At 49.9% G+C, this 141118-nt stretch overlaps 3 protein-coding genes across 5 annotated transcripts in view; 1 reads left to right on the top strand and 2 right to left on the bottom strand.

Annotated features, from left to right (window-relative positions):
- The window catches only part of WDR73 (WD repeat domain 73), an 8156-nt gene extending 4600 nt beyond the window's left edge, over positions 1-3556 (bottom strand). The window contains exons 1-5 of the mRNA XM_068419151.1: positions 3488-3556; positions 3278-3345; positions 1810-1898; positions 1281-1369; positions 513-580 (exon numbers count right to left, since the gene is read on the bottom strand). Coding sequence (XP_068275252.1) covers positions 513-580; positions 1281-1369; positions 1810-1898; positions 3278-3345; positions 3488-3549 — 376 coding nt within the window. The 5' untranslated portion in view covers positions 3550-3556. The remainder of the gene's footprint in view (positions 1-512; positions 581-1280; positions 1370-1809; positions 1899-3277; positions 3346-3487) is intronic.
- Positions 3557-29895: 26339 nt separating this feature from the next.
- Positions 29896-30867, bottom strand: OR2AT4 (olfactory receptor family 2 subfamily AT member 4). The gene has a single exon (XM_068395346.1). The coding sequence runs from the start codon at positions 30865-30867 to the stop codon at positions 29896-29898; it is 972 nt and encodes a 323-aa protein (XP_068251447.1).
- A 21094-nt stretch (positions 30868-51961) lies between these two features.
- SLCO2B1 (solute carrier organic anion transporter family member 2B1) lies at positions 51962-122487 on the top strand. Of its 3 annotated transcripts, XM_068418981.1 has the most exons (15): positions 51962-52047; positions 69409-69512; positions 80632-80769; positions 80870-81032; positions 82911-83138; positions 84243-84341; positions 86733-86863; positions 98553-98661; positions 105537-105701; positions 108054-108246; positions 109242-109401; positions 116434-116603; positions 119525-119589; positions 120275-120395; positions 121922-122487. In XM_068418981.1, exons 2-15 carry the CDS (start codon positions 69432-69434, stop codon positions 122094-122096), a joined length of 1998 nt encoding a protein of 665 aa, XP_068275082.1. In that variant the 5' UTR covers positions 51962-52047; positions 69409-69431; the 3' UTR covers positions 122097-122487. The 3 variants fall into 3 exon arrangements, with proteins under 3 accessions (XP_068275082.1, XP_068275085.1, XP_068275092.1); XM_068418984.1 differs by lacking the exons at positions 51962-52047; positions 80632-80769; positions 80870-81032 and having other exon boundaries at positions 69435-69512; XM_068418991.1 differs by lacking the exons at positions 51962-52047; positions 69409-69512; positions 80632-80769 and having other exon boundaries at positions 80960-81036.
- The last annotated feature ends 18631 nt before the right edge of the window (positions 122488-141118 follow it).

Genomic DNA, 141118 nt, shown 5'->3' with positions numbered 1-141118 from the left:
ACAAGAGGAAACGAAGCAACGGCAATCCTTTTCTAGAAGCAGGCAGACACAGGCTTGGAGAACCTGAAAGGTGACGTTTGGAGCTCTTTATTTCACAGAATCACAGAATCAATGAGGTTGGAAGAGCCCTCTGGGATCATCGAGTCCAACCATTGCCCTGACACCACCATGGCAACTAGACCAGGGCACTAAGGGCCATGTCCAGGCTTTTCTTAAACCCCTCCAGAGATGTGAGTAACAGCTCACAAATAAGTGCAAAGCCACTGTGACAGGCCTAAACCTCCTCATTCCCTCATGAGGTTTGTGCCACCAAGTCCATTTCTTTCCAAGCCACCAGAACTGGTGTAGCCACTTGTCTCGTGCCCTCCTCCAGCCCGTGCCACACAAGGGCAGCCCCTCAGGACTTGGCACTCCTCTGCTTGTTTTACACCCAGAAAGAAGGGGAAGCTAGAGATGCTTGATGCAAGGACTACATTGAGAAACTAGTCAAGCTCAGAGACATGTTCCCTTACCAGAGTCCTCTGCTGACACCTGCCAGACCTGGAGGGAGCTGTCTGGTGGTCCACTTGTCACCAGCAAGCTGAGGAAACAAAAAGAACCCCAACAAAACTCTTTAGGAGCAGAGAACAGCCTTTTTTTTTTCCCCCTGGTCTGCCATTCCTCCTGTGCTCAGGAGCTCCTGCCTCTGCTTGGGGCAGAGAAGGGGCCATGAGGACCATAATCCCACAACTCCTCATGCCAGGGTGCTTTACACAGCCCAGGCAAAGACACTCCTGGCATTTAATTAAATTAAATGGCATTTAATTAGCCCATTTTCCAAAAGAGTGGTACAAAGAGCCCCAAAGCAGCAACGGGGGCTTGTGTGGGAGGACAGAGCTGAAGGAGTGACACGAATCAGCCAGAGGGAAGCGTGTTTGCTCGGTCTACAACCCACAGCAGGAAAAAAACCCTGACCCTGCACACGCAGGGACTTACAGAGCGGTGGCAGCAGCCACTAGCATCCTGCTCTGCCTGCTGAGCACCTCCACGCCACGCCAAATGCAGAGGAAGGGATGGAAAAGGCAGAGCAAGGAGAGGCAGCACCAACGTCAGCAGCCCCCACGGTTCCCTTCTGGAAGAAGCTGAGGATTCAAGTTATCCAGCAGCAGCTTCAGTTTCTGCTCTTAGAGGTGGCAGGATTGATCCCAGGTTGGGAAGCAGGCAAGGAAAAGGAGCTCTCTCCCAGTGGACAAGCCCCCTCTCCATCTCCAGAATGCACTGAAAGAACCCTGTGGCCATACCTGGTGTCTGGCACATGTTTCAGGCTGTACACGGGGCGGTTTGAAAATCCACCACATTCCACCTTGAAATCTCTCTCTGGACACAGGCCCTAGGAATCAGAGGCAAAGTCATTTCTTCCCACCTAATGGTGCAGAACTTGTCAGTTACCACAAAAAAAAGACAACAGACAGGAGACAAACTCTCAGTAAAGCTCTTGCCTGTCCAGCAATGCCTGTTTCAACAGGAGCTACAGGCCTGAAGGATCCCAAAATATTTCATCTGTCCTATTTCCCCATGAAACGCTTTCATTCACACAGCTGGAGATGAAGTTTTCACAGCACAAGGTGCCTCCAGAGCAGCAGGATTACACCTGGACTGCAGCCAAGTGACTTATGTGCTTTACCTTTCAACCAAAGCTCCTCAAGACCTGGCCAAGCCCTTGTCAGAGCAACAGAGACCAGGTACAGCTTGTGACACCCAGCTGGTCTCTGAAGGTACCATGCCAAGGAGGACAGAGCGACCTGGAGCCACCCTGGCTGCAACACCCACCTGGGTCTCCTTCACCTGGAGCGCTGGCGGTGGGAGCAGCTGCAGGATCTCGTTCCCACCGGACAGTCCATACCCAGCTACGTAGACACCTTGGAGGTAGGGATGAAGAATGAGGGACACAGTGAGGGATCCCCCCGTCCAGCCTGGCCCACCCTCCCTGAGCCAGACCCCCGAGTCATAGTACGGTGCCTGCTGAACCCAGAGCCCCAGCCCAGGCTGAACTCCAGTACAGCCCCAGCCACTTGGCCCCACTCCTGGGGTCACAGAACCACAGAACCGTTTGGGTTGGGAAGGACCTTTAAGACCATCAAGTCTAACCCTTAACCCAGCACTGCCAAGGCCACCACTAACCCATGGCCCTCAGCACCACATCTACACGGCTTTTAAATCCCTCCAGGGATGGGGACTCCACCACTGCCCTGGGCAGCCTGTGCCAGTGCTTGACAACCCTTTCCATGAAGACATTGTCCCTGATCTCCAATCTAACCCTCCCCTGGCACAACTTGAGGCCGGTTCCTCTCGTCCCATCACTTGTTCCCTGGGAGAAGAGACCGACCCCCCCTCGCTACACCCTCCTTTCAGGCAGTTGTAGAGAGCGAGAAGGTCTCCCCTCAGCCTCCTTTTCTCCAGGCTAAACACCCCCAGGTCCCTCAGCCGCTCCCCATCACACTTGTGCTCCAGACCCTTCCCCAGCCCCGTTGCCCTTCTCTGGACTCGCTCCAGCACCTCAAGGTCTTTCTTGTCGTGAGGGGCCCAAAACTGCACCCAGGATTCAAGGTGCGGCCTCACCAGTGCCGAGCACAGGGGGACGATCCCTGCCCTAGTCCTGCTGGCCACACTAGTGCTGACACAAGCCAGGATGCTGGTGGCCTTCTTGGCCACCTGGCCACACTGCTGGCTCATCTTCAGCTGCCATCGACCAAGACCCCCAGGTCCTTTTCCCCCAGGCACTTTCCAGCCCCTCTTCCCCCAGCCTGTAGCGGTGCAGGGGGTTGTTGTGCCCCAAGGGCAGGACCCGACACTTGCCCTTGTTGCCCCTCACACAGTGGCCTCGGCCCATCGCTCCAGCCTGTCAAGACCCCTCTGCAGAGCCTTCCTGCCCTCCAGCACATCAACACTCCCGCCCAACTTGGTGTCGTCTGCGAACTCACTGAGGGGTCACTCGATCCCCTCATCCAGACCATTCATAAAGATACTGAACAGAACTGGCCCCAGCACTGAGCCCTGGGTCCTGGCCCTACATCTCCCCTCTGAGGTCCTGATCCAGCCCAACCCCATGGCCCCACTTCTCCCCTCCTCAGTGGCTCTGGCCCGGCCCCGTGGCCATTTTCCCTCCCCCCAGGGCCCTGGCTCGACCCAGCCCTTGGCCTCCTCCTTCCCCGAGGGCCCCAGCTCGGCCCAGCCACCCTAACCCCGCCGGAGGCCCGGCCCAGCCCCTCTCCTCCCCGCAGCCCAGCCCTGCACTCACGGTTCCCCCGGGCCCATTCGATAACGCGGGTGGGAGCCTGGAGCTCGAAGGTGTGCAGGTCCTCGTACCTGCGGGGAGAAGGAGGGAAGGAGGGAGCGGAGGTTGGCGGGGCCGGGGCCGGGGCTGGGGCTGGGGCCGGGGCCGGGGCCGGGGCCGGGGCCGGGGCCGGGGCCGGGGCCGGGGCCGGGGCCGGGGCCGGGGGTCCCTCACAGGCGCAGCGACTGCAGCAGCCACTCGTCCGCCTCCTCCTCCCCGGCGCCCACCGCCTCCATGGCAACGCCCGGCGCGCCTCTGACGTCACGCGGCGGCGCGCGGTAGTGACGTTTTAGGCGGGAGGGGGCGGGGGCGCGAGGGGGGTTGGCGGTTCCAAACCGGTCGCGGCCGGTTGGGGCAGGTCGGTGGCGGCGGGGCTGAGGGGAGCGCGCGCCGCGGCCGCCACCCTGAGGGACAAGGGAGCGCGGGGAGGGGCTCGGGGTGGCCGCGGCCTCCGTGTCCTCCGTGGCGTTGTCTGTAATCACCGTCTGATTGTAAGAGGCGACACTAAAATGTCAGTGACGGTGCAGGCTCCCGTGTGGGTTTGTGAGTGTAACCCGGGTAATAATCACAGACTGGTTTAGGTTGGAAGGGACCTTAAGGACCATCCAGTCCCAACCCCCTGCCACGGGCAGGGACAACTTCCACCAGACCAGGTTACTCCAAGCCCCATCCAACCTGGCCTTGAACACTGCCAGGGAGGGGGCAGCCACAGCTTCTCTGGGCAACCTGGGCCAGGGTCTTACCACCCTCACACTCAAGGATTTCTTCCTCAGATCTCATCTAAATCTCTCCTTTTTCAGTTTGAAACCGTTCCTCCTCGTCCTGTCACTCCATACCCTTGTAAAAAGCCCCTCTCCAGCTTTCCTGTAGCCCCTTCAAGCACTGGAAGGTGCTAGAAGGTCTCCCCGCAGCCTTCTCTTCTCCAGGCTGAACAGCCCCAGCTCTCTCAGCCTGTCTCCAGAGCAGAGGGGCTCCAGCCCTCTGAGCATCTCCGTGGCCTCCTCTGGACTCACTCCAACAGCTCCGTGTCCTTCTTGTGTTGGGGCCCCAGAGCTGGACGCAGCACTGCAGGGGGGGTCTCCTGAGAGCGGAGCAGAGGGGCAGAATCCCCTCCCTCGCCCTGCTGGCCACGCTGCTGGGGATGCAGCCCAGGACACCGTTGGCTTTCTGGGCTGCCAGCGCACGTTGCCGGCTCATGGTGAGCTTCTCGTCACCCATCACCCCCAAGTCCTTCTCCTCAGGGCTGCTCTCCATCCATTCTCCGCCCAGCCTGTGTTTGTGCTTGGGATTGCCCCAACCCACGTGCAGGACCTTGCACTTGGCCTTGTTGAACTCCATGCGGTTCGCACAGGCCCAGCTCTCCAGCCTGTCCAGGTCCCTCTGGATGCCATCCCTTCCCTCCAGAGTGTCGACTGCAGTAATAATGCAGTGCGGGTCTGTGCATCTTATCAAATGTACAGAAATATCCACATGCAGATGCAGTGATAAATTCAGAAACCTCCCAAATCTTTGTAAAAGCCAGCCTAACCTTTACCCTTTATGCCAGTTCCTCTGTGTAACGTGGTGGTTACGTGCTAGTTTCCAACTAACACTTCATAGAACCACAGAATCGTTTGGGTTGGAAAGGACCTTTAAGATCATTGAGTCCAACCGTTAACCCAGCACTGCCAAGACCACCACTAACCCATGTCCCTCAGCACCACATCTACACGGCTTTTGAATCCCTCCAGGGATGGGGACTCCACCACTGCCCTGGGCAGCCTGTGCCAGTGCTTGACAGCCCTTTCCATGAAGACATTGTCCCTGATCTCCAATCTAAACCTCCCCTGGCACAACTTGAGGCCGGTTCCTCTCGTCCCATCACTTGTTCCCTGGGAGAAGAGACCGACCCCCCCTCGCTACACCCTCCTTTCAGGCAGTTGTAGAGAGCGAGAAGGTCTCCCCTCAGCCTCCTTTTCTCCAGACTAAACCCCCCCAGGTCCCTCAGCCACTCCTCATCACACTTGTGCTCCAGACCCTTCACCAGCTTCGTTGCCCTTCTCTGGACTCGCTCCAGCACCTCAAGGTCTTTCTTGGAGTGAGGGGACCAAAACTGAACACACTTCCTTGCGTAGGTTTGTTGTTCTTACGTGCTTAACTATTTTCCTGACAAGTGCTGTGTATCATCACATCGACTCCAGTTTCCCCTGCCAAGAGGGTGCTGCTCAAACCGAGATCGTAGGGCTGGGCCTCGCCGTGAGCCCATACTTGCAGAAGACAGTCGCTCTTTCAGCCCTACGTTTCTTTCCGTTCCTCTCCAGGCTCCGACCACGTGCTGAAGGATCGGTGCAGCTAACTTGCTTCCAGCCTTGGGCTCACTGCCTGTTCACCGTGACGCTTCAGGGTCAGTGGTGATAATTGGGAGTTCATTACTGATTATTGTGCTTTTTCTGCCTTCTGGACAGGTTTTAGCTGGCACACGCCGTGTTGTGAAGCAAGCTGTGTCTGTTTGCTGTAACACTGCAAGGTGGCAGCCTACAGCTTCTGAGGTGGCTCTGGAGTAATCAGAAAAATTACTTTTTTTTTTTACAGAAATACATCTCAATGGGAATCTCGGTCTGAGCAGAGAGCCTGAAAATAGTTTTCTGTACATGTTCTTGCCTTTTATTTTATCTTCTCTTTACCTTTCCAGTATACTAAGAGAGAAAAGTGGGTAAGTGGGGGAAAAGAGAAAAAGCCCTGCAGTGCTACAGATCATTATCTGTGTGCTTTTGCAGTACCAAGGCCTGGGTGAAGATAACAACTGAAACAACCATTTAAGTTGAAACAAAATAAACATTTTAAGGCTTTTTTCAAAATCTCTCTTGAAAGAAATGTTTTAATCTGAAAATTTTGAAGAGGAAAGAGTAAAAAATGGGGACGTTTGTTACAGAGTTAGAATAACAGGAACGAGCTGAGCTGTTTAGGCAAGTGATCATCCCTCTGTACTCGGCACTGGTGAGGCCGCACCTTGAATCCTGTGTCCAGTTCTGGGCCCCGCACTTCAAGAGAGATGTTGAGGTGTTGGAGCGAGTGCAGAGGAGGGCGACCAAGCTGGTGAAGGGTCTGGAGGGTCTGACCTATGAGGAACGGGTGAGGGAGCTGGGGGTGTTTAGCCTGGAGAAGAGGAGGCTCAGAGGTGACCTTAGTGCAGTCTACAACTACCTGAAGGGAGGTTGTAGTGGAGTGGGAGTTGGTCTCTTCTCCCAGGCAACTAGCGATAGGACAAGAGGACACAGCCTCAAGCTTCGCCAGGGGAGGGTCAGGTTGGACATTAGGAAGCATTTCTTCTCAGCAAGGGTCATTAGCCATTGGAAGGGGCTGCCCAGGGAGGTGGTGGAGTCACCATCTCTGGAGGGGTTTAAGAAAAGCCTGGACATGGCACTTAGTGCCCTGGTGTAGTTGCCATGGTGGTGTCAGGGCAATGGTTGGACTCAATGAGCCCAGAGGGCTCTTCTGATATGCTCTTTAAATGAGGTGAAATGGTACTTGCCTACTGGATGTCTGAGCAGTCTTCAGTCTGAATATTACACAGTAGTTACTCACAAGGATAAAAATAATATTTCTAGTTGCTATTTGTATAGCTGGGCCACTCTCCAAAGCTTGGAAAGAGGCTCAGGACTTTATTTGGACTTACTTCACTGTAGCTTTTCTGCACAAACTGAAATCTCATATGGAGTGGACGTATGTGTATGTCCAGCCCCACGCAGACCGATGCTAGTGCTGTACCCCAGAAGTTATTCTAACCATGGGTGGCACTCAGAAAACTCAGTTGTTGCAGGGTGAGTTACCCTTCCGTCTGTTAGAGAAACGTCGTCCTCTTGTGTTCCAGCTTTGGTGGTGCTGAAGCAATGACTCTGTGGGTGGGAAGGCTGGCAGTGCCACCTGAAGACCTCGGGTCTGCAGTGCAAATCTGCGTGTCATAGAACAGTTTGGGTTGGAAGGGACCTTCAAGACCATCGAGTTCCAACCCCCTGCCACGGGCAGGGACACCTTCCACCAGACCAGGTTGCTCCAAGCCCCATCCAACCCAGCTTTGAGCACTTCCAGGGAGGGGGCAGCCACAGCTTCTCTGGGCAACCTGGGCCAGGCTCTCACCACCCTCACAGCCAAGAATTTCTTCCTCATCTCTCATCTCAATCTCCCCTCTTTCAGTTTAAAACCAATCCCCCTCCTCCTATCACTCCAGGCCCTTGTAAAAAGCCCCTCTCCAGCTTTCCTGTAGCCCCTTCAGGTACTGGAAAGCTGCTAGAAGTTCTCCCTGGAGTCTTCTCCAGGCTGAAGAGCCCCAACTCTCCCAGCCTCTTCCTCAGAAGTGGAATAGCAAGGGGCTAGATCATCAGCCCTCACAGCTAGGAAGGAACACCACCAAAGCAAAACAAGCAGGTCTGGAGGTCTCCCTATTTGTGTGAAAACTCTTCCAGAGTTCGAGAGAGGCTGAGTCTGAAAAATCCTCACAACAGCTTAACAAGAAGAGTTCCCTGAGGATCTTTACTCTTATGTACAGGTGATGTCTGTGGGCAGATCCTCATTTTTATCACTGTTCTTCAACCTGTCCTCAAGTGCCACGTCCTTGTTTTATTGAAATCTAGCCCTGCTCTTTTTGGCTCTGTTCTGTGAGCTCATGAGAGAAATAACCTCCTTTGTGATCCTTAATTTTCATGTCGGGAGGATGTGTAAGATCTGGCAGAGCCCTTTGGCTACTGTCACAGTTTTTCTTCAGTTAATCAGTTATCAAGGTCTGGGCATGTTGCAGTCTTCAGGGGCGAGTGACTATCACTGCTGAAAGCTTAGAGTTGATGAAAGGCTAGAGGAAAGACTCTCTATTCATCAAAGAAATTTTACTAGGTGGATTTCCAGAGATTTTTTGTGTGAAGGCTGAGCTTATCCATGAAAATGTACCGCTTAGCCCTGAAGGTCTAAGAATGAAATTAGTGAAGGCTGAAATTATCATTCCTGGTTCATGGCTGAAGGCACTTATCTGTTCAATTAGCCTCGGTGTGGAAACAATCCATTTATAGAAAGACGACATTTCTATTTCTCCAAGACGCAGAAGTGATTCTTTTTTATTCTGTGATAATTTGTCACCACAGAATCCCTGAAAGAATGTGGAGAAGGAGAATGGGAAGTGAGAAGGTTTTGAGGCAGCCTGGTGTGCCTCACAGAGATGGTCTCTAAGACAAAATGATCTGAGGAGCTTTCATTAAGGCTTCTGGGATGAGATATGCATGGCTCCTCTGAATGCAGATGAAGGTACCTAGTATTTGCTTTTTTGAGGACACCATTGTTTTACCATCTCCAATGCCTTATAGTAAGAGAAAACTGATCTTTTTGGATGCTGATACAATTTATCAAACACTTAATGTTTGATATTACCTTGTTTGATATTACCACACCTTGAATCCTGTGTCCAGTTCTGGGCCCCACACTTCAAGAAAGATGTTGAGGTGTTGGAGCGAGTCCAGAGGAGGGCGACCAAGCTGGTGAAGGGTCTGGAGGGTCTGACCTCCGAGGAACAGCTGAGGGAGCTGGGGGTGTTTAGCCTGGAGAAGAGGAGGCTCAGAGGTGACCTTAGTGCAGTCTACAACTACCTGAAGGGAGGTTGTAGCAGAGTGGGAGTCGGCCTCTTCTCCCGGGCAACTAGCGCTAGGACAAGAGGACACAGCCTCAAGCTTGGCCAGGGGAGGGTCAGGTTGGACATTAGGAAGCATTTCTTCTCAGCAAGGGTCATTAGCCATTGGAAGGGGCTGCCCAGGGAGGTGGTGGAGTCCCCATCTCTGGAGGGGTTTAAGAAAAGACTGGACATGGCACTTAGTGCCCTGGTCTAGTTGCCATGGTGGTGTCAGGGCAATGGTTGGACTCGATGATCCCAGAGGTCTCTTCCAACCTCATTGATTCTGGGATTCTGTGATTCTGTAATGAATTTTTCCCTGTGTAGGTGTCTTAAGAACATCCATTAATTGGTGAAGAAGTTCCTGAGTGTGTTCTTGCCTTGGGCACAGTAGAGGTGATAGTCAGTACCGCTTCTGTGAGGGGTATGATGAGATATCTGCTGAAATGAGCTGTTCCTCAGGCTGTAGATACTCAGCATTCTTTCATGTTCCTGTGGGCTGCACACCAAGAGTGGTCACCCCTCGTACATCTGTAGAAAACTTCAAAGTGATGTTGATGAATCCTTGGAAAGTTTGGTAGACCTGCCTTTCTTGCAGGCTGATTGCCCTGAAGAGCCTACCTTTTGGATGAAGTTAAAGAGTATTTCACCCTGGCCAAGGCAATGCCAGTCACTGTGACAGGTTGATGAAAATCAGGGAGGAGGTGGTGGACAGTGGTGTTTTCAGGACTACCCTGCAAGCAAAATGTAATTTTGGGACTGTTGCATTTCCTTTGTAGTCATTACTTATCTTCAGGTAGAGGTGGGAAGGCCATTTCTTCAAGACTCTGTCTTGGAGTTGGCTGTTTTGAGCCACAAGGATCTCCTGTGCTCTTTGGGGGAAGATCAGCTGATAGTTAGAACAGGAATGGCTACCAAGAATTGGTGTCAGATCATCTGTGGTAAACACAGTGATACAATATTTTTTCCCGTTCTTTGTCCTCATTCAGTTTCTGAACACAGCAGAATTTGTGGACATTTCTATGGCCACAGAGCCCACCCAGCCCCATCCTCTGCTGTGACTCTGAAATCCAGACCCATACAAGGCGACTGCCTGGCCCAGTGTGTTCAGGGATTAGTATTTCAAACAGAAATGCAGTTATTTTTTTTTTAGTTCTTTTTCTGAGAAGTCAAAGAAATGATGTGGCTGCTCTTTGGTCTATCAGGCAGACAGTAGGGAAATGGGAGGTGGACTTTCATAGAATCACAGAACGGTTTGGGTTGGAAGGGACCTTAAAGACCATCTAGTTCCACCCCCCTGCCACAGGCAGGGACACCTTCCACCAGACCAGGTTGCTCCAAGCCCCATCCAACCTGGCCTTGAACACTGCCACGGAGGGGGCAGCCACAGGTTCTCTGGGCAACCTGGGCCAGGGTCTCACCACCCTCACAGCCAAGAATTTCTTCCTCAGATCTCATCTCAATCTCCCCTCTTCCAGTTTAAAACCATTCTCCCTCGTCCTGTCACTCCATGCCCTTGTCAAAAGCCCCTCTCCAGCTTTCCTGTAGCCCCTTCAGGTACTGGAAGGTGCTAGAAGGTCTCCAGATCTGGACTGCTGCCACAGCAGACATAAAATGCCTAGGAAGCAGAGATGGAAGACCTTGGAGGAGCGTTGGAGTCCAGCTTCCTCCTAGATAATGAGATATTTGCTGTAAATAGAAATAGGAAGAAAACCTGTTTATTTCAGTGAAGGTACCATTGCTGTTTCAAGCTGAACAAACCCCAAACTTATATGACAGATTTGGGAAGCACGGCTTCCTGCAGTTCCCACAGAGCCAGCGGCACGTGAGGCTATTTTCAGCCCTCTGGGGTCTTGTGTCCTGCGGAGAGGCACTGCTCTGGCTTAATCCTTAGAAGGACTTTCCTCTTCCTCTGCCAGGTTCTCCTGAAAAATAAAATGTTAAGGTTAGTCCAGCATATTCTGCTTAAATGTAGATTATTGTAGGTTGGACTCGATGCTCCCAGAGGTCTCTTCCAACCTGGTTGATTCTGTGATTATTTTGTTAGCATGCTGGTGGTACAGATCCCAGTGTGTGCAGTTTTAAGCAATATATATTGGAACAGTGGAACTATTTGGAGGGATGCACCTCCAGAGGGTGAAGACTTTTTTTTTTGGTGAAATTCACAATCGCTGGATCCTGGGGAGGCAGTAGGGTGAGTAGGTTGAGAGGGATTAGACGTATTTGTGGAGGGTGAGTCCAACAGGACTTTTAAAAACAGTGGTCTGGATGCAAGCTGTGGCCATCAGCACAGGAGACGAGTCAGCTCACCATGTCCTGGTGACGATGCTTTCCCCAGTCTGTTACTGCATGCTGGAGATGAGATGCTGCTTTGGACAGGTCTTGATCTGGGCCAGATCATGTTCTGTTTATAACTCCTTTAGTTGTCATGGTATATCACATTTCTAGGCGTATTACCTGCAAATCTAACCAAGGCACCTCCTCTCTTTGCTCCTGTTCCTTGGGCTGGAGTTTTCAACCTCTACCTTGTTCTAGGAGATGTGGTGGACCTCCTCAGTGCTGTAGAAAAGGAAACACAGCATTTTTTCACTTCTTCCTAGCCAAAACCTCTTGTGTTGCAGTTTAGTCTCATCATTTTTTGTTCTGCCCACAATTAACCTAAAAAGCAAGGTCTGAATTGTGCTTGCCTTGAATATATTTAGGGGTTATTATCCCCTCAGTCACCTCTTCAAATTATAGAACCCATGTCTTCCAGTTTTTTCTTGAAGACCATGAGTTTCTGACCCCAGGGCTGTTCTCTGGCCCTCCTGGATGGGTGATCCCTGCACACATGGTGCGAGGTGAGACCTTAGTTGCTCTTCTTTCCTACTATATTTTCTGTTTTCATGTTCCTTACCTGTTTTCTTCTGCTTTTCTAACTAGAAGCATCAGGATTTGTTTTTCCAGGGAGCTTTTCCTTGGAAGAGTTGATCTGATAAAACCGCATCAGCTTTGACGTAGTTTAGATTAGCCAAATTCCTGCAGGATGGAGCAGCCTTGCTGAAGAGCAACAGGCACCACAGAAAAGCCCCATGGCCAGGACCACAGCAGAGGCTTGAACTTGACCCTCCTGCCTGGACACTGTGATGTCTACCACCTCATCTTCCTCATTTTGGGAGAAACTACCTGAAGGGAGGTTGTAGTGAAGTGGGAGTCGGCCTCTTCTCCCGGGCAACTAGCGATAGGACAAGAGGACACAGCCTCAAGCTTGGCCAGGGGAGGGTCAGGTTGGACATTAGGAAGCATTTCTTCTCAGCAAGGGTCATTAGCCATTGGAAGGGGCTGCCCAGGGAGGTGGTGGAGTCACCATCTCTGGAGGGGTTTAAGAAAAGCCTGGACATGGCACTTAGTGCCCTGGTCTAGTTGCCATGGTGGTGTCAGGGCAATGGTTGGACTCGATGATCCCAGAGGTCTCTTCCAACCTGGTTGATTCTGTGATTCTGTTCTGTGATTCTGTGAAATCTCATATTTGTCCCAAAGTAGACAAAATTCTTATTTTCTGACAAGGGCTAGTCTTTTGTTTGTGCTCTCTTCAGCCGTGTCGTCACGCTCATGCCAGCTTTTGAAGCAGTCCATCTGAATGCACTTCTATTTATAGGGACTTGGTATTTTTACCCTAAATTAACTTTTGCCATAAACCAACACAATTTCCTGCAGGTATGCTGCACGCATTCTTTGGGCATGTCCTCACTGGCAGCTTTCGAATTGCATTGAAAAAACAGGGAGCAAGAATTACTGAGAAAGGAAAAAGAAGTTTGGGAAGTACTGAGAAGTTACAGTTTTCCAAACCCCTTCAAGAATGTCATTTTTAAATTGGGGATGGGAGAACCCACTTACTTCTTTCAGAGGAGGAGTGATATTACAATTTTTTTCCTGTCTTCTGAGTTGCCACCTATAATGTAAAGTTCTCAGTGAACGTGAGCTTTGGACAGTGATATCATGCATTCAATCACAGAATCACTCAGGTTGGAAGAGCCCTCTGGGCTCATCAAGTCCAACCATTGCCCTGACACCACCATGGCAACTAGACCAGGGCACTAAGTGCCATGTCCAGGCTTTTCTTCAACCCCTCCAGAGATGGTGACTCCACCACCTCCCTGGGCAGCCCCTTCCAATGGCTAATGACCCTTGCTGAGAAGAAATGCTTCCTAATGTCCAACCTGACCCTCCCCTGGCCAAGCTTGAGGCTGTGTCCTCTTGTCCTGTCGCTGGTTGCCTGGGAGAAGAGGCCGACTCCCACTCCACCACAACCTCCCTTCAGGTAGTTGTAGACTGCACTATGGTCACCTCTGAGCCTCCTCTTCTCCAGGCTAAACACCCCCAGCTCCCTCAGCCGTTCCTCGGAGGTCATACCCTCCAGACCCTTCACCAGCTTGGTCGTCCTCCTCTTGGAAAGGGGAAAGCATTTATTGTAACTGCTCTGGAGACTATAACATAGGGTAGAGATACTTAAACTGGTGGTACAGGAGGTAGCTGGATACTAGACAGTCTCTCTGCAAAGAGCAGAACAAACCTCCATGGGGTTTTTCCTACTTCTTGGCAGAATAAATTAGCCCAGCAAATCTGAAGCATGTGGATGTGCAGAGATCATTGAGGGGAACGTCATCGTTCCTTTTCTGGTTTGGGATTTTGGATATTCTCCCTGTCTGCAGTCACATTCCCATATTTTTTCAGTTAAGCTTATAAACCCATTTGACCTGGGAAAAATGTGCAGATCAGTAAGAGGATAAGAGAGCGTTTATCCTCCACACACTATTTTAAAATCTTTCTTTTTTCAACTTTTGTTTGCGTTTTTCAGTGAATGAAAAAAATGAAAATCAAGGGAAAGTAAAAAAAAAAAAAAAGGGATTAAACATTCCAAAAGAGAAAGAAGGAAGAGTCATTTAGAAAAAGGTGAACTTTATGAAAAAAATTATCCTAAAGTTAGACAGCAATTTTAGTTTCAAAATTTCTGTGGAAAACTTTTTAAAAGTGCCAGAAAAGATTAAAAACTGTTAAGCTGTAGCTGCCACTTCTGGATAAGAGGCAGCCATGACAAAGACCAAAATCAAGAAGAGTAAAAGAAGCATTCCAGCAGCTTTTCCTGTATTCCTTGCGACTCTCAACACTTGGAGTGGAAGAGAGAAAGAGAGAACGTTACGTATGGTGCACACCAAATGTTTCTGGACCAGCAGAACACTAGTAGAAACAGCAGTTTGTTGTATATGGTTGGATGCACACCTCAACCTCAAACAAGCAGAGACCCTTGGGCTGGGTCTTCAAGGCTCCTCCACCACTACAGAATCACAGAATCAATGAGGTTGGAAGAGCCCTCTGGGCTCATCGAGTCCAACCATTGCCCTGACACCACCATGTCAACTAGACCAGGGCACTAAGTGCCATGTCCAGGCTTTTCTTAAACCCCTCCAGAGATGGTGACTCCACCACCTCCCTGGGCAGCCCCATCCAATGGCTAATGACACTGGTCCACTACTTGGACCTATCAGCATTCTTATCTTTCTGAGAAACAACAAAAAGCCGCGAGGTTTACAGTGTAGAGGCTCAAGTATTGCTATATAGGCCTGGAAGTGGAGAGTCTTTGGGACTGTGTGGTACGGAGTTTGAGGGCATAACAAACGAGAGAGGAAGTTTCCCATGTGGTTCCCTGATAAGGACACAGATGAAGAAGTATCCAAATATAGCACTGAAGGAAAAGTCACATGAGCTGAACACCTACTTCAGCTAATGGCTGAGGCTTCAGTGTGGAGATAGTGTATGGACAAATAAGTAAGAGAGGTTTTTCATTTGGAAAGTGTTTCTGGAGTTGTTTAGCCTGGAGAAGAGGAGGCTCAGAGGTGACCCTATTGCAGTCTACAACTACCTGAAGGGAGGTTGTAGTGAAGTGGGAGTTGACCTCTTCTCCCGGGCAACTAGCAATAGGACAAGAGGACACAGCCTCAAGCTTTGCCAGGGGAGGTTCAGGTTGGACATTAGGAAGCATTTCTTCTCAGCAAGGGTCATTAGCCATTGGAAGGGGCTGCCCAGGGAGGTGGTGGAGTCACCATCTCTGGAGGGGTTTAAGAAAAGCCTGGACATGGCCCTTAGTGCCATGGTCTAGTTGCCATGGTGGTGTCAGGGCAACGGTTGGACTCGATGTTCCCAGAGGTCTCTTCCAACCTGGTTGATTCTGTGATTCTGTGAAAGGGTTGACTCCTCCCAGCACACCTGAGCAACTGCTAAGGAAACCCTAGCAGAAGCCTAAAACTTGGCATTGACCTTTCTCCATTCATTGAGAGGAGCAGAACATTGCCCCTTTGGTACCTTCCCCTCCACGCAGGCAGGTGAGATATCACCATGGGTTGATGGTTGAAGAGCAGCTGATTTGACATATAAACTGTTATGTGCTCCAAAGAGTTATATTTCTGCAGTGCCAGTGGGCCTCTTACTGCCTGAGCAACTTGCCATTTGCCTGGTCAAATAAACAGCAGGAAGATCTAATAGTTCTTCATCAGCAGCAGAATTAATGAGCAAAGAGGGTTGGGGAAGAGCTTGAAGGCTGCCAGCTGGTGGGTGCTGATGGGTTTGTGGAGTACTGCTGAGTGACTGCGTGGTATTTCTTAATCAGCGAGATAGAACACCTAATGTATAGGAAGGCAGGAGTAGACCTCTGAGAGGTACATGCCAGGATCGTATTTATTTATGTCTTGTCCTCTCCGGATTGGAGCTCTGCTGGAGATCTCTGTTAAGAGGAGAGGCAGATTCTCCTAAGAGGGTTTTGATGAGCTCAGAATGACACCCCTCATAAACCATCTTAATGGACTGCGTGCTGGCTTGGTGGCCTCTGTGCTTAATGGAATCGATCTGCAGCTTGTGTGGGTGCCCTGAGAATAGTCTGATGGAGTCAGGCAAGGCAAGCACAGCTGGAATGATGAAAAAGAATTTCTTCCTAAGATCTCATCTCAATCTCCCCTCTTTCAGTTTAAAACCATTCCCCCTCATCCTGTCACTCCATGCCCTTGTCAAAAGCCCCTCTCCAGCTTTCCTGTAGCCTCTTCAGGCACTGGAAGGTGCTAGAAGGTCTCCCTGGAGCCTTCTCTTCTCTAGGCTGACCAGCCCCAACTCTCTCAGCCTGTCTCCATAGCAGAGGTGCTCCAGCCCTCTGAGCATCTTCATGGCCTCCTCTGGACTTGCTCCAAAAAGTCCGTGTCCTTAGGTTGGGACATTCTACCTTACCAATATCCTTGCCTTTCCCAGCGATGCCTTTCACGAGAAATGTACTGTCTTCACATGCACGGGTTCCCAGAGACTCTAAAATTCTCATAAATGTGGTAGATCACAGAGGAACTGTGGTTTTGCTTACAGAAGACTTTCATATGTTCATAAAGATACTGAGGACTCGGATCATGATGGGCATCACTGCTACCGATAACGAGGGAGTGCAGAATAGATACACTCTGCCGCAGCTTGAGGACACTTGCACTGGGGAAGCTTGGTTACTTCCTCCAGAACTGAAATAATCTGAAAGAGGATGTGGGCAAGTATTCAAAAAAATCACATGCATGCTTCACGTTTGAACGGGGGGAAATTTAGATGCACAAATTATAGGGTGTGGTTGCTTTCAGAGGCATAAAAGTGATCTGAACAACTGTCCCCAGCACACCTTTGTTTCTGGGACCCTCTACTGGCAAATGGGTGAGGGCAGCCAAATCTGCTGTTCCCATTGCACACTGGGCATGATCTCACTACGAGAAAGACCTTGAGGTGCTGGAGCGAGTCCAGAGAAGGGCAATGGGGCTGGGGAAGGGTCTGGAGCACAAGTGTGATGAGGAGCGGCTGAGGGACCTGGGGGTGTTTAGTCTGGAGAAAAGGAGGCTGAGGGGAGACCTTCTCGCTCTCTACAACTGCCTGAAAGGAGGGTGTAGCGAGGGGGGGTCGGTCTCTTCTCCCAGGTAACAAGTGATGGGACAAGAGGAACCGGCCTCAAGTTGCCCCAGGGGAGGTTTAGATTGGAGATCAGGGACAATGTCTGCATGGAAAGGGTTGTCAAGCGCTGGCACAGGCTGCCCAGGGCAGTGGTGGAGTCCCCATCCCTGGAGGGATTCAAAAGCCGTGTAGATGTGGTGCTGAGGGCCATGGGTTAGTGGTGGCCTTGGCAGTGCCGGGTTAAGGGTTGGACTTGATGATCTTAAAGGTCCTTTCCAACCAAAACGATTCTATGATTCTATGACTCTGTTCCTAAACAGCACTGCAACAACTACTGCCCAAGAAAACCCCTTTTCTGTTACCCCAACTAATGTAAATACATAGAGTCATAGAATCATTTAAGTTGGAAAAGACCCTTAAGATCATAGAGTCCAATACTATGTCTTATATACACATTGTTTTATATATATATAGTTATATGACTATTGTTATAAAATCATGGGGTATTTTAGAAGTGTTCTGTAGCATTTTTTATGCAAGTACTTATATTCCTAAGTAACTGTCCCAGCTATCTAGGCCTGCCTGCCTTATAAAGAGTAAACGGTGAATGTTGAGGTGTTGGAGCGAGTCCAGAGGAGGGCGACCAGAGGGTCTGACCTCCGAGGAACGGCTGAGGGAGCTGGGGGTGTTTAGCCTGGAGAAGAGGAGGCTCAGAGGTGACCTTAGTGCAGTTTACAACTACCTGAAGGGAGGTGGTAGCTGGGTGGGAGTCGGCCTCTTCTCCCGGGCAGCTAGCGATAGGACAAGAGGACACAGTCTCAAGCTTGGCCAGGGGAGGTTCAGGTTGGCCATTAGGAAGCATTTCTTCTCAGCAAGGGTCATTAGCCATTGGAAGGGGCTGCCCAGGGAGGTGGTGGAGTCACCATCTCTGGAGGGGTTTAAGACAAGACTGGCCATGGCACTTAGTGCCCTGGTCTAGTTGCCATGGTGGTGTCAAGGCAATGGTTGGACTCGATGAGCCCAGAGGGCTCTTCCAACCTGATTGATTCTGTGATTCTGTGACTGTGGGAAAAACAGACTTTTTCAAACCAGAGGGCAGGGAGTGGAGACGAGATGAAGTGTTATCTGAAGGCGAGAGCTAATTCTGTATCAGATAGTTCGTTAATTTCTCACATGAGATATCTTGCCTCTGCCAGATATCACTTTGCATTGTGCCTCGTGGTCATGGCAGTGCCCATCGTAGCAGCAGTTGTTGTCACCACATGGGGTTCCGTCTTGCTGTAGTACATTCATGGGGCAGGTCACTGAAGAGCCGTTACAGTACTCTGGGAGATCACATTCTCTTATCTTCTCTGCAGATTTTTCCTGCTGGCTGAAACTGTCAAAAAAAAGCCCACAAAACAAATTTTGAATAGATTTTATTTTTTTTCCTGAAGCAACTGGCCCATGTTACTGAAACCCATGTGGCGAAATCTTAGGGAATTCCCCAAAAGTGTAAGATGAAGAACAACAACTTGAAATTCTTGGCTGGGAGGGTGGTGAGAGCCTGGCCCAGGTTGCCCAGAGAAGCTGTGGCTGCCCCCTCCCTGGCAGTGTTCAAGGCCAGGTTGGATGGGGCTTGGAGCAACCTGGTCTGGTGGAAGGTGTCCCTGCCCGTGGCAGGGGGTTGGAACTAGATGGGCTTTAAGGTCTCTTCCAACCCAAACCAGTCTGTGATCCTATGAGTCTATGAATTTGCAAAGAGTTGGACAGAGTAAGGACTGGAGGAATGCATAAGGGATTAAACTCCTCGCTGTCCCATGGAAGTAGAGGAATTGCAAATGGTGATTGATGATATTGCAGCAGAGAAACTCGTGGTTTTATTTGTGCATTTCAGGTTGAACCTGAAATGCCTCTACAAACACAGCGTTGCTGGATTTTCCCTAAAATCAGCAGGAATATAAATGAGGTTTTAAAATCTCTTCCCTTTCAGCCAGACTTGTGATCCTTGCATGTTTTGTCTGTGACACCAATGCTTGTACTGGGTTACACAATCACAGAACCACAGAATCACAGAATCAACCAGGTTGGAAGAGACCTCTGGGATCATCGAGTCCAACCATTGCCCTGACACCACCATGGCAACTAGACCAGGGCACTAAGTGCCATGTCCAGTCTTTTCTTAAACCCCTCCAGAGATGGTGACTCCACCACCTCCCTGGGCAGCCCCTTCCAATGGCTAATGACCCTTGCTGAGAAGAAATGCTTCCTAATGTCCAACCTGAACCTCCCCTGGCCAAGCTTGAGGCTGTGTCCTCTTGTCCTATCGCTGGTTGCCCGGGAGAAGAGGCTGACTCCCACTCCACTACACCCTCCCTTCAGGTAGTTGTAGACTGCACTAAGGTCACCTCTGAGCCTCTTCTTCCCCAGGCTAAACACCCCCAGCTCCCTCAGCCGTTCCTCATAGGTCAGACTCTCCAGACCCTTCCCCAGCTTGGTCACCCTCCTCTGGACTCGCTCCAACACCTCAACATCTTTCTTGAAAAGAGACACAGAATTAAGGGAAATTAAGGGAACAAAATCTGCTGTTTTCTGCTTCCTCGCAAACTCTGGACATTCCGGAGCACTGCGTCGAGGGGAAATACCCCTCGTGTAGACAGTTTTAAAACAATTTGCATTTTTCTCTCAACACTAATGCTTCCATCTCATCTCCTCTGTTAATCAGCCAACCTACCTGCTTCACAGGGATGCTCTAAAAATAGATTCATTAATGTTTCCAAAGTACTTGTAAACCCCTCTGCACACAATGGGAGAGATGAGTCTCCTTTTCTATAATTTCTATAATTGGAGAACATGATTTTCTTGGGTCTCGTGAAGAGATCAAACTTATAACGTGGTATTTGAGAGGGAATGTAGGATTGTGTAAAACTTACTGAGGGATGTTTTAAGGCAGATGTGGGGATGTGCAAAGCTTTGTGTGGGGTGGTTAGGGGAAGGACCAAAAGCGGGTAGAGATTAAAGTGGATTGGGGAGGAAGAATTGTGGGAAAATGGAAAAGAGGGGGGTAAAAGGGGCTGATAAACAAGAGTCTCCCGGTCAGGACACTTGTATGGCTGAGCTCCTGATTGAGGAGAAGAGGTCTCGGGCCAGTTGTTGGAGAGACCGGGGGTTGTAAGTGTTGGGGTTTGGTTTTTCCTAGCCTAATTTCTTAAAGCAGGTGAATCTTCTTTATCAACAAGGTGCAGGATGTTCAACCCAAGCCTGGGTATCAAACACGTGCAGGTTGCTCTACGTCGAAATGTCAGTGCAAAGACTGAGTATTGACAAAGCTGCAGAAGCTTTGTACAAATAACGATTACAAGAGTTTCCACTGGAAAACAAACTTTCCAAAGTGTCACAACTTCGTGGATCCTGGAATTCACAGAATCACAGATTCCCAGAATCAATGAGGTTGGAAGAGCCCTCTGGGCTCATCGAGTCCAACCATTGCCCTGACACCACCATGGCAACTAGACCAGGGCACTAAGTGCCATGGCCAGTCTTTTCTTAAACCCCTCCAGAGATGGTGACTCCACCACCTCCCTGGGCAGCCCCTTCCAATGGCTAATGACCCTTGCTGAGAAGAAATGCTTCCTAATGTCCAACCTGACCCTCCCCTGGCGAAGCTTGACGCTGATGAAAACTCATGTCCTGTTTTGGAGGACTCAGAGCAAGAAGGAGGTGAAGAGACAGGGAGATTGTAATGAGCTACCAGAAAGCATTTGGTAACAATAATGCATATTCCCAATCAAGTGTTCTAAAGAGGTGATTTCAAAATTATCTTTAAACTGACTTCACTCCTATTTGTCCAGAGAAGGGCAACGAAGGTGGTGAAGGGCCTGGAGCACAAGTGTGATGAGGAGCGGCTGAGGGACCTGGGGGGGTTTAGCCTGGAGAAAAGGAGGCTGAGGGGAGACCTTCTCACTCTCTACAACTGCCTGAAAGGAGGGTGTAGCGAGGGGGGGTCAGTCTCTTCTCCCAGGGAACAAGTGATGGGACGAGAGGAACCAGCCTCAAGTTGTGCCAGGGGAGGTTTAGATCGGAGATGAGGGACAATGTCTTCATGGAAAGGGTTGTCAAGCACTGGCACAGGCTGCCCAGGGCAGTGGTGGAGTCCCCATCCCTGGGGGGATTCAAAAGCCGTGTAGATGTGGTGCTGAGGGCCATGGGTTAGTGGTGGCTTTGGCAGTGCTGGGTTAAGGGTTCGGCTTGATGATCTTAAAGGTCCTTCCCAACCCAAACGGTTCTGTGGTTCTATTCTATGATTCTATATTTGAAGCATATATTTGTTCCTGGAAGTGAACAAATGACACTGCGGTTCTTGAGGTACGTTCAGAAGCTTTAAAGCTTACACCGCATTGCAAAATACCAAAGTGGTGTTACTCAAACTAATCCAGAATTTCCCTTAAGTACAAGAACACAGAGTAATTATGCATTAGAGAAGGATTAATGAGCGTAATGAGTAATCAGGGTGAGAGCAGAGAGATTCAGAGAGAGAACACTGTTGTAGGTGGGGTTTTCTTGGTAGGAGGGGGTTGGTTGTGTTAAATCAACCCCGTGTTGGTTGTGTTAAATCAGCTCACCGTGAGCTGCAGACTTTTGCACATGCTCCGACCATTTTTTAATCGTTAAATTTGGCACCACAAAAACTTCATCAAAGTTTTTGACTGAGTGGGGTCAACACGAGCTGCCTGCATCAAGCAACTCAATGCTAGAAACCAGGAGGGTAAACAGATAATTGCGGATAAAAACTGACGTGAAATTGTTCAATCCAACCCAAACCCTTTTGTGATTCTACGATTTACCTGTGGATGGGCAGCTCCATAGTTAAAATCTACTCTAAGTGAGACGTGCTCAGTCTTGGGCTGGGTGGAGCTCATTGACTTCTACATTTTGTACATCCAGCACATCAATTGCTGGTAGAAATTGCTTAATGGGTAATCTGGAGGGGGTTATTCTTCTCCTCTGAGCATGGTATTGATCAGTGGCAGCATCGCCCCATCTCTGATGGGGTGAGCGTATGGTGGGACTGTGAGGGCATTCAGGATCTGCAGATATGGTCAAGTAATGAGGAGAAAAAGGAGCTGACACCACAAAAATCTGGCTGGTAGCTCTGGCACTGGCTGAGATGGGAATGAGAAAGACGTGTTAGCATTTCTCTTGAGTAGTTCCCAGGCATTTTGGTCGTAGAAAAGAGGAGCAGGAGTTGCTATACAGAATCTCAGAATCAATGAGGTTGGAAGAGCCCTCTGGGATCATCGAGTCCAACCATTGCCCTGACACCACCATGGCAACTAGACCATGGCACTAAGTGCCATGTCCAGGCTTTTTTTAAACCCCTCTAGAGATGGTGACTCCACCACCTCCCTGGGCAGCCCCTTCCAATGGCTAATGACAATGTCTCTCTCAGCTTTCTCAGTGGTTTGGCCGTTGCAGAAGTATATATGGCTAAAAAAAAGCTGTTGCTTAAGTTCATTTTAAGCACGGGGACTCATCTCTCTTCTCCATTGAACAAACACCACTTTATTACTATTATAAATTATGCTCTTTCCCTGGCAGGTTCTCAGCAAATCCAACGAAATTGTAGCAATTTATAAAACTGTGTTTCCACCGTGGGAGCTGATAAGTAATTCTTTCATCTAAATGCTTCATATTATTATCAGGAGGTAGCATCTCTGAATGTCACTCTTTATTTCTTTCACCGAATGCAATCACAGTGCGCTGGCGTAGGCCAGACTGTCGCTATAAATAATCCACACTCATAGGTACAAAAAATAACACTTTATCTCAGCTGTTCTGAAAGCAGGAGCAGCAATGACAAAAGGCCTCACAATCTCTAAAAGCACTCTCAAATCAAAGCAAATAAACTGTTTTTCTAAGCAAGTTGTTCCTGAAAACAACTGCATCAGTGATGTCCAATATCAAGTGATGGCAGAACAAACTAATTACCTTTGATAACGTGGAAACTGTTTCTGAACAGAAGAGAACCAGCAGATGTGTGTGTTTTGACATCGCTAAGGCTATTTTTTTTCATTTAATTTAAATAACCGGGGCAGTAGAGTTCAGATTTGCTTGCTATAAGGTGAATACTAGAGACACAGGGAGAGCAGTTGGTGATCTTCATTGCCAAGATGTAATGATGCATTAAATGAAGTCTCAAGGGAGGCAGATCTGGGGCAGAAGCTGTTCAACATCCATCCCAGCAGCCTGTGGTTAACACAGCGTGCTGGCAGATTTCACATACTCAGAGAATGGTTAAGGGTGGGAAGGGACCTCTGGAGATCATCCAGCCCAACCCCTGCCCAAGCAGGGTCACCCAGAGCACGTTGCACAGGGTCGTGTCCAGGCGGGTTTGAATATCTCCAGAGAAGGAGACTCCCCCCCTCCCTGGGCAGCCTGTGCCAGGGCTCTGGCACCCTCACAGCAAAGAAGTTCCTCCTCATATTCAGATGGAACTTCCCATGTTTCAGTTTGTGCCCGTTGCCCCTTGTCCTGTCGCTGGGCACCACTGAGAAGAGTCTGGCCCCATCCCCTTGACACCCCCCTGAGGTATCTGTGAGCATTGATAAGATCCCCCCTCAGTCTGCTCTTCTCCAGCTGAACAGCCCCAGCTCCCTCAGCCTCTCCTCGCAGCAGAGATGCTCCAGCCCTCTGACCATCTCCGTACCCCTCCGCTGGAATCTTTCCAGTAGTTCCTTGTCTTTCTTGAACTGGGGGGCCCAGAACTGGACACAGTTACTCCAGGTGTGGCCTCACCAGGACCGTGTAGAGGGGGAGGAGAACCTCCCTCGACCTGCTGCCCACACTCTTCCTCACGCACCCCAGGACACCATTGTCCTTCCTGGCCCCAAGTGCACATTGTTGGCTCATGGTGAGCTTGGTGTCCCCCAGAACTCCCAGGTCCTTCTCTGCAGAGCTGCTCTCCAGTAGATCAGCCCCCAACCTGTACCGGTGCATTTTTATTCTATTAAAAAAAATAAATCAAACTGTGTATCGCTCTACTGCAGATGTTATGACATTTCCAACCCAGATGTCCCTGGCTCTTAAATCTATAAACAGCTCTGGAAACCTCACGGCTTTGTATTTCCCTGCTGTGATGCTGCAGCAAGATCCCTCGTGAGCTGACCAGAACTGATCTGCTTTAAGGAGAGAAGCAGCATCCAGCCCAGTCACCCTGGTGACTGTAAACATTTCCAGGTGCAGACCATCCCATGTGGAGAAACACAAGAGGCAACACGACTTACCCCTGAATATGTCTCTTTTTTTCCTTGTTGGCTGTGGAGGAGCTCAGCTGGAGATCTTGGCCCTGATGGATGAGAAGGGGGGGACATCAGCTGAGGGGGACGAGGTGTTGCTTGCATCACTCAGGGGTTTCTTTGGAGGCTTTTGAGTGACCATGATGAGCATTGTGCTTTTGTGAGGGGGAAGAAGATGCGTGAGGGTACCCTGGCCTTTGCTTCGCAAAGGTGTTGGAGCGAGTCCAGAGGAGGGCGACCAAGCTGGGGAAGGGTCTGGAGGGTCTGACCTACGAGGAACGGCTGAGGGAGCTGGGGGTGTTTAGCCTGGAGAAGAGGAGGCTCAGAGGTGACCTTAGTGCAGTCTACAACTGCCTGAAGGGAGGTTGTAGTGAAGTGGGAGTCGGCCTCTTCTCCCAGGCAACCAGAGATAGGACACGAGGACACAGCCTCAAGCTTCACCAGGGGAGGTTCAGGTTGGACATTAGGAAGCATTTCTTCTCACTAAGGGTCATTAGACGTTGGAAGGGGCTGCCCAGGGAGGTGGTGGAGTCACCATCTCTGGAGGGGTTTAAGAAAAGCCTGGCCATGGCACTCAGTGCCATGGTCTAGTTGACATGGTGGTGTCAAGGCAATGGTTGGACTCGATGATCCCAGAGGGCTCTTCCAACCTCATTGCTTCTGTGATTCCGTGATCTTTTGATTTGTTTTTCTGATTTTCTTTCATTTTGAAATGAAAAAAAAAAATCAAATCATGGTTTTTCTGTTGCAAAAGGAGAGGGGCCTGAGCTGCTGGGACGTGGAGGGGCTGGAGAAGGGGGGCTGCCATCCCTCAAGATGAGGTGGAGAGCACGGGAGTAATTTAAGGGCAATAATGAGTATTAGGTGAGGAAATTTGCTGCTTGGATGGAGAATAAAGTATTATGCAGTGTTGTCCTGGCTGACATACAGATTGGGTCTGGGAAGGATTTTGGGGTTCACGTTCATAAACAGACTGGACCTCATGGCTCCAAAATACCCAGCTACATCTGGGAAGCTGGTGCTCAGAGTCTGCGGGTTCTTCTGCTCGATGTAATTCTTATTTATTTTCTTGGTTTCGTATAAAACTGAGATGAAGGTTTGGAGCAGAAAACTCATTATGGGAATGCAATGCCTTGTACAAGGCAGCTGCATGACCCTCTGGATATTAGTATAATGCTATTGCTGCAGATAAATAATATTAGCTGGAGATAGTTTCTAGCTGTTAGGCAAAATTATTATATTGTCAAATGTGATGAATGAGGGAAGTGGAGAAGGCTTTAGCATCCTAGCTTGGTAGTTACAGTCTGTAATGTTGTCCTGAATGCTGGTTGCAAACCTCTCTACTCTGCCTGCTCCGACCTTGCCCTTGAATGCAGATGGTAAGAACCAACCGAGGTCTTTGCTTCCCTCTTGAGCAGCCAACAGCACCAGGCTTTACCCAGGTAAAGAAGTTTGGTTCCTCAAAGTGAATGAACAGCTCACGTTGTACAAGGGGAAAACTCTATTTGAAAACTTTGTAAAATCCTTTGGGTGAGTTTCCTTCTTTTATATAGTCATGCTGGCAACCAGGTGCTGCACTAGGGCTCTTCTCCAGAGGTCCTAGGAAGGTCTTCTCCTCCTCGAGGCTGCAAGGAGGGACAGAAGTCCAAGTAATGGCTTTATATTAATAATTTCCTGAGATAAAGGCACTTGTGCTGGAGTGATCACAGAATCAACCAGCTTGGAAGAGACCTCTGGGCTCATCGAGTCCAACCATTGCCCTGACACCACCATGGCAACTAGACCAGGGCACTAAGTGCCATGTCCAGTCTTTTCTTAAACCCCTCCAGAGATGGTGACTCCACCACCTCCCTTGACAGCCCCTTCCCATGGCTAATGACCCTTGCTGAGAAGAAATGCTTCCTAATGTCCAACCTGAACCTCCCCTGGTGAAGCTTGAGGCTGTGTCCTCTTGTCCTATCGCTGGTTGCCTGGGAGAAGAGGCCGACTCCCACTCCGCTACAACCTCCCTTCAGGTAGTTGTAGACTGCACTAAGGTCACCTCTGAGCCTCCTCTTCTCCAGGCTAAACACCCCCAGCTCCCTCAGCCGTTCCTCGCAGGTCAGACCCTCCAGACCCTTCCCCACCTTGGTCGCCCTTCTCTGGACTCGCTCCAACACCTCAACATCTTTCTTGAAGTGCGGGGCCCACAACTGGACACAGGATTCAAGGTGCGGCCTCACCAGTGCCGAGTACAGAGGGACAATCACTTCCCCAGACCGGCTGGCTACACTAACATTGGCTGCATGATGATGCAGCCAATACAGGATTATTAGACTGAGTTTTTATGATTATCCTTCAAGAAGAATGTTAAAACACAAAGAGGATCGGGAGAAAAATAATGAGAACAGTTAAAAGTTTGGAAGATGTGTATTGCAGCGAGCCTCTGGGCACTCATTTCATGAGGAAGAGTTTGACCATCTCGTACATGAATTTACGTGGGCAACAGGGATCTGGTGTCAGACAAAAAATGAAAAGATCTTATGGCAGGAAATGAGTAATATCAAAGTGTAAATAAGTTTTTAACAGTGAGAGTCATAAAAAAAGAGCATTTTACTGTTTGTGATGAACGGTTCTTTGCTGCTACGTGCTTTGTTAGGAGGGGATTTCAACTGAAAACTCTCTCTAGTCCAACTAGAAGTGATGTAGCTTCATGCTGTAAGGAGACGTCAGCTCTCCTACACTCAAAGGCCACAGTCTGCACACGTCAGGACCAAGAAAAAATTCTTTTTAATGATCCATGGCACCCACTGTCTAACACAGTGTAATCCTGGAAGTCTCCAAAGCTCGTTAGAGACCTCCTGGTCCCACGAAAGCTCTTCAGGCACCTGAACTTGGTGTGCTTGTTAGTGTGTCTGCAAGATCCCCATGTATGAGTACAAGTTGGGGACAGACCTGTTGGAGAGCAGCGTAGGGGAAAGGGACCTGGGGGTCCTAGTGGACAACAGGATGACCATGAGCCAGCAGTGTGCCCTTGTGGCCAAGAAGGCCAATGGCATCCTGGGGTGGATTAGAAGGGGTGTGGTCAGCAGGTCGAGAGAGGTTCTCCTCCCCCTCTACTCTGCCCTGGTGAGGCCGCATCTGGAATATTGTGTCCAGTTCTGGGCCCCTCAGTTCAAGAAGGACAGGGAACTGCTAGAGAGAGTCCAGCGCAGAGCCACGAAGATGATTAAGGGAGTGGAACATCTCCCTTCTGAGGAGAGGCTGAGGGAGCTGGGTCTCTTTAGCTTGGAGGAGACTGAGGGGTGACCTCGTTAATGTTTATAAATATGTAAAGGGCAAGTGTCATGAGGATGCAGCCAGGCTCTTCTCAGTGACATCCCTTGACAGGACAAGGGGCAACGGGTGCAAGCTGGAACACAGGAGGTTCCACATAAATATGAGGAAAAACTTCTTTATGGTGAGGGTGACAGAGCACTGGCACAGGCTGCCCAGAGAGGTTGTGGAGTCTCCTTCTCTGGAGGCATTCAAAACCCGCCTGGACACGTTCCTGTGTGACATGATCTAGGTAATCCTGCTCCGGCAGGGGGTTGGACTAGATGATCTTTCGAGGTCCCTTCCAATCCCTGACATTCTGTGATTCTGTGATCCCTAGTAGAAACCTCTTTCTTAACACATGTGCAGCTCTCCTCTGTTGTAAACAGGGGATCAGCGCTGAGTTTTCAGGGTATGTCCCCATTCTGTTGGGGGAATCCCTGTGCTTCCCCTCCCAGCAGCGTTTCCACTTTGGTGGGATGCATGCAAATGAAGGCTAAGAACATGCAGAGGAACCACAGTGGCTGGAAGGTCACTCACATCTGAAGGGAAGACCTATTGCTGTTTTTTTTTCCAGGATGTACTTCCTTACTTCAGCTATCGTGCATAAATATGTGTATGCCCACGTATGTGTCCCCATGTGCTAACGAACACACGGGCGTCTTTTGTTCCCTGTATGAATCTCATGGTGCTTCCTCATTTGGAGCAAGACCCTATGCCCAACCGTGGTGGCCATTTTTAGGCAACTGAGATGATGCTACGCTAGTGCCTTTGGTGACTTACTCACAAGCTAGCAGCTCCTGCTCACACACTCATGATAGAGAAGATGCTCTGCACGTTAGGGACTCAATGTAGTGGGAAACACTAAATGTTTAAAAAACATTTTGAAAACATCATCTTCCACCAAAATCAACCCTATGTTTAGAGGAACTCAAGAAAGAGTTGAACTCTCTTCCAATTAATTCTCAATCTACGTGTACATTTTTGGTGATGGACATTGCAGGAGATTGGCCGTGTCACATCCTTGCCTGCCTGGCAGAGTCTTCTCTCCAGCCCCCTTGGCTGGAGGTCCTCTGCTCAGAGGCAGCCAAGAGCATTGAAGGTTGGTCACAGGAGGGTAAAGATGTTAGTACACTGGAAACGGAGACCCTTCTAGTCTTACATGAGTTATCAAAGGCTGGGGGAAGAGTGGTTAGAAAGCGGACCGGCGGAAAGAGCCCTGGGGGTGCTGATCGACAGCCGGCTAAACATGAGCCAGCAGTGTGCCCAGGTGGCCAAGAAGGCCAATGGCATCCTGGCCTCTATCAGGAATAGTGTAGCCAGCTGGTCTGGGGAAGTGATCGTCCCTCTGTACTGGGCACTGGTGAGGCCGCACCTTGAATCCTGTGTCCAGTTGTGGGCCCCGCACTTCAAGAGAGATGTTGAGGTGTTGGAGCGAGTCCAGAGGAGGGTGACCAAGGTGGGGAAGGGTCTGGAGGGTCTGACCTCCAGGGAACGGCTGAGGGAGCTGGGGGTGTTTAGCCTGGAGAAGAGGAGGCTCAGAGGTGACCTTAGTGCAGTCTACAACTACCTGAAGGGAGGTTGTAGTGGAGTGGGAGTCAGCCTCTTCTCCCAGGCAACCAGCGATAGGACAAGAGGACACAGCCTCAAGCTTTGCCAGGGGAGGTTCAGGTTGGACATTAGGAAGCATTTCTTCTCAGCAAGGGTCATTAGCCATTGGAAGGGGCTGCCCAGGGAGGTGGTGGAGTCACCATCTCTGGAGGGGTTTAAGAAAAGACTGGACATGGCACTTAGTGCCCTGGTCTAGTTGACGTGGTGGTGTCAGGGCAATGGTTGGACTTAATGACCCCCAAGGGCTCTTCCAACCTGATTGGTTCTGTGATTCTGTGATTGTCAGTTGCCAATGTTCACATTGGCTTTGCTAGTGCAGGAACCTGTGGATCAGGCTGTTGGACATAAGAGGTGCTTGATGGCACCATATTACACATGGGCACCATTTCATCCAGCTGCACTAGCTGCATTTTTAATTCATCTTTAACTTTTCCCAGAGTTCTGCGGTCCTGTAAAGTAATTTTGTAGTTTCCTCACCCAAGAGTAAGAGACCAAGGTCACTTGTAGGGAAAATAACCGCTGCCACCCCTGAAAGTCTTAAATGGAAGAGTTAAAATAATGCCTCCTCCATGGTGCAATGTGAAGGGGAAAGTGTAAAACATGGTAGTGCTCTAGTTCAGCTTTATTTAGTGCATTTGTGATTTAGACACTCAAGGATAGAAACCAAACTACAAAATTATAAATATTACAGCAAATCTACTAAAAACTTCACAGAAATAAGCTGAAATACATGAACGTAGGGTATACCAAACAGAACTCCAAAGGTGATGATGTCTTAATTAACCAGAGGACTGAAATAATAATAGCATGAAGCTTCTGCACTGCTGTAAATTTTACCCAAATAAATTGAGTTTTTTAGAAAGGGGAAAGATTTTCAGACAAATAGACCTTTTAATGGCAGATTTTACTTCCTTGTTCCGTAAAGTGTAAATGATGGGGTTTAACAAAGGAGTCAAAATAGAGAAGACAACGTTGCTCATGACATGGACATCAACGGGGATGTCCACTTTGTAGGACACGTACGCCACAGTGATGGAGGAGTAGTAAGTGCCCACCACAAGCAGATGGGAAGTACATGTTGAAAAAGCTTTCGTGCGTCCTTCTTTGGAGTTGATCTTTAGTATGGAGAGGATGATGTGGACGTATGAGAGGGTGACGAGAAACAGAGGGATGACTGACAGTGTCATAGCAATGGAGAACCCCAAGAAGGTCTGGAAATCAGCACTGAAGTCCGAGCATGCGGCTTGTACCACTGCCAGGTGGTCACAAAAGCAGTGGTGAACCCTGGTTATGTCCCTATAAGCTAGCCGAGAGGTTTGCATGACGACGGGCACGGGTAGTAGCAGTGCAGTGATCCAGGCGCTCGCTGCCAGCTGGATATTTACTCTTCTTGTCATCTTGGCTGGGTAATGGAGGGGGTTGCAGATGGCCTCGTAGCGGTCGTAAGCCATGACCACCAGGAGAAACGCTTCGGTTACCGCCAGCCCATGAAAACTGTACATCTGTAGAAAACAGCCCCGAAACGAGATGGTTTTAGTGTTGGCCAGGAACATCGCCAGCATTTTGGGGATGGTGGTGGTCGTGAATAGCACGTCTAACACGGAGAGGTTAATCAGGAAAAAGTACATGGGTTTGTGGAGCGTACGGTCGACCACAACCACGGTGATGATAATGGCATTACCAACCAGGATCAGCAGGTAGAATAGCAAGAACACAACGAAGAGGGGGGTCTGGAAATCCTGGAGAGCTGGAAACCCCACCAAGAAAAAGACTTTAGTGGAAGCATTGCTGCTGCAGCTTTCCATGGTGGGGCTGGTCAAAACACCTGCAAGGATGAAGAGGGAGTAAGGAAGCAGGCTGATGTGCAGGAAGACGTATCTCTAAGGAGCTTTGCAGAGGTTCTGCAAAACACGTTGGATGAAATCTCGCAGAGCCGAGCACGTTGCAACACACAGCTCGGCCCCTCTTCTCTCTAACCTGCAATTAAGATGATTTGGATTCTCTGTTGATGATGTGGATTATGTCTATAGGCAGCGCGCTCTTCAGCTCTGGCCACGAAGGGCAAGGATTTGTCTCACCTAGCTTTGGGTGCTCTTCATGCCCCTCAATCTGCACTGATCCTCCTGGGTGCCTTTTCTGGACCATGGGGAAAAGGGGCATTTTGGGGGATGAAGCTTCTCTACCCCATTCTGTACCAAGGAGAAGATGAGCAGCATTATGGAAATGCCCATTTCTCTTCTTTTCATCTTCTCTTCTCTTCTCTTCTCTTCTCTTCTCTTCTCTTCTCTTCTCTTCTCTTCTCTTCTCTTCTCTTCTCTTCTCTTCTCTTCTCTTCTTCTCTTCTCAATCACAGAGTGGTTGGGGTTGGAAGGGCCCTCTGGAGATCACCCAGCCCAACCCCTGCCAAAGCAGGGTCACCCAGAGCACGTCGCACAGGGTCGTGTCCAGGTGGGTTTGAATATCTCCAGAGAAGGAGACTCCCCCCTCCCTGGGCAGCCTGTGCCAGGGCTCTGGCACCCTCACACCAGAGAAGTTCCTCCTCATATTCAGATGGAACTTCCCATGTTTCAGCTTGTGCCCGTTGCCCCTTGTCCTGTCACTGGGCACCACTGAGAAGAGTCTGGCCCCATCCCCCTGACACCCACCCCTAAGGTATTTGTAGGCCTTGATAAGATCCCCCCTCAGTCTGCTCTTCTCCAGCTGAACAGCCCCAGCTCCCTCAGCCTCTCCTCATAAGAGAGATGCTCCAGTCCTTTGATCATCTTTGTACCCCTCCGCTGGACTCTCTCCAGTAATTCCTTATCTTTCTTGAACCGGAGGGCCGAGAACTGGACACAGTACTCCTGTACTCTTCTCTTCTCTTCTCTTCTCTTCTCTTCTCTTCTCTTCTCTTCTCTTCTCTTCTCTTCTCTTCTCTTCTCTTCCCTTCTCTTCCCTTCTCCTTCTCCTTCTCCTTCTCCTTCTCCTTCTCCTTCTCCTTCTCCTTCTCCTTCTCCTTCTCCTTCTCCTTCTCCTTCTCCTTCTCCTTCTCCTTCTCCTTCTCCTTCTCCTTCTCCTTCCTTCTCCTTCCTTCTCCTTCCCCTTCCCTTCCCTTCCCTTCCTTTCCCTTCCCTTCCCTTCTCTTCCCTTCCCTTCCCTTCCCTTCCCTTCCCTTCCCTTCCCTTCCCTTCCCTTCCCTTCCCTTCCCTTCCCTTCCCTTCCCTTCCCTTCCCTTCCCTTCCCTTCCCTTCCCTTCCCTTCCCTTCCCTTCCCTTCCCTCCTCTTCTCTTCTCTTCTCTTCTCTTCTCTTCTCTTCTCTTCTCTTCTCTTCTCTTCTCTTCTCTTCTCTTCTCTTCTCTTCTCTTCTCTTCTCTTCTCTTCTCCTCTCCTCTCTTCTCCTCTCCTCTCCTCTCCTCTCCTCTTCTCTTCTCTTCTCTTCTCTTCTCTTCTCTTCTCTTCTCTTCTCTTCTCTTCTCTTCTCTTCTCTTCTCTTCCCTTCCCTTCCCTTCCCTTCCCTTCCCTTCCCTTCCCTTCCCTTCCCTTCCCTTCCCTCAGAAGCAGTCAATCACCCATCTCTCCGTTGCCAGGTTATTACAATCTCTGCTACCCAAAGTCATTCTCATCACCGTTTTTCATGCCCACGTTTTACCTCTGGTCGGCTACGTGCAGCTCACTGCATTTCCCACGGTCATTGCAGCACGCAGTCAATTTCTGCTGCTGTTGCTGAAATTCAGATGAAAATGTAGAATTTCTTTTGACTTCCAGGTCGTTTCCTGGTACATAAAAGCAAAGGATTTTCACGGTAATTTTTTTGGCTGATGTAGGTCAACGTCATGTCTTTCATCATAGTAAGAAATCATAGAATCACAGAATCAATGAGGTTGGAAGAACCCTCTGGGCTCATCGAGTCCAACCATTGCCCTGACACCACCATGGCAACTAGACCAGGGCACTAAGTGCCATGTCCAGGCTTTTCTTAAACACCTCCAGAGATGGTGACTCCACCACCTCCCTGGGCAGCCCCTTCCAATGACGCAGGGAGGGGAGGAAGGTTGGGATGGGATTTGCCTACCAATGTTTTAGAGATTCATGAAGTTCAAAGACACTGGGATAAAAAACGAGGAATAAGTATCCATTAGTGACTCCAGATCAGATGGAGGGGGACACCAAGTGTGACAGCTTGCAGCCCTCACGTATCTTTACATAATGTAGCTCTGCTGCTGCATTATTCATATAAACTTGTGATACTTTTTGGATTTCTCCAGGAAGGGTAAGAAAGAGCTTGTCGTACTTTTCCATTTATTTTACATTATGAGCTTTTAAGATTCCCGAGTTACAAAGATTTTCTTCCCTCTCAATAGAAATACTTCCTTTGTTGCTCATTAAGATTTAATTCGGATTAGAAAGGACTGTTCTACCCAAACCCAATGGAATATGCCTGTTTGCTATGGGAAAATAAAACAGGGGTTTGGAAACTTCCAGCATCTTCTACTCAAGCCACAAAACTGCTGCTGCATTTTCATAGGCACAAATTCCTTTAGAATTTGTCTATTTTCTGTAACATTGGGTAAATCAAAAATAAGATGATATTCAGGAGAAAATCCACCCTGGTTTTCATTAGGTTTACTCTAAAAAAAGAAGGATAAATGAAGCTTAATTAAGTTTTTATGCCTTTTCTTGGTTTCCTTATCCCAATTTAAGAGAGAGGAAATAAAGCTCCCTTGGAAATGTTTTGTGCTTGGCGACAAGTAGTTGAGAGTAATGGTTGGTCTCAAGCAATTTCCTAACATTATTAAATCTCTGGTAATTTTCCAATAGTTTTACCTTTCACCCAGAAAGTCATCTCCATAATCATAGAGGAGATCCATTTAATATTACAAATAAATAGATTTTCTGCCCCACTGAGATTTAAATACAATTGATACTTTGTTTACTCTCTACCTTTCATCTAATCTACCCTTCTCCATTTCTTTTCCTTATTATTTTTTTCCAAACTGGTAAGCTTCGAGGATGTAATTTATATAAACAAGGCCGCACTATTAAAAAACCTAAGATAATTTATTGTATTGAATTAAAATTTCCAGAGCGTAATGTCTTTAAAATTAGCATTGATTTGAAGTTGTTTTCAGACGTAGTAGATCAAATTCTCATTCTTCGGAGCCTGTTGACATCTATTACAATGATATTTTTCCATCTCGGACCCCATGAGAAAAAAGTAAATAAAAATGAAACACTTAATTAGTCTGAAAAATATTAGTGTATTAACAGAGTAGTATCAACAATAACTCACTTGCACTTTGAAGTTATAACAAGGTCTTCCCCTTCCTTAATGTTATTCTTGGTGGTAAGTGCAAAACTCCTGCAATAAATCAACAGGCAAAGCCACTACCGATATTGAACACATCTGAACGTGCTGCCCTGCTCCCCACCTAGAGGTCCTCCCCACCCAGAGGTGCTCCCCACCCAGAGGTGCTCCCCAGAGATGCTCTCCATGATGTTTTTTTGCCTTGAGCTGAGAGACCCACATGTTATTTTCCCGATAGAGCATCTCAACTCTTTTGAATCCCCTTGTTGCACGCTGCAGGTCGCAGCAGATGGAGATTGTACGACAGATTTGCGTAGACAAGAGTTTTCACCCTGTGAAGTTTGTTGTGTGATTGTTTCAAGGCCTGGTGGAGAAACTCTGGAGGAAGACCAGTCTTTTCTTCCCAGGTCTGGAGGAGCTTCCCATGATTCAATATTGACCCATCCTTAGATATTTCCTTTCCAATGCCTAGGTCGTGCTCTTGAGGGAGTGGAAGTTTCCATCTGCCCCTCTACACCACCCAAGGTGAAGATGTAGTGCACAGCCAAGGCAGAGGAGCAGATCTCAGGTAGGGCCAGCAGCAGCTCTCTCAAACGTGGGAATGCCCAAATGCAAACACAACCACAGAGGATCCCAACCTGTATCTCTTCTGTCTTCTTCCTCCAGGATTATCAGGTCAAGCCTGGTACATGGCTCAGCTGGTGCAGGAGGAGCTGGCAACCAGGAAGACAACGTGCATGGGACTGGACTGGGCAACATCACAGGCTGCTCAGGAGTTTCCTTGGGTGCCACCCCTGCAAGTTGGCCTCTGGCTCTTAATTCCATCTCAGAAGCAGCCCACGACTGCTCCATGCACCATGCTTAGGTATGTCTAGGTATGTTGGCCAACGTACCACCCTTTTACATGGACAACCAGGTGACTACTTCAACCATACCTGGGCTGCTTCCATGTGCAGCCCATCTCCTTGCCCTCTCCATCCCTAAGACCATCACCTCTAAACCTCATAGCTTCTTTTGGAGGCTTTGTCAAGTGTGGCTGAGGCCAAGGGGAAAAATGACAGCCCTTGGGGGCTGTGTGGACTGGGACATCCAGGCAGGTGGCCTGAGAAGGCATTGTCACCTGGCTCTGTGGTCAATGGAGGGGGACATTCCCTTTGGGGAGCAATTCATAGCTACTAAACTACTTCTCCAAATATCCTCCCAGACCAATGTCCTCTTGCTCCAGATTGCTATGTAAATATCTTCACGGTCCCCTAACCACCCTTAAGTGAAAGCCGTTGGATGGTAATTAGAAAGGGCTAAATCCAGATTTAATTACAATATTAGCAATTTGTGAATAGTGCACCCACCTGCATCTCAGGAGCATCTAGATACATAACAAAACCTCAAACCAATCTCATTTACGCTGCTCCAACCCAATTATTCCTCCAATTTTCACTCGTGTCCTTGATAAATGAAAAGTCTGGAGAGCTCTGCAAGGTGGTGGGATCTGGTGGTGCTCCTGGAGTGTGTCCTCAAAGTCATTTTGCCCAGGAGGCTCCCTGGCAGGAGTAATCAAGCCAGACTATAGATGGGGTTTGGAGACCAATTCCTTGGTTCCAACTTCCTGGGGCTGAATCCTCAGTCTGGGGAAGGTAGGGTCAGCAGAGCATCGCTGAGGGCTTGGCAAGAGGTGGAGATCTTTTGGGGAACCTGAGGACGCAAAGATGGACCTCAGTTTGGTTTTATTTGTAAAGTGGGAGATGGCATTCATGCCAGGTTGGATTCAGTATCTTTGAAATGAACTTCTACTGCAGTGGGTGGTTTGCATGCATCTTTGAATCCTCAGGATATTTTCATGAGTATCTCACCCCTTACCATTCTCCACTCGTGTCCTGACTAAAAGCCATCACAGCCAGAAACAGTGATGTGGTGGAGCTGTGCAGAGTCCCTCCTGAATGGACTTAGTGTCCTTGATAGCCTCCAAGTGCTCATGACACCTGTTGAGGTTTTGAGGTTCACATCTTCTCCATGGTGTTTCCGCTGTAGATGTTATCCTGCAGTCCACATCTTGCTCCAGGGACTAACAGGGGGACACCAGCTACATTTCCAAGCAGACAAACCCACATAACTATGGTTTCCTGAGCTTAGACTATGAATGAGAGACATCTACCCTACCTTTGGTCACCTGAACATTTAGTTCTAATATTCTTCTAGGAGAACAGCTAATAAAATCTCTGCCGGATGGCACGAAGGAGGAACTCATTGCTGATGAAAAACCATACAAGCTGTGATCTTGTCTTGTCAATTATAGTTTAATTTTTAATTACAGGTAGCTTTAGATACACCCACTATAGGTGATCCTGGGATTATCTGGCCTCTGCTCATTCTCAACACGGTGGTGGAAAAATATGTTATAGGACAACAGGTTGTCAGGTTGGACATTAGGAAGCATTTCTTCTCAGAAAGGGTCATTAGCCATTGGAAAGGGCTGCCCAGGGAGGTGGTGGAGTCACCATCTCTGGAGGGGTTTAAGGAAAGCCTGGACATGGCCCTTAGTGCCCTGGTCTAGTTGCCATGGTGGTGTCAGGGCAATGGTTGGACTCAATGATCCCAGAGGTCTCTTCCAACCTGATTGATTCTGTGATTCTGTGAACAATCTCTCCTTCAGGACGGCAATTTTATTAAACTACCCAACTCTGTGAAACACCCACACGCTCAGGACTAAGAGCTGCTCTGGCTTAAAATGTCATCAGTGGCTTCACTGGGGACAGGACAGAGATGCTCAAGGGGTCAGCTGGTTTGGGTGGGGAACAAATCCCTTCGCTGTACTATGGTTGCACCGAGCAGCGGCCTCCCCACGCCATCCCCCTCCTGGGCACATCTGGCCAGCTGTGGGACAGGGCAGCAGAGCTGTCAGACAGGAGCCAACCAGACCTTCCCAAAGGAGACCATGGTGCCTCTTGAAGGCCAGGTCCTTTCACCTGGGAGCTCCCACTCTTCCTGGCTGGGACCCCTGTTGGGGTGGCAGAAGAGCCGAGCCCAGTGCTTGGACAGCTCAGTTACAGAATCACAGAATCAATGAGGCTGGAAGAGCCCTCTGGGATCATCGAGTCCAACCATTGCCCTGACACCACCCTGTCAACTAGACCATGGCACTAAGTGCCATGTCCAGGCTTTTCTTAAACCCCTCCAGAGATGGTGACTCCACCACCTCCCTGGGCAGCCCCTTCCAATGGCTAATGACCCTTGCTGAGAAGAAATTCTTCCTAATGTCCAACCTGACCCTCCCCTGGCAAAGCTTGAGGCTGTGTCCTCTTGTCCTATCGCTGGTTGCCTGGAAGAAGAGGCCGACTCCCACTGCGCTACAACCTCCCTTCAGGTAGTTGTAGACTGCACTAAGGTCACCTCTGAGCCTCCTCTTCTCCAGCCTAAACACCCCCAGCTCCCTCAGCCGTTCCTCGTAGGTCAGACCCTCCAGACCCTTCACCAGCTTGGTCGCCCTCCTCTGGACTCTCTCCAACACCTTCCCTGCCCCCCCTCACATGCTCATCTCTGGTTATCTGGTTTCTCCAATCACTTCTTGGAGCACCTCTTGGTGCAAGAAGACCTAGGGCATGTGACCCCTTGTCCCCATGCAGGAGGCAGGATCTGTCCCTGCTCCATGGACACGAAAGCACGTTACGTCAATGCTAAGCCATGATTACTCTCAGCGCAAACAGGACAACTAATGACTCTGCTCGTTTCCATGCATCTTCTAACGGACACCTTCTGCAGCAATTTCCCACTTGACTTTCTGATTGCATCCGAGCGGACGTGGTGCCCCTGATGGCGGAGCTCCTGGGCCCTCACGTTAAAAATATTCCGCGTAAACATTCAGGAGAAGTGGCATTTCCAAACATGTTTATTTTGAAACTCTTAATTCTTACACTTGGGTAGCAACACCAGAGAAAACAGCACAAATTGGTCTCTCGGTGGCTTGCAGATCTTTGGGGTTTTAGAAATGGTTTTTGGAATAATTAATATCCAGGGACAGCATAATTAGGGCTTGCATGGACAGTGCTGGAGTGTGCTGAGACCTCGGGGAGATGGCATGGGTCCCAGTGAGCGTGCAGTTGGAGCTTTGAAGGTCTTTCAAACTCTTTAAACTATTGTGGTTTTTTTTTTTTTGCAGCCCTGATGTTGTAAGTAGCTCTGGGTGACTTGGTCTATGGAGAGAGGTGACACTTTGGGCTGCTCTGCAGTTGTGGGGTGTCATCCTGGAGCCACTTTCTGTTCTCCCATAAGTAAACTCATCAACACTGCTGTGCCCTGCGGATGTCCCAGATTAGTGCAAGTGCTTTCATCCTCCTAATTATGACTTGCAGGAAAATACTTTTGTTTTCACATATGTGCAAAGAAAAGATCCAATGGAGAATTCATTTATATCAAACTTTCACAGAATCACAGAATCAATCAGGTTGGAAGAGACCTCTGGGCTCATCGAGTCCAACCATTGCCCTGACACCACCATGGCAACTAGACCAGGGCACTAAGTGCCATGTCCAGGCTTTTCTTAAACCCCTCCAGAGATGGTGACTCCACCACCTCCCTGGGGCAGCCCCTTCCAATGGCTAATGACCCTTGCTGAGAAGAAATGCTTCCTAATGTCCAACCTGACCCTCCCCTGGCGCAGCTTGAGGCTGTGTCCTCTTGTCCTATCGCTGGTTGCCTGGGAGAAGAGGCCGACTCCCACTGCGCTACAACCTCCCTTCAGGTAGTTGTAGACTGCACTAAGGTCACCTCTGAGCCTCCTCTTCTCCAGGCTAAACACCCCCAGCTCCCTCAGCCGTTCCTTGTAGGTCAGATCCTCCAGACCCTTCACCAGCTTGGTCGCCCTCAATTTCTTACATTGATGCCATCTGAAATAACTTTCTGTCTCTTTATTTCATTGTTTCTTTTTTTTTTTTTTAAGAAAATAAAAATAACACATCTGCATAAATAGAAATTAGCAATGTTTGGCCGAGAACATAAGAGCACAGCTGACGCCCAGCTGTGTTAGACCATGGCCCAGCTCACCCTGTCTGTTGCTTGCAGTGGAGATACTGATGGGGTGAGCCGCTTCATAACATAAGAAGGACGTGGATCTGTTGGAGTGAGTCCAGAGGAGGCCACGAAGATGCTCCGAGGGCTGGAGCCCCTCTGCTCTGGAGACAGGCTGAGAGAGCTGGGGCTGTTCAGCCTGGAGAAGAGAAGGCTCCGGGGAGACCTTCTAGCACCTTCCAGTGCCTGAAGGGGCTACAGGAAAGCTGGAGAGGGGCTTTTGACAAGGGCGTGGAGTGACAGGACGAGGGGGAACGGTTTTAAACTGAGAGAGGGGAGATTGAGATGAGATCTTAGGGAGAAATTGTTGACTGTGAGGGTGGTGAGACCCTGTCCCAGGTTGCCCAGAGAAGCTGTGGCTGCCCCCTCCCTGGCAGTGTTCAAGGCCACGTTGGATGGGGCTTGGAGCAACCTGGTCTGGTGGAAGGTGTCCCTGCCCATGGTCTTTAAGGTCCCTTCCAACCCAAACCAGTCTGTGATTCTATGATTCATGGGTTCCATTGCATTCACACTACCCCAGCAGCCAAAACTGTTACACCATCTCTTTGCCAGCTGTTCATGGACCTGTTGCCCATCAACTTGACCTGCTGGTCCTCTGGTCTACAGCCTCATGGGCTGCAAATCCCCAAGAGACACTGCCTGCTGCATAAAACCAGAACTTTCTCTGTTTTAAACCAATCTTCTGGTTTCGGTGAGCATCCCCTGGTTCTACTTTTGGGTGGGTTCAAAGGTCAGATGTCCTTAGGATCTGCTCAAAATGTGAGAGGCTGCAATCCTCACTCACACAGAGCTGTGAGCAGCAAGAACCCAGCACTGCAGTTTGGTTTTTCCTTTTGCCTAGCTAAAAATTATCAGTTAAATGAATTAATTTTTAAAATTTCCTCCCTTTGCTCAGAGATATGCACAGAAATAAAACTAATCCCCAGCCCCAGGACTCTCTGGAGAGCTGCTGGGCTGTGGGGTGAAGGATGCGTGCGGCTCAGGGGATCCCGACGCCGGGACTTTGCAGGCTCCCTGCTTGCATGGAGGGAGCGTCCTCCTTCTCTGCTCTAACACTGCCACCCCCCGGCACACCGGCACACAGCTCCCTGGCCCTGGGGGACCCAGTGTCTCCAGGACCTGCAGGATCCCTCCTCTTCTCTGCCAGTGGCAGAAGAGCTCATCCATCCATCCATCCATCCATCCATCCATCCATCCATCCATCCCTCCCTCTCTCCCTCCCTCCCTCCATCCCCTCCATCATCCATCTCCATCTTGAGCTGCGGTGGTAACTACCAGCTGATGGCTCTGCATGTTCCCACCAGCTTTTCAGCAGGCAAACGCCCCCCAGCTCGTTATTTTGGGGGGATACATGGGTCAAGTGACTGGCACTTGGATGAGAGTCCCCTCATGCGTGCCTAGCCCAGGGACTTGGACAAATGCGCTGGTGGAGCAAGGCTCACCGGGGTTTGCAACATCTGCCCTGGACCCACAGTGCAGACCCTGGAAGGATTGGCTGGAAAAACCTTCGTGGCCACCAATCCAACCTCCCCATCCAAACGGGACTGTCACCCACATGGGTCAGGGCACCGTGTCCTCAGAACATCCATTTTTTTTCTGTTGAGCCCAAAGGAGCTACGTGGAGGTGGAAATCTCCACTTGGTCAGATGAAGCCCTACCGTGAGACATGGGATGGTCAAGGCCCTGCAAACCTCGTGTTAGAATCATAAGATCACAGAAGGGTTTGGGTTGGAAGGGATCTTTAAAGGCCATCTAGCCCAACTTCCCTGCCAAAAGCAGAGACACCTTCAACTAGATGAGGTTGCTCAGAGCCCTGTCCAACCTGACCTTGAATGTTTCCAGGGATGGGGCATCTCCCACTTCTCTGGGCACCAGAAATGCCTGAATGTGCACTGTGATTCCAGGAACATCCAGTGGAGCCACCAGTGGGTACATCAAAGCAAACAAGTGGCTCTTCATGTGTGGTCCCATCCATCCTGTTGTGAAGCTCCCTCCCATGGGATGCTGCAAGATAAAGTCAACAGAAGCTCAAGGAAGGACTTGGAATGTCGGTAGAAGAGAAATTCAGGGTTGCTAAATAATTAATGACTGTTCTGATTCAGGGAAACATGGAGTTGTAAATGGTTATGCTCTTGGGGCCACTGTTGGATCTTCTCATGGATGAGGTGGGCTGCTGGCCATCTGGGCATGGGTGTCCTCTCCTTAATTGCTCCTGCAACCTTTGAGAGTTCCTCACAAGCAGGGATTGCTCGGATGTGGCCATTTTCCTCTCCTATTTAGAAAATCCAATTAGCCTGGCTTAATGAGAAGGTGCCATTGTGCCTGGGAGGGATTTTTCTGATGTTGCCGCAGCTGAGCTCAGCCCTTTGGAGAGGTGGCCAAGTGTCCTGCTCATGGGAGGCTCTGTTGGTGTAAAACGGAGATCTGTGTTGGAGCATGTCAGCTTTGCTGTAAAACTTCATCATCACTTGAAAATCAATTTTTAAAAAAAGCTAAATTTTAATACTTTGAGGCTATTCTGTGTCTTGCTGCTCAGGCAGAGGCTCTGATGGAGAGGACTTTGGAGCTTGCTGAATGTCACCGTGGCACTGCCCACGCTTTCCCTCCTTGGCCGTCAGCAATAGCTGGCTTTAAGCTCAGCTTATCTCTGCACGCAGCTGGCATGGTGGGGCTTAGCGTGGCTCCTGCCTGTTTTCTCAGCTGCTTTTGCTCTGCACTCTTCCAGCTTTACAGCCTCTCCCTGTGACTTTCCAAAGCCAACAGTGGAAATGACTCTGTCCTTAAGTCCTCCAAAGTAAGGCCCAAGTGATTTTACAATACTGAGACTATCTAAGCACTCCCAAAACTCCTTCTTCACCATTTTTGGTTCTGTCCGTTCCCCTCCACTGTAGGTTTCTGCTTTGCTGACAGCTGCAGTTGACCTTTTGGTGAACATTGATGTGAAAAAGCCATTAAGCAGCATCAGCTGGCCATGCCACCATGGAGCAGGAGACCAGCTCCTCCCTGAGCTCCTCCTTTCCACGTGCTGGTGGCCAACCTTGCGGCTCCAGTGGTCATCCTTGCTGGTTACATCCCCCTACGTGCTCCTGCTACTCTTCAGTGTTGTCCCAGTGATCTCACCCAGTTCCCACCTTCTCTGGGTTTCCTTCTTGGCTTGAGACCAGAGCACCAGACCACACTCTTACAACACTTTCTATCCATCCCTTGAACTGAAAATCCCTCATTTCTGTAAACTCCATGTTTTTTTTTTGGCATTGTTAGCTGCTTGCAAAGCTTCCTCCACCTGATCTTCATGGCTTTGTAGCAGACCCACACAACAGCGTTCATTTTCTTGTCCCATCTCCTATGGACTTTCAGCCAGTCTAACTCTTGGCATGGTCTGAACCTCAGAATAAATCTGTACCTCTGCGATGGTACAGAAACCATCACACTCCTCTTTTGCTCCTGTCTGCCCTTCCTGAAAATGTTAGTCCTTTTTCTGTTAATATTCTAGTTGTGGAGATTGTTTCGCTGGGACTCTGGTGGGACAGTATGAGCCATGGACCCAAGTCCAGGCTTCCAGCTCTTCGTGTTCCCCTCCACACTCCTTGCATGAAGATACAGGCATCTGGGATGTTGGGTGGCCTGACCCATCATCATCTTCATCCCTCTTTTCTACCCCTGTTAGGACTAACCCTATTTCTGCATGGGTCTAAGTCCTCATCCAGGTCCTGCTCCTCCCCTGCTCTCCCCACTTGCTGCCTCTGCTCCTCATGCAGGATTCACAGGTGAAAGCCAGTGAGTCTCTGTGCAGGGAGCTGCTCATCGTGCAACCCCCTCGCATCTCCACTGTCCTCCTTCTCCCCAACAAAGTCTGTGCTAGGGCAGATCTATTTCAGGATGATAAAAAACACCCACATCTTTAACCTGCAGTATTAGCTTTTTTGGGGGGAAACCCGGTTTGGAGACCATCTGTCCTTCCCTGTCCCCTGCATCCTTGCAGCATCTCTCTCCAGTTTCAGTGGCATCCAGCTAGTGGTATCACAGAGAGAAAAATCCCTGAGTCCTTTTCTTCCCCCGAGGGTTTTCATATCCCATTCATTTGAGGTGTTGGAGCAAGTCCAGAGGAGGGCGACCAAGCTGGTGAAGGGTCTGGAGGGTCTGACCTATGAGGAACGGCTGAGGGAGCTGGGGGTGTTTAGCCTGGAGAAGAGGAGGCTCAGAGGTGACCTTAGTGCAGTCTACAACTACCTGAAGGGAGGTTGTAGTGGAGTGGGAGTCGACCTCTTCTCCCAGGCAACCAGCGCTAGGACAAGAGGACACAGCCTCAAGCTTGGCCAGGGGAGGTTCAGGTTGGACATTAGGAAGCATTTCTTCTCAGCAAGGGTCATTAGCCATTGGAAGGGGCTGCCCAGGGAGGTGGTGGAGTCACCATCTCTGGAGGGGTTTAAGAAAAGCCTGGCCATGGCCCTTAGTGCCCTGGTCTAGTTGCCATGGTGGTGTCAGGGCAATGGTTGGACTCAATGATCCCAGAGGGCTCTTCCAACCTCATTGATTCTGTGCTTCTGTGACTGGGTCTGGGCTTGGTGGGATTATATTTCAATTGGTAGGTGATAGTAAACATCTTCCAAAAAAAATAAAAAGGATACTGGTGAAAATGGGGAGAATGCAGTGCTTTATCAGGGCTCTAATAGCATTTACTTACTTAGCAATTTATTTAGCCTACTCTGGCAAAGAAAATATAATTTAGATAACTTTGAGGGATGATAAAGGCACAATTGGTGTAAGGATTTCTGGGTATAAATTCGTGTAGAGTTTCACTTCAATAACAAAAGCAAATTACAAACGCTTCCAAGAAGCAGGAACTCGTTCAATTATTAAGCACCCGGCGGTGCCCGCCTCGAACGCGCTGCACAGTCTGGCTCAGTGACTAATTACTTTTCAGTAAGATCCTTCTTAGGAGAAACTCTGCCCTTCCTCATAGCATTGCTATCAGCATTCACGTCATTAGAAGCAATTAAGACTAATTGTAAGCCTGCGTGGACAGGAAGGCTTTAGGGAATGGCAGGGGATGGCAGGACCTTGCATCTGCCCATTAGATGTGGATCAAGCTGCCCATGCTGGAAGTGGTCAGGGGGCTGTTTCCCATATGTTAAACTTCAACAAATCTGCTGCAATCACGAATGCTGTTAATTAGTACCCACCTACAACCTCAGCAGAAAGACTGTGTGGACAACGAGGGCATTGCCAAGTATCTTCTGCACTTTAAAGCCATGCTGAAAGGATGGTGGGCGTAAGTGCTCACCCAGCTGACATCCTCAACCAAGGAAAGACCTTGTTTTCCACAATGCTCCAACTCGTATGATGTGATGGGTGACGAGAAGCTCACCATGAGCCGGCAAAGTGCGCTTGCAGCCCAGAAAGCCAACAGTGTCCTGGGCTGCATCCGCAGCAGCGTGGCCAGCAGGGCGAGGGAGGGGATTCTGCCCCTCTGCTCCGCTCTCGGGAGACCCCCCCTGCAGTGCTGCGTCCAGCTCTGGGGCCCCCAACACAAGAAGGACACGGAGCTGTTGGAGCGAGTCCAGAGGAGGCCACGGAGATGCTCAGAGGGCTGGAGCCCCTCTGCTCTGGAGACAGGCTGAGAGAGCTGGGGCTGTTCAGCCTGGAGAAGAGAAGGCTCCGGGGAGACCTTCTAGCACCTTCCAGTGCCTGAAGGGGCTACAGGAAAGCTGGAGAGGGGCTTTTGACAAGGGCATGGAGTGACAGGACGAGGGGGAACGGTTTTAAACTGAAAGAGGGGAGATTGAGATGAGATCTGAGGAAGAAATTCTTTTCTGTGAGAGTGGTGAGACACTGGCCCAGGTTGCCCAGAGAAGCTGTGGCTGCCCCCTCCCTGGCAGTGTTCAAGGCCAGGTTGGATGGGGCTTGGAGCAACCTGGTCTGGTGGAAGGTGTCCCTGCCCGTGGCAGGGGGTTGGAACTAGATGGGCTTTAAGGTCCCTTCCAACCCAAACCATTCTATGCTTCCTTAAAAAAAAAGGAGAGAAAATAGAAAACCAGCTGCTTCTCTCAGTGCAGTCTTGCTATGTGCATACTCAAATTTAGGCACTTGCCTTTTTATAACACATTTAGGTCTCCCAAGCAACACCCAGCACTCAGATATAGCGAGGTGGGGGGAAATCTGGACCAGCCTGCGAAGCATCATGACTTGCAAGCTGTTTTTTTTTATAACTGAATTACAAACATGATGGCTTCTGCCCATGAATCACACTCTCTCTGACACCACGTCCCCAAGGAGTGAAGTGCATAATAGACTTGAAACTCTCTGCGAAGTGCATCTTGTGCAATTATGCAGCAACATAAACGCTCTGAGCTCATGCAGCCTCTGAGTGTGGCATTAATCCCTCGCTGGAAGGTTTTCAAGTCAAAGCGCATCCTTCAGGAAACATTATTCATAAAAACGTTATTCATAAAAAACCCTCTCGTATTTTGAAAGATTTTTCCGAGGCGTCTCACACATCGCGGGTGATGCTGTCCCAAAATAGTTACACCCGAGGGAGTTTCTCAATAACAGAATGGGGAAAAGTTGTACTTTTTCCTTTTCTTTTGCTTTCCTCCTCCTCACCCAGGGCAGGATTTCTCTCTGCCCCTTCCCAGCTGTTGCTGTGGGTGTTGAAACTCCGCTCTGTCGCAATTTGCTCTCCCGTGTGTCCCTACAGCATTGCCGATTCATAAGAATTTGCATTTTAGTTGAATATATTCCTTAAAATTTCCCCCTGTTCTGCTGCTATAGAAGAATTTCAGGATGAAGTTCACCAGCAGAATAATAAGGAGATTTCTCGCTGCATTTGCACAGCCCATGAGATTCCTCTTTCTTCAGGACAGGAAGGAAAGTCCCGTGGTTGAGGGACAGGAAAGGGAACTGTGAGTTCAGCCTGTTTTTGTCTTTGGCTTTCCTCTTCTGAACTCACATCAACATCTGTGCTACGGTTGCTGACAGCTCTCAGCGCAGCTCCTACACGCATTAAAAGGCAAGGCAGGGGTTCACAAAGCAGCTCCTGAGTATAGAGAAGCCAGGCGGCTAATGGCCACTGGTGGACTCTGGCCACCCAGTTTAGATCCCAGCTCTGCAAACAGTTTCTGCAGAATTCAAAACATTTGTGTCTCGGGTTTTGGCTGGCTCTCCGTGAGACGTCAGCAGAGCTCGGATGTAAACTCCCAGCCCTAATCCAGCTGTTTCTTCCTAACCCCACATGCATAAAAGGATCAGCCTCAGCCCAACATTGGAGATGGGTCCCATTGCATGTGACCTTATTGCAGTCTACAACTACCTGAAGGGAGGTTGTAGTGGAGTGGGAGTCGGCCTCTTCTCCCAGGCAACCAGCGATAGGACAAGAGGACACAGCCTCAAGCTTGGCCAGGGGAGGTTCAGGTTGGACATTAGGAAGCATTTCTTCTCAGCAAGGGTCATTAGCCATTGGAAGGGGCTGCCCAGGGAGGTGGTGGAGTCACCATCTCTGGAGGTGTTTAAGAAAAGCCTGGCCATGGCACTTAGTGCCCTGGTCTAGTTGGCATGGTGGTGTCAGGGCAATGGTTGGACTTGATGATCCCAGAGGGCTCTTCCAACCTGGTTGATTCTGTGATTCTGTGTTTTCTGATGCAGGACACTGAGCTGCTCCTTTGCAAACCCAGCTTAACTCTTGGACCTAGAGTACAGTTGGGGTAACCAGCAGAGCCTGGGCAGATACAGGCTTGCTAAGGTGGCCTCTTCCAGGCTGGAAGCCCCAGTTTATTCATCTGTGGACACTTATAATCTCAGACACATTAAATTTTATAAGGTAAGTGCTGCTATCATTTACTGCAAACTGGGTTTAATTGTTCCAAGAAATAGTCCTCCCATCACGTCCTCTGGAGGATTTAACAGCACTGAACTGGCTGTAATGAGATTGGTGTAATTTCTTTTTATTAAAGCACTTCGTGTAGCCCATTTAGTTTTAGTCACTGGGACTTTCTTGAGGCTTGGTTTTCAATAGGAATTATCCTTTTCATTTACATGCGATGCGCTTGGGGGCTGCACGTCCAAATATTTGAAGGTCAAAGGCTTGCAGTGACTTAAAAGCTGAAAAGAGCTGCAGGAAAGCTCTTGGTCAGAGAGTGGCAGCAGCAGGCAGGAGATGGCTCCAAGCCCGGAGCCACGGGACTGGCCCACGGGAGAAATACTTTCCTTCCAAGGAGTTCATGGGCTTTTTTAGAATCGTGGAATCATAAAATGGTTTGGATGGGAAGGGACCTTTAAAGGCCATCCAGTCCAACCCCCTGCCATGGGCAGGGACATCTTCAACTCGATCAGGTTGCTCAGAGCCCTGTCCAACCTGACCTTGAATGTTTACAGGGATGGGGCATGTCACAGAATCACAGAATCACCGAATCAATGAGGTTGGAAGAGCCCTCTGGGATCATCGAGTCCAACCATTGCCCTGACACCACCATGGCAACTAGTCCACGGCACTAAGTGCCATGTCCAGTCTTTTCTTAAACCCCTCCAGAGATGGTGACTCCACCACCTCCCTGGGCAGCCCCTTCCAATGGCTAATGACCCTCGCTGAGAAGAAATGCTTCCTAATGTCCAACCTGACCCTCCCCTGGCGAAGCTTGAGGCTGTGTCCTCTTGTCCTATCGCTGGTTGCCTGGGAGAAGAGGCCGACTCCCACTGCGCTACAACCTCCCTTCAGGTAGTTGTAGACTGCACTAAGGTCACCTCTGAGCCTCCTCTTCTCCAGGCTAAACACCCCCAGCTCCCTCAGCCGTTCCTCGTAGGTCAGACCCTCCAGACCCTTCCCCAGCTTGGTCGCCCTCCTCTGACCTCTCTGGGCAACCTGGGCCAGTGTCTCACCTGCATCTCTTTCCCACACGATGCAATACCAGTCCATATTGCTAACTCATGTATGGCTAAGAGGGATGGTGGCCATTGTACACCCCTTGCACGGGGGTGTGTGGTGGCCACGGCTGGGCTGCATGCACCCACTGTCCAGTGGCATCCATTAGCTTAGAGCCAAATTCCCCTTCAGCTCCAATGCTTTGCAGAAAGCTGTTTGCATCCTACAAGGGAAAAGCAGGCAGCCTTTGGGGCTACGGGAGGAGCCTGTGTGACCATGGAGATGCAACTTGGTGACGTGCCATCGAGCAGCCACCTTGGACCAGTAGGACAAGGGCATTTTGCTGCGATGAGACGACGCACCTCTGCAAACGAGGATGCTCTGGCAAACACCCGGGACCTGGGATGGAGCAGCAGCCTGGGCACTTGCAAAACTCCTGCCAGCTCGAAATGAGGTGCTGAGGAGGAGGAGTCAATAGATGGTGCTCTTCTTTCGTGCAATATCGCAGAGTGATATTGCTGCTGAAAGGGGTGTCCACGCTTCCCTGCCGCTCTCTAGGTACAGCAAAGTGAGGGTCCCCCATCCAGGCTAGTTTGGGTGTCTGCCCCTTGCTCCTCTGCAGCTGGAAAGTCTCCTCTTCCCACCAGATTATTCCCTCCTGTCGAGGAGCTCTGACCTCCCACCCCCAAATTAACCACGCGTTGTGGGTCCTTGGGGCTGCCTGTGCATGCCTCACAGCCTCTCTGGAAAGAAAGGAGTTATGCAGCTGTAAAATATTAATAATACATTTTTAGATCTAATAATGCCTTCCTGAGATATTGCAGAGCCGACGAGAGCTGATAAAGTTTATTTTCTCTGCAGTGCATTATCTGTCTGATGCAGCCCTGCTCGGGAGGACAGTTCAGGGTCACTTGGGCAAAGAGTATTTTTGAACGCACCAATTTGGCTCTCTCCTACTTAGCAAAATGTATTTCTGCTGCTAGAGCTAATAAAGCGGTTGTTTAATTATTATTTAATGAGCTTGTGCAAGGAAAACAGATAATCTTCCCTACGGAAACATCAAGCCCCTCTGCCCAGCGTGCCCCGTTTCCCATGGCTGGTCTGTCCCATCCGTCAGACCCCAACAAGAAATGCCAGGAGGAAAATGTGGCTTCGCCTTTGTCGGCTGCTGCTGCACCACCACCCTGAGTTGGAAAATATCCCATTTGGGGATTCCATCTGGGAGCTTGGTATGGCTTTTGGGATGAAAAGAGAACAGGGAACCCACCAAAGGTCTCTCCATCTCCCCCAGTACCTTATGTTCTCCTTGGGTGTGACTTTGCTGCTGTCCAGATCCATGGGCTGCAGCATCATGAAATCCAAGTGTGAATTTGCCCTGGCAAAGCTCGTCTGGGTTTGTGCACCCATTTGCAGCTGAGACAGCCCCCAACACCAACGTTCAGGGCAGACAAAGCCATGTACACCCAGGCATCTCCAGGGACCGCAGCAGGAGGGACTGGCTGCAGCACTTGGGCAAGGTGCAGCTTTTTGGCCAAGCGGTACCAGCAGGTGAAGGGATGGACTCAGTCCTCCAGAGCTTTTGAATTCCAGGTGTTTGAAAAGGTTCAGAACAACCTGTTTGGTTGGTTTTTTTTGGAAAAAGATGCGTGCAAATGGCTTTTATGGAGTCTATAAGGTGAACTGGCAGAAGTGTTTGCAGGATAAAGGTGCGTGATCCATGGAGAGAGCAGCAGATCATGAAGTCTCATGGCATTTGGTCCTGAAAATCTTACCTCCAGAGACTGTGGATTATGAAGGAAAGCAGTAAAACACCTTCAACATTAATTGTCCAGACCCAATATCTCATGCCAGCCTTGCTTTGCCCTCTTTATCCCATCGAAAGCTCAAGGTGGGCAATGATGGCTACAGCAGTCCTGGAGCGTTACCAAACCCAGGCTCTCCTGGACCAAGGGCATGGCTGAGCCTCGGAGGATCCATAACTGAGGTTGCTCTACTAAAACCTTTCCCTCCTTGACCTTTCTCCACACTACCAGGTCTCTGAGCAACCCCCGGGCTTCCCACCACCATGGCACAGTAGCAGGCGGAGGGCAAGAGGGGAGGGAGGTGGAGAGGGACCAACTTCTCAGTCCCACCTAAGAGCTTTATAAATCAGGCTGTACATCTGAGCTAGTGCATCTGGAGATGGTTGCAGAGAGGTTCCTGGCTTTTCTGAGCAAAGAAATGTATGAGGAGGGTTAGGGCTGGTGGGGAGAGTCATGTTTCCCAGTAAACCACGGGAATGCTGATTTTCAAAGCTGCAAAAGGCCAACGGGGCCGGAGGGCTGGGGGATGAACATGTGAGGACATGTTTTGAGAGGGTCAGTTTATGCTGCTCTCTGGAGCACCTGCAGTAGCTCCAGCAGTGTTTGGTGATGGGTTGGAAAGGACCTTAAAGATCATCTAGTTCCAACCCCCTGCCACGGGCAGGGACACCTTCCACCAGACCAGGTTGCTCCAAGCCCCATCCAACCTGGCCTTGAACACTGCCAGGGAGGGGACAACCACAACTGTCCAGGGCCAGGGCCTGCTCCGTCCGCAGTGCTGTGGGCACACATGGGTCACCGTCCCTAGTCGAGCTGGCAGCAGATGGAGCAAACCCAGCAAGCAGGGCTGAAGAGGAGGAACACGTGGCGAAGGATGGTGGGGCTGGGAAGAAGCCATGCCAGGGCCGGGCAGAGCATCCATCTGGGTCCAAGCAAGGAGTGGAGATCTCCAATGCCCACCCACAGCCGTCCCAAACACAAAAAGGCACCAGGAGAAGCCTGGAGAAGAGGAGGCTCAGAGGTGACCTTAGTGCAGTCTACAACTACCTGAAAGGAGGTTGTAGCGCAGTGGGAGTTGGCCTCTTCTCCCAGGCAACCAGCGATAGGACAAGAGGACACAGCCTCAAGCTTGGCCAGGGGAGGTTCAGGTTGGACATTAGGAAGCATTTCTTCTCAGCAAGGGTCATTAGCCATTGGAAGGGACTGCCCAGGGAGGTGGTGGAGTCACCATCTCTGGAGGGGTTTAAGAAAAGCCTGGACATGGCACTTAGTGCCCTGGTCTAGTTGCCATGGTGGTGTCAGGGCAATGGTTGGACTTGATGATCCCAGAGGGTTCTTCCAACCTCATTGGTTCTGTGATTCTGAGAACCTCAAAGGGAGAAATCCCAGCTTCCCTTTGAGAGCTTTAACTGGTGCTGCCTGTTCGTTAACTCCTTCGGTTCTTATCTGGAAATGCCTTGGTGATTAGTGCAAAAAAACACAACGGGGAGAGTTACTGAAAAAGAAATAACCCAGCGTTATATAAACAAACACTCCCCATCACAAATCCCAGGCTAACACCACAGCTTCGGAAGTTAAAGAAATAAATGCAGATTAAGCAATTGGAATAAGAAAATGAACGTAAGGAAAAAAACCAGGAGGGGTGGGAGAGGGGACGGAGTGAAAGCAAAGAGCAGTTTGGATTGGGACAGAGTAAGCAGTTTGCAAAGCCCTGTGTCAGCAAACCACACGAGCAGCTCTGTCATTTTTGAATTGCGACTTCAGAAGGAAAAAAAAACAATTTAAAAAAAAATCCCATTGAAACAGATTGCAAAAGTTTTGGTTAAAATGTACCGCGGCTTTTGAGATCGCAGCCTAAGCCCCACCTCCACACACCCATCCCCACCTCCAGGCTGGGAAGTAAAAGTAGTGAATGGCCCCAGAAGCCAGAGGGAAAGTTTTGCTCCGGGCACAGTGGGATTGGGATCGGGAGAGCCTTGAAATTGTGAGTATGGCAGCGCTTGCCCACTACGAGGAGATGCTGAGGATGACTCCGGTACCAGCTCGCTCGGGGTCTGCCTGCCAGCTGCGGGACGGGTTTAGGGTTCAGCAGATGTGAAGTTTCTCACGCTGCTTTTCCCCAGGCTTGTTTTGCAAGACTCGGGGAACCCGTTTGGCTCAGGAGCTGGGTTTTTCAGCAGCTTAAAAGCTAAAGGGGGGGAAAAAAAGGAGCAATTCCAAATGTTCTGCACGCCTGTTCCGTGCCAGCTTTCTGCACGTGTATTTTTTTGCTTCCCCTCTGCTTGTGCTTATTTATTTTTGTCTTTTTTTTCCCAATAAGGCCACTTATTTCTCCCTTCGCAGGGAGTTTTCCCAACCCCTGAGGCTGCCACGGTTGGTTTCTCTTAGTTTTTCTTCTTCTTTTACGGCAATACGTCTTCTCGCCCCAGGTCTTGGCTCCTAGGGAGGATGCCAGGCAGGCGTGGACCTGACCCGTGCCTGAGCTGGCACGGTGTTGGTGCCACACGGGGACCATGGCCAGACCCAAGCTTCTCCAGCAGTGCATTGCTTGGGAGAGGAGGAACCAATTCAAGGCAGGATCACCGTGTTGGTCAGAAAAAGTTTATGTGACCTCCTGGCTGTGAGAAAATTGGTGGCAGGGAGCAGGAAAGGGTTAACGCTGGCAGGAAAGCGTTTGTGATGCTCTGCAGGCTGTGGGTGAAGATGCAAACAGCCCAGGGACCAAGGTGATGGGTTGCATCCCTCTTATTTGTTATGTGCATTTGCTGCTCAGGAGAGGCGTGGGCTTAGCCTGGGGATGAGCCCCGTGTTCAGGGCTGAGCTGTTGCCTCTGCCTGCTCCTGCCAGCACCCTCTGAGTTGTCCTTAGCTGGACCTTCTCGGGTGAAGCAGGCTTCTTGATTTCTCCTGGCTCTTGCAGATGGTGGAGCTGGTGTGTCCCTTAAACCCACCAATGCTTAAAGCCCTGGAGGTAGGCGTAGCATCCTGGGGGTCAGCTGTGGGACCAGCCTGTCCTCCCTGAAAAACCTTCGTTTTTAACCCTTAGGAGGTGAGGTTAAATGCTGGAAGAAGGCACTGTGCTTTGCACAGCCCAGCTGATCACACCTTGGCCATGCTTGCTGCTTCTCTCAGGTGTCAGATGTAGTTTCTCTGGTGGACATGGGGACAACGGGGCTGTCTGTGCTGGGACGGGGTGTGTGGGGTGGACATCCCACCCTGGGTGGGGGCTGTTGTCCCCTTCTGCTTCCAGCCCCTGCGGATCTGGTTAGTTGGGGACAAGGCTGCCCCATCCTTGGCAGTACATCAAGGTTGTAGGGAGAGGGAACAGAGGTTTATCTGGGGGGGCCTCAGGGCCCAGACTCAAGGACTGATCAAGGATGCTTTATGTCCACCTATAGAAGTGGTGGAGTCCCCATCCCTGGAGGGATTCAAAAGCCGTGTAGATGTGGTGCTGAGGGACATGGGTTAGTGGTGGCCTTGGCAGTGCTGGGTTAAGGGTTGGACTCGATGATCTTAAAGGTCCTTTCCAACCAAAACGGTTCTATGATTCTATGAAAAAGGAAAATGCCAGTCAAGGATGTTGGAGTAAATCAGAGAACAAGGGCAAAGGAGACAAAAAAGAGAGACGCTTAGGGCTGGTTACGAGCAGGACCAAGGGCACCCAGCCACACAAACAGGCCAGAGCTGAGCTGCTCAGGAGCTTATTAATATTCATGTCTACATTTCACCCTACTTGCTGTATATGATGACCTTATATAGCATTTGTCTGAGGCCGTGCAGTGCAGCTCGCCCACGGTTGCTGGTACAGCTCCAGCGGGCAATGGAGCATCCTTTATCCAGGCTCCCATCAGGATCTGATTTCTCACCAGAGGTCCAAGCCATATTGATCCACTCCAAAGGGCCTTTTATCAGTTGTCTGCAGAAATTTCATGACTTCATTTTTATTTTTTTTTTCACTCCTGCACTGGTCTACGGTGTCTCGTGCTTGGGCAGAAGATGCCAGAAAGGTGAAAAGCATTAGAAAGGAGGTTCAGGTTGGCCATTAGGAAGCATTTCTTCTCAGCAAGGGTCATTAGACATTGGAAGGGGCTGCCCAGGGAGGTGGTGGAGTCACCATCTCTGGAGGGGTTTAAGAAAAGCCTGGACATGGCACTTAGTGCCCTGGTCTAGTTGCCATGGTGGTGTGAGGGCAATGGTTGGACTTGATGATCCCAGAGGGCTCTTCCAACCTCAGTGATTCTGTGACTCTGTGATCACCTCCCTGCCGTGGGATCCATCTGCTTTAGCATCCACTAAGAGGCAGCAGCTGTTGGAAAGCCATGTAGCCTGAGCAAGGGTTTGCTTGTTTGCACAGACACGCACAAAGCTGTGCTCTGCTTTGGCCAATTCCCTCATCAAGCTTCTGAAGGGCTTTTGGGGGAACCACTGGCATCAAGCTAACTGTGACATCCCTCCTGACTCCCAGCCCTCCTGGTTGTTATTTATTATTTGATCATTTTGCAATGTGCTCTAATTTCTCTCTCTTTTTTTTAATCCCTCCTACTCTTCCAGTTTTCTCACCTTTGCCAGCCATGCTGCTGGGTGTGGGTGGCATTTCCAGGCTCTGAAATGCTTCGTCCTGGCTCACATGAGCCCTCCTAACCCAGCCATTCAGCCTTGCTGGGCTCCTTGGTCTGCTGCCTCCCGTGCAGCAGCTCAGCAGTCTCCAGGGATCCTGGTCTGGTCAAAAATAGATCCCAGCTCCCCTTTCTTGGTGGTTCCTGGCTCCCAGTTTGGTCCCAGTTCCTCCCTGGGGGTACTGGTCTGCACCGTGCTGCCCTCGCTACAACTTGGCAGCACATCCCAGCTTTGAACCTGCTTCATGTGCCCTGGCTTGAGCCATCTCGTAGATTAAATACTTGGTGTCACAGAGCCATTTCCTCGCTAAATGTGAATTTGAGGGATGGCTGGAGAGCCTCATTACCCATCTCGGGGAATGTCATTAGCCCCCAGGCTTTGAAAATGTTAATTTTGAAAAGAAATTGAGACAGTGGTGTAACACACTGCAGAACAGCAAGCAACGCGGGGAATTTCGGGCTTGAAACATGATTCAAACACTGCAAGGCTCTGAAATACCCTCTGGGAGAAATCAATAGCCGGTGGATGGCTGGAGAAACCCTGGGACAAGATCACTCCTGGGGATGCAGGAAAGGACTCGCCGCTGGCCGGGCACCAGGCTGCAGACAGGCAGCTCAGCCAGGGCCAGATGTGGCTCCAGCTGCAGGTCTGGGGACTTCCAGAAAATAATCTCCCTTTTCACTGGGCTTCTTTGAGTGTGACAGCCCATACCTGCTCCCAGGGCGAGCAGATGCTCCTTCCAAAGGCTGTAAAAAGACCTGGCAGCAAAAGGAAAAGCAGCAACATCCCTCTGTAATAAAGACGGCTTCCTGCAGTGCGTTAATATTAAATAATGGAAGGATGACATTTAGTTGTGACACGAATTAATTCCCCCTGCTGCCCAAAATATCAGCATTTCTTCCCTTTCCCGTGCCAGCTCCAGCCCTGATGGCTGCACTGGGCTGGGGCTTGCTCCTTGTCCCAACTTTGCCCCGTAATGTCACCAACTCTCTTCTACCCTCAGTGTTTCCTCCTGGGTGTTGATAATCAGCTCCTCTCCACCTCTCTTTTGCTGGCTAAGGAAGTTTTTCACTTCCCCTAAGCTCTACTCTCAGTTCCCCGTTCATCGTAGCAGCATTTCTCTGCACCTGCCCTCCGATCAATCCCTCTTGCGTGCGGGTGGCAGGCATCATTCACAGCTCCCAGTGAAGCAAATTTTACTGGTCTTCACAAAAAATGTGGAGATGCTTTGATTGCTAACCTATGGATTAGTCTGGAGGGAGAAAAGAGCTGCCCTTGAATGTCCTGTGGAAACAAATGTGTAGGAAGAAAGTGAACTGGTGTGTAGGTGCTCCTCATGCAACAGTCAGCATCAACGTGGGGAATCAGGTCCATGGTCCTGGGCAGATGGAAAATCCCATTTGTTTTTTTTTAGAAGTTATCACAGAATCACAGACTGGTTTGGGTTGGAAGGGACCTCAAAGCCCATCCAGTTCCAACCCCCTGCCACAGGCAGGGACACCTTCCACCAGACCAGGTTGCTCCAAGCCCCATCCAACCTGGCCTTGAACACTGCCAGGGAGGGGGCAGCCACAGCTTCTCTGGGCAACCTGGGCCAGGGTCTCACCACCCTCACAGCCAAGAATTTCTTCCTCATATCTCATCTAAATCTCCCCTCTTTCAGCTTAAAACCGTTCCTCCATGTCCTATCACTCCATGTCCTTGTAGTGCTTTCCTGTAGATATGTTTCCTGTAGTATATTATAGATAGTAGTATATTAGAGATATATATTATATTATATTTTATATATCAGTATGTTATATTTCCTACAGATATATTTTCTGTATAGATTATAGACTTATTTCCTGTAGTATATTACAGATAATATATAGCCAACAACGTCTCCATTGCTCCAGGAAGACTGTGCTCCAGGGAGCTATTGGGGCTTTCATTCAGGCTGCGTGTACACGAGGATTTTGCAGCATCTCCTGCTTTTAATTTTGCAATAGCTTCCCCTTCGAGAAGTTAGTTTTCCTCATCGGAGAGTGTCTGCATCTGTCGGTCTCTGGAGCCCCTCTGGCTGCTGCCTTTTTCTTGGTTTCATAAGTTTTCCTCCAGCTGGTCCTTGCACTGCGAAGTCTTTAGAAATACTGAGCAAAAAGCCTGTCTTTTCTCAGTCTTCACTCCTGTCCAAGCATCAGTAAAGTGTGGAGGAAAAAAACTTATCAGGAAGGTATTTATGGTGTATAAAACCCCAAATTAAAAAAAAAACCTCTGGTCTGGGATCACCTTCCTTCTGACTTCTATTGGCAGATGTTTCTCCACAGACTTGAGCACCGTGTCTGCAGCCTACGGAAAGGCAGGTCCCCGCTGGGGAAAGGGCTTCTCATACGTAATTCATCATTTTAACTCCTACCCTGAGGTTTTGGGCTGCTGGAAGCAGGGAGTATTTCCCTGCCAAATACGCAGGAGGTGGTGCTAAAATAGGAAATCCCCACCGAGGACACAAGACATCACTTTTCTGTAGGACACACGACATCTGTTCACCCCCCCCCGTACAGATGTTCAGCATCTGGCACAGTCCAGAGGAGGGGGCTAACTTTTTATTCAACATACTGCCTAAAATCTTCTAGGGAAGGAGTAAAACTTGCAAAGCCGTGAGCTCCCTGGCTGCCAAACGTCTTTTACACGTCCTTGAGCTGAACCACATTCACCCACAGCCCAACTGCCGGCACAAACCAACCCAGAGTTCACACGGGGACAAACAAGGGCAGGAGCTGAGGTGAGGTTTAATGAGATGTTGCGTTTACACGGGGATGCATCCAACGAGAGCTTGGGAAGCAGCAGGAGCGAGATGGAGACGGGGGATCTCTGGGGGTACCAGATCCTGATGGCTTCAGAGTCCTGGGCAGCCTTTGAAAATGAAACCGTGCGAGTGATTCATGTCGTTATGCAATTCCCAGCCTTGCTGCTTATGTAACTCGCCGAGATTGGGGATCTCGGCCACAACACCTCCCTCGCCCGTGAGCTCTGCGATTCCTTCCCTCTGCGCTCTCAGCCACTTCTGCTCTTGGGTGTTTTCCCCTCTTGCAGGTGAGGACAGCCCAACCTGTGCGATGGGTGCTGTCTTCTTCCCAAGGGTGCATGATCAGCACTAGTGTGGCCAGCAGGACTAGGGCAGGGATCGTCCCCCTGTGCTCGGCACTGGTGAGGCCGCACCTCGAATCCTGGGTGCAGTTTTGGGCCCCTCACGACAAGAAAGACCTTGAGGTGCTGGAGCGAGTCCAGAGAAGGGCAACGGGGCTGGGGAAGGGTCTGGAGCACAAGAGTGATGAGGAGCGGCTGAGGGAGCTGGGGGGGTTTAGCCTGGAGAAAAGGAGGCTGAGGGGAGACCTTCTCGCTCTCTATAACTGCCTGAAAGGAGGGTGTAGCGAGGCGGGGTCGGTCTCTTCTCCCAGGTAACAAGTGACAGGACGAAAGGAAACAGCCTCAAGTTGTGCCAGGGGAGGTTTAGATTGGAGATCAGGGACAATGTCTTCACTGAAAGGGTTGTCAAGCGCTGGCACAGGCTGCCCAGGGCAGTGGTGGAGTCCCCATCTCTGGAGGGATTCAAAAGCCGTGTAGATGTGGTGCTGAGGGCCATGGGTTAGTGGTGGCCTTGGCAGTGCTGGGTTAATTGTTGGACTCAATGATCTTAAAGGTCCTTTCCAACCAAAACGGTTCTGTGGTTCTGTGATTCTATGTTGATGGCAACTGCCACTATGAAGGTCATCCAGCACACAGGGACAGTCCCCACACCATGCTTAAGGCTCTGCTGGCCTTGATCTGTGGAGCTGCAGGAAAGCTGTGTGCTCTCTCAGAAATATGTCCACCAAAAGCAACCCCCTTTTTTTCAGTGGGGAGACCCTCCCCCTTTTATCCTGCCACGTGTTCCCCCAGGGATTGAGTGCAACCGTGGCTGATCTCCCCCTACATCAGACCCCTGGACTTTGTACCATGTCCCCAGGCTGGATAAGTTGCTGCCTTTGCCGTTAGCAAATACACCTTGAGGATGCGACTGGCTGTCCTACTTCTTCTGGTGGCCACGTCGGGTTGGGTTGGGCTGTGGAAGTGATGGTCTCTCTCTGTTGACTGCAAGCATAGTCCAGGAGGTGTCTCAGGGGCAGATGTCACCATCTCTGGATGTGTTTAAGAAAAGACTGGACATGGCACTTAGTGCCATGGTCTAGTTGCCATGGTGGTGTCAGGGCAATGGTTGGACTCGATGATCCCAGAGGGCTCTTCCAACCTCATTGATTCTGTGAGTCTGTGATTCTGTCCCCAGTGCAGATGTAGGGTCAGGTGAACCCCACAGCTCCATGACAGCATCCACAGCTCCAGCTCCTCCACGTTACCCTTTTGCATTGCCTCATCTCCACAGGGGATGGTGTGAGAGCTCCCATCTCCATTTCGGTACCACCAGCTGAGCTCTGACCCCTTCACCACATCTTGCAGTGCTGAAGCAGGTGAGGACCTCTCCAAGAAGGGCTCCAGCATCTGGCAAGGCCTGCCAAGGAGAGCAGGGAGATCTGTGAGACCTCATAACAAAAATCGGGAGGAGGGCTTCACCCATCCCAAGTCAGAGGGGGTCAGGGCTGGCAGGGACCTCCAGAGAGCAGCCAGTCCTGCCCCATGCCAGAGCAGGGCTGGTGCCTCTTCCTCATCGCCCATGGTTGTGTTTCATGGGTTTCAACACCAGTTTTTCTCTTTCTTCTAATCTTTTAACTTCTCAGTAACAGGCTTCCTTTTGTTTAGCTTCCTGTGGGGTTGCTGGGTTGTGTCATCCCTGACACATTTCTCATTACAAAGCACCACTGAGATGGGCTGATCTCATTTCCACTTTCTTTTTGCCAGTTGGTGCAAGATGGGAACAGCTTTTGGGCACATCTACACACCCCTTTCATTTCTCCATCCTTTTCCAGGGAGGGAATGATGGGAGTACCCTATCTTTTCCTTCTCTTGTGTTATAAACCATCTTTGCACCCACATTTTCCAAGCTGGCTTCCCATTTAACACGTGCACGCTCACGAATACACATATTGACACTGTTCCAGTTTTACCGCCGGTGAATGTAAATTATTTGGAAGTTCAGCAGAATGAAGACAAATTACGGGATATTTGCTGGCATTTTGTCTCCCCTGCTGGGATTTAATTTGCTGTGTTACATTTGCCGTTATTTACTCAAGCTCTGCCGAGCCCAGCGCGTGTTTTCCCTTGTTCAGCTACCAGGAGCTTCACCTCTATTAATAAAGGCGTTGTGATAGATTTATATCCTCAGGAATAGGATGGGACTCTGGTGTCACCGAGCCTGGTCCCCTGCTGTCACAGTTTGTGCAAGTCCCAGAGGAACTGGGAGGTTTTGGGGGTGCTTCTGCTGCCCTGGTGTCAAAGAAAGGACATCTTAGGGACAAGTGGGTCCCAAGGGGTTGTTTAGCCTGGAGAAGAGGAGGCTCAGAGGTGACCTTAGTGCAGTCTACAACTACCTGAAGGGAGGTTGTAGTGGAGTGGGAGTTGGCCTCTTCTCCCAGGCAACCAGCGATAGGACAAGAGGACACAGCCTCAAGCTTGGCCAGGGGAGGTTCATGTTGGACATTAGGAAGCATTTCTTCTCAGCAAGGGTCATTAGCCATTGGAAGGGGCTGCCCAGGGAGGTGGTGGAGTCACCATGTCTGGAGGGGTTTAAGACAAGACTGGCCATGGCACTTAGTGCCCTGGTCTAGTTGCCATGGTGGTGTCAGGGCAATGGTTGGACTCGATGATCCCAGAGGGCTCTTCCAACCTGGTTGATTCTGTGGTTCTGTAAGTGGAGCACCTTAATCTGTGCTGCAAAGGTTTATGAGATTATCTGGCTAAGCTCTGTACTTATGGGGGTTGTTCCTCAGATTTTAGCCCCCCGCTTTGCCACTTCGCAGGTCACTGTCCCCTGGGAGCGGTGATGTCAGACAAGCGAGGGTCTAATTAATGGCATTATTTTATTGTGGCCTTATGGCATTGTTTGGCGTGGGACTGACCTGCTGGCGTGTCCAAGCTCATCTCCCTGTGCCCCCAACACCCAGTGCTTGTCTGGCCACGCTCTGCCTTCCCGAGGGATGCTGTGACAGAAACGTGGAGAAAACAAGGCTCTGAGGACAAACTCTTCACCCGTAGCTGAAGGAGTAATATCAGCTGATGGCTCTGCAGCATCAGGCACCTTTGCTCTCTGAACAACCATCCATCCATCACCTTCCCTGAAGTATGTAAATCCCGTGGGTGCTTGGCAGCTGCTGGTTGGGGTCCTGCTGCGTGAGCCACTCCACTGAGCCCCTGCACCGAAAACATCATCTCCCAGAGGTCACCCTCGGTGAAACCTGGCCACCGTGCGCCTCGCTAGACTCCTCAACGCCGCTGTTGAGCACGGAAAGTCCCTCTGAGTTTTATGGCTGAAGCAATTTTGCTTGAGAGTTTACTCGCGGGCACATAAAGAAGCAATTTTCTGCTTCATCAGGGTGCAGTGCTGGCTTTAAAGGGCTTTGTGCCAGGGTCAGTGACACGGCTTGCAGTCACGGATCCTGCCACCTCTGCCTGTCACCCTACGTCCCACCCAACACCAGCCTCTCGGTGGCTGTGCCTCCTCAGCAAATGGATTTCACACTCCTGTGATTTGGGGGAGAAAAGGTGAAACGCAGCGTGGAGACCTCCAGCAGAGCAGCGTTTGGTGTCGTAAATACCTCGCTGGGCTGAGTAACACCTCTCCCCTCTGATGATGTGTGTAAAGGGAGGTTGTAGAGGAGTGGGAGTCGGCCCCTTCTCCCAGGCAACCAGCGATAGGACAAGAGGACACAGCCTCAAGCTTGGCCAGGGGAGGGTCAGGTTGGACATTAGGAAGCATTTCTTCTCAGCAAGGGCCATTAGCCATTGGAAGGGACTGCCCAGGGAGGTGGTGGAGTCACCATCTCTGGAGGGGTTTAAGAAAAGCCTGGACATGGCACTTAGTGCCCTGGTCTAGTTGCCATGGTGGTGTCAGGGCAATGGTTGGACTCGATGATCCCAGAGGGATGAAGATGCTCAGAGGGGTTTCTCAGAGCAGAACTGCAGCACCAGGGCTGCTCTGCAGGCTAGCGAGATGTAAGGGTGTGATGGGGAGCAGATGCTGACCATGTTGTCTCTGCTTGTGGTGAAGACCATGCCAGGAGGAGGAGACCCTCGCTGCTAAGGCACATCCATTGGGAGGTATTCAGGGAGAAATGTGCCTTTACCATCACTCCTTGCCCCACCACAGTGTTTCTCAGACATCCCTTCCCATCCATGTATGGGGCAAGCTCATTCCCTTTGGTCAGCAAGAGGCCATCAGCTCACCAAGAAGGCTTCCAGCAGCCATGTTGTCCTGATTAGTGTCTCACTAGGAGAAGAGGACGGAAGTCAAGTGGTGGCATAGAATCATAGAATGGCTTGGGTTGGAAGGGACCTTAAAGATCATCTAGTTCCAACCCCCTGCCATGGGCAGGGACACCTTCCACCAGACCAGGTTGCTCCCAGCCCCATCCAACCTGGCCTTGAACACTGCCAGGGAGGGGGCAGCCACAGCTTCTCTGGGCAACCTGGGCCAGTGTCTCACCACCCTCACAGTGGAGTGAGTACATGCACCCTGCGTCTACTCCAGCTTTGCAGAAATGGCCCATCACCAATGCCAATAGACACACGTGCAGAAACTGTGTCTCTGGGGCTGGCTGGAGGGAGCTCAGGAAGGAGCAGGGATGCTGCTGGGCTGCCCTCGGGTCTGAAGGCAGCTCAGAGCAACCTCTGCCCTCCCTCCTGCAGGCAGCAATTAGCCCATGGCCACCGCTTGGTTCTTCAACCACCCCAGCCCTCTGGACAGCATTCCCCAGCTCGCAAACAGCAGCCTCTGACGTTCATTAAGCGCATTGTATAATCATGGTATGTTGTGCAAACACAGCCTAATTGCTCTGGGGTTGCTAATTAAGGCAGGTGGGGTGGCCAGTTTGGGTTTGTGTTTGTGAATGGTGTTGACGTGCTGCATTCACAGCACCTGCAAGAGCCTGGTCTCACAGACCCAGGGTTGGTTCCTTCCCTGCGATGCTGCCGATGCCGTATCGCTGCTTGCAACAGGCCTTGCAAAACGCTCTTCTGGGAAGGAGCTTGCTCACCTCCCGCAGCTGTGAGAGGCACTGAAGCTGCCCCGGTCACAGAATCACAGAATCAACCAGGTTGGAAGAGCCCTCTGGGCTCATCGAGTCCAACCATTGCCCTGACACCACCATGGCAACTAGACCAGGGCACTAAGTGCCATGTCCAGGCTTTTCTTAAACACCTCCAGAGATGGTGACTCCACCACCTCCCTGGGCAGCCCCTTCCAATGGCTAATGACCCTTGCTGAGAAGAAATGCTTCCTCATGTCCAACCTGAACCTCCCCTGGCCAAGCTTGAGGCTGTGCCCTCTTGTCCTATCGCTAGTTGCCTGGGAGAAGAGGCCGACTCCCACTCTGCTACAACCTCCCTTCAGGTAGTTGTAGACTGCACTAAGGTCACCTCTGAGCCTCCTCTTCTCCAGGCTAAACACCCCCAGCTCCCTCAGCCGTTCCTCCTAGGTCATCGTAGGAGGAGCTTTGGCATGGAGCGGGTGCTGGGCTGTGGGGATGCTGTGGAAGCCGTTGGGCAGTCCGAGCTCTTGTAGCAGCATCTCAGCTTGTGCTTTGTTGTTTAGGACAAAGTTCCTCCGTGGGCACAGCTGGGTGCAGCATGCAGAAGTTGCAGGGAGGAGTAAACAAGGCTCTTTGCAGCACCCTTTCCTCCCCATCGTGGCCGGGGAACGGTGCTCGCTGTGCTAAATCAGCCCCTGCTGTCACAGCCCACAGCTTTTGCCTGTCCCGGTTTATCCACTGCTGCCAAAACACTTTATAGGAGCCAGTGGTATCTATTCCCTGGCTTGTTCTTGGGGAAACTGAGGCACAAAGATGGAAAGCAGCTTGCTCCAGAGCTGAGGCTGCAGCTTTGTGCTATTGGTCCTGATCCTGCAGGGCTGGCCTGGGAGTGGCTTTGGGTCAGGGTCTCCAAAATCAAGGGGCAGCACTCCAGGGTTCACTATTTCTCACCTCTTCCCATTGCGCTGGCGTGGCCCCGTGTGCTCCATGGGTACCACGGTGAACACACGGGGTTACTTGGAGCAAGGCAGAAATATCGATTCCCACCGCACATCCTCTTCCTGGGATCAGAGAATCATGGAATTCTTTTGGTTGGAAAGGACCTTTAAGATCATCGAGTCCATCCCTTAACCCAGCACTTCCAAGGCCACCACTAACCCATGTCCCTCAGCACCACATCTACATGTATCAGCACCGTATCTACACGATGCTGGAGGAGGCTTGGACCATCAGGGGCTGAAGGCTGCAGACCTGAGCCAGGCACATCTCCCCCCACCCCCCAATCCTGTTGGGTTTTGGTCTTTTTTGCTTTCCTCTCACCTTACTCTGACACAGGCGTATCTCCTTGTGTTTGCTGTCTCATCCCTCCTTTCTGCCTCATACCCAGCCTGCAGCACCAGTCCTGCAGCACCAGTTCTGCCTCCTTCCTGCAGAGGAGGGAATTCAGTGAGACCTCTTCACTTGCATTAGTTGAAAATAATCTTTCTTTCCATCCGGAGATGTCCATCCACTAGAAGAAAAATGTGGCTCGTGCCAAGCACGTGCCATCCACAGAATCACAGAATCCCAGAATCAATGAGGTTGGAAGAGCCCTCTGGGCTCATCGAGTCCAACCGTTGCCCTGACACCACCATGGCAACTAGACCAGGGCACTAAGTGCCATGTCCAGGCTTTTCTTAAACACATCCAGAGATGGTGACTCCACCACCTCCCTGGGCAGCCCCTTCCAATGGCTAATGACCCTTGCTGAGAAGAAATGCTTCCTAATGTCCAACCTGAACCTCCCCTGGCAAAGCTTGAGGCTGTGTCCTCTTGTCCTATCGCTGGTTGCCTGGGAGAAGAGGCCGACTCCCACTGCGCTACAACCTCCCTTCAGGTAGTTGTAGCCTGCACTAAGGTCACCTCTGAGCTTCCTCTTCTCCAGGCTAAACACCCCCAGCTCCCTCAGCCGTTCCTCGTAGGTCAGACCCTCCAGACCCTTCCCCAGACTTCATCCCCAGAGGACATACGATGCGTTATGGGAGAGCTGGGCTGAGCAAAATGGGCTCGATCCAGTCAAAGGAAGCAAGAGCCAGACTGACCTTAGCATGGAGCTGTCTTCATGCAATTTTTTTTTAATCAATTAAGTCTTATCTGCCTTTTTGTTTTGTCTGCTCGTTGTCCTTTGTGCTGGATCAAAGCACTTTTCTGTTTCATTTTATTCTTGAAGCAGAATTGTGGGCCCACAGTATCCAAATGCAACAGGTTATTCTCATTTTTAACTGCTGGCAACATTTGCAGCATTTCAGATCTCTGCCGTGTGTTTCTTTTGGTGGCTCCCACCCTCCCTCTTTCATAGGCAGTGCACACCCTCAGGTAATACTGAAACGGAAGTAGGAAACCTTGCTGAAGGTGAGATGAAGGTGTGCGTGGTGGGATGGAGACAGACTTGGCCATGCATCCTTGGCCACCAGCTGCTGACAGATGATGCAGGTTCTCCTTCATGCAAGGGACTCCCCTGGAGAACCAAGTTCATAGAATCATAGAATCACAGACTGGTTTGGGTTGGAGGGACCTTAAAGACCGTCTAGTTCCAACCCTCCTGCCATGGGCAGGGACACCTTCCACCAGACCAGGTTGCTCCAAGCCCCATCCAACCTGGCCTTGAACACTGCCAGGGTTCCTCTGGAACCAGAAGTTCCTCTGTGTTCCAGAAGTTCCTCTATGGTGGTGTGGGAAATTTGGGGTGATTATGGTGCACGGCAAAGGGTGAGGGGCTTTTACACCCTGCTTGGGCAGGGATTAGTGAAAACATTTGTACCAGTGCTTTCTACCATTTTCTTCTACCAAGAAGACTATGAAAGCTGATTAGGGGAGAGGTTGAACTAATTCCAGACGTAACATCTTCCTGAACACCCTGAAGGGTTAAAGGATGCACTCATTTAAAGGAAGGCCTGGAATGGATGGGCAGGGGGACCAAAATACTCCTAGAAACCACAGGGTTGCAGGTCTGCTTGAGTGCATCTTTGGTGAGGAGGCCTGGCAAAGACATTAATATAGTTAACAAGAGAAAGAAGGGCGTTAAGCCTACAGTGGTTACATGCCCATCCCTGCAAATCTGGGCTCAGACTCCTTTTGCTTTCCTCCCTTGCTACCCTGGCACCTTTTTCTTTCCCCTGCATAGCCCCTGAACTTTCAAGAAGCTCCAGCAGCAAAATTGGTAGCTGTAAATAATTCATCACAGCGCTGCTCCCAGAGACAGGCAATATTGGACGCCGTGGTCCGGAGACAGGCAGGTGCTTTTGCTCTTGCACTGCTTAACCCTCCAGAGGTCCAGGGGAGCCTTTCATGGATGCTTTAATTTACGATCAGATTTACTTTATTGATCCCACGCTGTATTTTGTTGTAGCAATATCTTGTCTCTTGAAATGGGGCTGAGGGCAGCAATTGCTTTTTGCAGAGGATGCCACGGAGCTTGTAACTCAGCGGCGTGCAGGTCCCTGACCTCTCCTGTGCAGTGCAATTAAGGGTTGTATAAACACCACAGTTAAGACAGTCTCCTCTTGATAGAATTTACATCAACCCGTCCATTTGTTAATTTGTTTGAGGCTACGGTACTTGCTCCTTTGCCTCTCGTCATGGGGGAAATTGAATTACGCAAAATAATAATGTGGAGCCTTTCGCCCCATTTGCTGTCGAGCTCGAAGGTGCCGCTGAGATGGAAACATCTATTAGAGTGTACTGAACAACAAGCTGAAGCCTAATGGGTTTAACGTGCCTCCAAACAATGCAGCTTCCTGAGCAGGAAGTCTGGGTACTAAAAACCCAACAAAGACGTTGTCCTCCCGGCCATCGTTGACTCTACAGATGTCATCGGTGAGAAGGGAGGAGGGAGCGTTGGTCTGAAGAGAAGGTCAGCGGTGCATGGAGGGGGGATGGTGGCTTCCCACAGATTTACATTTCTTTGTGTGGTTGAATTTAGGTGGTGGTTGGGAGCCAGAAAACAAGTGTGGAAGGATTCTTCCAGAGGAGATGCAAAACCACCATGGGTGAAGAGAGACAGGAAAGGAAGGCTTTAATCCATTGGAGACCCAGCGTATGGAGGGACGGAGAAGGGCTTGCTGAGCCCCTCTACTGCAGGAAGGAGCTCCTGCCTCTGAGCCTGTAGGGAAGTCCCCCAAACCCACCCGCATTTAGGCAGAGCAATGGTTGTCTATAGCCTATTTGGCCAGACTGCATCTCCAAAGCTGCTTGATCTCATGCACCGGCTTCTGTACGCCATGCCCTGGTGCAACCATCAGCCCTGTGTGACGGGAGATGAAACCTGTTACATCCCATGAGGACATACAACAGCAAATATGACCTCAACCACAGCTGGTGAGCTTGGTCTCGCCTTGGTGGGATCATCATGTCTGGGTGGATCCCTCACACTTGGCCCAAGACTGCTCCAGCACCATTCAAGAGCTGAGCTAATGCTCAGCTGGTTTTTTCTTCTCAACCCCTTTTCCCATCTCTTCAATGCTATGGATATTTTCTTACTCCATAACATTGACCTTCAACTACAGTGTCACTGTGTAGTGTGTATTGCAAACGTATCTAGAAAGCTAAGACAGCTTGATATAGTGCAATATTTAGTGTGGAGGCTGGATCCTGGTCTCAGCTCTATCTAACCAAATCAGAGTTGCTGCTCTGGAGTTAGTGGAGCTGCACAACCATGGGAAGGAGAGTAAGGCTCAAGGAGATCCACACCAGCACGGTGGAGACCAGAGCCTGCCTCAGGCACTGTGTGAAGACCCTAGGATGCTCTTTGTGGCTGGGGTTCAGGGTGGGATTAGGGGAGGTTTGGAGATCTGTTTACTAATTGAGATGGTCAGTCTAGGCATGTGGTTGATACCAGACAAAAAGAAGCCAAGGTGTCCTGCGTGGTTCAAGGATATGAAGAGCAATCAGAGTCCCGTAGCTTGGGACAGTAAAGATTGCTCTCCTTCCTCCTCCTAGGGGTGTTGAAATGATTATTGCAGGACCACAGAATGGCTGAGGTTGGAAGGGAACTCTGGAGATCATGTCAGCACTCCTCCTAATGCAGCCCTTGATATGAGGGAGCATTGCTGGCTTGTGTTCAACCTCGTGTTCAACCCAAGGTCCTTCTTGCAGAACTGGTCAGCCCCCAGCCTGTGCTGATGCCTGGGGTTGTTCTTCCTCAGGGGCAGGACTTTGCAGTTCTCCAAGTACCTCATCAAGTAGAACTTGATGAGGTTCTCCAGCTCGTTGAGGTCCCTGTGGATGGCAGCACAGCCATCGTCGGTGTCAGTAACTCCTCCCAGTTTTGCATCTCCTGCCAAGTGGCTAAGGGTGCACTCTGCCCCATCACCCAGGTCATTGGTAAGGACATTAAACAGTACTCACCTAGATAATGTCTAAACAATATTGGCCTTGATTATGTGGAACCGAGACCTGGACAGGCTGGAGAGCTGCGTGGAGAGGAACCTCATGGAGTTCAACCAAGGCAAGTGTAGGGTCCTGCAACTGGGGAGGAATAACCCCACGCACCAGTACAGGTTGGGGGCTGATCTACTGGAGAGCAGCTCTGCAGAGAAGGACCTGGGTGTTCTGGGGGACAACAAGTTCCCCATGAGCCAACAATGTGCCCTTGGGGCCAGGAAGACCAATGGTGTCCTGGGGTACATTAGGAAGAGTGTGGTCAACTGGTCAAGGGAGATTCTCCTGCCCCTCTACACGGCCCTGGTGAGGCCACACCTGGAGTAACTGTGGGCAGTTCTGGGTCCCCCAGTTCAAGAAAGACCAGGAGCTACGGGAGAGAGTCCAGCGGAGGGTACGGAGATGGTCCAAGGGCTGGAGCATCTCTGCTGCGAGGAGAGGCTGAGGGAGCTGGGGCTGTTCAGCTGGAGAAGAGCAGACTGAGGGGGGATCTTATCAATGCCCACAGATACCTCAGGGGGGTGTCAAGGGGATGGGACCAAATTCTTCTCAGTGGTGCCCAGTGACAGGACAAGGGGCAACGGGCACAAACTGAGACACGGGAAGTTCCACCTGAATATGAGGAGGAACTTCTTTGCTGTGAGGGTGCCAGAGCCCTGGCACAGGCTGCCCAGGGAGGGGGGGAGTCTCCTTCTCTGGAGATATTCAAAACCCGCCTGGACACGACCCTGTGCAACGTGCTCTGGGTGACCCTGCTTGGGCAGGGGTTGGTCTGGGTGATCTCTAGAGGGCCCTTCCAACCCTTAACCACTCTGGGATTCTCTGAACAGCGTCGACCCCAGTTGCGCTCTGGTATGGCTGGGATGTGGGAACACCAAGATCCCGTCTCAGCGCTGCTTTGTTTCTTTGAAGTGAGATAATTGATAATTTTTAACCTCTCAGGCACCTCGGTGATCAGCGTGTTAGCTCTTTCCATGCTGCTTTTTTTACTTTGCAGAAGCGAAGCGCTGGAAGAAATGAAACCCAGGAATAATTAATAACTGCTTACTGCCTGCTGCGTGGGTGTTTGCAAAGCACGACAGGATTCTGCTGTGCTGAGCAGGGTGAATTCAGGCAGAGCAGCTGAGCATTGTGCTGGATGATTTGTTTTGGCAGGCGGATAAAGCAGACCTGACAGCATGACGAGTACCGCTACAAAGAGCAGCTACCCGGATCCGTCCCGGAAAACACCCTGCAGGAACCCATTTCTCAGTATCAAGGTAAATACCTCCTGCTTTCCACAATCCCCCCCTCGTTGGATTATTGGCCTGGTAAAGAGGAGTTTAGCTTTCTGCAGAAGGCATTGGTAGGATTTGTGTTTACACAGTGTGTTTGGAAATGGATGGGGTGCTCCAGAAGCGCCACTGGATGCGCAGCGGGACAGCGATGTCGCAAGGAAAGTTTAACTTCCAGCTTCTGCAATATTTAACTTCTGTCAGTGAAAACTCCCAGAGCCCAAAGCAAAATCTCCGAGAGAAACAAATCCCAGATCTTAAAGCAGCTGTGAGCCTCAGTCTGTGTGAAAATAATTAGATATTAGGAAGAGATTCTTGGCTGTGAGGGTGGTGAGACCCTGGCCCAGGTTGCCCAGAGAAGCTGTGGCTGTCCCCTCCCTGGAAGTGCTCAAGGGCAGGTTGGATGGGGCTGGGAGCAACCTGGTCTGGTGGAAGGTGTCCCTGCCCGTGGCAGGGGGTTGGAACTGGATGATCTTTAAGGTCTCTTCCAACCCAAACCATTCTATGATTCTATGAAAAATGCATGTATGTAATGGTGGCAGCAGAGATGGAGGAATCGACACTCGCTCTTGGAGCTCGGCACACAGGAGCCTGCAAAGCTTTGGGTATTAGTCCCCATTTAGGCAAGGAATGGCATCTAGTTGGCTTAAACCCTGCTCCTGCTTGAATTTATTCACTGAAAACACATATCCTAAGCAATGATTCAGGCCACCCGCCCCACAACGCTGCCTGACCCTGGTGTAAGTTCACCCAGCTCCTCCTTGCTTTGCTGTTGGTTGTTTGGGGTCATGCAGGGAGATGGTTCCTCCACACCTCCACCCAAGAGCTCTGTCAGGTCCAGTGCAGGCAACGAGATGAGTGGACTTTGTTAAGCCCTTTGGACAAGGTGCAAAAGTTGGTTGTGGTGGGGATGGCAGGAGATGATGGTCACTTCTGCACAGCAGTCTGATGGTCAGACTGTTGCCCAGGGAAGGCAGAGGACTAGCTAAACTCACCAACGTAGGCGTGAAGCCATGTTTGCTCTGTCCTGGAGCACCCAAACCACTGAGCCATGGGGAACCCTGGGTGAATGTCCCTTTTTCTCCCCTTCTCAAAGCTGGGAAGAGGCGTGAGGCTGGATGCAGTAGAAGCTGAGATGTTTTGGTGGTGGGGCCAGTGCTGCCTGTCTGGAATTAGCACACAGATCTTGAGCTTGCCTGCAGATATGCATGGCCTCTCACCTCCTGCCCATGGCTGTGTTGACACCAGAGGGGCTCCTCAGCTCATTATTTTTCACACTCAGTTGTTTGCAGAGCAGGATCCATGATCCTTGGCTGTGGTGGTGGGGAATACTTTTCTCTTTGAATAGTGCTAATGGCATTTTAAAAAAATCCCGTATAACAATGATTGTATTGTCACACCACTTGTGCAACTGGTGGTTTGCTGCAAGGTACTGTTGGAGAATCACAGAATCACAGAATCAAAGAGGTTGGAAGAGCCCTCTGGGCTCACTGAGTCCAGCCATTGCCCTGACACCACCATGGCAACTAGACCAGGGCACTAAGGGCCATGTCCAGTCTTTTCTTAAACCCCTCCAGAGATGGTGACTCCACCACCTCCCTGGGCAGCCCCTTCCAATGGCTAATGACCCTTGCTGAGAAGAAATGCTTCCTAATGTCCAACCTGAACCTCCCCTGGCCAAGCTTGAGCCTGTGTCCTCTTGTCCTATCGCTGGTTGCCTGGAAGAAGAGGCTGACTCCCACTCCACTACAACCTCCCTTGAGGTAGTTGTAGACTGCAATAAGGAAGTGTAGCAACACTCAAAAGAAATAAAGGTGTAAACATTTAGATAAGACAAGCATCTGCCAAGTGGAAGTAATAATCAGCACTGACCCCAGTGTCGTCAGAAAAAGCGAGTTCTCAGCTTGTATCAGGATCAAGTTCATATTCCATCTTCTTTTATACAAAAAGGACATTTTGGAAGCTCTGTGCTCTTTTCTTACACGTCACAAGGAAGCAGGAAACTAAAACTAAGCCAACTGTTGGTCTAGCTGGATGACAATGGCTATGTTCAATGGAGCATGTCATTTGGCTCGTGAACATCAACTTTCAGGACGCTCTTGTTTAAACAGAGATGACAGGTACGGAGTGTTTTGCTGTGCCTACTGCGAAGTGGGAGCTTGAGGCACAGAGGTCTCGGGGAGCCAAAGGTGGTATGATGTGGGAGCAGATCAAAAGCTGCTGGGTGAATAAATGGAGAACAAGATGAAAATGCTTTTTTTTGTTACTATGCAGCCACAGGTTTTGGGGTTTTCTTTGTACACCTGCAGTATCTACATACATGGTTTAACATGAGCTTTTCTTAGCATGTCACTGCAAGCGTGTGTGGGAAATGATGGTTTCATTTACTTAGAAGAGTTGGTGGTGACTTGGAGAGTTGGGAGACCAGATTCCTCATTCTCTCTGTTGTCTTTTAATTTAGTTTTAACGTCAGCCATAACCAGTCATATAAACCTTGCTGCTTCTTCTCTGCCACTTTTGTGGGGAAGATTTTGGGTTTTTTTTGATTTTTTTTACAAAAGCTGGTGAATTTAATCACCCTCACTCCTCCTGGCAGAGGGGAAATGAGCTCAGAAGATGTCACCAAGTCATAGAATCATAGAATTGTTTTGGTTGGAAAGGACCTTTAAGTTCATTGAATTCAACTGTTAACCCAGCACTGCCAAGGCCACCACTAACCCATGTCCCTCAGGACCACATCTACACGGCTTTTGAATCCCTCCAGGGATGGGGACTCCACCACTGCCCTGGGCAGCCTATTCCACTGCTTGATGCAGTTTGCCCAGGTGGCCAAGTAGGCCACCAGCATCCTGGCTTGTATCAGCACTAGTGTCGCCAGCAGGACTAGGGCAGGGATCGTCCTTCTGGACTCGGCACTGGTGAGGCCGCACCTCAAATCCTGGGTGTAGGTTTGGGCCCCTCACGACAAGAAAGACCTTGAGGTGCTGGAGCGAGTCCAGAGAAGGGCAACGGGGCTGGGGAAGGGTCTGGAGCACAAGTGTGATGGGGAGCGGCTGAGGGACCTGGGGGTGTTTAGCCTGGAGAAAAGGAGGCTGAGGGGAGACCTTCTCGCTCTCTACAACTGCCTGAAAGGAGGGTGTAGCGAGGGGGGCTCGGTCTCTTCTCCCAGGTAACAAGCAATGGGACGAGAGGAAACGGCCTCAAGTTGCGTGTCAGAGGGTTACCGGAGCTGCAGAGGCTGGAGGCACAGGAGAAGGGAGAGCTCAGTGCCATACAGGCCTGGGGTTTCTCCCCTAATCCTCTTTTCAGTCCATTCAGCCATTTTTTTTTTTACTTGCCAGCCAGATTATCTTTAAAATAAAACCCCATTGATTTTTCCTTGCAGAAATAATTTAAAGGAGTTCGAAACTTCAAAGATTAAAACTGCTGAGGTGGAAAGTCAGCTCGGGTCTGTGAGCAGAATCAACATGTGTTTTGCTGAGCGAAGGTATCTATGAAGGTAGACGTAGAGGGAACTCTTGGTGGGGAGTATTGCGGGCCAGACCTGGCCAGGGCAACGGGCAGCTCTGAAACAGCCATGAGTGCAAGAGTCTGTTGCTTTCTGAAGCCCACCCTGAGAAGGGCGGAAGGATTTTGGTGGAGACCCTTTCTTCTTAGCAAGGGTCATTAGCCATTGGAAGGGGCTGCCCAGGGAGGTGGTGGAGTCACCATCTCTGGAGGGGTTTAAGAAAAGACTGGACATGGCCCTTAGTGCCCTGGTCTAGTTGACATGGTGGTGTCAGGGCAATGGTTGGACTCGATGAGCCCAGAGGGCTCTTCCAACCTCATTGATTCTGTGAGTCTGTGATTCTGAGACCAGTTCTGCTCCTGATGGACACCCTACTGCTGGGTTTCTGCTTGGAAAGCTCAGCAGGGAAACCCTGAGCGATCTCTCCAGGTCAGAGCAGTGTCACAGGAGGCTGCAGGGATGCAGCAGGCTGGGACTAACCTCGATGAAACCATTGCTGGGCATTATCCTGGCTGCAGCCCATGGCCAAGGAGAGCAAATCCTCTCTTCCCATTCTTTGTTTCACATTAAACCGCTGAAGGACTTGTTTTCACCCCTAAGGCAGAGCTGTCCTGACCATGCATGTCACCAAGCACACCATTATACTCAGCACAGGATGTTTTCCCCAGATCTCTTTTTTGGGGTTTGTTTTTTTTTTTTCTTTTAAGAAGTTAGGTCACCCTGTCCGGTTTCTAAATGACTTCCTCACAAAACATAGCTTCAAGTCCAGGGTTTGAATGGTTCTTGCAGAAACACAAAACCGTTGCACAATGTGGTTTATGCGTTTGAAGTGGCTGAAGGACCAAAAATCACAGCACTGCAATTTTTTAATATATATATATATCCAGAGAGTGTGTCATGCAAACCAGATGCCATGTGTTGAAATGCAACAGAGAGGCATAAATCAAAACTGTCCTTCTGGGGAACACTTCTGGGGCTGATGGTCCCTGAGGCTTTAGAGATACCTGGTGTGAATTCCTACAGTGCATCAGAGCAGCTTAAATTAGGTCTGGTGCTGTTTCTCACAGAATCACAGAATCAATCAGGTTGGAAGAGCCCTCTGGGCTCATCAAGTCCAACCATTGCCCTGACACCACCATGGCAACTAGACCAGGGCACTAATTGCCATGTCCAGTCTTTTCTTAAACCCCTCCAGAGATGGTGACTCCACCACCTCCCTGGGCAGCCCCTTCCAATGGCTAATGACCCTTGCTGAGAAGAAATGCTTCCCAATGTCCAACCTGAACCTCCCCTGGCCAAGCTTGAGGCTGTGTCCTCTTGTCCTATCACTAGTTGCCTGGGAGAAGAGGCCGACTCCTGCTCTGTTACAACCTCCCTTCAGGTAGTTGTAGACTGCAATAAGGTCACCATCTGTGATCTTCACCCTCTTCACCCTCTGTGGGAGCTTCACCATCTTCACCCTCTGTGGGAGCTTCAGCCCTTGATGTTTTCTGCTCTGTGCTTCAGTTCAAGAACAAACTAGAGCTCTCCCTGCCCCAAGCCTTTATTACAAGTGGATCTGTGCAGTGGTAGGGACTTGTGCCCAATTACACTCAACTGATTTTCATTAAACTGGAACAAGCTGATTTCTCCCAGACCCATTTTTCTCCTCTGTGTAAGCACAGCCCAGTGCACGGGAGTTTATCACGTGCTAAGGCACAAAACCCTTTCTTAAAATAGCAGCAAAAGTCTCCCAAACACATGGAAACAGCATGATAGGGACTTCCCTGTGACAACTGGGGCAAGACTGTGTGTGCAGCTTTCAGAGCCCCTACACGGAGGATTTGTTGCTAAACTGCACAACCAACACTAGAAACACAATGGAAGCTTTGTAAGACTTTTTTTTTTCCCCAAACCACCGAGAGAGGAGATATTGGTGTTTAATCCCCACTTCTGCAATTTATTGGCTGCTTAGGATTGAGTACATTTCTCTATTCTCTTACACGTGCGGAGTGGGAGCAGCAATACCTCACTGATGCAAGGCTTAGTAGAGGAAAACCTGCAACAATATGTTAAAAAATATAGAGAAAAGCAGAAAAGCAGCGAGTTCTTCCAAGAGTGCATGTTTGCAGAGAAGCTTCTCATTCTACATGTGGTAGAGCAGAGATGCTCTCATCCTGATGCTGGTTGTGGAGGGTGTAGACATTGAGTTGGGATGTCATTGCCTGTGGGTAAAGGCATCCAGTGATGCTGCCTTTCCCTCTGGGGCACTGGGAAGATGTCTTGAGCACTCTCCGTGCCTTACTGGTGGTGGGAAGTGATGGTGGCACAGCTCCGGAGGAGGAAGGTTGCTCTGTGCCCCGGCACTGCAAGGGGGTTGTTTTTGGCAGGGCCAAAGCACCCTCTGTCCCTGGTCTAGTGTGATGTTTGGTGTTATCCCAACATACAGCCTGAGCAGGCTCTTATAATAATGCTTCACAGATGTTTATTAAAAAAACTTCTCCCTTCCTTCCTCCTCAGCCTACGCAAGGCTTTTTTGAATTCTCTGAGTTGTTTTAATTCTACTGGTGTAGAGGGGAAAGGATGTGAGCGTGGCTTGGCCCATAATGGGAAAGGGGTGCCAGATAGCTGGACTTGGGGTGTCTTCTGGGAGCACCCAGCTCTGGGGCTGCTCCTGTCTTTCTGTGGGTACCTCCTGCTATCAGGACCCAGGTCTTGGGAAAAGGCTGGTGTCTGCAGACTCAGGTCACCTTCTGATCTTCCCTTGCTGCTGGGGTAGCCCATCATACCCAGGCTGGCTGATCCCACCAGTCCCAAGTTCAGGTGTGGAAGGACCCCAGCCTCGAGTCCTTGCAAAAAGTAGCTAGATGGCCCAGACAGATGATGCAGAGGATGTGCCTGCCCTGTGGCATGGGCTGTCTCCCAGACCTAGCTGAGAAAGGTGCAGGGTGGCATCCAGGTCTGCACGTGGTCAGCCCTGCACCACATATCATGGGAGGTCCCAGAGAAGCCCCCACTGCTGCGGCTCGCCCACCCAACCACCACCATCACAGCTACAATGGGGCAAACTGGAAATCACACACTAGCAATTACCATCTCTCTGTTTCTCACTCATTAAAATATTCCCCAGCCTGAAAATTCCCTGTGTTTAAGGTGGTTGCCCACAATGACTCCCTGAGGAGCAAGAAGAAGACTTGGCCTTGCAGAGCTTTAATTGCAAGACCTCCCACTTTGCTACGTTAGGAAAAGAAAATCCTAACCCCCAGAAATCCTCCTCCTCTGTTCTGCAAAGGATTTCATCTCCCAGCCTCTTCCAGCCTCTCTGTCTCATCCCATGGGAGATGACTGTGCGCCTTCCACCTCCCCCATTAGCAACGTTGGGAAAGTAAATCACCATCGTGGAGAAATGGGAAGCACAGAAATTATGGCAGATCCTGCAAAAAGTCGAGTTTTAATGTGACATTTTCCCAGAACTAGTTGACGTGCAATTGCTGCAGAAGTTGGAGAAAATGTAGGCAATGGTCTTCACATCCCTGTTTGTTTCTTCCTTCTCAACCATTTCCATCTTGATTTTGACTTTCTAAATGTTCTCCTGCTTGCTCTCGGGCACAGTTCTGACTTGTGTCTAAAAACCTTTGTGCAGCAACTAGTGCAGTTGCCATCTGGGTATCCAGGTTTTTAGAAACCTCTTGGTCTTTGCTCTTGCGACACATGCGGCGCAGAAATGTTAGATGTTGGCCTCTCTGATGTGTTGGTTGGACATTAGGAAGCATTTCTTCTCAGCAAGGGTCATTAGCCATTGGAAGGGGCTGCCCAGGGAGGTGGTGGAGTCAGCATCTCTGGAGGGGTTTAAGAAAAGCCTGGACATGGCACTTAGTGCCATGGTCTAGTTGACAGGGTGGTGTCAGGGCAACAGTTGGACTCGATGATCCCTGAGGTCTCTTCCAACCTGGTTGATTCTGTGATTCTGTTTGGTTTAGCAGTCATTTTAAAAAAGGCACGCAGTGAAGAAAAGAGATTGAAATGTTTAATTAAACAGCCCATGGGGATTTCCTTCCTTTCATTTCATCCTGCTAGCTGCACCGTGGTCTGATGCCTTTGCAGCTCTTTCATTGCCCCTGCTCCCTTGGTGGGACACCATGCATACCCGAGGGCTCTTGCTGGGCTTTCTTTAACCACCCCACCAGCTCCTGGCGTTACCCAGACCCCCTATCCTCCGCCTCCAGTTTCCCTACGCTGCTGAAATCCCCTTGGGATGTCCTGCCACCAACGATGTCCTCATGCCCTTGCACTGACCCAGGCTTTTGCTCTTCTCTGTGTTCCCCAGAACCTGCAGTACTGCTTTTCTCTTCCAGAAAAGGGGAAGATAAGCCTATAAATACACACTACCGATTTCAGTGAAGGAGCTCTCTGCACTCCAAGTCTGGATGTTCATCCCCTGAAGTCCAAACCCAAGCAGACTGAGGTTCATCCCCCAAACCCGAGCAGACTGAGGGGACACAGGTGGTGGTTGCTCTGTGGGCTGCATAAAGTGCAGAATCCTTCTTTCAGGGTAGAGTTTTGGTCTGGGTGACTGGAGCTGCAAGCAGCAGCTTGCTGGGAGAAACCCAAAACCCTCTTATGATGAGCATCGTGGTGTGGCCACATTCCTGGGAACATCCCAAAGGCAGGACCAAGCCTGCCCTGCACCTTCACCCCAGCACAGGCCGGAGGAGCACAGCTAGTCGCATTGACACCAGTCCCTGGATCAGCTCCTCTGGGGATGGAGGGGGCATTTTGCCTACCAAGACCCTGAGCAAACCTCAGCATTACAGCTCCTCTGGTTGTACCTCTGAATTAACACCTACTCCATGACATGGCCCTGGACCAGCTACTACTTTCCCAAAAAACACCACCACTGCCTGCTGCTTCTCCCCCCTTTTGTTCAGAGTATGAAGAAGCAGGCTCCACTGGCAGGGAAGGCTTTAGATGAAAGCAGGCTTTGTGTGTAGGGTTAGCCCTGCTGAGATCTCCTGGGACAGGAGAAGCACATGTTGGTGTGCACGTCCATATGACCTCTGACAACCTGGAGATGCTGTAAGCATTTATGCCTTGTGGCTCTCGAGCAGAACAGAGCTTATGCTCTGCAGCAGTTGGTCCTCAGGGGAACCTCTTTGTTACGAGCATCACGATGGTGTCATGGTCTCTCCTTCCAGGTGCGAAGAGCATCTTTCCAAGACATACAAGTTAGAGAGTCAGATGTCTTCACCAGATACAGAAATGTAAACAAGTGATTTTTGCTGCAGGACAAACTGCAGCATCATGTGTGCAGCCACAGACAAACAGGGTCATATATCTCCCCAGCAGATCTAAAGTCCATGAGGCTGTTCCTTCCTTTCCTGGCAGATCACCAGCCGTGCTGTGATCTGATGGCTAACAGCCAACAGCCCCTGGAGCCAGAAGATCTGGGGTCCTTGCCCAGCACTGTCACCACGCCACTGCAAGTCCTTTGCAGGGCCGTCTCTCTTTTCTGTGCTTTACTCTGCCCAGATAGGGAAGAATAAAATACCAAGTTCCCAAGTCATTTTGACCTCCTGTGCTGAAGAGGATGTGGGGCAGTGGTGGGTGGCTGCTGAACAGGAGACTGATGAAAACCAACGTGCCATGAAGGTCCTGGATTTGGATACCCATTGGACTGTGTGTTATGGGTGCCTGGAAAAAGTTAATCTGGCTTCAACATTTCCATCTGAACTCATTATTCAGAAAACGGTGCCTGGACACAGCCAGATGCCTTGCAGGAACGGAGGAGTTTTAGCAAAGCTCACTCTGGGAAAGCTTTCCTTTGGCTGGGTGACATTTCCTAGTCCAAACACGGTTGTATCCCTCAGTGGTGACATGAGCCTGGAAGGGGGAAGGTCCTGGATTGCATCCTGCTTTGCATGATGCCAACGCATCACTTTTGGTGGTGGTACCCACATCCTGGTTCTCCACTTCTCAGGGAGCCGAGGGGGTTGTTTAGCCTGGAGAAGAGGAGGCTCAGAGGTGACCTTAGTGCAGTCTACAACTACGTGAAGGGAGGTTGTAGCAGAGTGGGTGTCGGCCTCTTCTCCCAGGCAACCAGTGCTAGGACAAGAGGACACAGCCTCAAGCTTGGCCAGGGGAGGTTCAGGTTGGACATTAGGAAGCATTTCTTCTCAGCAAGGGTCATTAGGCATTGGAAGGGGCTGCCCAGGGAGGTGGTGGAGTCACCATCTCTGGAGGTGTTTAAGAAAAGCCTGGACATGGCACTTAGTGCCCTGGTCTAGTTGCCATGGTGGTGTCAGGGCAATGGTTGGACTCGATGATCCCAGAGGGCTCTTCCAACCTGGTTAATTCTGTGATTCTGTGGGGCTTGACCATCCTCTTTTTCCCTTTTCATGCTGTAAATAGTCCCTCTGCTTACAGAGCAGTCCCGTTTGGCAGTGACCACACTTCAGCCCTGGATCAAAACGAGACATAGCAGAAATCCAGGCCAGGCTTAGCAGCTCCTCCAGGTGAGACTCCTGCCTGGTGGGAGCTGGCTGCAAAACACACAGAGCCAGAGCAATGTCCCTCTCTGGCCAGCGACTGGGAAAACGTCTGCCAAAAGCAGCACGCCGTGGCTTTGGGCCGTGTCCAAGGCTGAGGGCAGCAGCTCTGCAAGGAGCCAGGGATATTCAGCCTGTCCTGCAGTGAGATGAGTGGTCTGTCTCCTTTAGCATGCAACAGTTTGGGTTGGTTTGTTTATTTTAACTCATTTAGGGACTGGAAGGAAGCCTGTGGAGAGCCACGTGGCAGTAGGGAAGGAGATTGCTTGCCAGCTCCTTTCCTTCACTGAGTACTTCACAGAGCTGTGGGTGAAGGGGAGGTGGTCTCCATCTCTCCTGGGACAGTTCATTTGGCACTTGCAAAATGCTTCTGTGTGAGGAGCAGGAAGACGGATCCTGCTCTCAGTAATGGTGGGGCAGTTGGAGCCATGTGTTCGCCTGGGCAGACGAGCACCAGTACATCCCAAACTCTGGAGAAGATGAGGTCAGACACTTTTCTGGGAGCTGATGGTCTTTGACAAGGTTTCCTTCTGGAAGTGGAGACAAATCATCACATTTTCCAAAAGGAGATAGATCTGTTACATCCAGAAGGAAGGAAAGCAGAAAGTCTGAATTATTCTCCCTGACCTTCTCCTGACTTTCTCTAAAGAAGCTGTTTGTTGCTATGTTCAGAAGGGCTCGTTCCTGTTCCAGAAGAGCTCTTGCCAGCCTCGGGCTGGAAGGGAGCGGGAAGGTTGTGCAACCTCCCACTTCTGCTGCTGAATCTCAGGGTCAAGGCCAACACAAACAAGCAGCATCCCAAGTGAAATGACCTCTTTGTCCAAAGCCACTTTCAGCTGAAGAAACCACACTCTCCTAACAAATACTAACCCTATTGTCATCTTTTGCAGAGGACTATTTAATGGCCCTGAACTAATTTCAGGAGACCACTGATGGCAGGAGCAGGGGTAATGTTTCAAAGGCTCATGGTCAAAGGTTCATGTTCAATAATCGTGCCTTTGTGTAGGAGATGCTGTTTGTTGTGTTGCAGCTCACAGTGATCGTGCTGGATACTCTCTTTTTGTGTTGGCAGTTCTTCGTTTTCTGCCACGGGCTCCTTCAGCTCTCCCAGCTCCTGGTCTCTGGCTATCTGAAGAGCTCCATCTCAACCATCGAGAGACGATATGGCCTCTCCAGCCAGACATCAGGGCTGCTCGCTTCCTTCAATGAGGTGAAAACCAGCTTGCTTCTCCTAGTCTACCTGGCCAATGCTCTTCCCGTGTTCCTTTCATTCCCTTGTGAGACCTCTTGGTCTGTGTGTCCTGCTGCAGGTTGGGAACACGTTGCTGATCGTCTTCATAAGTTACTTCGGGAGCCGAGTGCACAGGCCTCGTTTCATCGGCTGCGGTGCCATCCTCGTCTCCTTGGCTGGGTTCCTCATGTCTCTCCCCCACTTCATAACTGGACCCTACGAGTACGACCAGTCCGTTGCCAGTAGGTACTCTAGGAATTTATTTTATGCCTTTTGGGACAGAAAAAGGAAATGACCTTCCCTCGAGGGGCTGGCAGCTGCAAGCTGTAGGTTTGTCCTCAAGCACTTTTAATTTTCTGAGAATGAGATGATTTCAGTCCTGAGAGTCAACAGCTGATGGTGGGAAGCAGAGCCAGGGGACAGCTGGAACCACAGGAAAGGGCATGAAAACCACCAAAACATAGATCCCACTTGTCTTCTGCACATCCATGCAGCAGACAAAGACCAGGTAGCAGGCAGGTCTTCCCCAACCATCGGAGCTCTCATCTTCTGAGAGTTGAGGTAAGTTGTCCTCATGCACATGAACTGCTCCCTTATTTTCGTAACGTAGATGAGGTCTCATGAACTCTGAAGCCCTTTATGGGAAGGTAACAAGGTATGAGAAGGAGCTTGAGTCAACCCAGCGTGGCAGCTTTGGGGGTGAAATGCTGTGGTCTGCAATGAGGGAACGTTGGTTTCACACCTAACTTCTCCTGCTTTTGGGGCACCTCACCTGTCTTCCCCCGTCTAGCTGAGGTGTCTTTGAGGGAATGCTTTGAGGTTTTAGACCCCACCAGAAAATCAACCTCTTGTGAAAGAAACATGCAGGTGTAAATCACTCATGGAGGAGCAGGTCAGGGTGGATTTGGGATTTTCTTCCTGAAAGAAAGTGATGGGATGAGAAAAATACAGAAAGCAGAATACCACTCTCTTGTTACCTTCCCAAGTCCTGCCACGAGCTCCAGCAGAACTTTTAGAAACCTTCACAAAATATCTTTTTCTCTGGCTCATCCCAGAGAGCACAGCTGGTTTGCTCAGCTGCAGCCACCAAAGGCAGACTAAATAGGTGAATAATTCATGGCTGCAAACAGGGTTCAGGTGCTAATTGGAAACAATTAGCCATGCATTTTAGGAATACTGGTGCAGGTGGCCCTGTGTTGAGCACTCAGAGTTGCATCTGATTTGAGGATAACCATGGAAATCCTGCTATAAACACCACCACCCCCTCCCCCAGTATTTTACGGAAGATAAGGGTGCTGGAATCAGCACTTTCGCTTGGGCAGCTTTGTGATCCATTTCTGGGGAAGATGAGTTCTCATTTCCTGAGCAGATATTCACGAAATCTGCAGTTTTTCTCACTTACCTTTATTGCAAGATCTATCAAAGGTCCTGGAAGTAGAATCACAGAATGGTTTTGGTTGGAAAGGACCTTTAAGACCATCAAGCCCAACCCTTAACCCAGCACTGCCAAGGCCACCACTAACCCATGTCCCTCAGCACCACATCTACACGGCTTTTGAATCCCCCCAGGGATGGGGACTCCACCACTGCCCTGGGCAGCCTGTGCCAGTGCTTGACAACCCTTTCCGTGAAGACATTGTCCCTGATCTCCAATCTAAACCTCCCCTGGCACAACTTGAGGCCGGTTCCTCTCATCCTATCGCTTGTTACCTGGGAGAAGAGATTGACCCCACCTTGCTACACCCTCCTTCCAGGCAGTTGTAGAGAGCGAGAAGGTCTCCCCTCAGCCTCCTTTTCTCCAGCCTAAACCCCCCCAGGTCCCTCAGCTGCTCCTCATCACACTTGTGCTTCAGACCCTTCACCAGACTCGCTCCAGCACCTCAATTTCTTCTCAATGTCAATCTCAGCTCCACTTTTTCCATGGAGGTTGCTTTTCATGGCACACGCATCCATCTTGCTGTGAACACCTGCACAGTAATATTTGCCCTTTCTTTGCATTTTCTTCCACCAACGTTTCCTACCTGACACCTACTGAGTGCATACCTACATGCTTGCTGCTATCTTCAGGAAGCTCTTTCTGCAGACCAAGCTCCTTAGACCTGCTCCCCTTGTTATCGCAGGCATGTTCAGCAACACCACCGACCTGTGCCAGCCTGGGGTGCCGGGGTCCCAGGGGAACCTCAGCGATGCCGGCTGCACCCCTCATGCTGCCAGGGAGAACCACGAGGTTCTTCTTGTCATGTTCATCGCCCAGGCGCTGCTGGGCATCGGCGGTGTCCCCATCCAGCCCTTTGGGATCTCCTACATCGACGACTTTGCCAGCGAGAGGAACTCCCCCCTCTATTTGGGTAAGACTGGGGAAAGAGAGGAAACCATAATTAGCCCTCGATAGCAAGGCCAGACAGTACTAATTTGCATTGATGAGAGCAAAGCTTGATGAAGCCCTTCTGCTCTACCCAGTGCTAGGAAGGTTTCTGCAAAAATAGTTTGTCTACCTCAAGGTTGGACAGATTGCAGACAGACCAGGAGTGCTGGAAAACATGATTTAGGGGAGATGCTGGGATTTCTGGCTTGAGAGTGATAAGACAGAGAGGGACACAATAACCGTGTCCTCCTCCAAAAAGGCTTCAACAAGGAGAAGAGGAATAATCTGATCTCTGTGTTCACAGGAGACAGCTATGGGCTCAAGATGCAGCAAGGAAGACTTTATTTAGATATAGGGAAATTTATAGTAAGCTAAAAAAGCAGGATCAACCATCTGGGAGTTGGGCAAGTATCCTTCAGGGGAGGGCTTGCTGGAGAACAGCTTGGGCACACAGCTGCGAGGGATGTCCCAGGGTGGTGGGATGCACAAGGTGGTCCTTGCAGGTCCTTCTAGCCCTTTTCCAGCTCTTATCTGTGATGGCTTGAACTGAACGGGACAGCAAGGGTGGCTCAAAACCAGGTCATTACTGTCAAGAGACTGGAAGTATTGCATCAAATTTTGCTCTGGTAGATGCTCCAAACCTCTGAACCATATTTGAAAGGATCGCCTGTAAGACAGGAGTTGAATTTTACATGTGTTTCATTTTTTTATCAGTAATTCACATAGGAGAATTTGCTGATAACTTTTATCTCCTTAACCTTGTAAAAAAACTTTGTGTTTCCTGGATTTCTTATGCCAAGGGGCACATCTTGTTCCTGGGTGTGTTTCAGTCTTTCTAGGAGGCTGAAGAAAAGTGGCAAGAAAGATTTGAGTTTTGCAAAACCTTTCCTGTGGAAGGATCCTGGAAAGAATGGGGTTGTTATCCTTTGAAAGACGTGAGACAAGAAAGCTGCCAGGGAAACAGCCCATGCTGGAGGCAGATGGGGTAGACCCTGATCCAGCGCGGTCCTGCCTCAAGGCACCTCCTGTCCCCCCCCTGGTCCCTTCACGAAGGGCTGAGCCCCTCTCTGCTCTCACCCCTCTGCAGGGATCTTGTTCTCCGTGACCGTCATCGGGCCAGGGGTGGGCTTCATGCTGGGCTCTGCCATGCTGCGTTTTTATGTCGACATTGACAAAGTCACCAGAGGTGAGTGAACGTGCCCTCAGCCAGACCCTTCATGCTGCATCCCATTTACCGAGCCAGCAGCAGCCCATCCCAACCCCCAAGGGATGAGGGATCCCTTTATCTCCTGTCTCACCTGTTAAATCAATTCCACCACCTGGGGATGCTGGTCCTGTCAGTGCTGGAGTGGATGGCCCAAGTAAGTGGGTCCTTCCCACCCAACCTGGCCCTGTGGCTGCTGCAATCCCATATTTCAGTCATCACCACTTTCTCCTCCTTCAGACCTGGGGATCCCTTACCCCTGGGCTGCTGCCAGCTCTGGTTAGAGGGATGCCCATCTGCATCGTGCTTTTAGAGCAGACCTGATTTTCATTCTATGAATTTTCTGCCATACTCCAGCAACGGCAGCAGGAGCATTTTGCTGCCAGCCAGCACCGGAGAAGATTTGGGATATGGAGGATGAGCAAAGCCCAGAGAGAAACATGAAAGAGAAAGACGGAGGGGAGAAATAAGAGAAAAGAAGTGGAGAATGGGTACCAGGACCCTGAGACGTGAAGAAGCAGAGGGAAGGGTAGGATGGAAGGAAGGTGAAAACAAGTAGAAGAGAAATGCAGGATAGGGCAAGAAAGGAGCATGAAAGGGATTTCCTTTTCAAATGTCTCTTCCTCAGACGTGCATTTGTAGTCGTCACCTTTTTGGCTGCTCTTGAATCCTGGCCTGGAAAACAAGAGGCTCTTTCCTGGTTGTTAACAGAGCAGACACACATTATACAGCTCAGCATATCCTCACGTGAGGAAAAGGATGATGGACAGGCTCCTTTGGGTGGTGCCCAGGCAGCATCAGGGCTGGGGCTGGAGGAACAGCGGGTGTTGACACTACAGATGCATTAGCTTTGGTTCCTTCCCGGTGCCTCCAGCTCATTCCTGCTCACTGACTTCACCAGACTTTTTTCACCTGGACTTTGTCACTATATACGTTTATGATATTTGCAGCACAAGAGCACACTCTAGTCTTGACAGTCTAGTCTTGACACTTGACACTTGGAGCTGTTAGAGTAGGTACAGGGCAGGCCATGAAGATGATGAGGCTGGAGCCCCTCTGCTACGGAGACAGGCTAAGAGAGCTGGGGCTGTTCAGCCTGGAGAAGAGAAGGCTCTGGGGAGACCTTCTAGCACCTTCCAGTGCCTGAAGGGGCTACAGGAAAGCTGGAGAGGGACTTTCTACAAGGGCAAGTAGTGACAGAACGAGGGGGAACGGTTTTAAACTGAAAGAGGGGAGACTTAGATGAGATCTTAGGAAGAAATTCTTGGCTGTGAGGGTGGTGAGACCCTGGCCCAGGTTGCCCAGAGGAGCTGTGGCTGCCCCCTCCCTGGCAGTGTTCATGGCCAGGTTGGATGGGGCTTGGAGCAATGGTCTAGTGGAAGATGTCCCTGTCCATGGCAGGAGGGTTGGAACTAGATCTTTAAAGTCCCTTCCAACCCAAACCAGTCTGTGATTCTATGACTCTATGACACTGCCTCCTCCTATCAGGTGACCTCCAAGCTCTTTGCTGCAGCTATTCGTCCTCCTTGGTGGGTGAACCTTGGCGAGATGTCTGGAGTCTTGGTTTATCTGCCTCTGAAGGATGAAGAAATGGGATTTGGGTCTGCTGTCTGCCTGTACACCCTGATGCTCAGTTCTCCTAACCGTCTTCTGCAGATGGATGTTGAACGAGAAGTGTGCCTGAGCAGCCAGAACTGGAGAACACCCAGTTTTAGAGCTGTCTTCAGCCTACTGGGAAAAGCTAGCAAGCTGTGGCTGTTTAATGCTAAATCTAATTTAACCTCAGGTTTTCTTAGAGAAAAACCCTTGGTGTTTATTCAGGAAGGGATTTAAAATTCCAATTTGCTAAATGCATCGTGAAGGGAGGAGATTATCAAATTCCTTTGACCTATCACTTGTTACTTCCAGAGATGGGAGATTAGATGTGACGGTATCCAGTAAACTGATTGCAGTTTTAATTACACCCCTCCCAGTGAGAATAGCTCACTCGTGTTAAACCTCACAGTTAAGGAGGAGGTATCTGGGAGGACTCATTTCCTGGGATTGCTCGTGAATGCTGTCTAACCCCAGGTATCCCCTTTTTCTGTAGGAATATTTATTGGTTCACAGAATCACAGAATCAATGAGGTTGGAAGAGCCCTCTGGGCTCATCGAGTCCAACCGTTGCCCTGACACCACCATGGCAACTAGACCATGGCTCTAAGTGCCATGTCCAGTCTTTTCTTAAACCCCTCCAGAGATGGTGACTCCACCACCTCCCTGGGCAGCCCCTTCCAATGGCTAATGACCCTTGCTGAGAAGAAATGCTTCCTAATGTCCAACCTGACCCTCCCCTGGCGAACCTTAATGCCCATTTCTCCATTTGTGTTGCAGATGAAGTCCAGCTCACGAACAAAGACCCGCGGTGGGTCGGCGCCTGGTGGCTTGGTTTCCTGGTTGCAGCCAGCCTCGTGGCCGTGTCTGCGGTGCCTTATTTCTTCTTCCCACGGGAAATGCCGAAAGAGGTAGGAGAGGCCCTACAGATTGCCCTTTGGCATTGCACACAGATACCTCATGTATTTATATCACAGAATCACAGAATCAACCAGGTTGGAAGAGCCCTCTGGGATCATCGAGTCCAACCATTGCCCTCACACCACCATGTCAACTAGACCAGGGCACTAAGTGCCATGTCCAGGCTTTTCTTAAACCCCTCCAGAGATGGTGACTCCACCACCTCCCTGGGCAGCCCATTCCAATATGCACGTTCCTCCCTCGCTGCCAGCATTAGCTGCTGCATCGGTGGGAAACACGACATGGGAAATGGTCGTGCAGGTTGTAGCTGCATCCCAAGGTCAGACGTGAGCTGTGGTTCGCTTTCATTTCCCGTGTCAGAAGCTTTTGTATGCTAAGCAGATGCTTAGTGAAACCCAGCATGGTGCAAGCAGCTTGATGGATGTGATAATTTCCTTGGTGGGGCACGGAAAGAGCACCTGTGTGTTGACCTGTGTGTTTGACTGGAGTATCTGCTACGAGGAGAGGCTGAGGGAGCTGGGGCTGTTCAGCTGGAGAAGAGCAGACTGAGGGGGATCTTATCAATGCTTACAGATACCTCAGGGGGGTGTCAAGGGGATGGGGCCAGACTCTTCTCAGTGGTGCCCAGTGACAGGACAAGGGGCAACGGGCACAGACTGAAACACGGGAAGTTCCATCTGAATATGAGGAGGAACTTCTTTGGTGTGAGGGTGCCAGAGCCCTGGCACAGGCTGCCTAGGGAGGGTGCTTCAGTGCTCACGCCAAGATGCAAAACAGCTTGTGAGCTTCCCAAGCGCTTCACTGGCTGCGGGTCCTGGTTTTCTGGCAACCAGCGTGTTGTCAGAAATAATACAAAACAAATAGTTCTTTTAAAGGAGGCATCATGCTATGGTTTTGAATGTTATTGAAGGTGCTGAGACACTCTTAGTAGGTGAAACTACGCTCGTCTCGATGTCTTGACCATACTCTAGTCTGTGTAATTGTATTTTACCTTGTAGCAGCGTCAAAACTTTCTTGTCTAAACAGGTCCATGCACTGTGTGGGGCAGAATAATTCTTCATTTCTCCTGCCACTGCCCGAATTTCCGCAGGAATGAGTGATTCTTAGGGAGGTTTGGGTTTCACCTGCCTGGGAAAACATGACCTGATGTACCAGTTACACTTCTGAGGATATAATGCTCTACTCCTGGGTGATATATGCTGTCAGGTTTGTGAAGGTGCTGCGGTCCTGCGAGGTAATGGGGTGGAAACAGATCAGTGCTTTGCAGGATGAGGGTGATACTGAATGCAATGTGCCTGATTTATCCTCCTGAAGCTTTGTTTGCTTTAAAGTCATTACGGATGATCTATGTTGGCAAAACCTGCTCGGTGTGCAAGCGCGGTGCACTACATCTTAGGGGAAAGGTTCTTTATTAGGGCTGATGGGAGTATTAATTTCATAAACGGCTCTTGAGAGAAAATAATGGACTTCAAACTAAAACAACTTTACTTTTTTTGCAAGTGCTGCACTCAGAATCACAGAATCAATGAGGCTGGAAGAGACCTCTGGGATCATCGAGTTCAACCATTGCCCTGACACCACCATGTCAACTAGACCATGGCACTAAGTGCCATGTCCAGTCTTTTCTTAAACCCCTCCAGAGATGGTGACTCCACCACCTCCCTGGGCAGCCCCTTCCAATGACTAATGACCCTTGCTGAGAAGAAATGCTTCCTAATGTCCAACCTGAACCTCCCCTGGCCAAGCTTGAGGCTGTGTCCTCTTGTCCTATCGCTAGTTGCCTGGGAGAAGAGGCCGACTCCTACCTCACTACAACCTCCCTTCAGGTAGTTGTAGACTGCAATAAGGATGCACATGGATCAGTCTGAGCAGTTCTGAAGAGTTTAAGGAAGGATTGGTTGGTTATTGATTTAAAAAAGCAGCAGGAAGATTTCACTCTGCTCTACTGGCTGATATCTGTAGGGATTGCTCCCACATGGCTGAGCACCCATTTATCCCTTTGCAGCCCAGAACTCCTTAATTTCTCCCCATTTTACCATTTCCCCCAGAAAGCTTTTGGAAACTGTTTGCAGTAGAAAATAATAATAAGAAAATAATCTAAGGGGTGGCAAAATTCTGCCCCCCTTGCAGGACGGGAGATGCCAAGACCAGACAAGCGGGCTTGTGCCTGTCCCATGGGGGTATCAGCACTACCAACAGCGAGGGGCCCTGCTTAAAAAACAAAAAAAGTCCTCTTTAGAAACTTTGCCAGATGCTGTTGTGGGTAAAACATCCATTTGCTGTCGGAGCACTCAAAGCTTTGTAGGAAATCTGCGTTATCAGAGGTGATTTTCTGTAGGTATAGCAGGAAAAAAAATATAAATCACTTTCTCTTGCTTGCTCTTGGAGTAAATTAGTGTTCAGCTAAGGGTATAAGCATGATTGCTTTTCCATTGCGAAGGGCAGCCCCCTTTCCTCTCCAGGGAGCTGGAGGCAGCAGCATCTCTAAGGCAAGCGAATTACTGCACCCACCGTAGAGCTTGTTAGAGCCAGGGTTCCCCTCCACAAAGATGATCTGGCTGGAGATCATCTGGAGATCGAGATGAGACTGGAGCACCTCTGCTATGAAGACAAGCTGAGAGAGTTGGGGTTGTTCAGCCTGGAGAAGAGAAGGCTCCAGGGAGACCTTCTAGCACCTTCCAGTAACTGAAGGAGACTGATAAGAAAGATGGGGACAGATTTTTTAGCAGGGCCTATAGCAATAGGACAAGGGATGATGGTTTTAAAGTAGAAGGGGGGGATTTAGACTGGATATAAGGAAAAAATTTTTATGCTGAGGGTGGTGAGACACTGGCACAGGTTGCCCAGAGAGGTGGGAGATGCCCCATAGAATCACAGAATCCCAGACTGGTTGGGGTTGGAAGGGACCTCTGGAGACCATGCAGCCCAGCCCCTGCCCAAGCAGGGTCACCCAGAGCACGTTGCACAGGGTCGTGTCCAGGCGGGTTTGAATATCTCCAGAGAAGGAGACTCCCCACCCTCCCTGGGCAGCCTGTGCCAGGGCTCTGCCACCCTCAAAGAAGTTCCTCCTCATATTCAGATGGAACTTCCCATGTTTCAGCTTGTGCCCGTTGCCCCTTGTCCTGTCGCTGGGCACCACTGAGAAGAGTCCGACCCCATCCCCTTGACACCCATCCCTGGAAACATTCAAGGTCAGGTTGGACGGGGCTCTGAGCAACCTGATATAGTTGAAGATGTCCCTGCTCATGGCACAGGGGTTGGACTAGATGGCCTTTAAAGGTCCCTTCCAACCCAAAATATTCTATGATTCTATGATGCTATGATTCTACGTCTTGCAAAACACTGCAGAAGGATGGGTAGAGAAATGCAGCACAGGAAGGAAATGTGTGTTTCCAGGGACAAAACTCAGCACTGGTAAACGTTGACCCCAATTTTGCCTTCCTCTGCCCCAGACGAAGCAGCCTTCTGCAGTAGGGTGGGACCTGGGGTGGCTCATGCTGTGGCTTTAGGGTTGCTTCCAGGTTTCCTCTCACAGTACAGAGCAAAGCTATTGCTTCTTCTTGTGTTTGACTCTAGTTTGGGTTGGAGAGGGGGAGATGCAGCATTGCAGCGAGGAAAAGTGGGACCCCATAGTAGCTCTGCAGCACAAAGCCCCATCCCCGACACACTGCAGAGGGGAAGGGAGGGATGGGGTCATCACGGGGGTTTACAGAGCAGCAGATAAGCAAGAACGGACTTTGTGATAACCTGCAGAGTCGACCAAACAAGATCCCAGTAGCAAAGACTGGCCCATGGCTCAGTCCTTCTCACTGCCAAAAGCACTATTTCTCTTCTCTGATTCTCACCCTCCCTTCATTTAGATATTAGATATTAGGAAGAAATTCTTTACCACGAGGGTGGTGAGACCCTGGCCCAGGTTGCCCAGAGAAGCTGTGGCTGCCCCCTCCCTGGCAGTGTTCAAGGCCAGGTTGGATGGGGCTTGGAGCAACCTGGTCTACTGGAAGGTGTCCCTGCCCGTGGCAGGGGGGTTGGAACTAGATGGTCTTTAAGGTCCCTCCCAACCCAAACCATTCTATGGTTCTATGATTCATTTGCTTTTCTTTCTCCTGCCTCGCTCTATACAGCTCGTCTGAGCCCTTGGTGGTTTCTCCAGACCAAGGACCATCCTCCTCAATGGGCATCATCCAGCAAATGCTGAATAACAGCACAGCCCTCTGTCTCTTTGCAGACTTATTTGCCTCCTCCCATCAACCAAGGCAGATCTATATTATTTGTTCTACAACCACATTTCAGCTTCATCTTTCTTTGATAACTTTTTTCTTTGAAGTTCCTGGAACGACTTGTGTGCTTAATGTTAACATTAATGCTAATGAGACTTTGCTCTTTTGATCTTTTCTCATAAACCAATCACTCCAGACCTGGAACATTTTTATTTCTCTGCTTTGGTACTTGTCAGTAAGTTTCTAGCACCAAAGTATCCTGAATAATCCTATTTGAGGGACGATCACAGCAAAGCTATAAAGTTGTCATGATCTCAGGCAGGGCAGGAGAGGATAAAGCTGTTACTGGACAAACTGCAGGTGACATTAAAAGGGTTTGAAAAGGGGAAAGGTGCTCTCAGGAGCACCTGAAACAAAAGCAGGAGCATTGCCCTTGCTCAGCATTTCTTGTGTGCAAGATCTGTCTTGTACACTCAATTATCTCCTGGTTCAGGTTTCCTTCTGTGACACTCCAAAGTCACGTAGAACCAAACATCTCCCAAACGCCGTACAAAGGGAGTGAGTGACGCTTCCTCCTCACCCTGACAAAGCCTCCTCTGTAATGTCAGCACATGTCATCTGCAAACAGACACCTCGTGAGAAAGCTCGGATGGATTTTATGGGAAGCAGCTCTACATGTCCAGGTCATGTCCAAGCCTTGGTGGCTCCGGTTCGCTGTCACGCAATCCCCTCGGGATATCAGTCCATCCCATCAGTGCTTTCCTCCCAAGCCTCGCTGTAGGAGGTTTCAGAAACTTATCTTCTTACATGTTGCAAAGCTTTGTCTAATCTCCAGTCCATTTTTTAGCCTTTAGTTTGTTATTCTGCCCCTAATCCTGATTAAATGTCCAGGTTGGACGTTAGGAAGCATTTCTTCTCAGCAAGGGTCATTAGCCATTGGAAGGGGCTGCCCAGGGAGGTGGTGGAGTCACCATCTCTGGAGGGGTTTAAGAAAAGCCTGGACATGGCACTTAGTGCCCTGGTCTAGTTGCCATGGTGGTGTCAGGGCAACGGTTGGACTTGATGATCCCAGAGGGCTCTTCCAACCTGGTTGATTCTGTGATTGACAAAGAGCTTCTCCATCCCAGCAGCCCTGCTCTTCACCCATCCCAGACACAAGCTGTTTTTCCCAGTGCTGCAACAGTCTAGATCTGGTCTCCAGTGATGGTGCAGCAGGGTCTTCCCCAAGCTCTCCTGGAAACACCGTCCTCGGTTCTTCCTCACATCACACTTACTCCTTCTATGGCTGCACCATCTGCTTATGCAGAGATGGACCTGGAGCTGTTTGTCATTCTCCTCCTCTCATTTCCAATGTTTCCAGCTGTGCAGCAGGAATTATTTTTAAACCCTGAGTGCATGGCTGTGCCCTTTGCCCTAAGTTTGGTTTGGTTTCTGTTATTTCAACCCTCCAGTTGCCTAGTTTTTCCTATATGGCGTCTCAGCCCACTCTGTATGGACAATTCCCACCTTCTTTCCCCTCTGCAAATTAGGTAGTAGTACATGTCTTCTCACTATGCCAAGGGGGTTACTGCAAATATTAGCTGGGGCTTCTCTGCCAAACCACAAAGGAAGGTACCAGCACCTCCCAGCAGCTCAGTATATCCTTCTGGGGTGCTCCACTCTCTCTCCTATTTAGCCATGTTGTGTTTACTCTCCTAATTTTCATGTCCTCCAGTTTAGCTAGTGGTTTCACGTTTGGTGCTGCATCTCCTTCTTTGCCAAGGTGTGTAGAGATTAGATCTACTGCATTGGCTTTGTTTATTTAATCACCAGTGTTGCTGAGGAGGGAGAACAGGCTGCTGATGATCCATCAGCCCCTAAGACAAGGTGTCCATCCATCTGGGGGATGTGGGGGTGCCAACCAGAAGAGATGAGCAGGATGATGCCTCTTTCGTGTTGGGTCCTTCTTCATCTCAAAACTTCATGTGTGGCACTTCAAGTGGGAGAAGTGCAGAAACAGGATGGAAAGAAACTGCTTCTTCCTTGGTGTTGCTAATGGGGGAGGTAGAAGGGGCATGATCATCTCCTGTGAGATGGGACAGAGAGGCTGGAAGAGGCTGGGAGATAAAATCCTTTGCAGAACAGAGGAGGAGGATTTCTGGTGGGGTTTCACAGTGGGGTGGAGGGATGTGAACTGTGGGAGTGCTCAGGGAGCGCAGCAATATGATGGCTCTGTGGTGGCCTAGCGAAGTGCATCTGATGGGATTTTTGCTGGTATGGTAGGGGACAACACATCCCACCACAGTACAATCATCTGTACATCTCCAAATTTTACTTTCAATTGCCTTGCTGGATAGTTGGAGCAGACACTTGAGGAAAGAGGGGAACACCAACCTGGACATCCAGCTCCATCCTGGAGGAGATTTACATGGCAGAGCATTTCCCAGGGCAAAACCCATCTTCTGGGCAGTGCTTCGAGCCATGGTGGGGGGGAGCTGGCAACTTTAGGACCACAACCTGCAGACTGGATTGGCATTTTTCATCCCAAAAAGCACCTGGTGCATGGTGGCAGGAGGGGACTGCAAGCACAGAGAAACCTAGAAAGAGATGTGTTTGTGCCCTGGCTACACATGTTCATGTCAAATGTGTGGGCAATGCCATTCCTGCTGGAGGTGACATTGGAGCGAGTCCAGAGGAGGGCGACCAAGCTGGTGAAGGGTCTGGAGGGTCTGACCTACGAGGAACGGCTGAGGGAGCTGGGGGTGTTTAGCCTGGAGAAGAGGAGGCTCAGAGGTGACCTTATTGCAGTCTACAACTACCTGAAGGGAGGTTGTAGTGAAGACGGAGTCGGCCTCTTCTCCCAGGCAACTAGCGATAGGACAAGAGGTCACAGCCTCAAGCTTGGCCAGGGGAGGGTCAGGTTGGACATTAGGAAGCATTTCTTCTCAGCAAGGGTCATTAGCCATTGGAAGGGGCTGCCCAGGGAGGTGGTGGAGTCACTATCTCTGGAGGTGTTTAAGAAAAGCCTGGACATGACACTTAGTGCCCTGGTCTAGTTGACATGGTGGTGTCAGGGCAATGGTTGGACTCGATGATCCCAGAGGTCTCTTCCAACCTGGTTGATTCTGTGATTCTGTGATTGCTTGGAAAGGTCAAGGCAATGCCTGTCCCTCCAGTCCAGAAACAGGTTTGTGACGAGGAGAAGCTCCTGCGTGTAAAATGCAGCCAGGACCCCTCCCGCCCTGCCCTGCCCTGAGGATGCCCCATGGATGCTCGTGCTTCTGTTGGCTACATCGTGGGATTGCACCAGCATGCCCAAGCCTGCAAAGAGCCTCCTGCCCTGGGTCGGGGTTGCTGGGGACTTCCCAGCCTGTGCAAGGTATTTGCAGGGTGTAGACAGCTGACAGCTCTGTCTGGGGTTGTCCCAGGGGGTCCCAGTGGACATCCTAGGTCCAGCATGGTGGAACGGTGCTGGGGCAGCGACTCGACCCTTCTGTGCAGGCAGAGACATTGTGCAACGGCGCTGGGGAAGTGAAAAATAACTCCTCCAGTTTGTGCCTCAGGACAGATCGCCTGCATTTATACAAATCCTCCCACGTTTATTCAGCAGCGACCTGGTGCGCTTCACACGAGAAGCTGAAATGAAAATAACCGTCAGGGAAATCTCTTAAACGCCTGCTCCAATTTGGGTTATCAGTTAATGGGGAAAGGTTAAAGAGGGGGGACAGGGAAATCGAAGTCTTGGAAACCTTTGCTCCTGGGGCTGCTTCATTAAAGATCCTGAAGCACCCACAAAGGCAGCTGAGAAATACAGGGCATCATCTGCGGAGCAACTTGGGGCCCAGTGGTAGGGTGTGGGGGTGCCACTGGCGTGTTACAGGAATGGGCTGGTCTCTACGTTCGGATTTTCCCCAGGGAGCTTTAAAGGCAGCTAAAAATAATCATCCCATTTCGCATGAGCCAGCTGGTTATTTTGACGCTGTAGGAAATAGGGTCCCTGGTGGGACCCACGCTTGCTGGAAGAGGCATAATGAAGTGTTTGTAGGGAGCGTGACCTTGTCAGGAGGGAAATAATTCTTTTTCGAGCTCTGAGGTTTTACCTTTTGTTTGTTTAATGTGAAAATAGCTTCTCTGACCTTGTTTTTCACTGAGCCGGGAGTTCCAGGTTCTGCACAGCCGGAGGGAAACTCTGCAGAAGCTTCAAATTAAGCAAGGAAAACCTCTCTGCCATGGAGCAGGTCTTTTGTCCCTTTTCCCAGTGGTGTATTTGAATAAAACCAGACTGCCAGCACCTCTGGCTGCCCTTCTCGCAGGTGCAATAGCAGGCAGGTGAAAGCAGGAGCCTGACCTGCCTTCATCTACCTTTCCTGCAAAGCAAGTCCAGGTCTCAGCCCTGCTCGGTCATACCTGAATTTATTCATGCCCTAACCTCATTTATTCACATCCGTACCTGATTTATTCATGTCCATGCAGGGAAACGGGGGCTTTCCCCAGGTCAAGGTCATCTTAGGGGTGCTCTTCTAATGCAAAGCATGGAGGAAATTTATCTTCCTTCCTCAAAGGCCTGTCTGCCTCCTCCATCCCCCCACGAGGCTACAAGTGACGGCGACAGATAAAATCCCGTGGCAAAAACACAAGGTGCAACGAGAGGGGAGGTGTGGAGTCACCATCTCTGGAGGTGTTTGAGAAAAGACTGGACGTGGCACTTAGTGCCCTGGTCTAGTTGCCATGGTGGTGTCAGGGCAATGGTTGGACTCGATGAGCCCAGAGGGCTCTTCCAACCTCATTGATTCTGTGAGAGCCCGTTCACCGGTGGACATGCACCAGGAAACTGAGTCCTTTAAGGAATCATCCTGAAAAAAATCCAAATATGGGGACGTTTTGCAAGATGTTCCCCACATTTGTTTGTTTTTCCTTGGCATGACGCTGTGGCAGATGGCTGGCATGGTGCTGAGCAACCAGCCCGTGTTATTACAGAATCACAGAAATGCGACGGTCGTGCTCATGCAGAGGCATCCTGGACTGGGGAATTTAGGGGGATTTGGGGCTTTTTGGGGTTTTTTTTGATGCACAGACTATTAGCTCTCTGGAGTACAAAGAGCTGGGAGCTGAGAAAGCCACAGTCAGTAACAGCTTGAATGTATTTTTGGAAAACACTGCAGTTTTAGACCCTGTAACCTAATTGAAAAGTGAAAGGAAGCTGGATTTTTATCTTTGCATTTGAAAAATGTATTAAACTCTGAGCTTTAGCAATAAAAACCATGAAAGGAGTTTTATCACTTTTGCCTTGTAGAGGCTTATCAAAAAGGGACTGTGGCATCTGCAGCACGGGACATTTTGACCTCTATGATGTTTAATAATGTCTCAGTTTCAAATGAAAAGAGATCATTTTAGCCAAAGAGCTGTCCAGTTCTTTCTGTGAATCAAGAACATCTAATTTCTGTTCAATGAACTAATTCGTCTGACTCATATTAAATTGGTGTCGAGAGTTGCAGCCACGCCGTTGCTGAGCTGGTGTGGGATGTCAGAGATGGGGCTGCTGGCTCTGTCCTTCTGGCTAAAAATACGCTGTGGTTTTCCATGAAAACCACACTCCTGCTGAACACTTTCTGCTGTTACACACGTAGAGTAGCACATCTAATCTAATTAATGCCCTCCATTCAGTGATTCCCCTAAAAGCCTGCAGAGCAAGGGATCCGATGCACATCCAAGAAATCCTCCCCTCCCTTGGCCTCCCGCTTGCTGATGGGATGTTGGAAACCTGCCTCAGACATGCAGTCATCTCCTAATGAGGCTGGGATGGACCTTAGATGATCCAAGCCCTGCATCTTGACAGGCTGGAGAGCTGGGCCTGTGCGAACCTCATGGAGTTCAACAAGGCCAAGTGCAAGGTCCTGCACGTGGGTCGGGGCAATCCCAAGCACAAATCCAGGCTGGGCGGAGAATGGATGGAGAGCAGCCCTGAGGAGAAGGACTTGGGGGTGATGGGTGACAAGAAGCTCACCATGAGCCGGCAACGTGCGCTGGCAGCCCAGAAAGCCAACGGTGTCCTGGGCTGCATCCCCAGCAGCGTGGCCAGCAGGGCGAGGGAGGGGATTCTGCCCCTCTGCTCCGCTCTCGGGAGACCCCCCCTGCAGTGCTGCGTCCAGCTCTGGGGCCCCAACACAAGAAGGACACGGAGCTGTTGGAGCGAGTCCAGAGGAGGCCACGGAGATGCTCAGAGGGCTGGAGCCCCTCTGCTCTGGAGACAGGCTGAGAGACCTGGGGCTGTTGAGCCTGGAGAAGAGAAGGCTCCAGGGAGACCTTCTAGCACCTTCCAGTGCCTGAAGGGGCTACAGGAAAACAGGAGAGGGGCTTTTTATAAGAGCATGGAGTGACAGGATGAGGGGGAACAGTTTTAAACTGAAAGAGGGGAGATTGAGATGAGATCTTAAGAAGAAATTCTTGACTGTGAGGGTGGTGAGACACTGGCCCAGGTTGCCCAGAGAAGCTGTGGCTGTCCCCTCGCTGGCAGTGTTCAAGGGCAGGTTGGATGGGGCTTGGAGCAACCTGGTCTGGTGGAAGGTGTCTCTGCCCATGGCAGGGGGGTTGGAACTAGATGGTCTTTAAGGTCCCTTCCAACCCAAACCAGTCTGTGATTCTATGATCTTCTACCTCTCCTCTTCTGACAGCCCCTCTTTGCTTCTGAGCAATGGCATCATGACACCCAGGGTGCAGGTCCTGCGAGCACCCGGGTTAGTGTCCTGCAGAGCTGTAAGCACCAGCTGAGGCTAAATTAAGCAGAGACACCCAGACCCATCTGACCTCCAGCTGCAAAGTGTTGTTCCCCTGAATAGAGAGGGAAGACTGAGGGAGCTGCAGGATCTGTCCCCTTCCATGGACCAGGATGGGAGAGCATGTCCCTTCCATGCTGCTGCTGTTCAGTGGGAAAGATGTGGCTAAAAATAATCAAAAGTATTAAAGAAAGTAGGAGTTGCTAAAACTCAGGTGGGGTTTCCAGGAGCAGGAGAAGAGTGGAAAGGGGCTGGGAGAGCTGTGGGGTCTGTAGCTGCTCCCTCTGAGCCCATCCTCACTCCGGGTGGCTCTGGGTCAGCCCCTCTCGGCTTAGGTGGTGAAAAATGTTTTGCCTCCATCCCAGACCACTTCCTTGCCTGGATCGTTTCCTCCTACAGTTGCTGCCCACTCTCCTTGCTGGTCACAGGGGCAAAGACACCTACACAGCAGCTTGTGATGGTACACATGGAGATGCAGGGGAGACCTGATGGCACAGGCACAGAGCAACAGCCACACATCATGGGCAGGAGGACAGTGTCCAAGCCCAGAAACATTGCAAACTCCATCTGCAAGAAGCATGGGCTGCTGCCTGTTGTGATTCAGGAGGGACATTTTCCTTTCTTTCAGCAAAGCAGCTGTGGAAAAAGCAAGTTCAGTGGAAACTTTGGCATGGTCAGTGCAGTGACAGGCTCTTGTCTTTCCCCAGGTGGCGAATGGGAAGGACAGCAACAGCAAGAAGAGCAAGAATGTGCTCAGCCAGCTCAGGTCGAGATCTGAACATGTGCAAAACCTCTCTCTAACCAAGTTCATCAAACGTAAGTGTGTGCATCCCCTGCCTCCTGCTTGGATGGGGTTTCTCTGCTTGCACAAACACATGTCCTGGCCATGGGCAATGCAATGGGTTGCAGTGCTGGTAGGAAAAAGAGATGTTCCTCCCTGTGCTCAGCCTAACTCCTAGATAAGCCTCAAGATGCAACTTAGGCGTACTGTTGGGTTTAATTAGCTCTGCAGATGTCTTTCTGGTCTGCTCACAACAGATGCTTGCCATCATGTCCAGACTACCCCGCTCCACCTCATGCTGATCAAAGCATCTGGGGTTGGTAGCTCTCAACGTTGCATGGCTTATGGCTCATCTGGGCAATGGGAAATGGAGGCCAAAACCTCATTGGAACCCAAAGCAGAATCACAGAATCATGGAATCAATCATGTTGGAAGAGCCCTCTGGGCTCATCGAGTCCAACCATTGCCCTGACGCCACCATGTCAACTAGACCAGGGCACTAAGTGCCATGTCCAGTCTTTTCTTAAACCCCTCCAGAGATGGTGACTCCACCACCTCCCTGGGCAGCCCCTTCCAAAGGCTAATGACCCTTGCTGAGAAGAAATGCTTCCTAATGTCTAACCTGGCTTCTAAGCCAGGCAGGAGAGAGGGGTGCAAGCTGTGAGCCTGGAGCAAAGCCATGGGAAAGAAAAGACCCTTTCAATTAGAGTGGTTTGGCAGCTTGGGTGCATCCAGCTGCTACTGCTCAGCTCTCAGGTCATAGCAGGAATCAGCTCCCCCAGCAGCAGTGGCAGCTCTTCATCCCCAAAATCCTCTCAGATCCCTTCTTTCAAGGCTGGTGACAATATCTGAGCCAGGCTGCCCTCCCTGTCCCACCGAGGATAGCCGGCACTCCTGGAGCCAGGGTCTGAGCCAGTAAAATCAGATGCATGTTTGTACAGAGTGACTTTAATCCAGTGCAATTAGCTTGTTTAGAAACGAGCAGACTCTGTGCTGAAGGGAATCAGCTGGGCTTTAGCCTGTGGAGGCTACAACTAAGGTTGTTTTTTTTGAAGGAAATACTCTCCACTTTGGCAATTACTTACGAAAACCCACCCTCTGAAGTCAATCCATGCCAGCTTCCTCCATATTTCCTGAATATTATCCCTTTAATTTATTGGAAATTCTCTGGTTTATTAAGGTCAGCGCAGGGCAGGCACAGCCAGACAAGCTTGGGCAGGTTTTTATTCTGTGAGCTGCAGCATTTGCTCACTACCCTGATGCTAAATTAGAGGAGCAAGTCGGGGGTTTATTCCCCCGCTGACCTTGTTGCACTGTCATTAAAGAACCTGTATGATGGAAACGGTTGCGTGGGAACAGATTTTTAGTGCTCAGATGGGTTTTTCACACCGACACTCTGCTCTTTGCCTCTGAAAATGAATAAAAATGAGCTCCCTGCTCCTGGGTGGAGAGAGAAGGGAATGTCTTACCTCTGCTTGAGCTGCAGATTTGGCTCAGGGTTTGCGTTGCTGTTGTCGGGGCTGCAGGAGCTGTGCTAATAAATTCATTATTTCTGAGGTTTTTATTCCCTAAAGTCCAGTTCTGAAACAAATTAAGTGTCTGTATTTTTTTGTCAGAAGACAATCTTGCTGAAATCACCAGGACTTCTAATACAAAACTGTTTTTAGAGCCAGAAACTGGATGGTAGCTGGTGTGTGATGGTGTAGATGGGGACAATTTAGGTGAAGTCTGAAGATTTTAGTGGTAGCTCATCTATGGGTCGCTGGAAAGAGAAGGTGACGTCCCATTTTGTGACTCTCCTGCTTATTTTGTTTCTTCTTTCTTTCACCAAGCATTCTTCCCTCCTATTTTTACTATGCTTTTCTATATGATAGTTTATGAAAACAGCATTTGGAGATTTTCCAACCTGAATCACCTTGCAATTTTATCCCTTCTGTTGTTTAAAAAGAGAGGCAGAACTTAACACCTGTGATGGAGAAATGCTGTAGGACAGTCTTGTCCCTGTGCCACGTTCATAGTCAGCCTTTTTTACACCACACCCCAGTACAAAAGGATGACCCGGCTCCTGAAGGAGAGGGGTCCTGCTTTGCTGGTGTCAGGAGGCTGGAACAGATGGTGTTGTGCTCTGAAATCTTTGAGACATACCTGCTTGGTTTTTCTGATTGAATCATAGAATCACAGACTGGTTTGGGTTGGGAGGGACCTTAAAGACCATCTAGTTCCAACCCCCCCTGCCACAGGCAGGGACACCTTCCACCAGACCAGGTTGCTCCAAGCCCCATCCAACCTGCCCTTGAACACTGCCAGGGAGGGGGCAGCCACAGCTTCTCTGGGCAACCTGGGCCAGCGTCTCACCACCCTCACAGCCAAGAATTTCTCCCTCAGATCTCATCTCAATCTCCCCTCTTTCAGTTTAAAACCATTCCCCCTCGTCCTGTCACTCCATGCTCTTGTAAAAAGTCCCTCTCCCGCTTTCCTGTAGGCCCTTCAGGTACTGGAAGGTGCTAGAAGGTCTCCCCAGAGCCTTCTCTTCTCCAGGCTGAACAGCCCCAGCTCTCTCAGCCTGTCTCCATAGCAGAGGTGCTCCAGCCCTCGGAGCATCTTCATGGCCCTCCTCTGGACTCGCTCCAACAGGTCGATGTCCTTCTTATTGCATCTGTCTTCTCTGCCTGTGGCGTGGGGAGCAGAAGCCCACTTTGCAGATAATTCAGTCTTATGCTCACAGCTTTTCACTGCTTGTAAAAAATATGTTCTTTCTACGGGCAAGAGGCTAAGCCTAGTGCTGGAGATGGCTCTTGGCAAGAAGTGGATTGGACCTCATCTGCTTGCTGGTCCATCTGCATCTAGAGGGGAGCTTTTAGAGATCATCACCTTCCCAGGGCTGCCTGGTACTTTGGTGCTGTCCCTGGGACAGGTAGCCCCAGGCCTGCCCAATGTTGATGGCTATGGATCCCCTGTTCACTGATGGCTATGGGTTCCCCTGCTCAGGGTGGGATGAAGGTCACTGATGGCTCTGGGTCCCCTGCTCAGGGGGGGATGAAGGTCTCTGATGGCTCTGGGTCCCCTGTTCAGGGGGGGATGAAGGAAAGCATTAGGATGCCAGCAGGGACTGGATCAACGAGAGACCACACAAGATCTCAGTTTTTTCCCTGTGCTGTTTCAGTCCTGTTCCTTCTGCATCCCTCATAAGGCAGAGTCCTCCATCTGCTTGAGGTGTTTGAATACCTCAAGTAGGTTGTACAATGGGCCTGGAGATTAGGGCTGTGCTTTGTTATTTGGCTCATCTGCAGGTCTTCATCCACTTCCAGTTAGAAGGTACTTTGCACCATCAGCGTTGGGTCTGCCCAAACAAAGCATTTGAGGTTGGAGTCAATTGAGTCAACACTTGGAGTTTGCTCATTGCTGGTGTTAAAGCATTTTTCAAACTCGCCTCGTACTTCCACATGGGCCACCCGTGCAGGATGGCTGCAAACTCAACCTGGGACCAGGAACGCTTCGCCCGGGAGAAAGGCAGCATCTCCTGTTGGGAAGCGTCCGTGGTGGGTGGGGAAAATGCAGCTCCTGCTCCAAACCTGGCCCAAGGTTGGGGAAACTCCAGGTGAGAAAGACACTATCTGTTTAGGCTGTGATTCAGCGATGTGCTTCAGGCTGCTCCTTGAGCAGAAGACGACTGAGGAGCGCCTTTAAGAGTTCATAATTTTCTTAAGGTCTTGGCAGAGGCAAGCCTTAAATTACTAAGCTGACCTGGAGGAGGAAGATGTTCAGAAATGCTGTTTAGTCACTTATTTCAGCTTAAATGATGTGAAATGTAGCATGATTATGGAGGAGGAAGTGAATTTTGTCATTTGTTCTGTTGCTTCAGTGCACATGGAGAGAACTGAGAGCAAAATAAGGCTTCTGGGGATTTTTGCCATTTACATTATTGGGAACAAAATGAGGATGGGTTCGAGCCCATCCCATGAGTTGCTTCACATTCTCCATTTCTCTGGAAGCCACTGGGCTTTAAACCTTTCTGGGGCAAGGTGTGACGAGCAGAGAGTGGTTTGCAAAGCGCTGGGAACTCTGCCTCAAGGACAGGAAGAGCTTTTCCAGCCACAATCAGCAATAACAGGATGGAGCTGTGTACAAGATAAATACTCAGGCAAAGCACAAGGGACGTTTCCAAACAATGAGGTCAATTACCCAAGAAGGGAGCAGGCTCCACGTGCTGGAGTTATTCAAAAGTAGGAAAGTCAAAGCACTGTGGGGAATGACCTTGGCTCTTGCACAGATGCACTGGGTGACATTGGGTTGCACCCTGCTCCTCGTACTCACAAAGTGCTCCTTTTGCAGGCATTAGACCTGCTCACAGTGATCAAGGAAGTAGGGTTTAACTAGCCTGAAGTCATTTCCATTGCTAATTTCTAGGCTTCTGTTGAAAACATCTGGGAGGATGTGCAGCTTCTGTTGCACATACTGGGAATTAATCCATTAAAGGTGACTTCAAAGCAGTTAAAACACTGGACTTGTGACTTGTTTGTTTCTCTGTGATGCCTAAAGACGGTTTCAAGGGTATTTTTTAATCATTATTTTAAAGTTTCCACTTGCTTTTAGCATCAGCTTAGCTTCCTTCCTGGAGCTATAAGGAAGATCAAGTTAGTAATGAGATGGTAATTGCAAAGGACGGCAATCTTGCTGCCTCCCACCATGAACTGGGAGACCTGCTCGCTGTCGTAGCTTTATAGCTCTGACCTGGGGTGGGAGAGGGGGTGTAGTTTGATTTAAAAGACTGAAGAACTCTAGGAAAGGGAATCTTTATAGTAGAAGATTCCCACTACCTCCCACAAAAGGCTGAATTAACTCTTGGGAGATCAGTATTTCAAGGTCCTTGAAGCCTTGCATGCTTGGACCCTCTCTAATGCCTTGGGTTTGCTGCTCCTTTAGCTGCTTGTCTAACCCTGAGATCAAAGTGCTGAGCTGGAGAGGCAACACTCCCACGAACGAGAGATTTGCCTTTGTCTATGGGGGACCCCCTCACATCCACAGAGGGATCTTTGCTTTTCGTGTCACTTTTTAGGACAGCTAAGACAAATACAGAGCTTGGGGCAATTCCCAGACAAGCCCCAGATAGTTCTCCTTGCTGCAGTCTCCCAGCGCCTCTGCTGGAGCAGATATAAAGATTGTCCCAATTGTTTGTGAGCTGCTAAGAATTAACACCATTAATTTATGGCAGGCCCTTGCATTAATCCTTCCTGTTAATTCCTTATCTCTGCTTCAGCATATTGGCTTTCGGAGCCCTCATCTGGGAAACTCATCATCTGTTTGTCTGGAAGTTGCCCTTATGCGCGCCCTTTGCTTGCGTGATGCAATGCCTGATGAAGAGCACGGGGGAAGGTGATGGTTCAGGGGGAGAAATGGCACGAGCAGAAAGTGGGTTTGGGAATTTGCTGGAATGTTTCTTGCCTGTAATCAAAAAAGACATTTTTATGATTGAAACAGAAAGAGCATTGAAATTGCAACCGCAGCAAACAAATAAATTAACTTTTAATGACTTCCCAGCTACTTTTGTATCTGTTTTAGTAGAAGCCGAGGACAAGAGGACGTAGCCTGAAGCTGCAGCAGGGGAGGTTCAGGTTGGACATTAGGGAGCATTTCTTCTCAGCAAGGGTCATTAGACATTGGAAGGGGCTGCCCAGGGAGGTGGTGGAGTCACCATCTCTGGAGGGGTTTAAGAAAAGACTGGACATGGCACTTAGTGCCCTGGTCTAGTTGCCATGGTGGTGTCAGGGCAATGGTTGGACTCCATGATCCCAGAGGGCTCTTCCAACCTGATCGATTGATTGATTCTGTGATTTGTCCTCTGCATTAGCAGATGTTCAGGTTTGCTTGAGTACATCACCCAAGTGTTGATGTGAGATATCAATTTTCTTGGGTCAAGATGCCTCATTCAGAGTTTACTTAGGAAGCATTTCTTTACCAAGAGGGTGGTCAAACACTGGAACCACCTGGAGAGGTGGTCGATGCCCAAGCCTGTCAGTGCTTAAGAGGCATTTGGATAATGCCTTTAATAACATGCTTTGACTTTTGGTCAGCCCTGAAGTGGTCAGGCAGTTGGACTAGATGATCACTGTAGGTCTCTTCCAACTGAAAATATTTTATTCTTTCTCTTCTTCTCTTCTCTTCTCTTCTCTTCTCTTCTCTTCTCTTCTCTTCTCTTCTCTTCTCTTCTCTTCTTCTTCTTCTTCTTCTCTTCTTCTTCTCCTCTCCTCTCCTCTCTTCTTTCTCCTCTCCTCTTCTCCTGATGCGTCCAACCATTTCCCATTGTGCTGGCACAGACCCTTTATACACTGCCTACATGCATGTGTGTTTAGAACAGTTCCCGGTCTCAACTGCATGGACTTCAGTAGAAATTAAGTGTGACCGACCTTAGCAGCAAATTAAAAGGATTAACAGATACGGAGACGAGCTCTGCAGGGCTGGGACGTGTTCAGAGAGGAGTTACTCTCTTCTGATATTCACTCTGAGGCTGGACATGCTCTGCACTCAAAACCCTACTTTTTTGCTTCATCTTTTGCAACAACTAACTTCTGCCATTGATTCACCCATCCCACGGCTGGTTCCTGAGGCACGTGGGGTGAGGGATCGTCGACTTCCCTCTCTCACCCGGTTTTGCAATTTTCAAGTGTTTAATTTTTGCAATGTCCTGATGCTTCATCCTGATGCTTAATATCCAAATGGTCATGCAATCACGCCCTGAAAACACACATTCTGCCCTTTTGTAAATAAAACCTTCAGAGAAGCTCACCACTGCTGAAGAGTTAATTCTGCACAAAAAAAATGTGGGAAAATTCAAGGTTTTGCCACGTCCTGTTGATTAATATTTTGCTGTACACCTCCTCTCTATGCAGCACGTTTCCCCTTTGCCTTTCAGAGTTTCCTCTGGTCCTGTTGAGGAACCTGCGTCATCCCGTCTACCTGCTGGTGGTGTTGGCTCAGGTCAATCTCTCTGCCATGGTTGCCGGTTTAGCAACGTTCATGGGGAAGTTCCTGGAGAGGCAGTTCTCCCTCACGGCGTCCTTGGCCAACATGATCATCGGTAAGTGTTGCTGTCAAGGCTTGCCAGCTTTTGAGCACCTCTTAGAAAATAATCTAGAGGTTAGGAAGAAGCACTTCTTCCTCTGGAGCTTCCAGTCTCAGAATCACAGAATCAACCAGGGCACTAAGTGCCATGGCCAGTCTTTTCTTAAACACCTCCAGAGATGGTGACTCCACCACCTCCCTGGGCAGCCCCTTCCAATGGCTAATGACCCTTGCTGAAAAGAAATGCTTCTTGATGTCCAACCTGAATCTCCCCTGGCCAAGCTTGAGGCTGTGTCCTCTTGTCCTATCACTAGTTGCCTGGGAGAAGAGGCCAACTCCCACTCCACTACAACCTCCCTTCAGGTAGTTGTAGACTGCACTAAGGTCACCTCTGAGCCTCCTCTTCTCCAGGCTAAACACCCCCAGCTCCCTCAGCGGTTCCTCGTAGGTCAGACCCTCCAGACCCTTCACCAGCTTGGTCACCCTCCTCTGGACTCGCTCCAACACCTCATCATTCCCAACTCCAACATCTCCTTCCATTCCCTACAGACAGACATGGCACAAGATCCTTGCCCATACGATTTCTCAGCTGCTACCTACTTTTCTTTCTTTACATTGCACCCTGAGCTTGCTAGAATAAAATCTTTTAAGACCTGCAGAAATATTTGTTATCTAAAGCTGTTGACTATAATCAAGGAGAGGAAACCAACTCATTGCATCAAGGGAGCACAGAAACATCAGATATGAATTGTCACAGACTGGTTTGGATTGGAAGGGACCTTAAAGATCATCCAGTTCCAATCCCCCTGCCATGGGCAGGGACACCTTTCCACTAGACCAGGTTGCTCCAAGCCCCATCCAACCTGGCCTTGAACACTGCCAGGGAGGGGGCAGCCACAGCTTCTCTGAGCAACCTGGGCCTGTGTCTCACCACCCTCACCCTTGTGCACGTTTCTGTAGCAGGGATTACTTTACATCGATCATTGGGTTAAGGGTCTTTAAAAAAGGAGATAGTAAATAAAATTAAAAACTGCAGAAATGTATGCACGCATTTTGAAGACACTTTGCAGCACGAGGCCAGTCGGGCTGGTGTACTGATCATGCCTAAACTCTTCAAAATGTGCTCATGAGATCGAACTGCTTTTGCTTGCATTGTAATATCTAGAATGTCATGTCCGAGGCTGAGGTCTCCCTGTGCGATCTTCTCATGGTCGTAAAAATACAAAGAATAAAGCCCTACTCTTGCAATCAGTTGGAGAGTTCAGACATCTAGACACAGAAGTATTTAAAATGCATTTTTGAACAAACAGCGTGCATCCTCAGAGCAAGAGTCTTCTGAAGTCTGCAAGAGATGAATCAGAAGAGAGTGAGCAGAGCAGACTGGCAGAGCTCAGCAACCCAGGCTAAATACAGGCAGAAAGGTTAACTGCTGAAGCAGTGGTGTCCTCCACCGATGTGCCCTGCTGAGTTGTTCCCAGGCTTGATTTACCTGCTCTGTTAAAGACGTGCACCATATTTCTTGTTCGAATTTATCTAGTTTTTGTTCCCAGCTACTGAATCTTTGCCTTTTTCCGTTAGATCAAAAAGCTTTCTGTAGCTGGAAATCCCTCCCTTGTGTGTGTATTTATGGGCTGAAAGCAACCTCCCCGTTGAGTCTTTGTTGAATTAAACAGATTGCACTTCTGTGTCTGCACTTCGGTATCCACCTAAATGTGGGTTTTGCAAAACAGAATCACAGAATCAGTCAGGTTGAAAGAGCCCTCTGGGATCATCGAGTTCAACCATTGCCCTGACACCACCATGTCAACTAGACCATGGCACTAAGTGCCATGTCCAGGCTTTTCTTAAACCCCTCCAGAGATGGTGACTCCACCACCTCCCTGGGCAGCCCCTTCCAATCTCTAATGACCCTTTCTGAGAACAAATTCTTCCTAATGTCCAACCTGAACCTCCCCTGGCAAAGCTTGAGGCTAACACTAAGTCTGTCATGGAAACCTTCACAGTTTCACAATGATGACAACAGAAGTGGGCACATTACTGCATGATACAGAAATTAAATATCCTCTCCAGATTTACTTGATATTTTCTCCTGTCTACACTGAAAAATCACGTTTGCTGGGTGAAGCATAGCTTTTCGCTGGTCCCTACATCTTCCATGCATGGATACATAAGACAGCCAGTTGGCTGCAGGATCCTGCTGGTTTCTTATCGTTATTCCACCAGTCCCTGCAAAAACCTTTGTCCCCTCCAGCTCACCGATGCTGAAAAATAGGAACGCAACAACAAATCCTCTGGGCCTTCTCTATAATGAAGGGACTGATAAGGCTCGGAGGATGGAAAACAAGGTACAAGAACTGTCTTTCCCCAGGTGCTGTGAACATCCCTGGGGCGATGGTCGGGATTGTGGTGGGTGGTGCCATACTGAAGAGGTTCCAGATGTCCTTGAGGCAATGCAGCGCCATGTGCGTCCTAGGCATGTTCCTCTGCCTGCTCTTGGCTTTCCCCCTCCTCTTCCTCGGCTGCCCCACGCAGAAGGTCGCAGGCGTTACCTACAGCGAGAGGTATCAGCAGCTCCATCTAGGCTGGGCATGGGTGGGTCATTCCCAGGGCTGTGGGTACCCCCGATCCCCAGCTGCACTCCTCGGGGTGGAGGTGGCAGAATACCCAGAAATGGGTTTATTCCCTCATGAGAAACAGTTAACGGTGATAAAATAAGGCTAGAAAATAGTGCTTTTGTGAATAAACATTAAATCTGCTGCATCCTCATTCCTTCTAACTCCATTGACTGGTTGTGAAACCCAAAACAAACACATTTTTGGCACAAACAGCACAAAACTAAAATTTCATCTTGGAAAGTGCAGCGCATTACTCGCAGGCAAATAATGTGGGCAGGGGCCAGCCCTGGGCTCACACCTTCAAAGCCGTGGCTGTTTCCCTACGCAGCTAAACGCGGGCAGGACCTTCTTGTCTTCCCTCAAGGCTTGATCCAAGTTGTTGTAAATTCACATGTTCACATCCTGTGGTCTCAGTGGAAGCAGGTCCAAGCCCTCAGCAGGGAGCTTACCACCTCCCACGGCGTGGTGTTGCACTACGCCAAGACCCCAGGTTTGGGGTCAAATATGAAGGAAGTGGGTGACTCCCTTGACCATTCATGGTCAGGATGCTTTGCCCAAGCAGAGCAAAAGCTTGAGGGGTTATAGTGGAATTTCTGTGGGTCCTCACTTTCATATCACAGAATCACACAGAATCTATCAGGTTGGAAGAGCCCTCTGGGATCATCGAGTCCAACCATTGCCCTCACACCACCATGTCAACTAGACCATGGCACTAAGTGCCATGTCCAGTCTTTTCTTAAACACCTCCAGAGATGGTGACTCCACCACCTCCCTGGGCAGCCCCTTCCAATGTCTAATGAGGAAGGTCTAACATGGGGAAGCTTTTGTTAAGCAATCAAGTGTTTCTTTACTAATCCCAATATACCTGCAGCGTATTTTCTATATAAGACGTGTATTAATGATGCTCATTACCATGTATTAATATTTTCTTCCTGTCATAGCTCTGAATTTGGACACCACGCCTTGGAGTGTAACCTCCAGTGTAACTGCCCCAAGAAAGCCTATAACCCCATCTGCGGCTCCAACGCTATTGAGTACATCTCACCCTGTTCCGCCGGCTGCAGAGTCGTAAATATCAACGCAGACAACAACGTGGTCCTGGTGAGTCATTCCCACTGCGCTAGTGTCCTGGCTTGGCATGGCTAATGAGGGATGACCAATGCAGTGCTCAAGTCTGGCAATTAGGTTTTCTGATGTTAGTTAGTGGTGGACAAGCTCTCCATGGTCCTGTGGGATGAGCAGGGGAAGGTTGAGAACGTCCCAAGAAAACCCCTTGTGGATGGTGTGTCTTAGCACTCTCCAGTAGCTGCAGCCTTTTCAGTACAACCCCTTGGCCAAAGCAGCAAGCAGAAACCTTTTAGGTATCATAGAATCACAGACTGGTTTGGGTTGGAAGGGACCTTAAAGATCATCTAGTTCCAACCCCCTGCCACGGGCAGGGACACCTTCCTCTAGACCAGGTTGCTCCAAGCCCCATCCAACCTGGCCTTGAACACTGCCAGGGAAGGGGCAGCCACAGCTTCTCTGGGCAACCTGGGCCAGGGTCTCACCACCCCCACAGCCAAGAATTTCTTCCTAAGATCTCGTCTCAATCTCCCCTCTTTCAGTTTAAAACCATTCTCCCTCGTCCTATCACTCCATGCCCTTGTAAAAAGGGTAGAAGGGTATCCAGCCTTTTAGGAGGTCAAGGTGTCCTTCCCCACTCACTGCTCCTCCCCAGGTCAGGGTTTGCTCCACAAACCCTAGCTTCAATATCTTCCTTGCTACCCAGCAGCTTGAGTGGCCTTTTTGCATGGAAGATGCAAAAACCTTCTGCTTTCCCTTCCCACCTAAATGGTGACCAACAAGGTCACCTTTCTTAGCTGTTTTTCCTGTGGTGGGACAGGAGGACGTGCAGTATGGGAAGGGCTAATCATAGCACCTAGCATGACCCCAAGTCCATGGATGCCTCTTGTACTCAAGGGATGCTTTCTCCATGGATGAATAAGCCCACGTCCAGGCTCCTGCTCTGAATTGCCCCGTCTGTATTCCTTGAATAGGGACCTACTGAAACAAGGCTCACATTTTAGGCATCACATGCCTGACGTTCTCCAAAACTGAGTGGAGTCCAAGTGTTTCCATATTTCAAGGGTTGTGAAGGCAAAATATCGATGGAGGTGGCGCACATTTTTCACGTACCTCAATGTCTTGCAGCAGGTATCACCCAGACTGCTCACCCCATAGTATTTGCTGGGGCTTTACCTAAAATACCGCTCAAAGCCTAGAATGAATAATTTGTTTATTTTTTTTGCTGAAGCAAAAAGCAAAACTGCACTTGGTCCAAACAGCCCTCCTGCAGAGTGGGGGGAAATACCAGCTGAAAACACTCAACTGACACCTACGGTTGCAGAAGCACCTGGGTGTTTCCACCATATATCTTGTTTTAGCTATGCTACATCTGTAGATGAAGAGGGAGGAGGTAAATATTGCTTTTGAGGACTTAGGGAGCAACTCCAGAGAAGGGCAACAAAGCTGGTGAAGGGTCTAGAGCACAAGTGTGATGAGGAGCGGCTGAGGGACCTGGGGGTGTTTAGCCTGGAGAAAAGGAGGCCGAGGGGAGACCTTCTCGCTCTCTACAACTGCCTGAAAGGAGGGTGTAGCGAGGTGGGGGTCGGTCTCTTCTTCCAGGGAACAAGCGATAGGACGAGAGGAACCGGCCTCAAGTTGTGCCAGGGGAGGTTTAGATTGGAGATCAGGGACAATGTCTTCATGGAAAGGGTTGTCAAGCACTGGAACAGGCTGCCCAGGGCAGTGGTGGAGTCCCCATCCCTGGAGGGATTCAAAAGCCGTGTAGATGTGATGCTGAGGGCCATGGGTTAGTGGTGGCCTTGGCAGTGCTGGGTTAAGGGATGGACTTGATGATCTTAAAGGTCCTTTCCAACCAAAACGATTCCATGATTCTATGAGCTCTGTATGCTCTGGGCAAGCCAAGCCTGGAGGGACCATTGCCCCAGTACACACAGCACTGACATTTAGCAGACCTTCAGTGAATGCTCTGGGAGGGCCTCCTTAGAGCGATGTTATTCCACCTTTCAGCCTGCAGATTTGCAGGTTAAAAAGTCACGATCTCGTTGCAGTGTGCTTCCTCTCCACAAGTACCAGTTGCCAAGCCAAGTGTCTGTAGAAAAGGATAATTTAGTGTGAGAGTCCTGATGCGGGGGCTAGAGAAACGGGGTTTGCTCTCAGCTTTCCCTTCATTTGCAGACCTCGCCGGGTTAGTTTGCTGCCCTGTGCTTGCCTCTCCTCTGCTGCTCCCTGCCTGTCACCAAAACCCCAACAAGGCTGAGTTTTCACAGTGCCAATTGTTGGGTCTCCAGGCAATACAGTTCAACAAATAAATAGTAAGGAAATCTTTGCCAACTCAAATACCTAACTGAAAAATGTTAGCAGTCCATATAGGGTGAGTAGTTATCCACCGTGTTCTTGGCACAGGATATAATGGCAGCGTGGGACTGTCTGGGCACTTTGTAGCAGCATTTTGTTAATTAACAACACTTCATTTTAATAACAATTATGTTTTCTGCCAGAGCTTAGTCCCAAATGTGCTTTTCTGCATCCCTCTGCCTGCCTTTTGTACAGCAGATCCCTTTCAACAGCTTCTTCCTCCTCAAAGATGCCTCCAGCCCTGGACATGGCACTCAGTGCCATGGTCTAGTTGCCATGGTGGTGTCAGGGCAATGGTTGGACTCGATGATCCCAGAGGGCTCTTCCAACCTGACTGATTCTGTGTGAGACATCCCGTGTTCCTGAATGGGAACCACTCCTGCACTCACTATATGTGTTATTATGTGTAGCCAAATGCTACAACAAAATCAGCGCTCCCTTGATGGTGCCATGCAAACACCACTTGCTAAAGCCAGCATCACTCTTCCTTTAGTACTGAGATAATTTGCTGAATCTTCTTTCCACCTGTTGATGCATCTTGACCCAATTAAAGTTGTGTGAGAGCTGCACAGGGACTGTACCTCAATATGTTGTTATAAATGCCAAGCCATGTGCCAGCACGTAGTAACCGGTGCATCTCCCTGGGATGGGGGAGCTCATGGCACTCAGCGATGTTCTGCCTCTTTATCATGCTGGACTAGGAACTGGGCTCAGGTGTCTGCAGAGCAACCTCAATCCCTCTCTGGTTTTGGGTATTACCTGTTGCAGGAAAGGAAAAATGAGGTTATTGCATTTTATGGTATTCATAGAATCATAGAATGGTTTCAGCTGGAAGGGACCTTAAAGCCCATCTAGTTCCAACACCCTGCCATGGGCAGGGTAACCCTTCCACTAGACCAGGTTGCTCCCAGCCCCATCCAACCTGGCCTTGAACACTGCCAGGGAGGGGGCAGCCACAGCTTCTCTGGGCAACCTGGGCCAGGCTCTCACCACCCTCACAGTCAAGAATTTCTTCCTCAGATCTCATCTCAATCTCCCCTCTTTCAGTTTAAAACTGTTCCCCCTCGTCCTGTCACTACTTGCCCTTGTAAAAAGCCCCTCTCCTGCTTTCCTGTAGCCCCTTCAGGCACTGGAAGGTGCTAGAAGGTCTCCCTGGAGCCTTCTCTTCTCCAGGCTGAACAGCCCCAACTCTCCCAGCCTGTCTCCATAGCAGAGGGGCTCCAGCCCTCTGAGCATCTCCGTGGCCTCCTCTGGACTCGCTCCAACAGCTCCGTGTCCTTCTGCTGTTGGGGGCCCCAGAGCTGGACGCAGCACTGCAGGGGGGGTCTCAGGAGAGCGGAGCAGAGGGGCAGAATCCCCTCCCTTGCCCTGCTGGCCACGCTGCTGGGGATGCAGCCCAGGACACGGTTGGCTTTCTGGGCTGCCAGCGCACGTTGCCGGCTCATGGTGAGCTTTTCGTCAACCATATTGAGCTTCTCATCAATCATTCCTCCAGCTCCTGCTTTCACTGCTATATTACACTTTTCTTACCATTTTCAGAATCTCTCTGCCAGTGCAGGGACCTATAGCACTCATTGCCTACTGCTTTCCATGTCCCAGATGCCTGGGTTTCTAAAAAAACTCCCATTGTGCAGGAAAGCTGGAGAGGGACTTTTTACAAAGGTATGGAGTAATAGGATGAGGGGGAACATTTTTAAACTGAAAGAGGGGAAATTGAGATGAGATCTTAGGAAGAAATTCTTGGCTGTGAGGGTGGTGAGACCCTGCCCCAGGTTGCCCAGAGAAGCTGTGGCTGCCCCTTCCCTGGTAGTGTTCAAGGCCAGGTTGGATGGGGCTTGGAGCAACCTGGTCTGGTGGAAGGTGTCCCTGCCCGTGGCAGGGGGTTGGGACTGGATGGGCTTTAAGGTCCCTTCCAACCCAAACCAGTCTGGGTTCTATGATTCTATGAAAACCTGCAATTTTGTGCTCAGCTTTGGTGCAACCCTTCCAGAGGAGGCTTGCACAGTGCAAGCTTGGCTTTAACACTCTAATTTGAAAGCTCTTGTAAAGAGCTGAAAGCAATTTGCTCTTCACATCGCCTAATATCCCCAAATTTCATGGGCAACAGCAGGAGCATTCAAACCTTGCCCAAGAGCAGGACCTCTTGGTTATTCTCCTCTCCCCACTTCACCGAGTGGTTTTTCCCAGCCCTGGTGCTGCGTCAGCCTCCTGGCACTGCTGCACAGATGATGCATCTCACAGAGATGGGCCACCAGCGCCTTTGTGGCTTGCCCCAGCTGCTCAGAGGTTTTTGCAGCTGGGATCATGCTCCCTGCTCTAAAATTCTCCAAGGTTTCAAATGAAAGGGGCAGAGCCCTGCCTTGTGACTCCATCGTGTGCATCTCCAGCCCTTTGTCTCCGTTTGGCTTTGTGCAAGAGCCCTAAATACCATGACTCCAATTCGCTGTAAAAGGTGGCAGTTGCACAGATCGAATGAGTTTTAATTTATCTAATTGTATTTTTGATAACTGCTTTGGCCCAAATTCATCTCAGCTATCATAGGCACTTATCTGTGGTGGGTCCTCTGGAGACCCACCTCTCCCTCCATGACTGTAGAAGGAGCCCACATGATGGGTTTGGTTTAGTTTGTTTCAGATGGCTGGAGAAGATAAATCCCAGCCTTAATTTAAAATATTAAATCCTCTTTCCTAGAGGTGGGAGGAGGGGTTGTCAATGACAGAATCAATCAGGTTGGAAGAGCCCTCTGGGGTCATTGAGTTCAACCATTGCCCTGACACCACCATGTGAACTAGACCAGGGCACTAAGTGCCATGTCCAGTCTTTTCTTAAACCCCTCCAGAGATGGTGACTCCACCACCTCCCTGGGCAGCCCCTTCCAATGGCTAATGACCCTTGCTGAAAAGAAATCACAGAATCACAGAATCACAGAATCACAGAATCAACCAGGTTGGAAGAGACCTCTGGGATCATCGAGTCCAACCGTTGCCCTGACACCACCACGTCAACTAGACCAGGGCACTAAGTGCCATGTCCAGTCTTTTCTTAAACCCCTCCAGAGATGGTGACTCCACCATCTCCCTGGGCAGCCCCTTCCAATGTCTAATGACCCTTGCTGAGAAGAAATGCTTCCTAATGTCCAACCTGAACCTCCCCTGGTGAAGCTTGAGGCTGTGTCCTCTTGTCCTATCGCAGGTTGCCTGGGAGAAGAGGCCGACTCCCACTGCGCTACAACCTCCCTTCAGGTAGTTGTAGACTGCACTAAGGTCACCTCTGAGCCTCCTCTTCTCCAGGCTAAACACCCCCAGCTCCCTCAGCCGTTCCTCGTAGGTCAGACCCTCCAGACCCTTCACCAGCTTGGTTGCCCTCCTCTGGACTCACTCCAACACCTCAACATCTTTCTTGAAGTGCGGGGCCCAGAACTGGCCCAGAACTGGAGGGGCTGTGACCCCTTTCATCCCAAATCTCCTCCTGTGCTCTCAATGGGGAGTAGTTCCTTGTGGGTCTCATTTACAGGCATTGTCCATGCCGCTTCCCCAAGCAGTGATGTGGGAATGGGGATTTGGGAGACCTTGGGCTGCTCTGGCCTCTGGGATCGCTCTTGTGCAAATTGCCATCCCGCTGTGAATGTGTCCCCCTCCAGCAACAAGAAGATCATGCTAATTTTATTTAAAGGTTTCTTCCAAAAAAATGAGCTTTCTTGTTTAAAAAAAGAGGAATTGTGACTAAAATCTGGAGAAAAAGAAACAAAAATCCATATTTCCTCGCCCTGGGGCATCTTTCCTTTGGTAACGCTGTGCCAGTTATTTATGACCCTCTCTCAAAGGTGAGGTTTTGCATTTTCCCCTAGCAAGTGTTTTCTGATTTAATACTCCCTTGAGCTTGGGCTCTGGCTTTGGTTGCCAGCTCTGCTCTACACGTAGCCCCTGGATGAAGGGTCTTACAGCAGGAGACAAGCTGGGTACAGGTGAGGGAGCCCAGGCTGCTCCCCTGGAGATTTTCTCCAAAAGATAGTTTACAGGCCAGTAAGCTCACACCAGGTTTGAATGTTTTATCAGCTGTGGGTGAGATTATTCCATGCCAAGAGTCCAGATTTATGCAAGATGCCAAAGAGTTCATCTGGCAAATGATGACGTTGAAATAAACCTGTGTGTAAGCATCTTCACGCGTGAAACACGGGACTGGAAGCACGAGCAGAGAAGGGTTGCTGCAGGGTGTAGGGAGGCATTGCTGGGGCTCACACCAACAAGGCAAGGATGCGACTGGGTTGGGAGCACTTCCAGGTGCCTCTGGAAGCACAGAGAGATGAACCAAGGTAGCACCATAGACGAACCAAGGTACCACTCTAGATAAACCAAGGTACCGCAGTGGTCCCAGCTTCATCTGCTGTGCATGCTCATCCGTGTGACATCCTAGCAATGCCGGTGGGACCTGGTGGGACTGGGACCTCCTTTCAGAGATGGCAGCATGTTGGAGGCTGGAAGTGGGGATGGGAAAATGTGTCTCCTTATCCACTCAGTCTTATCTCCAGCCAGCTTCATTGTATGTGTTTCTTCCCCCCCTGCTCTCGGAAGTGTTGAGTGCTAATTACTGCTAATTATTTACAGATAAAACCTAAACACCTTCCCTCCTGATGACAGCTGGCAGCTACCCCTGGTATCTCCATAGCCCTGAGCAGATGAGCAGCCTGTGGTTTTTCTCTCCTCTTTGCAGAACTACACCAACTGCAGCTGCATCTCCGAAAACAGGCTCGCGGGGTTTGCCAAGCCCGGGACCTGCGGCACCGGCTGCTCCCACCTCTTCCTGCCCTTCGTGGTCCTGTCCTGCCTGGCAGGGATCCTCGCCAGCACGTCCCACACGCCATCCTTCATGCTCATCCTCAGGTGAGCAGACTGGGTTGGCCATGGTCTAGGTGCAGCCATTCCTTTAGGCGCAGCAGAAGAGGCATCCAGAGGTTGTGTTTGGAAAACCAAGGGGTCCTTGGATTGGAGAAGAAAGTTTTCTCCAGCTACGGGATTGGAGGGTTAAATCAGCCCTAAATTGCACCTTGTGCCCAGTTCCTCCCATTGCTTTCACACGGTTTTTGCACACGTTGGTGCAGGGAATGGGGAACGGGGCTTCCCTGTTCCAGTCACCTGGCAGCGCATGTGGTTGTCCATCTTCTAGCGATAGGACAAGAGGACACAGCCTCAAGCTTCGCCAGGGGAGGGTCAGGTTGGACATTAGGAAGCATTTCTTCTCAGCAAGGGTCATTAGCCATTGGAAGGGGCTGCCCAGGGAGGTGGTGGAGTCACCGTCTCTGGAGGGGTTTAAGAAAAGCCTGGCCATGGCACTTAGTGCCCTGGTCTAGTTGCCATGGTGGTGTCAGGGCAATGGTTGGACTTGATGATCCCAGAGGGCTCTTCCAACCTGATTGATTCTGTGATTCTAAGCTATGTCTGGCTCGGGAGCAGGCTGTGATTTGCTAGCAAAGACCTGGCATGTCTGGGCAGGACAGAAACCTCGAGCAGCTCCAGTTTCAAGTGTTGAAGCATGAGAGACCTTCAGGACTCGCTCTTACAGACCCTGCACTAAGAGAGCTCCTACTGCCCTCAGACTACAAAGACTCATCCAAGGTCTCTTTGGCTGTTGCTGCTGATCCCTGCAGAGTTAAGCAGCAACTGGGAGATTTCAGGCTGCTGGAGGCTTTATCATGGAGCCACCAGCACTGCATGGCCAGTTGCTCTTGCAGGCAACACGATGTTCACCAACAGGCTCAGGCAAGGAGCAGCCGGTGGGGGAGTGGGTGTTACACTATGCCAGGCCCCCATGGCACCTCCACCCATAGAATCACAGAATCACAGAATCAATGAGGTTGGAAGAGCCCTCTGGGATCATCGAGTCCAACCATTGCCCTGACACCACCATGGCAACTAGACCATGGCACTAAGGGCCATGTCCAGTCTTTTCTTAAACCCCTCCAGAGATGGTGACTCCACCACCTCCCTGGGCAGCCCCTTCCAATGCCTAATGACCCTTGCTGAGAAGAAATGCTTCCTAATGTCCAACCTGAACCTCCCCTGGCCAAGCTTGAGGCTGTGTCCTCTTGTCCTGTCGCTAGTTGCCTGGGAGAAGAGGCCAACTCCCACTCCACTACAACCTCCCTTCAGGTAGTTGTAGACTGCACTAAGGTCACCTCTGAGCCTCCTCTTCTCCAGGCTAAACACCCCCAGCTCCCTCAGCCGTTCCTCATAGGTCAGACCCTCCAGACCCTTCACCAGCTTGGTCGCCCTCCTCTGGACTCGCTATACAATTGTAACAAGACCACGTTGCCCTCAGCACCCTCATTCCTGGTCCCAGCACAACCTTCAGATCCAGCAGCCATCCCATTCCTTCTCCCCACCCACGGCTGATACCTCAGTAACGAGATGCACCGTTAATTCAGCATTAATTTATCACAGCAATACTTTGGCACTTTTTAGTGCAGCTCCGCGTTAAGAAGTTTAATTACCTTCTTCCATCTGATGGATCCCACTTGAACACAGCCTCCCTTCCCAGCGCAGAGAAGCAATTAGGACTCTACTTTCCCACACCCTTGGGAAGGTGCCTACGGGGCAGGCTGGAGCCAGCCTCGACACGAGCCCCAGGCTGGTGGGGCTGGAGCCTGGGATGGGCATGAGAGGCTGAGGTTGGGGCTGTGCTGCAAGAGAGAGGAAAGTCAGGGGGGAATCGCTGTGTTAGTCTATAAATGATATTTCCAAGAGCATTTCGTGGTATTTCTAGGCACATTTCTGTGGTCGAAGCACTCCAAACAGTTGCTTTTTAGGGAAAAATTGTGGTTAAAACCTGTTTTTACCTTGGCTCCCAGGCATTAAATGGCCTTTTATGCCATGAGTGAGCTACGCATACACCAGGCAGTCAGAGAGGAGAGGGAAGCTGAATCCCCTGAGGTGGGATGACCTGGGGGTCCTCTGCCACCCAGTCCTCTCCCATGTGTGAGCCCAGCAGGAAACACAGCCTGAAATATTTATTTCAGAAAACTGGGGGGCCACCAAAATATACACTGGGACGTCCCACCTCAAGAAAAAGCCACTTCCTCAAGGGGTAAAATCACTTTTCTCTTGCAGTTACAAAAAGCATCCATTGTATTGCTTGTGTTTGGCAGAGCTAGTGGCTGTATTGGATTCTGTTTGCGCGTTACTCGTACGGATTATTTAAATTAAAAGCAAAAATACTTTGCTGGGCTCCTCCCTGTCTCCTATAGAGTTTGGTAGGTTTTTCAGACCAAGAAAAGGCGGTGGTAAGCTTCTAGCCCTAATGAATGAAACGTCATCATTTTTGCTGATATAAATCAACATTTTGCTGATATAAATCAGCATATAAATAATTTTTGGAGAAGAGGAGGCTCAGAGGTGACCTTAGTGCAGTCAACAACTACCTGAAGGGAGGTTGTAGCGCAGTGAGAGTCGGCCTCTTCTCCCAGGCAACCAGCAATAGGACAAGAGGACACAGCCTCAAGCTTCGCCAGGGGAGGGTCAGGTTGGACATTAGGAAGCATTTCTTCTCAGCAAGGGTCATTAGCCATTGGAAGGGGCTGCCCAGGGAGGTGGTGGAGTCACCATCTCTGGAGGGGTTTAAGAAAAGACTGGACATGGCACTTCGTGCCCTGGTCTAGTTGCCATGGTGGTGTCAGGGCAATGGTTGGACTCGATGAGCCCAGAGGGCTCTTCCAACCTGGTTGATTCTGTGATTCTGTGATGCCAGGGAGGAAAACATCCATCTTTGCAGAAATGCCAGAGTGAACACTTTCCATTTTGTTTTTCAGGAGCATCCAGCCCGAGGACAAATCGTTTGCAGTTGGGATACAGTTCATGCTGCTGAGAGTTTTAGGTAAATTAAAACGTGTTGAAATGCCGTCCTGGATAATCGTGGCAGCTCTTGGGGATTCATAGGGATTTCATCCCTGAGCAGCCCCAGGGCTGCAGAAGTGCTGTTTATTCAGAGTTTCAGACTGATCAAAGCCTGTCCTGAGCCAGACCTTGTAGGGTCTGGGGGGCTGCACATGGTAACGAGGGGACAAGTCACATCTACTCAGCTAAATAAAAGGGCGGGGAGTAAGTTTGGATCCAGAAGGACAGCCCTTGGCTGTGTGCAGATACTCCCATGTTTGCCTCTGGCGTATCAGGGTGGCTGCAAACCGTGTCCTGTGATCCCACTAGTTATTTTTCTTAGGGTGAAAATTCATTTTCACCTGGATGCCCCCAGAACGTGCCACTGCAGTCGTTGGAAGGAATGCAGTGCATGAAGGAGGTGAGCATCATTCCTGGGATGAGGGATGGTCCTTTATCAAAGAGCAATAGGAAAGAAGGACCTTCAGCATCTTGGTGGGGTGCAAACACACAGCCAGCCCTTGGCGTTCTGTGCAGGACCAGTGGCTTCATTTGCCACAGCAAAGACGACCATCTCCAGCCATTTTCCACATTCTTAGTGCATGGGAAAGTAACTAAGGTTGGGTTTGTCCTGACAGAGGTGCTCCCGTAACATAACAAAACCTTCTCTGTCCCTCTGCTCCCAGCGTGGATGCCGGGACCCGTCCTGTACGGCAGCGCCATCGACACGACCTGCATCCTCTGGGAGAAGAAGTGCGACAGGAAGGCAGCCTGCAGATACTACGACAATAACCTCTTCAGGCAAAGGTAGGGATGAGTGGTCAGGATGAGGGAAACCAAGGGGGAACGTGCCATCAGGCCACCTCCGATGTGGCATAAGTTGTTGTATACGCCATGGTAAGCAAACAGGGACACTCACATCCCCCTGGCCAGTGCTAGCTCCCAGCAGTGCTCAAGAATGGTTTGGAGGGAAGTCGTTGGCCCAAGCCAGAGCCATGCCAAGGCCCATGCTAACTTCATGCTATGCTGCGACCACAGAAATCCACTTCCAGGAGCACTCCCTGCATTATAGTGAGAACAATCGTTCACTAGAACAACCTCCCCACGGACGTGGTGGAGTCCCCATCACTGGAGGTTTTCAAGATGCAATTGGACAGGGTGCTAGATAACCTCATCTAGGCCCCCTTCCCCATGAAACCTTGGACCAGATGATCTTCTGAGCTCCCTTCCAACCTGGGCTATTCTCTGATGCTATGATTACTTATTTCACCAACATAGACACAAGCAACCTGTCCTGATGCCTTCTTCGTGGAGGTAATGCAGCAGCAGGGGTGACTCCAGCCTCAAAGCTGCCTGTGAGGTGGTGCAGAGTCCATGCAGGGTGTCTTGCACCCTGGGGTTCATGTTCCAACAGAATGGCCCAGCTTGACATGCAGAAGACACCAAATCCAGCCTGTGCACTGTGGGGAGGTTGGAAGGGAGCTGTAGGTGGTCTTCCATCTCCACTGCAAATTCTTCACTGTTGAATGACTCACTGACCAGTAGCTGCAGCAAGTCCTGTTCACCTTCAACCCCAAGATATGCTTTTATATGCCTCCTTCTTACCAGGAGATATAGAATCATAGAATGGTTTGGGTTGGAAGGGACTTTAAAGATCCTCTAGTTCCAACCCCCCTGCCACGGGCAGGGACACCTTCCACCAGACCAGGTTGCTCCAAGCCCCATCCAACCTGGCCTTGAACACTGCCAGGGAGGGGGCAGCCACAGCTTCTCTGGGCAGCCTGGGCCAGGGTCTCACCACCCTCACAGCCAAGAATTTCTTCCTCAGATCTCATCTCAATCTCCCCTCTTTCAGTTTAAAACCATTCCCCCTCGTCCTGTCACTCCATGACCTTGTAAAAAGCCCCTCTCCAGCTTTCCTGTAGCCCCTTCAGGTACTGGAAGGTGCTAGAAGGTCTCCCCAGAGCCTTCTCTTCTCCAGGCTGAACAACCCCAACTCTCTCAGCCTGTCTCCATAGCAGAGGTGCTCCAGCCCTCTGAGCATCTCTGTGGCCTCCTCTGGACTCGTTCCAACAGCTCCATGTCCTTCTTATGTTGGAGGCCCATAATTATAATGTAGCAACAAAGAGAAGTGCATCTTCATAGCTACTCCTCTTTCTGCCACCCTTCTCAGGACTGAGGCTTGCAGCAATTGCTTACCCACAGCTGAATGTGCCCAAGGAGCCTATCCCCATGCTCAGTATCTGCTGGGTGCCTGGGGACATTGAGTGTTGGTGCTTGGTGCACATAAGAATGCCCTAGCTACCCTGATTTATTGTGTTTCCACACCACAGGTACCTTGGTCTCCAGTTTTTCTTTGAGGTGGGCGCTTTCCTGTGCTTTGTGACTGTGTACGTGATTCTCAGACGGCAGGAGAGGGAAACCAGCAATGCAGCAGAGACAAAGGCAGAGCCAGAGAAGGAGAAACTGGCAGGAAACTCCATAAAAAGCCCAGAATCCAATGTGTGACACCAAAAATGTGAATTGCAAATGGAGATGAAGCCATACAAATCACCCCATACCTGCACTGTGAAGGACGGATGCTTGGAGCCATGGACAATGGGGCTGCTTCCTAATCTTCTGGGGGGGGTGTACTACTTCTGTACCGTCATGGGAGTCTGTCCATATGCTGTTCTACACCTTCCTCCTCCATCTCAGTGGTACAGCTTGCTCCTTCGCATGGATTAGTCCACACACATTAACCTTTTGGACATGAAGTCTTCTGGAGTTATGTCCTCCAAAGCATTTGTTCCTGCTGACAGTGTTGGTGATGCCAGCACTGAGCATTAGCCATATAGCTGAAGTGTTTTGGGTTATTTTTTTTAAATAAATCATTTTTAATAAATGGTTTTGTACTGAACCCATACATCTCTGTGAGTGATGGTCTGTCCTTGCCCCCAAAACGTCAGTTATGCTTGTTCCTTTTGCTCTTGAGTTGTTAGATGGTCTCTCTTCCTTGAAGGCTTCATCCAGCTCCAGCTGAAATTGATGGGAGTTTTGTCCCAGGCTGTGGACCGTTGCAAGGACCAACTCACATGCTTCACCCAGCTGCTGTGTAGATGCTGCTTTGGTGGCAAGGGGCAGGGATGGGGACATTGGTGAGGGGAGAATATCAAAAGGAACCACAGGTCCAGCCCAGGAGAGGAACTCCAATTGCCACAGACTTGTCACATTTTGGCACCACGGCCACATTTTGCAGCAATAATAATAATAATTCTTATTTTTGCATTATCAGTACTTGTCACAGGAATTTAGCATGTGAGTGTTAAGGCTCCTTCCTATTTTCCAGTTTGAGACAGGCAGGACTTTCCCCAGGGTTGCAGGACCAGAAAGGGAGGTTGAACCCAACCCTCTTGCAGACTGGGCAGAGGTTGTGGCTAAGCCGTTTGACCACAGAGCCAGACAGTCTTGCTGTGCCCCTTGAAGGAGTTACTATCAGTTGCAGCTGCAATTATGGGGTGAAAGTTGAGTCTGGTGTTATTTTGCTGCAGTGGCCTCTATTTTCTACGTTATTCCCATCTCGGAGCTTCTTTCCACCCAAGCACAAATTGTGTTGCTGGTCTCATACGATCAGTGTGCAACCACAGACCGTTGGGTAACTTGTAATTTTTGGCTCCAGAATGGAATTCAGTAGAGAAACCAAAACTTCTGAGTTCAGCCCAAATATGCAGAAGGAAAAAAAAACCAACCCCACAGTGGAGAAAACTCATTAACTCCTCACACCCTGGCAACTAGTCCTATGGTAAGGTCTGGGGTGTGCAGAGAAGTACTGTGATGGAGGGTGGAAAGGCTGGTGGTTAGGTGGTGGAGTCACCATCTCTGGATGTGTTTAAGAAAAGACTGGACATGGCACTTCGTGCCATGGTCTAGTTGCCATGGTGGTGTCAGGGCAATGGTTGGACTCGATGATCCCAGAGGGCTCTTCCAACCTGATTGATTCTGTGATTCTGTTTGGTGGCTGGTTTAGATATTTCACCAGACTGTTTGGCCAGCCATTTGGAGAGACCAAATTAACATACCTCAGAGTAACAAACCAATTGTTTTTTTAGGGTTTCTTTTTTCAGTTTGTTTTTTTTTTTATATATTTTTGTGCATTGCTTTCATCGAGGAGATGGTTAAGAGAGTCTACACCCCTGTTCACAGGCACCTACACTCAGAAGTGACTTCTGGCTTAAAAGAAGGTGTTAGAAGACAGACGTGAGAATGGATGTTGAAGAGATGTAGGTGGACCCATTCAAGGGAGGACGAGTAGCATGTGCTCACCATGAGCTTCGGAAAGACAAATCTGGGGGAGTTTTGCACTATTCTCAGTTTTCAAGCCGTGACTAGGTAGCATCTGTTTCTAAAACAGACTAGGAATAGGAACGAGGTTCTTTGGACAGGAGTAAGGAAGACATGGGCCATGATGTTCACAGTGGTCCCTCCAGCTCTTGGCAGCCCATGGATTTGTGGCATCCTTGCTGCATCCGGCAGAGAAGAAGGTTCTTTCCTGGCTAAGCGCAAGTCCTCAGCTCGACGGTTTCCTGCCTTGTTCAGCACAACCTCAAGTCCCTCCAGGGTACTTTCCAAATCACAACAAACTAATAACAACACAATTTGTTTTGTATGGCGTGAAAAGTTGAGAGCTGCAATGTGCTTTGCCAGGAATACCCCTGGATGGGGTTGCAGAATGACTTCATTAAGTCAGAAAGGCTGCATCTCCCAACCATTAGGACAGCTGACTTCAGATGAGGACCAGGACACAGCAATTTGTCTTGTAAGCTATTTTGGGTGCCAGGCTGGCTGCACCATCCCTCGGCCGTCCAGCTGGAGCAATGGCCAGGTCTGCTGGGCTCATGATAGATGCAGAAGCAACCCACAGGATGGCCTGACCAGCTCCATCCCATCATGGCCTGTTCTCACTGCTGGGCTCAGGACTCTACATCCATTTTCCACTTGGAAAACTCCTATCACATCATATAGAGATTTTTCTCAGGCAATGCACAGTCTGGTACAGCTTGAATTCTTCCTTTCCTCATTCCCCCTCCAGCAGAGGGGAGTTTCCTGTGGGTAAGCATCCAAGGCAATTGCAAACAGGGCGTCTTAGCTTTGTGGTCAACTATAGGCCTGTTATTATGTTTTTCATAGAATGGTTTGGGTTAGAAGGGACCTTAAAGCCCATCCAGTTCCAACCCCCTGCCATGGGCAGGGACACCTTCCACCAGACCAGGTTGCTCCCAGCCCCATCCAGCCTGGCCTTGAACACTGCCAGGGAGGGGGCAGCCACAGCTTCTCTGGGCAACCTGGGCCAGGGTCTCACCACCCTCACAGCCAAGAATTTCTTCCTAATATCTCATCTCAATCTCCCCTCTTTCAGTTTAAAACCATTCCCCCTCGTCCTGTCACTACTTGTCCTTGTAAAGGTTTTGCTGTGGTAATTTCCATTAATTTGGTCTGGAGTTTCTATAAAGAGAAATAAACCCACTTTTTCCCCTTCTCCTCCTCTGTGCTCTTTAAGAACACTCTTGAAAGGAACTGATTTGCAAAAGAAGATTAAAAAGAGGCAGTTTGGAAACACTGTCAGCAGGGAGGGATATAAAAACCAGGAAATATGAAAAGTTGTCAGCACCAAGGTGGGACGGGGAGAGCAAGGGGCAGGTAGGAGGATTGCAAAAAAAAGGAAGCAAAGGAAGGTGTAGCATCAACAAAATCTACCCTGTGCTGTTCTACTGTCTTCATTTAGCCCACACCCAGGGGCTAAACAATAGCAGTTTTTCTCTCACCCAATGTCCCTTCCCCAAATAAGGAGGGGGATTGGGAAAAGGAGGGAGACTTGTAGGTTGAAGTTAACCAGATTTAATGAAATTAAGAAATCAATATAAATGACAACACAAACCAGACAAAAGTACACTCATCCACAGATCACTGGCAAGTTACTCCAGGAATCACAATGAAAGGAGAAGGGAGGAGAAGGGAGGAGGAGAAGGGAGGAGAAGAAGGGAGGAGGAGAAGGGGGGAGGAGAAGGGAGGAGAAGGGAGGAGAAGGGAGGAGAAGAAGGGAGGAGAAGAAGGGAGGAGAAGAAGGGAGGAGAAGAGAGCTGCTTGAACCCGGCAGAGATAAATACCAGGGCGGTATGAGGGATATCTCTGCCTAGAAAGCCATAGCACCTCTCTTTTTTCATCCAATTGTCCTGGGATTAGAGCCCTTGCTTGGGGCAGAGGAACCCAGATTCCAAACTTCCATCTCCATGAGGGTTTTCAACACATTGCGTCTTGTAGACAACTGCACTGGTGCCGTTCCTGCCATTTTAACCCCTTCCCACTAAACAGACTATCTGCTGGGCTGTAGTCTTCAACTCATGGGTATTCACTGTGGGTTCAAACCTCTGCAGGCTGGAGAAGAAGAACATCAGCAGAGTTTGCCAAAGACTCAGTAAACCTGGTTCGTCGCTGTCTATCTGAGTGGGGAAGGATCCAAGGCATTTATGGAGCTGAGAGCTACTTTATAGCTAAGCATAATGTTCATTCTTCTGGAAAAGAGCAAAGCTAAAGCTTTTAAATAACCTAGCATCCCCTTGGTCTATTTATCTCAGCTAGATCTCTCCCCAGGGTGCTCCTGGCCACCTCTCTGCTGCAATCAAAGCCCAAAGGTTGTCTGCTGCTGTTGAAGGAGTAGGTTTTTCAGCAGAGGGGATAGGGATGATCTCATGTAGATGTGGTGACTGTTTGCAGAATGCCAACAAAAAACATGTATCAAAACCCATGAATGTTTCTATTAAAATTCACTCAAACTGCCTCCGGCAACCTGAAATCTGTCCCCAGAAAGCGCTCATTGAAGAGACACAGTTTGTAGCAAAAACACGGAGAATTGCTGTGCCTGGCCATAGCCTGGGACTGAGGCAGAGCTGCGAAAGATATCCAGTCCCCAAACTGGGGAAGAGGAAGGTGAATAATTCATGTAAGTATATACAAAAGGGAGAAATGCTCAGTTTAGGAAAGTCTGGGGAGTTCCCACCAGGATACTGAAAAGATGAGCCAAGGAATCACTGAACTGCTACCAATTAACCCAAAAATTTGCAGAGGTTGTGGGTTTCTGGAGGACCTTAGAAAGGGAAAACGGAGAAATTGGGCAGATCCTGACCCAGCTCAGCCCTGAGCACCAGAAAGATGCTGAAGCAATTGCTAATCCATGTACAATCACTTGGATACTAACGTCATAGGACAAGAGGACACAGCCTCAAGCTTGGCCAGGGGAGGTTCAGGTTGGACATTAGGAAGCATTTCTTCTCAGCAAGGGTCATTAGCCATTGGAAGGGGCTGCCCAGGGAGGTGGTGGAGTCACCATCTCTGGAGGGGTTTAAGAAAAGCCTGGCCATGGCACTTAGTGCCCTGGTCTAGTTGCCATGGTGGTGTCAGGGCAATGGTTGGACTCGATGATCCCAGAGGGCTCTTCCAACTTGATTGATTCTGTGTGATTCTGTGTGTCATGGATTGTCACAGACAGATCCCATCAAACATTTAATTTCTTCTTTGGGCAGGTTACTGGCCCACCTGGGGAAGCTGTGCTACCTCTTGACTTAAATAAGGATTTTGACCCTACCCCACCATATTTCATAAGCTAATTATCAGTCGTACGAACCTGTCATGCAGAGAGGAGAAAAAAGAAGGGGAAAGATCATGCTTAATTGGAAATCTTCACTTCCAGGGGTTACAGGTAGTTTACTGCCTACCTAAAAGGATTTATCTAGCAGAATCTCACTAGGGTCTGTCCTGTCTCTGGCACTAATCAATATTTTAATTAATGACTTGGAAGATGAGAGAAAAAGGAGCTAATAAAATTTCTGCCTGCTGTCGCGGGTGCTGCGGATGGCAGGATTAGAATTCAAATCATTCACGGCAGATTGGAGCAATGGCCTGAAATCAATAACGCTGGGATTCAACACCAAGAGCAAAAGGGATGTACTGACGGAGGAGGGCTCAGGTGCAAAATCTGCCCTGTGAGAAAGGGGATGTGGCAGCCACCTCTCAGAGTAGCTGTAAGGAGGAAGGAAGATCAGTTATTTCTAGAGGAAAAAATTATCCATTGGGAAAAAGATGTAGGTGGAAGAGGAGGAAAAAACTTGAACTGCAATGAGGTGCCCGAGCAGACTGTAAAGCTCTGGGTTCATCGGTGGAAGGTTTTAGGAACTGGAAATGCAAATGCCCATCTGTCTAATCCAAAGTCACAAGGTGACTGTAATAAAGGCAAAGTCTTTTCTTAGACCAAAATATTGGTCTAAGAGTGCCTGTTGAGTGCCTTCCAACCTACCTTTACCAGGTTCTACTGAAGTGATGAGGAGCAGCAAAATAGAGGGGACATCTCAAGATGGTGGAGTCACCATCTCTGGAGGTGTTTAAGAAAAGACTGGACATGGCACTTAGTGCCATGGTCTAGTTGACATGGTGGTGTCAGGGCAATGGTTGGACTCGATGAGCCCAGAGGGCTCTTCCAACCTCATTGATTCTGTGATTCTGAGACCCCACGGGGAAGCTGTGCAAGCTGGCACTGCTCGGGAGCTGGCAGAGCTGCCGGGATCTCTGCCATGTCAATGCTGCCAGCTGGGTGACGGTGAGTGAACCTGACAGGCAACATGTTCGGTACAGGCACAGGAAATATTTTCCCAAAGAACAGCTTTTTTCACCTGCACATCTCGCTGGTGGGTGGGAGAGCTAAAGCCAAGACTTTATCTGGGCATTAAAAGGATGTAAAATTCATATAGACATTGGTAATGCCCCTAATCACATCAGGCCTGGTTGGAAATGCAAAACGGAAGAAAATCACAGAATCACAGAATCAGTGAGGTTGGAAGAGCCCTCTGGGATCATCGAGTCCAACCATTGCCCTCACACCACCCTGTCAACTAGACCATGGCACTAAGTGCCATGTCCAGTCTTTTCTTAAACACATCCAGAGATGGTGACTCCACCACCTCCCTGGGCAGCCCCTTCCAATAGCTAATGACCCTTGCTGAGAAGAAATGCTTCCTAATGTCCAACCTGACCCTCCCCTGGCCAAGCTTGAGGCTGTGTCCTCTTGTCCTATCACTGGTTGCCTGGGAGAAGAGGCCGACTCCCAGTTCACTACAACCTCCCTTCAGGTAGTTGTAGACTGCACTAAGGTCACCTCTGAGCCTCCTCTTCTCCAGGCTAAACACCCCCAGCTCCCTCAGCCGTTCCTCATAGGTCATACCCTCCAGACCCTTCCCCAGCTTGGTCGCCCTCCTCTGGACTCGTACTTTATACGAGTAAAATCTCATACTTCAAAGCAAATGGAGACGAGGACAGCATGCTTTTTGGATTTCTGCTATTAATACTCCTTGTTGGAGATCACTGTGCTGTGCAGGCAAGCATGAAAACATCCTCCAGCACAGTCATCAGTTGGTTCGCTGCCTTGCTTTGTGGGTTTTGACGACACATCCTGGTCCGAGGATAAGAACAGAGCCAGCTTCTTCACTGCATAACAAGTATCACCCCAAAATTTTCACTTTCTACAGAGTCTCTAAATTTAGAGTTTCAGCTTTCCAAGCAATCTGCAGTCATGCAAACAGCTGGAGCCACGCACAGTCTCTGGGAGGGTTCACAAGTAGACACTATTTGGACAGGAGATTGTCCTGCAGGAAACATTGCTGGTGTCTAATGGTTGGCTTTGCTCTTGGGTTTGATCAATGACCCAGTGCCATTTGGGGTCTGCCTGGTGCATGGCAGGGAGGGGTAGGAGATAGCCATGCTTTCCAAAACAGTGCTTTTTTGTAGACAGCAGAAACCAAGAAAGAAATATCTCAGATCCCATGAAATGTTACTGCTTGGGTGGGCTTTGCTTGTCAGCAGTAATTGCACCATCAGACCAAGACCAAGAAAATCATCCCTATCAGCCATTTATCCGATGAGTCCCTTCCTCGTTTCCTTCTCTGAAGTGCTGTGTGGCATTTGACTGTCCTTTTCAAGAGGTACTTGCATTGCAGTCCTAGTTACTTGGGTCAACATTTCCTTCCAGAGCTGTGACACCGAAGGTCACAGAGGACCTGCCATTTACAAACCTTTCTTCATTCAGCTGAATGTCAAAATACCTTCAGAAGAAAAAGAATTAACGAGCTGTGCATTGAAGAACAACCATCCCTTCCATGGGACACAGCCCTCTCTGCAGTGACCTCCCTGTCCCTTGGCCAAGAGCACGGCAGGACATGGGGGAGGTGGCAGCTGCCTGAACGCACAAGAGGATATTTAAAGGCAAAATGTGCTGGGATTTGGCCAAGACGCTGGACCTTTGTTATAAGAGTTTTAAGCTCATATCATCTCTTTATATTAAATTGGCATTCACCAGAATCCACTCGCTGTCCTATGTGGAGAATCACAGAATCAATGAGGTTGGAGGAGACCTCTGGGATCATCGAGTCCAACCATTGCCCTGACACCACCATGCCGACTAGACCATGGCACTAAGTGTCATGTCCAGTCTTTTCTTAAACACCTCCAGAGATGGTGACTCCACCACCTCCCTGGGCAGCCCCTTCCAATGGCTAATGACCCTTGCTGAGAAGAAATGCTTCCTAATGGCCAACCTGAACCTCCCCTGGCCAAGCTTGAGGCTGTGTCCTCTTGTCCTATCACTAGTTGCCTGGGAGAAGAGGCCGACTCCCACTCTGCTACAACCTCCCTTCAGGTAGTTGTAGACTGCACTAAGGTCACCTCTGAGCCTCTCTTCTCCAGGCTAAGAAGGTCAGACCCTCACACTTTGAGGCATAAAATAATCTCCCCATGTTGCTAAATTCAATACATTTTCCTACTGATTTCCAAGTGCCCTCCCCTCTTCTCTAAGTTGTGCTTACTTGAAGGTCCAAGACAAACAGAGCAGAATAAATCAGGAAGTCTCTTCTGTGTTTAGAGACAGGTTGAGTAACGATTACTCATGAAATATGAAATTCATCTTTTGGGGCTTAATGTACTTATAACAAAGTTGTGCGAGAGGTTGTTGTTGAAGGCTCTGAAATTATTGTGGCGAGGGAGCAACATCCTTTATCCTCGGGATCTGATAAGAGCTGACACTGCGTCATTGAGCATATTCCCAGCTTCATACTAATCTGGTGCTTTCAGGGCGCTGAAGGACAGAAGTGCTTGCAGACAGCGCTGATAAAGGCTGCCATAACATTTTAATCCCCCTCACCTCACTTTTCTAGTTAAAATGTCGTTTGCTAAAGTGACCAGGACCTGAGATGGTTCCAAGCTGTTACAACTCTCTGAGCAAACTTCAGTGAAAAAACAACATTCCCCAGCTAAACTTGCTATTGAAACCTTCTTGCTGCTACACCTGCTGTTAAAAAAGGTTTCCCTTTCCACCCTCCCCATCTTCTGCTTCTCCCAGTGCCATGACCTACCTACACATTGGCGAGTGGATGTATTCAAACTGCACTCATAAAGTTTTTGGGGACCCTGTGCCCATCTTTTTTTTTTTTTTTCCCAAGCTTCTGATTTCTTATGACTGCAGGAGTGCTCTGCAGCAGAAACTGGGCACAAATACAGAGATATTCAGAAATCTTTGCAAGCAGGAGGATGTGGGTCTGGCCAGGCTGAGACACGGTGGGTTTGCACATCACCCACTCCTTCAGCCTCAGCTCTGTTTGTAGGCGGCTCTCAAGGGAGACCTTCAAGGTGGGATGTGAGGGAGGCAAGTGAGATGCAAATAAATATCTTCAAATATTTGCAGATAGATTTTCCATCAGGCAACCCTGGAGGAAACAGAGAGACGTGGATAAAGTGGTGACTTGGGGGCTGAGAGACTGCCACGGTGGGCAAGGACACAACGTGAAGGACCTTGATAGCATAGAGACAGTATCTACCCCTCCACTGGTGGAGTAGACAGAGGCATAGAGAGAAAGATAAGCATGTCAGAGCCTATGGAGACCCCACAGAGGTGGAGGAGAGGTAGGAGGAGCACTGGAGAGGAATGGGTCATGATAGCCAAAGACAACACTTCTTATCAGCTGTTGTGTCTTGCTGCCTTCAGAGAGTCCCCAGAGAAGTAAGTCATGGAGAAAGATCTCTGTTCATCACCTAAGTGTTTCCAGCATGGGGACAGGAGACTCCAGCTGGCTTTGTGCCCTTGGGTGCATCCCACCTTGTGCCTCCCAGGGGTCTGTGAGGTTGGTCTTGGTGGAGGGAGATGGGAAATGCCTGTGTGTGAAAGCACCTGTGGAAACACTAAAGCCAGGTGGATAGGGATGGGATGCTGACAAATGGGGACGCCATCGACAGTGAACTAACTGGGAACACTGGGGAAAGCCCTACTCCCACCCTGCCCCATGGACACACTGCTGTACACCCCCACACACCACCCTTGGGTGCAGACCAGCGCTGGCAATGGGAGGGTGACAAGGAGGTGCCAGCTCACGCCCCATGAGCTGCCCTCATCCTGCTGTCCCACTGGGAGACAGGCTGGAGCCGTGCCTAGCTCCAGAGGAAGGAGATGCTGCAGCTTTGCCTAAGATTCACAGACACCAAAATAAGCAACATTTTGAGGCAAAAGATATCCCCTACAGACCCCTTTCCAAAAAAAGTTAAGAAGAATCCAAGACAGATGGGAAGAACCAGACATTTTGGAGCCTTGATCTTCCTCATTGCATGTAGATATCACAGAATATCATAGAATCAACCAGGTTGGAAGAGCCCTCTGGGATCATCGAGTCCAACCATTGCCCTGACACCACCATGGCAACTAGACCAGGGCACTAATTGCCATGTCCAGTCTTTTCTTAAACACCTCCAGAGATGGTGACTCCACCACCTCCCTGGGCAGCCCCTTCCAATGCCTAATGACCCTTGCTGAGAAGAAATGCTTCCTAATGTCCAACCTGAACCTCCCGTGGCAAAGCTTGAGGCTGTGTCCTCTTGTCCTATCACTAGTTGCCTGGGAGAAGAGGCTGACTCCCACTCCGCTACACCCTCCCTTCAGGTAGTTGTAGACTGCACTAAGGTCACCTCTGAGCCTCCTCTTCTCCAGGCTAAACACCCCCAGCTCCCTCAGCCATTCCTCGTAGGTCAGACCCTCCAGACCCTTCACCAGCTTGGTCGCCCTCCTGTGGACTCGCTGAGATGATCCTGAGCAGACTGATTCATGCACGCCTTGACACTGACAGACATGTGGGTAGCAGAGGGTGAGTGGGTGAAATCTAGGAGCAAAAGACTGAAAGCCATCTGCATTAAACCAACTATCGTCTTCCCTTCTGGAAGGTCTCACATCAAGTCTTATTGCATCTCCTACACCCAGAGCAGAAGGGGGCATAGCTCCCATGGCTGTCCCCTCCAGCAGGGATGTGACACAGCCAGATGTCCCAGGTCTGAGCTGGAGCTCATCCTGGACTGAAGATATTTAGGCACCTAAGGCAACGCATCGCTCTTGGACCCTGGTGATAATGACAGGCAAGCCCAGAGGAAATTAGAGCTTTACTGTTTCCAGGAAACTGGAGAAAAGCTGTGATGAACAGCATGGTGTGCCAAAGTCATTCCTTAAATCCCCTAAATGTAGACGTCCACATGTCTCCACACGCACTGAGTATTTCAGCTCCCATTACAGCCTAGATTTGGCTGTACAAACACAGCTGTGTAGCGTTATTTAACACACTGAGGTCCTAAATGTTTAAAATATGGTCCTGCACACCCCATCCAGCAAGAGCATCCCACGGGCTGGCACGTCACGACAGATGCACACGACCTGCCACCAAGCAGAGGCCATAGAAGAGGTTGTGGTGGACCAGGCCAGGTAGCACCAGGACGGTTTCTTCCTATGAAGTGGGAGGAGGATGCACAAGGGTTAATGTGTGGACTGCCCACTAAGAAATTTAATGTTTATTTTTCTCCATGAAAGTAAAATAAATGTTTTCCAGGTTCCCAAAGGGAAACAGCTCCTTCCGCTTGTTTCTGGACTGGGGAGCGAGAAGGTTGTGCAGGTGCTGGGAAATGCATGGGAAGGGGCCATTCCCCAGCACATCTCTTTGGGACCAGGAGCACATCCCACTGCGGGGTCCCCAGCCCACCCCTCTGACCCATGCAGCCGTCCCCTGTGCTCCTCTTTCCACCAAACCATGCAGGATGTGAACTATTCAGAGGAACAAAATATCTCTGCAGGCTGCAGGATTAAACCCTTCCAAAGATAACAGCCCTGCTGTAATTGTTAAGTTTGGCACATACTGACCAGGTCCTGCACATGGGTCAGGGCATGAAACGTGAAGGGGAAAGGGACCCAGGACACCATGGAGAGTTGTAGAGGAGAAGGCTCGAGGCCACTCTTGGCTTCATCTACTGGGGCTCCATCTGTGATTCTATGGTTCTCCATCCACTGCAGAAGCCCTGACATTTAGAATCACAGAATAGAATCACAGAAGGGTTTGGGTTGGAAGGGACCTTTAAAGGCCATCTAGTCCAACCCTCCTGCAGTGAGCAGGGATATCTTCAGCTAGACCAGGTTGCTCAGAGCCCCATCCAACCTGACCTTGAATGTTTCCAGGAATGGGACATCTACCATCTCTCTGAGCAACATGTGCCAATGTCTCACCACCCTCAGTGTAAAACATTTCTTCCTTCTATCTCATCTCAATCTCCCCTCTTTTAGTTTAAAACCATCACCCCTTGTCCTATCACTGCAGGCCCTACTAAAAAGTCTGTCTCCACTTTTTTTTTTAACTGCAGGAATGACAACCCATCGCCAGGGCGCTTGTATTGCTTACAGAACCACAAAATCACAGAATCACAGAATCACAGAATCAATGAGGTTGGAAGAGCCCTCTGGGCTCATCGAGTCCAACCATCACCCTGACACCACCATGGCAACTAGACCATGGCACTAAGTGCCATGTCCAGGCTTTTCTTAAACCCCTCCAGAGATGGTGACTCCACCACCTCCCTGGGCAGCCCCTTCCAATGGCTAATGACCCTTGCTGAGAAGAAATGCTTCCTAATGTCCAACCTGAACCTCCCCTGGCCAAGCTTGAGGCTGTGTCCTCTTGTCCTATCGCTGGTTGCCTGGGAGAAGAGGCCAGCTCCCACTGCGCTACAACCTCCCTTCAGGTAGTTGTAGACTGCAGTAAGGTCACCTCTGAGCTTCCTCTTCTCCAGGCTAAACACCCCCAGCTCCCTCAGCCATTCCTCATAGGTCAGACCCTCCAGACCCTTCACCAGCTTGGTCGCCCTCCTCTGGACTCGCTCCAGCACCTCAACATCTTTCTTGAAGCTGTTTTGTGATGTTCCCCTGATCACCGCAGAGGGTAATCACAGCTCTCCTCCTTTGCTTTTTGTTCGAGTACACTCCAGCGAAGACTGGAGAGATCAGTGGGGAGAGAAATGAATGCACGGTGCATGTCACACGACTGTCATAACAAGGACAGATGGTGCAAGTGCCATTTATCTAATGCAGCTCTATAAATCAAGCCAAGGAGAAAGGAAACCTTCAGGGAAATCCCAGGCATAGAGTAAGAGGAGATTGGGAAAGAGTATGTTATGGTACCAGTGTATCATGGAGCCCTTTGTTCAGTGGAGATGGATGGGAGGGAGCAGCAGAGGTGCTGAGGGATAGAAGAGAGCAAGCAGCTGGTTTGAGCAAGAACCTGGAGGAGCGCAAGCTGTGTTGTGTGTAAGTGCCTGCACATGATGAAGACACCCTCCTTCACCCCCAGACCCGTGTTATTAGCCTTCAGAATCACTCCAGCTTTGGAGAAAGGCACCGTGTGAGCCTGAGAAGGACATTAAGAGGAGGGATGCTACTGTGCCTTCTCCGTGCTCTTCAGCCAAGCTTTTGAGGACTTTCTCACAGTCCTCTGCAAGTGACCTCTGTGCACTGAAGCTGCCTGATTGCTGTATTGCCTCTGAACCCTCACCCTAACATAGACAAAAGGATTTAGGGTCCTTTGGACATGTGTAGAGAAGGCACAGTGGGAATCCTTGGGCTACTCCATAAGAGAAGTAGGGTAGGCAAGGTGGCTTTGAGCCAAGTGACGGGCTGAGCACTGCAATGGCTTGCCAGGGTGACCTTGCCCTCTGGACCAAGGGAAATAGTCATACATGTCAGCAGAATGACATAACAGGGTCTTCAAACAATCCAACACTCTAAGCAAAATGGTCCACCTTACAGCAAATCCTGGCCCCAGAAACCAAAGGATCTTGGGGGGAAGGATTTTTCCTTTCAAGCTGATCAGCATCACCCTCAGCATATCTGGAGAACCCAGGATCTTTCAGGGAAGGGATGGAACAGGTCATGGTCTAGTTGCCATGGTGGTGTCAGGGCAATTGTTGGACTCGATGATCCCAGAGGGCTCTTCCAACCTGATTGATTCTGTGATTCTGTGGAGCTCCTGGGAGATGCTGGGAATCCAATGAGTATCCACCGCTCTCAGGAAGCTTCAGCAGCCAAAAGCTGAGGTCCTGGGACAGGCACTGTAGGAACCAAACTCTTTGAACACAAAGGTAAGTCTGGATTTCCTGTGTTGTACGAGGCTTCAGCTATATTAAATGCTCAATAAAGGACTCGGGACTCAATCTTGGATCTTCACAGAGAGAAATTGCTGATCATGGCTGAGGTCCCTGTGAGCTCTTGTTTGCAGAGGGCAGGCTGGGATGCTCTGTGCTTTGCTTGCAGATTTTCTATGACGAGCAGTAGCTTGAAACCAGCATGCCCTGGGCAGCCTGAATCCACCTGCGTTTGATGTTAATGTGGGCACAGTCAGAGGCTTTGAGGCCAGGGCAAAAATAACTCTCTGCTTTCTACTAGATTAAGCAGGCAGAAATGCAGTTTGATCAGTTAAGGCCACAATTAAAATGCTGGACAGATGACAGAAGGAGCAAGCCAAGTGAAACCGAGACAGGTCTACAGAAGATTGCTCTATCTATCAATTAATTACCAGCACCTCTCAGAATAAGGAATGGTGGGTTTAATGTTGTGAATATGGAAAAGGCTGGTTAAAAATTACTCCCTTCTGTGCTTCTGTGTAAAATCCCAGATGGAGGTGGCTCCATGGCCAGGAGCATAGAGAGGCTGCCACTTCTCCCAGGCAACTAGCGATAGGACAAGAGGGCACAGCCTCAAGCTTGGCCAGGGGAGGTTCAGGTTGGCCATTAGGAAGCATTTCTTCTCAGCAAGGGTCATTAGCCATTGGAAGGGGCTGCCCAGGGAGGTAGTAGAGTCACCATCTCTGGAGGGGTTTAAGAAAAGACTGGACATGGCACTTAGTGCCATAGTCTAGTTGCCATGGTGGTGTGAGGGCAATGGTTGGACTCGATGATCCCAGAGGGATCTTCCAGCCTCATTGATTCTGTGATTCTCTGCTGACCACTCTGGTGTCACTTTGCTCCCAGGACCACCTGGGGTGCTGCCTTTGGGTCTAATCATCTCATAGCATGGATGGTGGGATGGGTCTGCTGCAGACTCATGACAACCATGTGTCTTCCCAGCCTCCACCAGACCCTGGTCCATCCTCTCTCATCATCCATACCACCAAACAAGGATTGCTGCTTGCTCTTCTCAGTTGCTTCAGACCACAAGAGTGAGGACATTCAGATACAAGCAGAAAAGTAACACTCAAGCGAGAAGAAGTCTCCCTGTTGATGGCCTCATCACTTCTTTCGTATATCACCCTTGATCCAGAGGAGAGCCAGACAAGTAGTTTCTCATGCCTATAGATCATGTCAGTAAAAATAACCCTTTCCAGCTCTTCTAGGCTAATGCATATATGGTGTTTATATAGCAGGAGAGGAAACCTGAGTGGAAAGAGATTGTGCTTGGGTGGATGCCTCAGCCAATAATGCCTCAAGCTCAGTGATACTGGCTCTGTGTTTAGTATCTGAAACTAGGGTCAAGGTTTCCCCTACAGTCTGCAGGGAGGGATAAGCTGAGGATGGTCTACACACATGATCTTGAGGCAGGATGAAATGGCCTCCAGCTCTCTCTGCCCCTCCCCATGCCTAGGAGAAGGAGCCAGATGAGTCGAGATGCCAGCAGTGAGGTGGCCCACATCTCACTAGATGTTCATAGAGCAACATCTCCAGGGCTGTATTTTGCCTGGACAGGTTTGAGTGACCCAAAGTGTGAAATCTGCAGAAATTCCCTGAGGAGACAATTTCAGAGCTTTGTTTACAGCTTCCCTGTTCCCTTCCAGCACTCAGCTGCCAGAGGACCTGGGGCTCCAACTAGAAGTGAATATTGCCAGCTCCTTCCCAGTGTCTCTATCAGTCATATACAAGTCATCATTAAGCCCCAGCATCCATCAAGTGAATAGGCTATAATAAACCAAGATGGCTGTGAGAGCAGAGCATGCAAGCAGCTTGGGGGAGAACTCAGCAGAGGAGGCAAGAAATCAGTTGGGGTAACATTAATTGTATTTAGATTTCTTTACAGACAGTGATGAGAAAATAAACTCTCAGGGAAGTGTTGATAATGGCTCTGCAATCATGGCATCGTGGTTCACAGGACTACATAGGTCAAGGGCAAGGGCTTTGTGGGGCTGGAGGGACTTGGGGGTAAGGGGTGGACTGGGAGTCTAGCTGCATCACTGTCACCTTGTCATCGGACAAGTCACTTCATCCCTGATGGCTCTAGAGACTCCTATGTGAATATGGAGATAACAGCTCTTCCTCAGTCCTGCAGCACCTTCTGGGTGAGCTAGACAACCCGAGCTTTCTGAAAACTAGATCATCCTCATGAAAAAATATCCTCAAGTCTGGGTACCAAAGCCCACCTGCCTGGCTGTTTCCCTCTGTGTCCTGGTCTGTGTGAAGGTATCAGCACTAGTGTGGCCAGCAGGACTAGGGCAGGAATCGTCCCCCCATCCTCGGCACTGGTGAGGCCACACCTCGAATCCTGGGTTCAGTTTTGGGCCCCTCCCTACAAGACAGACCTTGAGGTGCTGGAGCGAGTCCAGAGAAGGGCAATGGAGCTGGTGAAGGGACTGGAGCACAAGTGTGATGAGGAGCAGCTGACGGACCTGGGGGGGTTTAGCCTGGAGAAAAGAAGGCTGAGGGGAGACCTTCTTGCTCTCTACAACTGCCTGAAAGGAGGGTGTAGCCAGGTGGGGGTCGGTCTCTTCTCTCAGGTAACAAGCGATAGGACGAGAGGAACCGGCCTCAAGTTGTGCCAGGGGAGGTTTAGATTGGAGATGAGGGACAATGTCTTCATGGAAAGGGTTGTCAAGCACTGGCACAGGCTGCCCAGGGCAGTGGTGGAGTCCCCATCCCTGGAGGGATTCAAAAGCCATGTAGATATGGTGCCGAGGGACATGGGTTAGTGGTGGCCTTGGCAGTGCTGGGTTAATGGTTGGACTCGATGATCTAAAGGTCCTTTCCAACCAAAACGATTCTATGATCCTATGATTATAAGGTGGGCACCTGCCAGTTGGTTTCCTTGTCTCCCAGGGCTATCACATATGCTTCCTTGAGAGCAACAAACTCCATAGGAGCCTTTAGGGACCAAAATACCTTGCTGCAACTTTAATGAGACTGATTGAGCTTGACTAGCAGGGAATTGGAGCCCCTTGCTCTTGACTAACCTCTTCTGTCACTCTAGCTGTGGCGCTGGGCACCTGCAAATTCACCATCAAGAGAGAAGATTTGGAGCCCTGCTCTATCAGGAGCTGTGCAAGCCCCCAAGGCTCATCTAGGAAGGAAGCCCAGGTCCCAGTCTCCCTGCTCCACAGATCCCATTGCTGCCTTAGTGCAATAGGTACGAGCAGACAGGACTGCAGACATCCATCCTTGACCTTGGCTGGGTGAAGCTCATGCCCAAAGAGCTGTCATTCTGCAATGAGGTTATTTTGTCTCCTTTGCTGGCATTTCTTAATGGCTATTTTATTCTTTCTTGTCCTGAGGCACAAAATGCAAATAAAAGTGCTAGTGTGCTGGGTCCAGCCCCTGAGAAAGGGCAGATTTATAAAGGGTAGTATAAGTGTGTGCATGTTTCTTATGAAGGGGGGAATAGCATTTTCCATCACATAACACAGCCATAAGTTCAGTGGCCTTCACCTTTTCTCCTTCCCCAAATTTCAGCCATGGCCAGCCCTCACCCTGAGTGCAGGGAATCACTGGAGTGCCGTGGCTGCACAGACCTCCTCGCTGCTGTGGTTTATGCATGTGTGTGCATGAAAAGTCTTACGTGGGCATGAGTGTGAATGAAAAGCTTTATGTAAGCAGAGAACAGCTTGGATCAAGAGTGAATGATCATCCAGTTGTGGGCCCCGCACTTCAAGAAAGATGTTGAGGTGTTGGAACGATTCCAGAGGAGGGCGACCAAGCTGGTGAAGGGTCTGGAGGGTCTGACCTATGAGGAACGGCTGAGGGAGCTGGGGGTGTTTAGCCTGGAGAAGAGGAGGCTCAGAGGTGACCTTAGTGCAGTCTACAACTACCTGAAGGGAGGTTGTAGCCCAGTGGGAGTTGGCCTCTTCTCCCAGGCAACTAGCGATAGGACAAGAGGACATAGCCTCAAGCTTCACCAGGGGAGGTTCAGGTTGGACATTAGGAAGCATTTCTTCTCAGCAAGGGTCATTAGGCATTGGAAGGGGCTGCCCAGGGAGGTGGTGGAGTCACCATCTCTGGAGGGGTTTAAGACAAGACTGGACATGCCACTTAGTGCCACGGTCTAATTGCCATGGTGGTGTCAGGGCAATGGTTGGACTCGATGATCCCAGAGGTCTCTTCCAACCTGATTGATTCTGTAATTCTGTGATTCTGTGAGTGTGAATGAAAAGCTTTATGTAAGCAGAGACAAGCTTGGATCAAGAGTGAATCCTCTGGAATGGGGTGAGCAGCCAGCATACGGGACCTACAAGAAGCCTCTGCCCTTGGTGGCTGGCAGCTGGGGTCCTGCCAGGATGCCCAAGGGCATCTCAAACTGCACTGGACACCTCTGGTAGGAAACTGGACCAGTATTGTTTATGCAGGGGAATGTGAGGCCCCAAGGGTTAAAAGCACGTGCTTGGTAGTCACAACCCGAAAGCAGCATTGGAAACTTCTCTGCAGCCCTTTATCTCAGCCCACAGATTTACGACCTTTCTGCAGCTCGTTTTCACTGCTCAGGAATGGTTGTCTGAACCAAATCGTACAGCAAGCTGTTTAATCTGCGGTAAAGCCCTGTGCAACTGCGCTTACTGCTAAAGGCTGGGTCCTTGTTAGTAAACCTTTTGTCTACTTAAAGCTTTTGAGGTTGAGAGGTTGTTACTTAAACCTTTTGAGGGCGAGCAGCACAGCCTCCACATGTCTGCAGAGATGAACTTGCTCCCTTCCCTGGCTGACAGGCTGCATCTAAACTGCTTATCTGGCTAAGAACATCTGGCCCATGCTGTCCTCCAAACCGTGCTCAAGCATGGTCCGGAAAAAAACACAACAGCATTCCAGGAATCAGCTAATAATGAAGCAATCTAGAAGATAATGAGCAAAGCCTGGAGCTCGTGGCTCAGCCCTGACTGGTTTCTAGTGCAGACAGGGTTTTAGTTTTGAGATAGTAA

Source organism: Nyctibius grandis, chromosome 2 (genome assembly GCF_013368605.1).
Source record: "Nyctibius grandis isolate bNycGra1 chromosome 2, bNycGra1.pri, whole genome shotgun sequence".
In the NCBI taxonomy this organism is placed as follows: Eukaryota; Metazoa; Chordata; class Aves; order Nyctibiiformes; family Nyctibiidae; genus Nyctibius; species Nyctibius grandis.
Note: the sequence above shows the minus strand (reverse complement) of the source record. Positions and strands in the feature narration are given on the sequence as shown.

Excerpts from the sequence above, each read along its gene's own strand:
- SLCO2B1 (XM_068418981.1), top strand. The coding sequence starts at position 69,432 with ATGACGAGTACCGCTACAAAGAGCAGCTACCCGGATCCGTCCCGGAAA. Across the intron at positions 80,770-80,869 it reads TGCTCGCTTCCTTCAATGAG|GTTGGGAACACGTTGCTGAT; the intron begins GTGAAAACCAGC and ends GTCCTGCTGCAG. Across the intron at positions 105,702-108,053 it reads CTTGGCCAACATGATCATCG|GTGCTGTGAACATCCCTGGG; the intron begins GTAAGTGTTGCT and ends GTCTTTCCCCAG.
- OR2AT4 (XM_068395346.1), bottom strand. The coding sequence starts at position 30,867 with ATGGAAAGCTGCAGCAGCAATGCTTCCACTAAAGTCTTTTTCTTGGTG.